At 38.9% G+C, this 144,179-nt stretch overlaps 1 protein-coding gene across 1 annotated transcript; it reads right to left on the bottom strand.

Moving 5' to 3' along the window:
- Window positions 1-47,330: 47,330 nt before the first annotated feature.
- On the bottom strand, window positions 47,331-141,256 carry cntn3b (contactin 3b). Its single transcript, XM_084727622.1, has 23 exons — window positions 140,890-141,256; window positions 129,352-129,487; window positions 123,266-123,401; window positions 106,773-106,948; window positions 100,106-100,204; window positions 94,433-94,636; window positions 88,520-88,622; window positions 87,987-88,171; window positions 87,476-87,612; window positions 83,360-83,489; window positions 82,565-82,715; window positions 76,328-76,455; window positions 71,468-71,643; window positions 66,868-66,985; window positions 65,764-65,922; window positions 64,033-64,182; window positions 59,551-59,621; window positions 57,366-57,600; window positions 56,073-56,182; window positions 51,635-51,821; window positions 48,985-49,097; window positions 48,698-48,863; window positions 47,331-48,157 (listed from the first exon to the last, which is right to left on the bottom strand). Exons 2-23 carry the CDS (start codon window positions 129,404-129,406, stop codon window positions 48,066-48,068), a joined length of 3,081 nt encoding a protein of 1,026 aa, XP_084583748.1. The 5' UTR covers window positions 129,407-129,487; window positions 140,890-141,256; the 3' UTR covers window positions 47,331-48,065.
- Window positions 141,257-144,179: the final 2,923 nt, after the last annotated feature.

Raw genomic sequence — 144,179 nt, 5'->3', positions numbered from 1 at the left:
ACATAAAGCCAACACTTTCTTTAAGTCTCATGATGACAAGTTGTCATGACAAAGAAAATGACAGGTTATACTGTCTTTGTCAATGTCAAGTTGTCACAACAAAGACTTCACACACAATGTCAGCTTTGCAGTAATAATTACATAATTGACACCTAATGGCAACAGTCATATCATTCATAAATGCACTCTCTTTTTCTTTTTAATGTAATATTAGAACATAAGAATCCAAAATTAATCAGATACCAACTTCAATGACCACATAAATCATTTATTATTTAAAGTCTGTGTTTAATGACGACTTGCTGAACTGCGATTAGCAGTTTTATGGTAAAATATGTGACTTGAAATGCAGTTCTACATTAAGTATTCTGTTTAAATAGCTCTCACTTCAGTGTTTTCAGCACTCATCAGTGTTATTAAGGACTTTAAAAGATGCAATGTAGGCGTCAAATAAATATGCATACTGATACAAAATAAATAAGGTAATCAACATGAAGTATGGACCAAAAATAAAGGAAAAGCAAACCTCAGAACACTGTTTCATAGTTTTTTTCAAAGTAAGGGTTGTGCCACACAACACATTAGCACAAAAAACATGCATATGTAATTTTCTTCACGTAAACTGGTATGAATGAAAGAAGAATGCAGTGAGAGTGTGTGCAACCCACACACATTTCAGACCAATTGAACCAAATTTTGTACAGCAAGTTAAAGTTTGATGTAGTTAAATGGGAATTAAATGAGTACTTGTGATGGATTTTATCTAACAGTAAAACACTTTCTTTGGGTGGTTGTCTAATTTCATTGATGTAAAATGTTATTACAGTCAACACAAGGATCTATAATTCAGCAATTTAAGTCATGTTTAAATACCAATTGTAAGCAATTACTTTTCTTCTTAATGCTATGATTGTTTTAATGGATACTGGTGCTCTTTCCTCCCTGTGTTTATGTTCTTTTTACTTTCTACTTTATTATGAAGCATTTTTTAATGTTTGTTTCAAGAGAGTGCAGTTAAGTAAATAATTGATTACCTCGCTGATATTTGATATTTAATGATGAGATATCACACAACATATGCAGTCTGTCCTCACCTCCAACGTATCAAAAATGGCAGTGTGGTTATTGCCCCTGTGTTTCAGACTATGATGCTGTAGATACCCCTCTAGTGTATTTTCTGGAGGCGCCCCTTTAGCCACTGATGGATTTGTGAACCCTTGTTTAAAAAATGTCCTCTTAGGTGCACTATAGCTAAAACATGATATGCCCTCTAGAATGCCCTTCCTGTGGCCGAAACATGAAATAGTGCCCTACAGAGTACATTTCCAGTGGACAAAATTGCATTAAGACTTTTGCAAGCTGGTGCCCCACTGTGTACAGCTGGTGCCCCCCTTTTTTTTTTGCCCCTGCCCCTCAGACAGCCTGAGTCTGTCACTGCCTTTAGTGTTAAGATGAGTTGTCAAAGTTAGGGGACATAGTATAGAGCTGGAGTGAAAAACCAAAAGTCAACATCGATTTATTTGTAAGTAACGTATTGTAAGTAAATTATACAGGATGCTTAATTTATGCCCAGACTTTGTATATTTGTTGCTGTTAACTTGAACGCACAACCCTACATGTACAAAACTGATGCCACAGGGGCACATAGTTTGAAGCATAAGGCCACTAAGGTTCTTGATGTATTGGAAGTGCATATTGTCATGTGTTGATGTAAATGATACTGATGCTATAAATACCCACAGGTCTTTATACAATTAACTTTCTTTATTCAGAATCACTTGTAGCAGCTTGTAGGTGAGCTACATCCATTTATGTAGCTAAATGTGGAAGTGTAAATTAAATGTGTTCCACGTGCTCTGCTTCAGAACTTTGCATATGTGCGTGCCTATTGTCTTTGTGAACACCAGAACAAACATTTTAGTTGTGAACCTGAATGTTCTAATGCATCTGGCCCCAGCAGTGTGCAGCCTGGGCCTATAAGTAGAAGATGGTTAGCTGCTTGTCAAAAATATACAACGTTGGTGATCAAGTCCACTCAAAATGCAGCAGAAACATCTGAAATGGAGCCAAAATGCCTCGACGTGTTTGTTCAAGCTGAAACACCAACATTCAAATGATTTGAAAATGTTCTGTTGGAGATCACGACGTGTCAAGACACGCTGTTCTTTCGTAGCATGTTACCTAACGTAAGGATAGTGTATATTTGGAAAAGAACTGAACCCACAATGGAGCCGTGGAGGATATCACAGCGATGACCTGAACTCTTCAATGGCATCAGATAAAGTTCTGTTGAGCAGATAGAGAAAAAGCAGCCTAAAGCAGTGGCAGAGATGCCAACCCGGAGAGTAGGAGTGAATGATCGTCTGTGTCAAAACCTGCTCTGAGATCTAGGAGAACTAAAACAGGATTTTCCACCTTAGTTACTAAAAGCGAGCCATTCATCACCTTGAGAGGAGCTGTCTCGCTGCTATGAGGTGCACGAAAGGCAGATTGAAATTTCTTCAGAGACTATTACACCTCAAAAGAGTAACTAATTAGTTTGGTACCTTTTTTCAAGAACCATGGGCAGGAATGGCAATATAAGAAATAAGGGTCAGGATTTGGAAAGCAAAGATACAGAACAGAGAACACATTGTTAAGGGTTAAGGATGAATTCATAAAACATCTGAAGTACTATAGAATTAATTTTCCAATTTTTAAAACAAGACACATCAGTGATAAAGTATCAACAACAAAAAAAGAAAAGAAAAACAACCAACCACTCAAAAAAACACAGTTACAGAGAAGACGGATGAGAGAGGTGATAATAGAATCAGTGCCTTCATCACACAAGTATTTTTAGCCACACTAGCAGGGGAGCTCTGGGGATGGCAGTGTCGGTCGCTTGGTCTGTCGATCTGTTGATCCAGCACTTGAGCCCAGAGTGAAATAATCTTGATAACTATGATCAGATAACAGAGAGACAGTATATGGTCCTCGGAGGATGAATCTGTATACAACCTTTCAGCTATCACAAAAAGAGGTTTCCTCTTATCCAAGACTTGCTTTCAAGACAGAATAACTCAACTATTGACTGCATTCCAGGAAACATCTGCTGGACTGGGTGATTAATGCTAACACTGCATGCTAACTAGCCCTCTTTGTGACCCATTTGTTACTCTGTGATTCTTGTTGTCCTCCAGAGGCTTTGCATCTGTATTTTAGTGATCTCACCAATGTTTTCTTTCTAGCAGGAATGATAAAAATTTTAGCTTGAGGCGAAACCAACACCTAAATCCAATATTTCCACAGATTGTGTTGCTTTGCTCTGCTCTTCTTCTCTGCTGTGCTAGCTATTGGCAGGCTGTGGCTGATTTAAACATTTAGCCCCGGGCTACAGTGATCAAACAGCAGAGTAATGTTGGCGGTGCTAATGCTACTAATGGGGAAACATGCTAACATGCAGACATTATTCTACACTAATGTTAACCCATAGATGTGGATACCACAATAGCCACTGGTGTCCATTGCAGCAGCATGTCAACACGGCCGCCATATTGGTGAGGGGATGCCTCACAGTGCATGAAAGTCTGTCAGGTCTTTCTACAATTAAAAATATCATAGCTCTCTAAATTTTCAACTGATTTTCAAGCGGTCTATGACACAGGATACTTAATTCATTTATAAAGGTTTCCATTACAAAATACTTTATCTCATGTAGATAATAACAGCAATATTAGCAATATAGAGTATAATGTTTTAGATAAACTTACCCATTAGTTCTAATTATATTCTTTTACTTGCTGTGTGCAGAATTAAGACTTAATTTAAAAAGGCCTAATTGCCACAAATGCTAAAATTGAACAATCAATGACAACAATGAAATTTCTGGCAGGCTTTGCAGCTTTGTTTTTAATCAAATTTTTGGTGAAATATTCACATTTTTCTCATTTATGTTTAAGCCGCACATTATGTACCAAAAGACATATCCAGTTTATCAGCAGGGCTGTGCAGACTTGCAATGTTAACAGTTTAACAGTCTGATAACCCAATCTTAAAGCTCTGTACAAGTGAAAATAAAAGCACCAGGAAAATGAGTCAGGGTGGCATGTTTATACAAGAGAGCTGAACAATACAAATTTAGTTCCAATCTCATATAAAGGTATAAAAAGACTGAAGAAGTCCAAACCGCAACACAGGAGAGAAACTAAAATTCAAAACATAAAGATTCTGTTAGAAGCTACAAAAATACTGAGAGCTGAACATAAGGGGACTTGAGGAAACTTCTTCCTCTCTGCTCTCCTTTACACACCTGAGCTCAGTATCACAACACTCGGTTGTTCAATGGGGAGAAAGGAGTGTCAACACGGGTTGGCCGTGGCCGGTGAGACATCACTGCAGCCCACCTGGAGGCGTCTGGCTCGCTTTGGCCACACTCCAGAGTAGGTCCATCTCAGGCTTGGCTCGGCACAGCCTGGCAAGCTGAAAGTGATGCATTTCAGTGCAGTATGGTTTGGCTCGACGCGGCAAAAAGTGCCTGTGGCAAAGGCCCATCCGTCTTCCAGACTGCACTTATTCTTTGACCTTATTCTTATACCTTATTCTTTGAAAGTCATGCTGACTGTCATTAAAAAAAAAAGTTTGTGTCCATTTGCATCTATTACATTTCGTGGTTCGCTAGAAGAACCGCTTCATGACATCATCAAACTACGTCTTTGGTGATGCTTTTAATATGAGAGAGACCCCTAGTGGCAGAATTTACATATTGTGTGTTTAACATGATAACATTAGTACTAGAATATACATATGCAAAGAGGCTAACATGCTAAGTGACAAAGCTGACTCTGACAGTCTTTACTTATATGTGTTTAATGAACATTGCTGCTCTGTTGTATATTATATCAGACTGAAATATCCACTCAAGTAGAACAGAAAATAACAATTCATTCTTATTATAAGAATTAATTGGGATAACAGATTTCAGTAAAATGATGACATACTAGTATCCTCACATAAATATTTCACTCATAAGCAATAAACAACAATATACAGTTACTATCCAGTCATACTTTTAGTCTTCTGAAAGACTAAAAGTACTGAAAGTATGATTTGTAAGAAATGATGCAAGCAAAATGATCAACAATTAAACAAATAATTAAACACAACAGTGTTTGTGGAAATAACATGGATGCTTGTTACAAAGTAAGATAAATTTTAAAAATGTATAGATGGAATGGAAGCTGAGATTTCGACCTGCCATACTCCTCTAATTAAAAGTTCTGAGACATTAAGGCATTTCATCAATTTGGCCACGGTATTCTTTATTAATTAATACATCATGCATATTGCAAGTGTGGTGTCGATGGAGCTTGAATAAGGCACTTTTTTGTGCCAGGAAGAATCTCAGTTTAAAATTGAGCTTAAAGAACTTATCTATTTCAGTGGCTTGTGGTATTTAAAACATATAAGATTTGCTTTTCTCTTCTCTCTGCTCTTTTTTACAGGGCTGTCAGGCTCCATTACAGCGGGAGACAACCTTCCAACCTCACCTCCCGAAGCACTGGCGCTGCTTTACAGCGCACCAGTCACCAGCCATGCCTTTGCTATCTAATGCATAATTTGGTGCCTAATTTGACAGTCTTCACTTCAGCCTGTTTTGCCTGTAGGTTCTCAGTCAGCAGAACAAGCTCTGCGTGTATTGCATGCTATTTTTACCTGAGTGCACATCTCTTGTTGGTGGGTAATTGTTGAAACCCTTCTTCTCATCACCATCAGAGTCTGGGAGCCTCGCATTGGTGTTGTAACCCATTTCTTTTCAATGAGGAAGGGATTTTTTTGGGCCGATAACAATATGGTAAAATAAAATAAGGTCGCAACAGTGTTTTTATTTACTGTATTATTTTAACTTTGAATGTCGGGGAGAATGGTGTTTCAGGTGACGGGGAAAATTGAAACACGCATCAAACATTCACGCCTCGTGCTGGATTTCTGCATCTCATTTGGGAAGCCGGTCCAATTACTAAATGTGAGCCCTTCACAGGGAACTCTAGCAGAAGTCATGCGATTATCCTTTTATGGTCATGAACCAAAATCCTCCCCAATCCTATTTGTTGATAACCTCCACCTGCGCTGGCTTAAGAAATATGAAATGAAACACTATCCAGTGAAGTCGCCATTCTCTCCAGTAAACACAATGCCATTATATCTGCCTGTAATGAAATCGACCAGCGTGGGCTACCCCCGTCTCATCTGCAGTCATTGCTGGCACGCTGGAGATGGACTCCCTGTACGCATTCGCTGTGTTGAGTGTTTTATCAGCAGACAATGATTCAATGCTTTGTGGTCTACCACAAGCTGTGCTTCTCACACATCAAGTGGAGTGCTATTAGAGAATACTTGGGGGCTGGAGAAGGGTGGGGGTTGGCGCCTCGGGACGAAAGTCTCTTTGCACTGCAGGAATTGTGCTGACCGAGCCGTTCTGATAGACAGGCCATGTCTGTATTCAGAGCTCAGCGAGGTTCAGGAGCCCTGTGTGACAGCAGCAGTGTTTGCCAAGGGGGGAGAAGAGGCCACAGTAAAACAAACACGCTGCTTTAGTCTGGTGGAAAAAGTCACAGTGCTGCTCCTGTTTGCTGAAGTCCTCTGCTTGCTCTAAAACAGGACAGAGAGGTGAAATGGGCAGCAAAGAAAATGCTTTCGAAAAAGTCATATTACTGTACATAGTAGGGGAGACCGGGGAGTGTTGTAACCCTAGGTTAGTTTTCACATTGTCCGTTTCTAATCAATTAGAAAAGAGTGAAGGTGATCTAATTATCGCTATTTTTTTCCTTTTTTCTTTTGAGCAAACAAGTGGCATGTCTCCAACTCATCATATGCAGACCATTTGTCACTGCCCCTCAGCATCTGATGGCAAAGCACAAGGTACCGTTCAGCGGCTGCATCCGATGTGGCCAAAAAGACTTTGTAACATGTGATTAATTCTGTGAACAAGTTGCAGTTTGGGTAGGTTAAGGATAAGATCATGTTTGGGGTTACATTATGTACATCATGGAATGTCACTGAGGAAACTTGCAAGATGAAAGTCAATGACAAAAGTCACGTGACACTGGAGCAAGTAACATGATGCTCGTAATATTATAATATTATGTATACTTTTAATAACATTGTGGTTTTACTCGGGATATAAACCCAGTATCCTGTGTGAAAGTCCTGTATTTATTTGAGCCATCCATCCAGCCCACCTCCTCCATGTGTGGACTTTATCACTCTTTATATTACATTGAAAGCTGTTGATGTGTTTACATTGAAGTTACTCGAAAAGCCTGGTGTGTCGCTGTCAGATGGTGACAGGAACCGTGTGCATCGATATGAGTCGCCAAGGAGCAGTGACAAATCGTCAGCATGTGCCGAGTTTGAAATAAAACTGGGCTGACATCTCTGGGAGCAACATTGTGGATTTTATGATGAATAATCTGGTAAGAAAGTAGAATTTTTCATTAATATTATTTTTTGCCTGGAGTTCATTGTATTGTAGATACAATATGTAGATACAACTGACTTGCATAACCTAAAGTAGCAGTTTTTCTAATTTAATTAGATGTTTTGCATTCATACTACCTTTTGGCCAAGATAGTAAAACAGCTATAGTGATGTAATTGCTGCTTGGGGTGGGGACAGTTTAAAAAAAAATGATGAGAAATTGTGCTTTGTGTGTATGGAACATTTTGCAAACGCAAGGGGAAAAGAACCGTGGGTCCAGTGTGTACGTTGTCAGTTTGGGGCCCATAAAGCTGCAGCCCGGGGGCAGAAATCTATATTTACTACAACAGTGACAGTGATTGAACCCTTATGTGACACATGTACATTTAGTAATACAGTCCACACCAGGGAAGAAATTTCACGCCTCTTCTGTTTGGCCTCATCCCCTTCGTAAAATGATCTGCCCTGCAGCCACAGTGATGCTCCACCCGCATTGCCCCATTGTCTTCTCCTCTTTCTCTTTCCTGTCAATACAGTTTTCAGACAACATTGCATTTTGTTGAGATTCTGATGCGTAACATTAAAAGAAATGCTGTGCACATAACCAGTGGTGGGTCAGACTTGGAGCCTGGTATGAACTGCTAGAAAACAGGACTATTTAGGTGTGATGACTCACCACAGAGAAAGAACGCTCAGGGTGAGCGCGAAAGAAGTAGTGTGCAAATAATGGACATAAGCGTAGATGTGATATAAACTTTCTTTGATCATGAAGCCTGATGTTGATCTATAATCCTGTAGTTAACACTGCAGGTTGGAGTGACAAACGGACAGATCCGCTTTATATATATGCATCTCCTCTTTGTTGTGTTACTGGATGTCTCTTTCTATGTAAACCATTGCCGTCAATATGATGAACAAAAGAAGATCCTGTAAGTCATTATAATCAGAAACTTTCTTTAAAAAACTTATTATCTCAAAATAATGGGGTTGTATATCAAAATAATGGCTTAATATCTCAGAATAATGAGAACCTTTCTAATCATCATGCAGTGACTATTTTGAGAAGGTTTCTCATTATTTTGAAATACTATCTCATCACTCACTGTGTAGTTTGTCATTATATAGACTGACTGCTGGCTGACTTCCAGTGTCCCTGAACTGAGCATTAACACATTATGAAAACACTGAATAAAAGTAAAATCATCCTCAAGCCTTAAAGTAAGTTCATTACATTATTTCTGTGGACTTAAAATCATTGTTTTTAATTTGATGGCCTTGCTGCCCTGATATTTGGCCTTTTGTGCCATCAGAAAACTTATAACACCAAAAGCCAAGTGGCCTTCACCCTAAAATAATGAACTTCCAGGTGTGGTCCATAAACACATAGATTCAGAAGAAGTAAGCCTTTTGTGTCGCTCTAAATTGTTCACTTTATTCAAAACTGTTTATTCTTTATTCTTCAAGAAAGTTTTTTCATAAATATGAGCAAATTGCCTCTCTTTATAGATCTTACCCTCACCCCAGTAGTTAGTTTAACAACAGAATGCACCAACAGAATTCTTTGTATCGAACATTAATTCACATAATCTGAATTTTATTCGTGGTAGGAAAATGTGGGCATCAACATTTGAGAGATCTAGCGGGAGTTACTAATGCTCAAACAAAAAGTGTTTCTACAATCCCAGGTCACCCTTTCACATATTTCATCTCACTTAGTTTATAATTTTAAATCTGTGCAAGCTCCAAATTTGGCACATGCATTTGAGCATGATATATGGAATAAATCACGCTCAGACAGCAGCACAATATAGTACAGAATAGTCTCTTGTGTCTGCAGATTCTATTTGACCTTGAGAGCTCCTCTGTGAAAGAGACAATTGACCAGCAGAGATGAAAACCCAGCCCGAGCCAAAGTTTAGTTCCCTTTATTTAACCATAAATGAACTGTTTACTTGTCCACTCAAACTTTTCCTCATAATGTTGAATAGTTAATAAAAAGAGAGCAGAAGAAAGAGAGCATGATTCATACAGTATTATTCATGCTATCTGTGGGATTTTAGCAATGAGCAGTTCAAAGAAAAACATTAGTGTCTCATCCAGCATGAATATTATACACTGCAAGTTTTTAAAGCATTTTCACCTTAAGATATTCAGATTTCCTGTTGAGTTAAGAATAGAAAGGCTGTATTAGCAGGCTGACTTGGCTGCACTTAACATTGAACATTATAATTCGAAATGTCTGTCAAGACTACCTCACATGTAGACAATGAGAAAGCCGGACGAAAAAATAATTACAGCAGTCTCACATCTTTGCAGAAACAAAATGGTTCCATCACAACCACAGCATGCAGGTAAAAATCAATTTTGATTGCCGCACTTACAGGAGAAACATTGCATGAGACGCTGAGTTTTTACAAGTATTTTGGATAGTTTTAGATATTCACTGCAAGCTTAGCATCATCTGTGTGTATGTCAGGAATACTGTTTGATAATATTTGCCTTCTAGGTGGAAGTGCACTTACAAAACTATAAACTACTCAGAAGGGCAGAAACTGATGTGAGTAAAAGGTTTCGTCTCTTGAGGTCAACAACCATTCTCCTCTGTCTGTCAAAAAGCTGCCACAGTATTCACAAATAGTTTTGAAACCACAACTTGCTTCTGGCAGTTTTTTTTCTTACTACTTGCCATGGCACTGTGTTTTTTTCTACCTGTCTCTCAAATAGTGAGCTGATGTTAGGAGACCAGATCCTTCTTCATACATATATACAATACCTAAGTTATATAAATATACTTCATTTAAAATATTAGGTCACACTTCATTTGAAGGGGTGTGCATAAGAATGTTATTACACTGTCATAACCATGTAATAACCCCTGTTATTGACGTGAAGAAGTCTACATGAATGTTTATGATTACAGTGTTGTAATTACTTGTCGTTTGGTCAATTATGACATTTTTAATTCAAGGTTCACATTGTTTGAGATGTATGATATGACACCTTGACATCAAACTTGAAGAAACTGTTTTCTAAATTACATTATTATAACATTACATTGTTTATGTCATAAAGACATCATTGAGTTTTATTACACTGTCAAATACTTTTGTAAAGGTGTCATGTTTTCATTTCAAGTAAGTGGTGTCATTTGGACTTGTCATCAAGATGTCATTAAATGTCATGAGGCCAGTTTGACGATAAAACACTGTACCAAGGTGATTTATCACAGAGTTAGCCTACATCAGCAACAAGTAAATTAACTAGCCATTATTTGTCCTTCAGCTAACTGCTGTCTGCTGTAATCTGTAGCTGGTGTTTGGTAGAAAGCTTGATTAGCGAAGGAAGTATCTTTCTCACTGACTTCGCCCCGGGGTGCCAGCAGCCAAACCCTGCAAGAGAACCACCTAGGTATTATATTTCCTGCCACACTGGCCACCATTATTCTCCTGTCCAGGCAGACTCAGCTAGACACTGAAATGGTGGGAGAAAATGCCAATCAATATTGCAAAGGTGCATTTCTCAACAGAGGAAGAAGAAAGCGAGATTTTTTACTGCTAGCTAGTTCCATCATAAGCTCCAGAAAAAAAAAGAATGTTATTGATCCAGACATTTTAAAAACAGGTTGCATCCAGAAGATGTTAAAACTTGTTTTTAAAAAGTCTTAATAATTACAATATCATATAAACTAATAATATGCAATTATAATATTTTGCAACACTTTATTTGAAGGGGTGTGCATAAGACTGTCATTACACTGTCATAATCATGTCATGACACTTGTCATAAACAAATGCAAAGTTGACATCAGTAGAGATGTTGTTATTGGTAACACTTTATTTGAAGGGGTGTACAAAAGGTCAATTTTATGAAGGAATGTAGTACCAAGGTGGTTTTCCTGCTGGGTTTGGCTCCTGGCACCTGGGGCTAAGTCAGTTAAGTAGATGGCTAGACGAGCTAACTAGCTAACACCAGCTAGACATGACGGCAGACAGCAGTTAGCCTACTTTAAGCAACAAGTTAACTAGCTAACCACTACCTAATGATATATTTGACAAGCCCAAATGGTACTAATTTAGTTACACTCCATAAAATCATTCATGATACTCTTACAAAAGCATTTGACACTGTAATAAAACTGATAGATATCTATATGACAAGTTCAAAATGTGCTACTTTACCCAAGGTCAAGGAAAATATTTAATATTTAAAATATTATACACTCTTATAATGATCTTATAAAACCAACCACACATGACAGTATAATGTCATATTAAAATGTAAAGCTAAAGATTTCTTGAAATGTAATAATGTCAAAGTTGTCATGACAAAGACACTTTTGTCTTGGTTAATGTCAAGTTGTCACAACAAAGACATCTCAGACAAACTTGCATTAAAGTAATATAACTGAGCAAATGACATCTGATAACATTTATAAAGATTCCTTCAAATGACATGGTTATGACAATGTAATAACAGTCTTATGCACAGCCCTTCAAATAAAGTGTTACCATTTACATTTTTCAAAATAAACAACACGTTTTTGTTTTTCCTGACGTACAGAAAATGTCTGGAACTGTGACGCCAAATCTGAGGAAAATACTGAACCTTGAATTTTGTGTACTGTTCCACTCTCAGTATGAACAGTCAACTAATTTATTTTTACATACTGTGAGAATTTGATGGCATGCATAATATGATTATATGTTATGCTATTTTGTTATCAGTCATCCTAAATTCTTTATACACCAGGTAAATATACCTCATCACAGAACTGTCAACAAATACATGAAAATAAATGTCCTCATATGTGCTTATAACTGCATTCTAGTGTGTTATAAACTACTGAGTGTTTACGTACTGCTTATAAATGCTAAATAATGAGGTGTTAACTCTATTCCACTGTCAAACCAGTGCAGCTCACCAGCCAGATATGTTGTGATTGCATGTCTTTTGTATCTTCCCCTTCCTCTGCTACAGTGTTAATAATTCATTGGAGTTGCATGTGTAAGGCCGGTGGCATCGATGTGACCACTGCTGCACAGATCAGGTACAGCCCTGGGCGAGTGAATCTTGTGTCAGTGCACCGGGGGCTGCAGCTGGAGAGTGCTCCACATACAGTACACCACACCACTCATCCCTTCCACAGAAATCAATCTGAGATTCAGAAGCCTCTCCTCTCCCCCTCTTCAATCCCAAGACCCCTCGGTGATGCCAGTATATTTATGAGGCAGCAGACAGATTGACAGCAATTGAATAATCCCCAGTATTTATGAGTGCAGTGGAGGCCCTCCAAAGTAGTAGCAGATAATGAAAGATGATGCTGATGTTGTGTGAAAACACTGAGTGGAAGAAATGTGACCGATATTAAAGTAATTTAATTGTGTCGAATCAAATGCATATAGGGCTGTATAAAGGGAGGAGGTTTGGCTCGCACTAGTATGGAGCTGTCAATTCAATAATGTGTCCTTCCTGGTGCAGAATATTATTCAATTCAACAGAGGTTAAAACCCGATGATATGACTAGACAATTCTCCTGCAGAAATCTTATTGTTCCTGACAGCCAGGAAAGACGGCCTCTAAGTGACATACAACAAAACAATGAAAAGAATAAATGCCTACCGCTTTTTCAACTGAGTGGAGATAAGTACATTCATACTGCATGTATAGCCCATTTAAATTGAAGGAAAAAGCTTGGTATTATCTCCTCCGTGAACTGTTAAAACCACAAAACTCATATGTAGCCTGCACAAAATAAAACATTAATTTAATACATTTCATGATGTGATACACTTCATCTAAATTCCAGTCAGCCAGGAACTGCTCACACAATTGTATGCATTAGTGCAACAATATACATTTTGATGCTGGAATATCCCAATCCGACGTCTAGGAAAAACACAGCATGCCCGGAATGTAAAATCAATCGCAACCTTCATTAGTGTCGAGCAAGGATCTCTATCGACACATACAAATGTACTGAAAGTGAAATGGATATATTCAACAACAACACATTCTAAGTGTGTGCGTGTGTGTGTGTGTGTGTGTGTGTGTGTGTGTGTGTGTGTGTGTGTTGTGTTAACCTCACACAACATGCCAAACGTGGAGACTGCTCTTTTTAAGTAATGAGATTAGCTGACAGCATATGTGCAACAGGATAGTCTCTGTTGCAATGCACTCTTCACACACTCCACACACTGCTCAGATTTACTGCTGCAAGATGCCAATAGCTTCCAGTAGTGCAATGTAGTATCCATTAGCTTTCATACCAGGTTGCACATTACTTTACAGTACACTAATAAGATGTAACAAGCTGTACTTTGTATTAAATTAGACAGCACACACACAAATATAAAAAAATACGTTTTATTGGTATTAGTATTTGTATTAGATGTTTATTAGACCCTTATTAGACATTATTAGAGGGTAATTTGGGACAAATTATAACAGACCTGTACTGTACACTAAAGTGTATTATTCCCCTCTGTTATACTGTTATTAGACTTTATTAAAGGGTAATTACACACTACAACAGAACTGTACTGTAAAATAAAGTGTATTATTTCCTATGGTTAGTCCCATGTTAGACTTTATTAATGGGTAATTAGGGACACATTACACCAGAACTGTACTGTAAACTAAATGTATTATTTTCCACATTTAGGCACCTGCTAACAGTGGTGTAATGTGTCCCAAATTAACATCTAAAATGTCTAATAAGCATCTAAAGTGCTTTTCACACTGCACTCAGCTCCAGACTGAGGGAGCTGTTAGCCCTTGTCCAAAAAAAGCTTTCAAACTGGCACAAACCTGAAACGTTTCAAAGTGGGCTAACCCTGACTTTAGCCTGAGGCTTCCTGGCCCTGCTCCAGAGCAGGATTAGCCCTGAATTTGTGGGGTTATCCTCTGAAAATCTCTGGAAAAGAGCAGAGTAGTCACAGAACTCTCTAAAATGTTCACATCAGTTGGTGTACAGACATGTAACCCAGGGCTAGGAGCAGTGCAGTGTGAATCATATAGCCCTGTGCTTAGCTTAACCCTGGCTTAACAATATGTGTGAAAAGGGGCTAAGTTAGCCCAAGGTTAACACTTAGCCCAGGGTTAAGGATAGCTCAGGACTAAGAATATACAGTGTGAAATATCTTTAACAATGGTAAAAAATATACTTTATTTTACATTCCTGTTCTGTTGTAATGTAATTAAGTCTAATAAAGGTATTAAAAAATTCTCTAACAGTCTAATACTGTCTAATAAATAACATATTGCTCTTTGATATTTGATAAAAAGCATGCCTTGCTATGTCTTACTAGTGCACTATTTGGTGTACAGTGCCTAATTTAGGTATAACTACTGTCTAATAAAGAACATCATAACTAGTTGTTGTCTAATTTGATTGTACATTGTACAGTTTGTCACATCTTATTAATGTAATGTGAAGTGCGACCTCATATTATCTTTGAATTAATAATCCTTTCAACATAAACAATGGATTAATTTGACAAGAGATAAGAACAAAATCCCTGTCACTGGATCTGACAGCTGATTATAACTCATCATCTTATATTGTAGAGGAAATGTTGCAAGTGCAAGATTCTTCTTATAAAGTTTGCTTGTTTTCTATATATTCTCACCGATGCCTTCTGGCATATAAATCTGTCATATTACGGTGGTTTGCGGTGGCGGATGGGTTGTGAGGGCCGGGGGCGGGGGGGAGGGATGCGGTTGGCACTGGAGTGTGTGTATGCGTGTGTGTGTGTGTGGGCATGTGAACTTGGCAGAGACATGAGATGAGAAAATACACTCACCAATTCTATTGTCTCCTGGAGATTGTACATCACGGTTCAGCCCGGGTGGTGTGTTTCTAAGCTCTGCGATGCATTTACCGTCCAAAGGGAGGATTAGTGAGGAACACGCAACAGGATTTCTCTTTTCTCTGGAATGGCTCAATTTTCATATCTCCTTCAGCAGAGGCTCAAGCGAGGGTTCAGCAAATGGTCGGAATTGCAAGATTGTAATATCAATGGGTTCTTAAATAAATGGAAATGTGAGATGGATGTTATTGAATACTGTAAATCAGCTACAGTAGATAGCTGTGATTTCTGATGTTAGCTGACAAAACAGTCACCTCTCCTGGAATTGTGAGTTTCATGGAAATAACTACTGAGTATCAGTAATTTGGAAAAAGGTGGGAGGTATGGAAGCCAAAAGTGTTCATTATTGAATGAATGAATAAATAAATAATTATAATTAATACATTTTGTTAAAACTACCATCCGCAGAAAAACTAACTTCCATTGTTGAATGTGTCAGTAAACACATCACAACTCATGAACTCTGCGTTCTCCGAAAATTTCCACGTCGGAGGTTGTGAAAATCAAAAGAGGGGGTTGTTCATGTGAAGTCTTCTCATGAAAGACTTCCCATGTCCTCACCACAAGGTCACGAGTTCCATTTAAAGGCTGAACATGCTACCTACTCAGCTGGCTAATAGCCTGGGTGTGAGCGTAGACTGTAAAATAAATAGAGAACAGATCCCCCATGATGTCACCCATAGGTTTCTAAAGAGTCATTGTGAAGCTCACAGTGAAGTGGCTGTGGTCACTGTCATCTTGGCAGCACCTGACTCAGCTAACTCCCATCTGGGGGAGACTGAGTGGAGCTTGAGGGAGCCGAATGAAGCGGCTACCTAGTGGATAGCCATCTGTGACGATACCCAGCCGTCACTCAAAGTGGGCACGGCCTTAATCATGCATAACTTTAACCCTTAATATAATTTAAATAAGAGAGACTTATATAAAAATTAACCACAGAAAGTTGTCCTGGGGAAATTAGCTACAGAGATCAAAACTATTGCTTGTACCAGGCTGTAAACATCTTTATTTCTGCTGTAAAATTGCACATTTTAATATGAGGCTCTATAGGGACTGATTCACTTTTGGAGCCACCCTCAGTTCTCCCCTTGCACAATGGAGTAAGACCTATGCCCACTTTACGGCTTCCCGCAGTTATTAAAATAATTAATTGTTATTAAAATAATTAACTTTTTACAGTTCAATTTGTACACATTATGAATGTTTCACCATTTGCTTTGTATATGGTGTGTATTAGTTTTTACTTAGTATTTTTAATCATTTTGATTATTAAATAACTTTTTAAATAGAGAGGTTACCCACTTAGCTTGCTTAGTTGGCTGTTATTGTATTGTATGTATATATTACGAAAACCTTGGCGAAGTTTATGATGAGGCTGGTCAGAGTTCACTCATCTCCCCTTCTCTCACAGCTCAAAACAGTCTGCAAATATGCGGAATAAGTTTGTGAAAGTGAGCATAACATGTTCACTGCTGTTTTTGTGAAATCACAGTGTACATCCATCACTCTCATTTTGGGCTTTACCACCCAGTGTTGAAAATAGGCATAGCAACCTATTGCTAGCTTGTGGCTAGCTAACACTGCTAATGGTTATTTGTATATCAAAATTATCAGAAACATTAACGACTAATACACACAATATACAAAGTGTATGGTGAATTATTAACAATTTGTACAAATCGAACTGTTAAAAGTCAAGTATTTTAATAAAGTGGATATACGTCACACTACATTGTGCAAATGGAGAATTGGCCAATCAGGGAACTGCAGTTTTTGGAGCCTTTCAGGTTGCTGCTTGGCTCTGAGCTGTGAAGAGGCAACGTTAACAGTAGCAGCTAGCTAGCTGGCTAATCAAGTTATTTTAGAAGCATTTTGATTCTGAAGAACTTCCTCAGAGAAAGACACATAACAGGAGCAAAAAGACAGACAGTTTTGTGTGATTGCTCTAGAAAATTGAAGCTAGCTAACACTGCTAACAATGTTTTTGTCAAGTAGTAAAATAAGATCACTCAACCTAGCTAATTAGCTAGGTTGGTAGCATTAGCAAACTTGAGAGGTTACTATCTGTGTAGTATTTAGTGATAGTTAGTATTTATGTAGTTGGTTAATTAAAAATTACTTTGACATTGTTGTTGCTAGCTAACAGGTGCTAAATGGCTAAATCTGATAGCCGTTCTTGAGCTTGCTATCTTAGAGGACCAGTGTGTGAGCCAATGAGCAAACGCCTCATATCTCAAGGCTCTAGAGCCACTGTTTTGTTTTTCTGCCATAGAAACATGTCAACCTCTACAGAAGAGGACCTGTGCCTGCTAAAAATAACAAAACACAACAATTTCTATTTTTACATGATTACCCACTACTGAAAGCTCTCCATCCTCCTCCACATTCTTCCAAAAAAAAAAAACAAAACAGTTAAGTCTGGACTGGATATGAGGGCCAAGACTCCACACTCATGAAAAATGACATGAAATAAAAGTGTCATAAGGAAAAATGCCAGCATGTAATAAAAACAGGCTTTTGTAGGGGCGTTGGGAAATAGAAATGTCTATAAATTAAAATTACATCAAATAAACCTGTCAAAATATAATCATTAATATAATTTCAAAATAATGGGGTTGAGTTTTAATGATTTCTCAAATTATTTCACAATTTATCGGTTCATTTATGTATTTTACTCACCTAATAATTATTTCATGACATATATTTATTTTCTCTATGTTGAACACTTTGGGGCAACATAAAAGGACTTTCTAAAAAATGTTCATGGTAACACTACAGGAACATAAATATGAAATCCTTAATACTGTATGCGGACAAAAAAGTCAGATAGAATATTATATTTCCAACCTCATCATTTTTTATCCCAGCACAGAGAAAAGAGAATCCCTTGAAGAATTCTGTATAGACACGAGAGAAATTTAAGCTACTGAAACAGAAGTCAATGGAGCAGCTAGGTCCATTGCCTCCATCATGTTTTAGCCAGCGTTTGAAGTGCATGCGAGCCGCGCCGGGGTATGTCTGGGGTCTCCGCGGTGGAACCTTTGAGGGGAGGATTAATAGGAGTGGGGGTCTGCTGATGCATGCTCTTGCTCCTTCGGGTCTCCATAATTCACATTGTCAGCTGAAGAGCCGGTGCTGAGCGCCAACCCGGAGCTGTCTCTCATCATCACACACAGTCAAGAGCCTGTCAGAACAGATGAAGCCACCGGCTCAGCACTGTCGAGGAACATTGAGCCGTAATTCACATTCTCCTGCCCCGACAGGCCTCACTAAATCCAGGTCCTGCCATGAAACGCTGGCGTCTGATCAAGGAAGCCCCGTGTAGAAAAAAACCCACAGGAGAGCCACTATGCTATGAACTAGATTAGCAATTATCGACTGGCCCTGCCTCCACATCACATGATATTGGCACCGATAATTGGTGTGTCACTTTCCACAGCGGTTCAGTATGTGCCCGTGCATGAATTCTCCCGCTGCAAAAGAGGGGAAAATTAAGACATATCTTTCCAGTTCATGGCTTATTCGCAATGTAGCAGATGTGTGTGACACATATAATAACTTCCTCTCTGCGTTTTTCTTGAGCAAATTGTATTTCAGCAATATCAAAATTAAACTCTGAGGGGTTGCTGGGGATTAAATTAGTGTAATGATACGCAACATCACACTGCAGTGTCCTTTTGCCATAGCCTAGAGAAGCGTGCAAGTTCAGGCAACCCAGTGTAGCTGGATCTCGACAACACTTATCAGCAGCAGCAGCATGATATTTGTGCTGATATACCCGTCTTGGCAGATGCATACCAAAGCTGCAAAGCCCCCATGTCCTTCTTACAGCAAAAAAATCCCTGTGAGTATATTTAAACTGAGAATTTCAACAGCATCAGCATATAGAATCCACATCTGTGTTTGAGTGGCTTAATTAAGCTATAATGAAGAAGTGGGCATGCTACATCCAGCTCAGGGATTTCTGATGCCCAGTGTCAGACCTCATTTATACCACCAGGCTTCATGATTGGCACCTCGGTCTTCAGGACACCTCGGGGCGTCACGTACGCCAGGAACAGACTGGAGAAATTATGTTTCACAAGCAAGACTGAAGACCCCAAATTACAGAGAGAGATCCAGTCACTAAAAACAAAAATACTGTGCTGAGACACGTTCATTTCCCCCTGAATAATATTTATCATTGGACACAGATGATCATTCAAGAATATATAAATGAAACTGCGCCCGTGTCGGCGTGGGTTGATTTAACGTAACGGCAGTTTAGGAATGTTAATCACCCCACCATCCATTCCTTTAGCGTCCTGCTGATACAAATGTATAATTCAAATAATTCAAATACATATTTAATTTGCTCCAGGCTTGTGTGCAAAAGAACAAATTACACTGCAGAAAAAAGAACTGACATATTAACATATGTCATCCGCCAGGCTCTGGTTTAATGCTAGCTGCTCAATTAAACGGCTGTTTAAATTCTCTGTGCACATCTCTTAAAGCTGTCACAGTCACACAGTACCAGACTGCGTAAATGGCTCGCTATGATGCATGCAACTTACAAGGCTAAACTGCATGTATTACATATAAATACATGTATATGCACGTCATGTGGTGACCGGTCATTCATTTTTCAGCCTATTTACCAAGTAATAGTAAATATACATGTGTTGATAACTTTCTGGAAATTGCACATAAATTCTGTATACTATGCATTAGGATGTGACATTAAAGATGCACTCCACACTCCAACATGCTTTGTGAGCTGTAAACTAAATTATATTACTGTACTGTGATGAAGCACATCAGTGCTGGTGTGACCCACCAGAGCAGCTTCAAGTGACGATTGTTCTGTGAAAAGAATGAAATCTATGAATTCTGCTGCAAACTTCACTACTTTTAAGAAAGCTACCAAATCCTGGTTAATTCAGCAATAAACATCTACACATGCCTAGTTTTTTCGTTTGAATGTGAATAAATGTTTTTTCTGGGCTCAGTTCTAACTTAGTTTTATGATGTTTTGTTGTTTTCAGTTTATCTTCTTGTTGTTTTAGCAAATTAGGACTCGCTACAAACACTTTGATACTTGCGTTGGACGGTTATTTTCAGCTTGTCTATATCCGTCCCTATCAAATATACTATAAACAACAACTAATTAAATAAATAATGATGATATTTAGTAATTATTTTATCAAAATCAGCATTTCTTGGATTGAAATGGCTGAAAACGCCACCCACTGTTTTAAATCATCCAGACCCTTGGAAAACCCAATACTAAGATAGAGTCGACTCTTTGGAGCTTCTCTACATCATGAAATTAAAAAAAAAAAGAAAGTTATCGCCCTCTAATCAGACTTGGGTGACTCACTTCCCTTAGTTCCTGAGTGGGGGTCATGAATGTAATATGGAGAACTGGATACAGCATTAGAGGTGAGCCTCCATTTATTCCTATGAGAGCTGCTCAGTGACTCAAGGAGCCAACTTTGGTGTCAGAGCTTCCACATAAGCTTCCACATTGTGCAGCACATACAGGAAGCGCAACAGAACTTGTAATTTTCAATTTTGGTGCTTCTGATGGCTGTAGTAGCACCACCAGACTGCAAAAGCGGGGCTACTGCTATGTAAGCCTACCGACACACCCCTGCAGACACACACACACACCGGAGAGAGCAGCCTCTCTGAGCTGCTAGCATTAGCTCGGCTAGCTACAACACAGATGTGCTTCTAGTGACTGTTAAAGCTGCAGTATTTCTCACAGCACAAATGAAAGACTATTAAAACTGCACTAAGAACTTTTTTTTTTATCTTAACAATGGGTCAGTCAAGTGACCCCTTGTAGTGATGAAAAAGCTGTGAATTATTACAGCTCCTCTCAGCTCTACAGAGCGTTTAAGCATCTGCCCAACACCAAATGGCAGGGAGTTTGCGATTAAATGGTGAACATAGTGGAGCATTTAGTGGCTAAGGAGCCAGATAATTTTCAAGTTTGTGGAGACCAAAGCAAAAGAAAAAGCTGAACAGAGATGGAATATTGAATTTACATTCAACAGGTGGCCAGAAATATGAAGCCAAATCAACGTTAATGTTGGCCCATGCTGGCTGTGCAGAATCCTCAGCTTGCCTACATAGCACTTCTTGGCACTCAGTGAAGCAGTCGATCAATCTGTAATTGGGCTGGTGAGTTGGCAAAAGAAAACTTTAATGACTGTTCTCCTCACAGTTTTAGAAATGAAGGTACAAAAGTTATTTTGTAGTGTCAAACAAAGTCTGAATTAAGAATGTGTGGATATTGAATTGAAATTGAGAACTGGGAACTGTTTTAGATTTGAGATTTGTGCATGAACAATAAGCAGCGATATAAGAATAAACTGACATAGTTCATTGTTTCAAGACTTTAAAGCTGCAAACTTAAAACTCCAATCTTGCCACTAAGTATGCCGAAAAAAGAATAAAGTGTCAAGCGTGTCAAGTCTATCTATAATTTAGCTGCAGCACCTTATTGCTGTTTGAATCCAAGGGAAGATTTATCATTAAGGTTTGTTATTTGAGCTTTGGCATAATCCCTTTAAGTTCTTTTAGCAGAGGATTCTTCATGGTATAGGAAAAAATATAAAGCACAAAGAAGATCATCTATCACTGTCTTCATCACCAAGCCGCATGTACTGGTGTAACTTGCTGCCACACCCTGCTTTATAATAAAACTGGCAGTGGAAATATGAATCCAAAAGGATTCACCAAAATGCAATTAGACAAGTTCAGAAAAAGAGACCACAACCAGGTACATGTGCTATAAATATCAGCTGCTTTTCTCTACCTTTGCTCTTTTCAAAAGAGGCACTTTGACATTATGCTCAGATAGAAGCCTCTGGTTTTAAACTGGGCAGACATCACTGACGTGTACAGTTTAATCTGCAGGAATCTAATTGTGCACCTGGGTTTACATATCAGCTACCATGTGTAAGATATTTGAACAGTTGTGAATGACAGCTGCTTCTGTTCTCCCACTGTGGAGAAATAATGAGTCCAGATTCAGAGGATTAACACTTACAGCAAGTACGGCTGAGGAAATTAATTTAAATATAAATTCATTTAACTATTGATTACTTTTCTTGCCTTCTGTACTCTAATGAATGTGAGCTTGACATTAAACAGAGGTAAAGGTTAATTTCTAGTTTTCTAATTTCTATTGGTAATAATAACAGTGAGACTGTTCTCACCAGAACATACAGAGGCTGTTTACACCTGGGGCCTCATTAATAAAAAGAGACCTGAGATCAATTTTGAGCTATATTTGACTTACACAGAATACCATGCGTAAATAGGTATTAATATAACTTTACTTTGACGAGGAAATTGTCTCGAAGCAAAGTCTGTTTATGTCTGGATCAGTGGTGGATTCAGGATGTCTGAGATGCAGGGATGGAAAAATAAAAAGGGCACCACCTGTACACCATGGGGACCAATCTGGCAAAAGTCATAATACATTTGTTGCATGTAGTGGCTGTCTAGCATGTAGGGCAGCCTCTGTGGCACTATGTTGTGTTTTCTCCACTAGAAAGGCAACCTAAAGGGCATTTATCACATTTTGGCCACCGGAAGAGCACCTTCAGGGGGCACCTTATTATATTTTCTCCATTGGAAAGACTAGAGGGAACTTAACTACATTTGATCCACTGGAATGGCACCCTACACTGCATTTTACCATGTTATGTTCAGTGGAAGTGCACTGTAGAGGGCACTTTATCATGTCTACCATATGGGCATCCAAGAGGGCACTCTTGTGTCATGTTTTGAAACATGGGGGCACCAGGGAGGCACCAGGGGGATGATCGTCCCCACTGAGTCTCCCAGTGGTTTGGGTATTGTAGTTTTGGACACGTATGCGCTCAAGCTTCTAGTGAATTTTGCTTTAGCTTTACAAACAATATGATAGGGCTTATCAATTAAAAATGTGAGGAATTAATTGTGACACAGTCCCAGTCTACATGTTTGGCATCATTTGCCAACCCACTATTTAGTCCACCAAATGAAAATGTGCTTCAGTTTCCTCTACCAACAATGTGATCTAAACCCTTATTTGTGCGAGCACTGGATGAGGGGAAATCATAGGTGCCATCAAGTTTAAGATGATTTGAAGAGGTGTATAAGTTACAAATGAAGCTGTAGTGAAAGTTCAGTCAGGAAGACATGTTTGGGGCTCTCAGTTTTCCTCTTTTGTCATTATTCGGGGCTTTCAATTGTGTTATTAGCTGTTCCATCAGCTGATAACTTCTGTCCTATAGCACAGTGACACACCTTCAATGTTAGCCTATCATCTTGCTGCTTTCTTTTTAAATATATTTCTCTCTCTGCTTTCAGTCCTTTCTGCTGCTGGTATATGCACTGCTCTGCCAACCCATTGCTGCCTGGTCTTTGTAGCTGCACCAGTTTCATCAGTTTCATCATTTCGTCAGCCACCAGGCCCAGCAACATCAGCTAACACCGTGTCCAGTGTCTGGACTATATATGAGGATTTAACTTGCCGCTGCTCATGGCAGGCACCCCTCCATTACAAAATCTCTCTGTAGAGTCTATTGGTAGATTTGTAAAATATAAAATTTTTGTTACTTAATTCACTTGTCTCACCTGGTTGAAATGGGCTTATAGAACTTTTTTGTTCAGTATCTTTTATGAATGAAACACTGTACAACAAGTACACTGTTGGAAATTAATTAATTATTGTTTGGGCTCTCTTACCTGTCAAGATAAGCAGCAGATGTTTGTGTCTGTTTCAACTGATTTCACCATTGAACTAGTGAGTGCAATATCCCCAGACTATCTTTTAAAAATTGCACCTTTTTGAGAGTTGTTGAGTGAGGATGAACTTAATCATTTTTGCCTTCTTGTACTGAATGCAATACATGACATTGTTTCTATCCTTGGCTACTTCAGTCTCAAGTGCACTTTACCAACATTTAGCAGCTGTTACAAACTCTGTGAAAAACTTTCTCCAAGAAATTCTTTATTATTACTATTTGATCACTAGTAATTTTGGCAAGTTATATACATTAAATTGTTTCTTTCCATTAGTCCCAGCATGTTGATGACTACTGTTGGGTTACATTTTGACTTTGCAAACACAAATGATGTAGCTATGTGTTTATTTGCATAGTGAGGAAGTGAGATGTGATCATTTGAGATGCATGTTGGGGTGTATTGTCATGTCAGGTGTGAACATGAGACAATAAAACACATGTTAATACCAGGTATTAACAGCCTGACAGTCTAGTCTAGTCAAAAGTATTATACCTCAAAAGTGCAAATTTTCCTTAAGAGGCATTAAAATCTTTACAATGTGTTACACTCTCTATGCTTACCGTCGATTCAGTCAAGGAAAACTCCACAAAAATATCCTCTAAAGGCAACAAAAGGGAGAGACCTCAGAAAGAGCGAGGACAGACAAGGAATAGACGTCTGTCAGAGAAGTCGCAGATCCTCACAACCTCCTCTCTACCACGAAGACCTGAAAAGATGACAGACTACACTTGCACAAACAAGAGGCAGTACTCAAGGGCACCTGCAACATAAAGGGTGGAAAGACAAGGACGCCACTCAGACAGAAAGGATAGAGACAAGAGATGCCAAAAGATGATGAAGCAGGTAATTGTAGACAACACATGATTTGAGAAGAGTTCTGAACACAGACAGAGAGGAAAATACATGTTCGTGTTTTCCTAACAAAGATCTTTTGTGGCTTTGCAAGTACTGTGACATTGTTATTGTGCCGCAAAACCTCTTGGGGAAGAGGTTGAGGGGACAATGAGAGCAACAACATGACATTGGAACTAAGGTTTGGATTCTGTCTCCTATTAAAGAAGATGAATAATAAACTTTATTTATATAGTCCTTTCCAAAGCAGGGTTTTAGCAAGGTGCTACATAGGATAAAAACAAACCACAGGAATCATGTATAGGCTAATGAGCATATATGCTAAAGAGCAATGTTACAATCAATAAACAATAAATAGCACAAGTAATAAAAACAGCTTTAGCTTTCTTTCACATAGAAAGCTAAAAATTTCACTTGAGCAGATTACGGACAAAATTAACACAAAAACTTGAATAAACGCAAAATTAGCGTCTGTTTGTACTGGGTGATGTAAATGATGCAGTGAAATTTGCCTCATTCACGTATTTCTGCAAGTTAAAAAATACGTAGCTTGAGCAAAAGGTTTGCGTTTATTGTGGGGCTTTTGCTGGCACACAGCTAGCAGACAACTGCTGAGAGCTGTGGAGAAGAGATCATAGGGCAGACTGGAGCCTCTGGAGGAAGAAACACCGCGGCCATGTTGGTTTGGCTGTGGGCTCATTTACTGGCGGGAGGAGAGCATTTTAAAGATTATTTTTCAAACTTTTGGCATTAAGTGGCAGATTTATCAAGTTTCTTGTTAGCTTACAGCAGGCAGTGTGTGGTGAAAAACACACTTATGGAAGTAATGCTAATATTTTCAAAGATTTTCCTAAAATTATCTGGCAATCAATCTTGCGTGAAGCAAAAATTTGCTTCGCTTTTGGTGTGAACACAATATTAGTCATCATAATCTCCTCTGAAAGGTTGCTCCATGGCCAGGATTTCCTGCTAGCAAATGGTCTATCACCTTTGCTTTTTGGTTTACATTTGGGAACCACAAGGAAAGAAGCATTTGAGGACCTCAGGGCCTGTGATGGCACATGGGAGATTAAAAGATTAGAAATGTATCTCAGGGCCAAATGGTTCTCAGCTTTAAAAGTGATGAGTAACATTTTTTAATCAAGGAAGTCCACCCCCAAAGTCTGCAAGGACCCTCATTTCCAGTCAGCTGTAAATGCAACAGAGGACTGGGGTAGCAATCTGTGTGAGGCTACATAGTGTGTGATGCTGTCTCTGCTCGAAGTACAGCACAGTCACTACCTGTGCAGCTGGCCTACAAGAGCCTCTCTCAGCATTTGTGGTTGAGTGCCAGTAGCCCCGCTGTTCATAGTGGTTAAGTTTGGTGTTCACCACAACAAAGCTCTTAACCGTCTTTCCATTGGCATTGTTTCCCGGTGCTGGCATTTAGTTTTAACACGTTATGTGCCACCACCACATAATGTGATGTTAAGATGTTGTGGTCATTTCACATATTTCTGTGAGATCAGGGCGGGTTAAATTAAGGCTACTGTTTGTCAGCTCTGAATATCTAGCACAGTTATCTGCAGGCCCTGTGTGTTACCACAGAGGAGAAATAAAATTCATAAGATCATGAGTGGTGTCACTCCACTAGTGTCTGTGAAAGCCTGTTAACATTAGCTGCTGCTACTGAGCTGTGCTACATTAGCTTATTACATGGCTTTGTTGAATACTCAGGTGTGTTTGGTCGATTACAGCATTCTAAGGTCTGGTATTTCTTCATAGCAGAACGTTGCCATGTTTAACAGTCTGCTGCTATGGATGCACTTCTGATCATAGACTATGGAGGAGCAATAAAATCATTTTTAAATTCATAAAATCATTTTAAATAAATGTTTGGTGTTAAATTACTTTTTGGGGTTATTGCATCACCCGGTCAGGGTTTATTTCACAATAATGACCTGCTCACTGTACATTATCCCTTATTTTGAATTGAATGTCTCCAACCATGATTGAAAGCCAGAGTAACAGTACAAAAACCCATCAAAATTGATGAATAAAAGATGAAACATCACTTACAGTTCACTTCCTCTGTTTGAAATTAAGAGCAGATGATCTTGCAAAGTGACTGGCCATGCCTTCAGCTACCTGTCTTTATACTGAGTATTTTTCATTTTCACTGAGGATGTATGTTTTTGTATACAAGCTTTTCAAAATGAACTGCTTCTTCTTTCATTTCATCCTTTGGGTGGTGCAACAATAAGAGCCTGTTTATTTTTTTTAAAGTAAATAATTATATAAGCTCACATTGTGTATGTGCTTAACTGCTGATAAAATGATAAGATTGTTTTATTCTATTTGAGACAAGTAATAAACAGGAGCTTGTTGTGCAAACATATTGTATTGTGTGCAGTTAGCAATCAGCACTTTTCTCAACCCAATTGTTGCCCAACCTTAACCAAGCAGCTAAGTTGAAGTTGCATGACCCTAACCAAACCTTAACAGGAATGGTAGAAAATCCAAAAAAGACTAATATGAGCAACTTTAATAGCTGTCACAGTGATAGTGCTGGAAGAAATAGACAAGTGATTTCATTTGTCAGATCAGATATCAATCATAACCATCATTTTGGAAAGTAGTAACGGACTACTTAATTTGTCGTTAAGGCTGGAGGACTTGTTTATAGGATTTTGCTTAACAAGTTAACTCCTGAAATCTGAAAACAAGAGTACATTGCTTAAAAGAAGTGCAATTGGGGAAGAAACGCAAATGAGGCGGGAAGAAAACAAAGGTGAACTAAGAAATAATTACCCTCACTTTCCATTTTTTGCAGATGATGTCCTACTGTATATACACCATAGTTGTGCACACTGTGCGCCAATACACCGATTCAACATAGCACCTCTATAACACTGTCAGACTCACAATGGGTCAACCAGCTAATGTAGCCTCAAGCTCCTATCTTCAAGCAGAGATGGAGAGGCAGTCTGGTAAGCCCTCTTCTGTTTAACACTATCTAACTTTTTCTCATTTTCAAACATGTAGTTTTCATCTCCAACCAAAGTCAAGCTATGTCACTAAAATATATTACACTTGCAGCTTTTTACTGATATTTTTATTTACATTCAAATGCATGACAAGGGGTAAAACACTGACATGTTCCATATACATAATGTTGTCTAGTCTTTCAGGTAAAACAATAGGGTACAGACCATTTGCTTCACAAAATCAAACAGATCAAAACAGACAAAGAAGCAGAGGAAAATGAGAGTGGGGGTGGAAGGGATTGGGGGGAGTAATGCAATTATGCAGTGCATGAGCACTGGCTGTATATTCTCTACTCTTTTGCCTAAGAGGCAGACTAATGGACACTGGGGCTTTGGGGTATTTTCACAACCAGAATAGATCTATCTTAAAATTACCTTGTTGTTCCAGAAGCTCCTCACTGGAGGACAATGCCACAACAGGTGCAGAAGTGTTCCTGCCTCTCCACAGCCATGCCAGCACAACAGCACAAATGTGACATTCTGTTTAATCTACACGGTCTAATAAAAGCCCTACGCACAGCCTTTATTTGTTGAGTTTTGTATCTTGCACATTTGGATAAAGCTGTTGTGTTTTTTAAAATAGTCTCCCGCTGTGCTGTGGTTAGGGATACACCCAAGTCCCTCTCCCACTGATGTTAAATTGAAGATAAGCTGTCTGGAGAGGCAAGGGACAACAACTTGTATAGTCCAAAAACTATTCTCCACTCTGAGGCAGTCTCCCTCAATTTATTGTCCAGATCTCTTTTAAGCTCAGTTGAAATAAGTAAGCTTAAGATGGATCTTAATTGTAAGTATGATAAAAAAAAAAAAAAAAAAAAAAAATCAGCATCTCTTAAACAGATTTTTTAGCTTTCTAACACACACCACATCTTCATCCTTTACAATCTGCACCTAAATAAATTGACCTACACCTCAACACTGCCATGTATTGTTTGTCAGTGTAATTAATAAAAAGGGGTTATTCCATATAGGGCACAATGTTAATGATGCTCCATTGAAGGTGAAACTTTTCTGTAAAGATTTGACCATTTTCAAGTTGATTTTAGGCTGGAACCATAACGCTGATAAAGAGACAGTCTTGGTATATTCAGATAGAATCTTCTCTTCAATCTGTTTGCAACTGTCAGCTTCACTCCAGCCTGGGTAGGTCCATGACACATGGGAATCTGGCATTATAAGACAGATAATATGGAAAAATCTGGAATTCCTAATCCACTGCTTCCTCTTGGTCTTGTCATATCTTCTTATCCCTCCATCAGAAACATGTATGTAACTAGATTTCTTGGTACAACATCCATGTGTATATTACATTATAATGAATTGCACGCTTGTAATTATATGCTACTTAGAATTTGTTATACTGTGCTTAATGCAACATATAATTATTTTTTTAAATACTCAATAATTCTAAACAATAATAACAACATATTATGAAGCTTTTTATAATGACATATGGTCAAGTCTTATAATGTTTCATAATTGCTAGTTACTCGTTGACTTTTTTTTTTTTTTTTACAAGGATCATAATGTATTACCCATTTGCCATTGGGTACTTAAAGCAAAGTAATGAAATTCAGAAGGTATAGTCAGATATAATACATGACAAGCTAGTTATAAGTCACTTTAAATGGTAACTGTTTTCTTAAAGTAAAGTGGAAAAATAAATTATCTTTGCAACAAAACATTGTAAAGTTTATTTAACAGGTCAAAATAGAAATTGAGTACTTCAATTTGATGCAACTTTTTGATGATAACAAACAATTAACTGAGTGATGGACATTTACATTTCACTAATGGAATGGTTCTCCAATAAACTATAGTTAAAATATATTATAATCATTTTATAATGTATTATGATCACAGTTATATTACGGTTCTAAGTTACTCAAAGTGGTCCTTAGGTGCTTAGGCCAAAATAATGAAATTCTTGAGGTACAGGGAGATATAATACATTACAAGCTGGTTATAAGTCACCATAAGTGGTCATTTAAGATTTAAGTGAAGTTTTGAACACAATAGATTTATGCAACAAAACACTGTAAAGTGTATTTGTTTAATATGTCATAACAGAAGCCAAAAAAAGAATGATTAGGAATTATTAGGATATTTGAGCTTATAAGTCATTATAAAATTTTTTATAATGAATGATTAATGAATCATAAATATTTTTGAGTTCTTGTTACTATAATTTTACATTGCTATAAGCACAGTGTAACACACTATATGTATGTTTATAATGCATCATAGACAAAGGTGCCATGGAAATGTTACCAGTTTCTTTAAAGCAATGGGAATGTGAGTGAATTTCTGTCTCTGATTTAATCAGAGGCTGTAGACGTCTGAGTAGATCATGTCATGTGGTAAGATTGTTTTGTCAAGTGGTCTCCACTAAAGACTAAACTTTCAGTCTGAAGATCCAACGTGTAATAAAGTGAAATTACTGTCTAAATGTAAAAACTGAGGTCAAATGTTTTGTTCTGCCTCTGCTTTGGAGTTTTCTTTGGATTTTTGTACCTTTAGAAATTCACAGAAGAAGGTTACAGAGACTGTTTTTAATCCCTTTAACATCCGAGACCTTGCATGGTCATTTTGTGAGCTCGAAAAACCAGATTTATCTGATCTCGGTCACCCATTGAGAATAAAAAACCCTGTTGGCATTCAGAGGCACATGCTAACCTTGTTTTTCTAATTTGTTATCCCTTATCTATGTAGCAATGGTAGATGCCAGACTTCCCACTCACTCTGTTAACCTGCGTTTACAGCCAGGAGCTGCCCAGCACAGTCGCAGTCCTCTGCTGTTGACCACAGAGCAGAGCTACAAGGGCAAATGGGGGTTAAGTGCCTATATCAAGGGCAGTTCGATGGTAGTCGTTTAGGGAGGAGAAAAAAAACATTCCCCATTCAGTTCCCCTGCTCAGATTTTCCCTGCTGGTTTGGGATTTGAAGTGGAAACCTTTTACTTAGAAACCTGCCTGTCTAGCCTGATCCTCACTGCTAGAAGAAGCAAAAAAAAGAAAAAAAAAGAGTAGTATTGACCAGCAGGCTTCAATCCTGATCTCTAAAATATAGTGAATGTGTAAAATTTGTTTCACTTTTACTGTCAACTTCTTCCCACATCAATAATGCGCAGCTTCCAGCTTGAAGCGCTGTCTTTTTCAGACAATAAGCAGTGTCCTAGTTCTCCGCCGAGGTGGCTCTGTGCGCCTCAGCAGGACTCGCCAGTGGTTATGAAGTCACCCGCAGAAACCGCCAGCGCACAGCCACTGTCTCCTGGCCCTCCATGCTTGACCAGCTGCCTCCTGGAAGGAGCCTCGCATTTATCCTCCAAAGCTCGGTGAGATCTGGGCGCTGGTCGGGGTGGTTTGGCCGGAGCCCCTCTGTGAGTCAAAGCTGCCGTGTGAGGTTCCCTTGACCTCATTGGACTGGAAGGAAAGACCGTGTCCCAGTTTGTCCCTCTCTTGTCATCATCATTTTCACATCTAAGACTTTTTCCACTCATGGTTATGTTCAAATCTGAGATATGAGACACTTCTCAAATGTGAAATATGACAGCTCTTACTGTATTTATTGAAAATGTTTCACTGACATTGGATTTTGTGGCTGATGCTGATACCGATATGGTAAGAAAGGGGGTAAGAAATTTCAATATCACTCTTGTTGATATTTTTTACACAGAATATGAAATAGAGACTGTAGAGTATAAATACACATTTTTTGCTATGATCTCTCAAAAATAGTTGGACATTAGTGAGAAGGATATTTAATGGAGGCAGGATATTTTATACCTGCCTAATAAACTTTATTCTCCAAAATGATGTCAGAGCACTGAAACAGTAAACTCTCACTTGTATTTTTTAATAATTAGAAATAACTATAAAAAAAACCCCACAAATAGCAAAATATATCTATTTACTGAGTCAGAATGAAGTTAAAAAAGAATCAGATATACATAAAATGCTGCCTACAAAACTTCATACAGTTCTTTTTCTTATTATTACTTATTGTCCTTACATTAATCCTCTTTTTAGCAAAATGACCAGCAAAATGAGGAGCAGGGCCACATGAGTTGTTTAGTTGGATATATTAGTCTGGTCTGTCTGACTCATTGATCATTCATCTGACTGAGATTTATGGTAATTAGAATCTATGGCCCCGACCATGGCTCTGAAATATCAATAACAGTCTGTATAGATAAAGTCATGGAGCTGTCCATGGTGCTGGAGTAGCAGATGGATTTAGAATCCATCAAACTGGCATCAAACAGTCGAGGCCACACCCCTTTTTTTCACAAATGTAAAAATAAACCAGGTCTATCCACCCTGTTGAAAGCTAACAAAATCACCAAGTGGCTTTAAGGATACTGGAGCCAGTAACCCAGAGTGATAGAGAACAGTGTAGTAGTAGTTAATGAAGTATCAGTAGAGTTGCAATGAATAAATAAATAATGTAATGACATAATGTAATATGGTATAACAAAATAATTAGAATACAACATAATAATAATGCTATAGAATAATAATGTAATATGTAAGATAATTCATAACTGTTCAGTTGCAATAAATAATAAAAATGTTATATAATGCAAACATCCTTTTATTTGGTTGATTTCATCTTCTATTGTCTTGATATTGGCCAACATATCATATTTTTCTTGCTTTGCCCAACACTTTGCAGTACACTTTCATTTTCTCTAAAGAATAGCCAATATACAAATAAATAATGGCAACTGTTCAACAAAAGCTGTCTTAATTGTGTTTGGTATTCAACATCTAGGGACATGTTTTGATTATTTTTAGCCATGTTAGTGCGGTGCTTTTGGGGTCGATTCACCGCTTCTGTTCCACCTTCAGAAACATTTGATGCAGTTCTTATGAAACAGATACCCACTGATTGTCTCAGTGATTTGGGTGACCGCAGGGCTTTTCATGTGCGAGTGCTATAGGCTCCCGTCAGCCTGTGGTTAGCATGTGTTTAGCGATAATTGGCAAATGCAAGATTACAGGCTAAACTAATTTGGTGAACACAGTAAACATTACCTGCCATACATCAGCATGTGAACATGGTCATTGGGAGCATGCTGACATGAGCATTTAATTCAAAGTACAGCTGTGCCACGAAAGGCACCAAGAAGAGGTGTGACAAGTAGTTTGAAATAAAGAGTAATTTTTTTTATTTAATCTTTATTTATTTTATTCTTTTCTTATTACAATTATTACAATAGAAAATGTATTTTCCTATTTGGTTCTTTTAATATTATGTGTGCTGGTATTGGTCACTGTTTGAACACTGTTTAGGCAGCTAGTAATATAAAAGACGAACCCAGATAACAAACACAGATCCTTACCAGTGTGGGTGGGTTATTCATCGATCTTTTGGTAATGTGTCGAGGCTCCTGCCGGGGGATCACACTCCTCTCCTTCACTCAGTACAGAAGAGTGAAGGTGGGAGTTGCGTGCGCTTGTCGTCCTTCGTTCTTCTCATTTAATGTAATTACCGTACACTGAGCTCTTCAAACTTATTAACACTTTTGTCACTGTGCTCCTGTGGGTTTATGTGGAGGAAAAATAGCATTTTGTTCTGTTTTTGAACTGCTGATGAAATAGTTTTTCATAAACTAGCAGCGGCGTCGTTCCCATTTAAGCCACACACTGTTTTATTTATACAGTGTGATTGGTTATCTGTCCAGTGAGAGGTGGGACCTGAGTTTCAACCAACTGTTTGATGAGTGTTTTTAAATGTGCATTGTTTTCTTCTGTATGTGGTCTACATTTATTCTTTTCTTACAAGGTTAATTTAGCCTACTTAATAAATTAATACTATTAATTTAAATGATAAAAAAAAAAAATGAAAGTATTTTTCATGATGGAATGTGGAGAATAATTTTAGGATTCTCATTGCCTGAGAATGGAGGTATCATTTCCTTTTGCGGACTTTTATATTTGTATGGTTTCACTCATTTAGCTTTGAAATATACATTTTAAACACAGGAATAAGAAACTGTAAGATTGTTACTGATTAAAGTAGATATAATAAATGGTACATTAATGTTCATATATATGTTCTTGGGTGCCACGCTTGTATAGGTCAGTGCCCCGTTTGCCCCCCCCCCGTGTCAAAAAAAAGTCTGGAAATACCTCTGGCTATAAGGTTCAACCTGTTCTTTTAACATTGTAAAAACCTAGCAGTTCATTAATCTGTAAGTATAGGTCAAAAAAAGTAAAAAAAAAAAAAAAATGTTAATGTGTACATTGTTTATGTGAGGAAGATGAGTGAAGGAAGCGCTGCATGCAGTTGTTGTCCATCATCCTTGTCCCTAACTATTCCCCTTTATTTAAGGGCACAACACACACTCACAGAGCTGCTAGCATTAGCACTATTATATATTCAGAAGACAGTGAAACTTAAACCATAACTGAGCTGTACAATATCACAGAAATACATAGGAGAATTTTATTGCTACCATTGTCAGATGTGCTGAATAGCAGCTCACATACTCACTGTGGATCAGACTTTTTTTTATGTAGTTGCTGATACGACAGTATTGGAGCAGAAAGACAATCCATGCAAGTTCAGAGCCTGCTGATAAAATCTGCACACTGCATTATGCTGTACTCTGTAATCCAGGTTCGCTCACACTGAATTTGCCTTTTTCAACAATAGCAAACATTCGTATTTGAAGTCCATACTGGGTCTAATTACATGCTATTCGAGATGATGATTTTCTTTTCTTCACTTGTGCCCACATTAAAGATTGCCTCTAAAAGCTTTGCTCTGTTGGCGTCGCCACGCAGTTTCCAGAGTGATGGATGGAGCTCGCCTCTGATCACTCCTTCTCATATTGTTCTCTGGCCACACAGATACCCCCTCATTAATAAACCTCAGTGATTAATTCCCAAACCTCCCTCTCGTGTCCCTTCCCCTGTCGTCTGTAAAAAAGGCGCCCTCCTAATTAGCGAACACTGATGGAGCATCTATAATGCCCAGGGACAGAGGTATAAGAAGTGGTGCTGCTGTTGAAAAGAAATCCATGAACAGCTAACTCACTCTGGCAGAACCCTCCATCTGCACCTCCACTCTGGTGGACGCTGCCTGAAAATATATAATTTATTTTCCTTCAGATTTTCACATTTTAATGGCCTTTTGACTTACAGATGATGTGGCACCTTTAAGCATAACATAGCTGCACAGTATATGTTATTATTTCTCCAAAAATCTGATTCACTGATGAAGCTGACATTTTCTTCTTTAATAAATAAAACACTCAGTGACAAACATCTTTAATTATGTGACATTTGGTGCAACAATGGCCTTGTGATAAAATAAAACCTGACTTGAGATGCTAAGACAATAAGAATTTCTCTGTGTCAGAGAAAATCAGCAGAATTTGATCATTGTACACAATTGATGGCATTCTCCATTCACTCAGTGTGCTATTACTAAATATGGCAGCAAGTTTTATTCCTGTTGAGAGTTACAGCACTGTTACTGACTGTGTTAGCCTGCTATTACAATGACCATTATTGCTGCCACATTGTACTGAGCAAAATCTTGTGTTTTCTCCTAATTTTATTTGAGATATGATTTCAGCAAATCATGGCTCAGTGTAAATCCATTACACTGACAGATACAACAGGCCTGCTCTACTGTATTTCACTTTTAAACTACCACTATACTTGATGAAAACCTGACAGGAGTCAAGCAAAAATCATGTTCATATGAAGTTATATGGAAGCTCTATTCACATTTTTTTTTTGTCATGTTTAACCTCCCTTCTCCTATGCTAAGCTAACCTCCTGGCCCCATGTAGCATTTTAATTTGTAACCAATCATTTAACTCTTGGTAATAAAGTGAACCCACTAGCAGCACACAAGCACAGAAAGGTGTTTGGTAATGACCTTTATTGAAACAGACTGAACAGGTGAAGCAACAGTTTGTAACTCAGGCAACGAGTCAACACCCAGTCTTGGAGGTTCAAGCTTGAAAGGTGAATCAAGCCCAACCCTGAAGTGGGACCGTGAGCAGTGATGTGAGCCCATGGACCTGAACAGTTCTGTTCAGTGACAGGCGACAGTACCAGGAGGGAGCAGGCAGGAGACGAGGTCAACGAGGCGGAGGGTCCCGAACCAGATGAGCAGTCAGACGAGGGATGAGCAGAAGGGAGGTCGAGGCGAAGGATCGATGAGCCAACAGGTAAACAAAGGACGCTTACACAAGAACCAAGAACACGTGTGGCGACACAGCGACAGTGAGCCACAACCAACTACAGGTAAGCAGGTAGAAACACTCACACTGCAGTGTGGTTGAGTGGAAATGCAGAGCAGCTACAGAAAAACAGGAACCAAAGACGCTGAGGCAGAACTTGTGGTCAGGGACTGAAGACTGGTGCATTTACCAGGAGACAGACAAAGCAGGCAGAGTCTACAACAGGGAAAATCAATCCAGAGAAGACGACCGGAAAGTCTTGCATGGGGACAAAGAACAATCTGGTGATGAGTCAGCGAACTGGAGAGGCTTATTTACCAGGTTGATTAGCTGATGAGCAGCGGCTGTGACAACAGGTGAGTGGAGTCGGGTGGTCAGGTGGGAGGTGGAGGCGGGGAGAGTGGAAATCTACTGAGAGCAGAGGAGCAGAATGCAGACTGTGACACCCAAAATGTTTAACTAGTCCTTATATTAAAGTTAAGGTGACATGGGATTTCAAGAGTCTAGCTTCTGCATTGTGACAACTGAAACAGGACAGGCAGGCGGGGCATAAAGTTGGGAGGAATTTGATGTGAATGTTGAAAAGTAGGCATGCCCAACATATCATCTGTTGCTTGTGTGACCTCAGACACCTGCTTCTTCATGAAGCCGGGGTAGATGGATTTGGAGTTTATAAGTAGGAATACTTTTTTGAGTAGTATGACAGAAACTTTCGAGTTCTGAGTTGTCTGGAATGCAGCATTTGGTCTCTTGATTGATGGATGGATGTCATGATATTACTGGCCAAAATTGGTTGGTTCAAACCTTTTTTATAGGCATATATCATTAAATATGTGCACAATATGCCCAGGGATATGATATAAAAGGATTTAAAAAGTATTTTTCATTTAATCATTTAATATAATTTGTTTTTAACTAAATGTAACTTTGCAGCTTGTTTTTTCTCTTTTTTTGAGCAAGTAAAAGACAGGGTGACAGACTGTGTCAAGAATAGTTGACATTTTTCTGCTAATTCTACTCAACCTTTTAAATAACACAGTGATTGGATGGTGGGAGGTCAGACTCTTGATGTTTTATGAAAACATCTGTGGAGAAAATAAATGAAAATGCCTCTTTTTGACACATGCACATTTATTAACCTTTGTGGTGTGTGAAAAAAACCAGAAGACTTTTTGTACACTATTATAATTCAATCAGGAGAGACTAAGACTAAAAGAAAATGGTTTATTGGCACGTGCATGATATATGAAACATGAAAAGTCTTTGGCAGTTAGACCCCATTGAGGTGAAACAATTTGCACATATAAATGGGGGTGATGAAGCTGTAGTGAAGAGAACCCCCCGGGGTCTAGACACTGGTGGTGGTGGTGAAGAGGTGCGAAGCAGAGACTGGTGAGGTGAAGTGGCTCTGGACTCCTGCTGCCTGGACCTGAAGACTGGAGGAGAGGGTGTCAGGGAGGACTGAGGTGAACATCTTGTGGTTCTGGACTCCTGCTGCCTGGACCTGAAGATTGGAGGAGAGGGCGTCAGGGAGGATCAAGGTGAACACCGTGTGGCTCTAGACTCCTGCTGCCTGGACCTGAAGACTGGAGGAGAGGGCTTCAGGGAGGATCGAGGTGAACATCTTGTGGCTACCTGGGTCCAATGACTGGAGGAGAGAGGGGTGGAGGAGGGTCGCGCGACTGACTGAATGACAACTGATGGAGCAAAGACAGATGCGATTTAAAGTTTGGCAGCAGGAAATTGACTGGCTACTGCGACAGTGGCAAAATCTGATTGGATAGTAAATACGAAGGTGAACGCCCACAAACAGCTGATTTGAGGGAATAGGAGGAGAGAGACAGAGTAAAGGAAAGTTATGAATGAAAGCAGCGTAATAGAAGGTCTTCATGATTGAATTTACACTGAGCTTCATAACCCTGATAAATGTACTGCATTAGGAATAAATAAAGTGTAAATAGCCTTGATTTATTCATATACATCACAAATGAAATAACTGTACTCTAAAGAAAACTTACAGTAGTATCTACACAGATCATGTGTACAAAGCAGAGCAATTAAACTGCTGCTACAGTTTGTAAGAAATAACTAGCCCGCTGTGTTTTCTGACTGTGTCATTTTGGAATGCTTTTGTAGTTTGTGAAACTTATGAAACAGCCCTCCTGTTGTGCTTGTCACCATGTTTTAAAAATAATTTTCCCACACTGAAGGAAATATCACTTTTCAACACTGCAACAGACCACAAGAGCACGAACAGTGGCCCACTAAAGAGAAGCTTTCATTTATTTCACATTACAACGGGACGTTCAGTGATCATTTGCATGCATAATAGATTGCATTTCTTCACAGATAGCGTAAAAACCGAACAAGGAGGTCAACAAGGGGTGCAAGAAAATAAGCAACCTCTCCTGACACGTAAGCACGAGTTCAAATCACAGGGATTGTGTATTACTTAGAGACGACCTCTGGTCCAAAATAAAGAAACATCTATTCTTCACACATACTGTGCCTGTGTGGGGCTAATGATGGGTAAAATGCACAGCGGAGAAGGCAGTGCAAAGCTGCGCTTTGATGAATCGGGTGATTATATTCTGAAACACTCCTTTGCTCTACAAACTGCTGTGGCATAAAGTAATCCTGTTTGGATCTCTCTGACTAAAAAGGCCTGCTTGCTATTGATGTGTGAATCCCACAAGCAGAGGATTTCTGCCGTTCATGCCTCAGATTATGGAAGGAGGCACCTCTGGTTCAATCAAGTCTTGCTATGATGTCACCATTTATGTTCAAGTTAATACATCTCATTAACACATTGGATTTCACTTGATATCTGCAAAGCCCTGGCAATTAAATGCTATGTTATGAATTATTCAGCAGCAGGGTTTATAGATCCATAGGTCTACTGGCACTTTAAAATGTAATGTGTAGTGTTTAAAACGGGTCATATTATTGATGTTAGGTCGTTTCTACCCAGAGGAACAAACACTTCAAGGATTTTCACCTGTAGAAAACCTTGTATGTTGCTGTGCTCCAGTTTGTAAGCATTAAACATTCAATTTCTATGTATAATGGGATGTTTAGCTCTATGGTATGCATTATGGTGCCAGTTGGGAACCTTTAAAAAAATCATAAAATAGACCAAGTAAACATAATTAAAATAAATTTTCAAAAACTAGTTTTTAAGGGTACATTTGCGTTACCTTAAAGCAACACCACACCATAATGGTAAGGAATGAAAAATTGGATAAAATTTATTATAATACTGATGGAAATATTCCACCATAAGACTAGCAGGAAATAACCTCACCAGTTTAATATTTTATGCCATTTTAAAATTGAAAAACAAAACTCTTTTTATGAGTTTGTTTGTCTGGATGTTACCCTCAGACATTGTGCCATTGTGCAACAGCCACAATGGATTGAATGTGTTAAGGGTGTATGCATATTTAAGCAAACCTAACATCAGCAACCAATTAAACTAAATTATCCAAACCCTCTTCAAAACAAGATTATGAGTCACATTTAATTGTTTGATAATTTGTGTTACATTTAAACGCTTGTTTTCAGTCTCCTGGCATGCGTCTTTTTTTGACATGCAGTATGTTACAACATTTGTTGTGCTGCTGCCATCACTGATTTATAGTTAAAAGAAAATTAAATAATTATCAGTAGATTTTAGACCACATCTTACACTGGTTAAACAGTTTAAAAACCTAAATACACAGTACTAGAAATGTCACAGTAGAAATCCATAATGGTACAAGAGTTACTTCAAGGCTACATTTACATTTTCTGTCACTTAATTATCAAACAAAGTACATTAAACAACTAATGTTAGAAAGGAAAAAAAAAGAATTCAACATGACTTGGAGTCATGTGACAAATTAAAACACAGCTATTCGTTTTCTTAAGGCCCTGCCTCTTTTTCAAACAATCGCACCATTGAGGATGCACCTAGAAATTGTTGTCGCAGGCCACTGGACTTGTAAAAACATTAAGACTTCTAAGCATGTTTTTAAAATCTCCCAAAGTTATCAGGGACTCTAAGTTTAAAGTGCATTGCAAGTTATTCCATATGTCAGGAGCACAGAACCTAAAAGTAGTCTTTCCTAGTTCAGAATTGACACGAGGAACATGAAGTGTTATCCAGTCCTGAGAGCAGGTCTCATGAGCTCCTGTCCTTAGGTGTAATAGTGATGTAAGGTAAGTTGGTGATTTGTTAAGGAGCGCTTTGTAAATAAATAAATACCAATGTTGGTCTCGTCTCACAGAAAGAGATGGCCAGCAAACTTTATTATACAGAATAAAGTGATGGGTACTGTAGGTATAGCCGGTGATGAACCTAAGAGCAGAGTGGTAAACTGCATGAACTGCTTGATAGGAGTCCAGTTGCCCCTTAAGTCCAGTGGCCTACGACAACCTTAGCATGACCTGGATGACTGAGAACCTTCACAGGCACATTGTGTGTGAGTGTAAAGGGCCGAAAATATGTATGTAAGGAGCATCCACACTTCTTCCAAATAGATCTTTAGCTCTGTTCTTCTACTTATGAAACCCCATCAGCACTACATTTGATAAAATATGTACACTTTTAGGACCCTTTCACACCTACCTCACATTGTCAAGGACTTTCAGGTTTCTTCCCCAAGACCAGACGGCCAAACTTCGATCCATCCAAAAGAGGTCTTGGCCCAGATCAAACTGACCCACGGTTCGGTTTGTTTCTAGTGTGAAAACATTCTTTTGGATGGTTTAGACTTTTGGACCAATTACAGGAAGTTCTGGTAGGCTATTGCAGGGCTAAAACTAATAAAGGAAGGAAGGGTCATTACATCACAAACAGTCTGTGTACCACTTGGTGCCAGACTTGTCACTAGTTCTCTTGAAGCATATGGAAGATGCATGGAGAAAAACTCAAACTCAAAATATCTATGTTGTATAATGAAGATGCCTCTAACAAAAAAACACACGTATCAGCAAATAGCATGCTGATTGACATTTTGTTTGTTTGTTTTTTGTTTGTTTGTTTGCTGTTGGTCTCCAAATAACTTGAATGACATTGCATCTCCCATAAGCTTAAATAGAAATGGCACCAAGCAGAGCACAGAATGTTGATTAATAACATAATGATCTTCCTTCTTTGTTCGTTCCCTTGGGCTACTGACCCTTCATAAGTCCCGCCCCTTTTTGTTCTGTGGTCCAGTAACAGTTGAACAAGAACCTTGGTCAACTTTCCAGTCTTCCTTCCTGTTCCCTGTATTTAATGCTTTGCTAGGCTCATGGCTGTTTAAAAAAACACACATTTTTTTGCCTACAAATTCCTATTCAGTACAGCGCACAACTCTTCTCAGAAATCCAGAATCTAACCAGTTCTCCTAGTCAGAATAATACTTCCTGGCCCCTGGTTTTCCATGTGTCAGTTTGTGGTAATCTCAATTAAGCACAATTTATTGTAGGAATATACACTATGTGAGAACAATAAACAAAACCTATAAGGTATTTAAAACTACACTAGGGCTCAAATACAAAGCAAGAGCTAATAATGCAGACCTGTTTTAGCTGATTCTGTACTTTAGAGGTGCAAATTTGCAATTACTCAACTAACCAAAAATCAGTTGGCACTGAATTTGGGGCATCGCGGATCCCTACAGATTTGGCTTTGCATCTTTGTAATGGAAGAAAGCTGTTGGTGTGTAGTGAGTGTAGTGAGTTTGACAGAAGCAGGCGAACAACCCACTGGCTGGAATAAACATTTTTATTAAGTTATAGTTTTAGAAAAAATCCAACACAAATTCACAAACAATGATTAACATGCACAATTTTAGTATACAAGACAAAACAGTTACTTTTCAATATGAAAATGCCATTCTACATGTCAGTATCTCACAGAGATCATTGATTAATACACCAGTATTAAGGTCGGAGAACACACTATATAAAAGCAATAAGGTTGTCTTTGATGGCCATGTTTAAAAAATATATGGAAGCTATTTACACTGCACCAGGTACACTCCTTTCTAGCAACAACAACCACAGAAACCAATAGAAACAAACCGACCTTGTGGATATAAACAGATATGTTGTTGTTCTGAGATCCGTACATTTCAATCATTCCAGCTGGTGGCTCCGATCACTTTCTTTATTTCCTTTAGATTGTACTTTGTAGTATGTATTAAAGCACAAGGCCAGAAACAATAATTTTGTTTTCTTATGTGAGCATGAGCAGAGGTAAGAAACATTAGGCTGAATTACGACTATGTAAATAATAAGAAAACTCTGAAAACCGCCGCACATTTGTAAATAATAAACTACAAGTCTACCATCTGGCAATGAGGTTACCTTATTTGAATATTAACGGAAATATTAACACGTATTTTCACACACAAGCTGCTTTGAGGCCCGGTCACACCAGAAAGTGGCACGGCGGTACTCATCCACACGTCTTTGTGAAACAGGCGTTGCTAGAAGCTTGGTGACAGTGAATACTCGCAGGGCTAGTTTGTGAACTACTGTCGAGCTAACGGCTAAACACGCTAGACAGGCGGGAACATGCTAATTCTAGTCACTCTTTTTGTTCTCAGGATTGTATATCATTTTTAATAAAAACTTTCCAAGCTAGCTTGCTCACTGCCTGTTAGCAAGCTCATTAGCTGGTTAAATAACGGGATATCAAGTTCACACAGTTTATTCAAGAGATATTTGTACTATCAAAATTGGACTAAAAAGCATATCTCTTTTGTTGAGCAGGTTATACACCAACAGAGGAGGGTTAAATGACAGTGTATAGTGCAACACAGCAAATAAGCTACGTTAGCATTCTCCAGTTTGGATGGTTTTCTCAAAGGTAAGCAATGTCAAGATGGTTTGCTAATTGTTAATGGCACAAAAAACATCACCAAAGTTGAAACTGACGCAAAGAATTTGTACAAATTTAAGCCCCACAAGTGAATCCACTGTTTTCAGCAAATCCATTGAAGTTAGCTGATTTTGCCAAGAAGTTCTGACTGTTTTTAATGCTGGTGTGACTGGGCTTTTATGCTGTTGGAAAGAAAGATACAGGGTTGTGTTTAGATGGGAACCCCAGACCCATGAAAGAGCTCGCAAAAGTGATCATTTGAATCCAAATCATGATCTTTCCCTCAGCCTAATCAAGTGGTTTTTGTCCCAAAACCTTTGCAGATCTTAGACTCATACGACACCTAAACTTTTTGCTCAGTAGAGACTGAGGATGACCTCCCACCTTCTATTTGAACCAATCCAAAGTGTTTAGAGTGTTCCTCCATATTGGGGCAGTGACATTGTGCGCTTAGTACTGGGACTTTTAAAAAATCTGAATAATGATACCAATGGATAACTTCAGTTCATGCCTTTATTTTCTACTTCATTCAATGTGCATCATGTGAATAGGACCGAGTTTAGCCAGATTTTTGAATGTTTTGGTGGTGTCTTTGCTGAACTGCCAACTCCATCAAATACACTGCACACAGCTTCACCACACAACAAACTGTATGGGTTGTAGTTGCTGCTGCTGTTGTGGACCAATCACGCATCATATTACAGTGATACAATACAATTACGAAGAGTGGCTGCAAGTGAAGCCATGCAAATAGTCTTTTTTTCTAGATCTGGGTACAAAAAGGATCAAATGCAGGTACCATTTGACTGGAGAAGTCAATAGCAATAGTACTTGGAACTGCATTGCTTTGGTCGATACATTAAAGACATTGAGCACTGATACCCAGAACTACTTACTGTTGAGGAGAGTAGGGAGAGCACATTGTGTCCACTAAGGTATGTACTTGAAAAAATTTAAGTGGCATAGGTTTGTTAGTGGCTGTACTCGCTGCCATTCAAGCAGCTACCTTGCAATTAGAAATCCCCAATTGCCTGGCGTTGCATGACTAAGCAGATCTTAAGCAAAGCCCTGATGTACTTACTACTGAGGAGAATAAGCGGGGTGCATCATGTCCTGTAAGGCATGTCCTTGAAAGAATGGAGGGGACGTAGTTTTGTCAGTGACTGTACTTGCGACCATTCAAGCAACTACCTTGCATTTAGACATCCCTCTGCGGTCAGTAGGTGGCGAGATCTCCGATTGTCTGTACAATGTGTACAATGGAAAAACAATGGATTCAATCTTGTTTCCGAAATCTAGGGTTCCCATCTAGACACTACTGAGCATGACAGCCCAACAGTGTTTGTCTTTGACACATAACTCAAAAGAATCAGCCAGCCAATCAATTTCAGGTCGCTGCTCCAATTCAAAGTCACAAACTACAACTACACTACACATACTTGTAAAATATGTGGACAAAAATTTTGCAAATACAGTGAAATTTCCAGTAAAAAGCAAAGCAAAAGAAACAGAATGCCTTTGAAGTTGTCTGATAGGGAGTAAAGTAGTGGAGGACATCTGAAACATCATTGACTGTAACACAACAGAATGAGTGCAATAAGAAAGCAGCCATCAGTCAATCAAGCAGCTGAATTGTGACAGCTGTAATAATGGGGCAGGAAAATCAATATCCCATTGACTGGTCTGCAGCAGTCTAATCAACGAGCACAGAGCTTTATGAAACCAGTCAAGGAGCAGATAGGACAGCCTGATTATGTCGGCCGTTTGGACTTTTTACGAGGCCTCTGGGGTCTGCACACCTGTTCAGACGGCTAAGTGAGGACATCCAGTCACCTTGCATCAATTCCTTGTGCTTTCATTCGACTTTGAGTTGGGAGGTGGGGAGGGTTATAGAGTGCAAAATACAGACGACGACAGCCTCTGAGCTAATGACCTACACAGCCCCGTGTTCGGCAAAGGCACAGTAATGTGTAGCAGTTCAGTTGACTGTATCCTTCCCCTCCACATGAACATTGTCAGGACCCCGGTAATCACACCTCGGCTCTTACTTGGGTGGCTTTTGACAGACTCATCCACATGATAAAAGGGCGTGAAAAGTAGCTCCCTCAGCAGAGTAGCAATTGTTCTTTTGTTACTGTTCAGTCTGGTATGCGTCCAATAGGCGGTGATGGGGCGGGAGTAAAATGACAGCCATGCCTTTCGCTCCATTTCCAGTCAGGGCTCTTTCACCGCGTTATTGGCATCAATTATTCTGATGCCTTAATAGCCCATAAATTATGCCACGGATGGAGTCATACATTTATTATACCACAGACCATAAATACTAAAACCAAAATTTCCGCCATATATCTCAATCCATTGCAGCTTTCCTAAAGCTTCCGACCCTTTTTGTCTTGGGTGCCCCCGGTGTAATTCTCAATGAAAATTTAATCAACATACCCTTTCCAATAATGGGCTCCCTCTACATTCTGAGTTTCCTGTCCTTCCTTGCTAATTCCCCCGGAAAGAAAAGCAAATAATGCCTCCTCCGCAACATGAATCTTTCACCTAAGCTATTTGAAAAGAAACAAAAGAGAGAGGGAAAAAAATCTGAGTGAGCTCTAGTGAAGGCACTGTTATCCTGGAGTCCATTATGCGCTGGGCCAGCTGGTCATCTGGAGTGTGGATGGTACATGTCCTGTGATATGATATACGTATCTAGAACACAGGTCGTCTAAATGTAGAGGGGGAACAGTACACATGGGATCTGCTTGACTTAGTAACACCACACGTCTCTATTCTCTGCAATCCCAGCTTTTTCGCTAGACTGAGAATGCAGAGCGTGATAGGCATTTATTATTTAGAGGAGCATGAGATAGAGAGCAAATGCCAGGATCTATCAGAGCATTGTAGAAAGGGCCTTAAGCTCAGGAGCCAGTGGCTCTTGGACAGACTTAATATTATTTCAGTATTCAGAGATAAGTGGGTTTGAGGCACAGTTGATCAATTTGCTGTGCATCTTTCACATATCTGACAAAGCCTTGTCAAATGTTTAAGCCTGCAATGGATGTTTCATTTGGCAAAAGCTGCAAAATTATATAATAATTGTGGATTTTAGTTGATGTTGTACCGATGAAACTGATTTAGATTAAAGGAGCAGTGCGTAAGATATGGCCACCTGGTAATAAATAGGGGGCAGCTTATCATCAGAGTAACTGTTGTTCTTTGCTGTAACTATCTTTGGCTGTAGCTAGCCTAGTATCTGCTGTTAGCTCAGTTAGCCGCATAGCTAGTGGGCCTTATGGCCCTATATGTATGAAAATAGATATGTCCATTTCAAATGAGGTAACCCTCACTGCCCACATACTTCCATACATCCATCCTTTATGTTGGCCTGGATGTTACGTGATACATCAACTAGAGACCGCAGCTCAAAATCAAAAGTTATGCTAAAAAAGAAGAAGAATACTCAAAGAATCAAATGTTTCTGACAACAACAAACATGGCAACACTAGAGGAGGTTGTTCTGATGTACCTCATGGTGATGACGGTGGACTGTGTGGCCATTAAATACATTGCGACATGTGGATGGAAAATCCTTTTCACTAACTAAATGACAGCAAACGCCTTTTTCAGTGCGTTAGGATTTTTACAAATTCTTTGTCATGTCATCCCCACAGACAAAATGAACGCAGACTATGGACAGAAGGCTCTCTTTGTATTCGTGTCCATATCCGTATCCATAACTACCGTTAAGTAAAACGAGCTTTAGCTGACTCACAACTGGCTCGACAAGCAGCTTGGAGCACCGGGAGAAGGGTTTGTATTTACACTGCAGAGTTGATGATTCTTGAACAGTTGAGAGACAAAGAAAAATGATTTTGGGGAATTTTATTTTGCTTCTGTTCAATTTGATGAGGTGTGTTTTATGGTGAGTTAACAAGGCAGTTAAGCTAGTCTTAGTGCCATGAAAAAAAAAGAAACTTAAATTAAGAATGTGTATGGTTAGGTCTCAAGAACAAGTGTATTTCCTTTCTTGACATTTTGTGAGTTTATTTTGTTTATTTGTTTGACTAAAAAAGCAGAGGGCACTCATACAAGTAGCAAACTTGCAGCATGAATACATTTCAACGCAGACTATCGCCTCTTGAGGCACAAGTGGTATCATTAGACAGGACAGTCTGGGGGTAGTTTCAGTGCTAACTTTTTGAATATTTTAAATTAAAATTCTTACATATTGTACCTTTAAAATTATATCTATTTTTTATAGTAGGGACTATTTCTTTGATAGAAAGTAGTCAGTATAAACACTGCTGACAGTGGGCAGCACTACTTCAAAAAATGTTGTTTTTTGTCATTCCAGTGAACTTTGCACTTTAATTGTATCCTTTTAACATTCTGTTGATATTGTTAGTTAGTTTTTCAACATTTTAAACTGAATTCTGGCCATATCTCACACATTGCACCTTTAAGATTTATTTTTGAGAGAATAAAACATGGATGTAACCAATGAATATAGGCTAATCACCTGCTGGGAAGTTGACCTTGAAGTGATAAAATCTTGTGAATACACTTTTTTGCAAAAGATTTTATATATATATATATATATATATATAGGATTAAAGAAACCATAAAAGCAAGCAGCCTCTGTCACTTACTTTGGTATGGACTGTATGTGTAAAATGGGTTTTAAGGCAGTAGTATCTCCAGAGATACTAATCAGATAAGTCATGTAGACATCATAACTTCTAAAAATGAAACCTAGAGCACGGTGGCACTTATGACGCTGGAGGAAATACCGAAAGATATCATGCACGCAAATCATCACGTCTCTATCTGATGGTCCTTTAAAAGAAAGTGGCGTGGTCCCTTTAAGAGTTTCGGCGGAGTCCAGTCCTTTCCAGTCTCTCCCAGCCCCTGCCACTGAAGCCTGGGCCTTGTGCCAGTCCAGTAGAGGGTTTACACAGGACAGGCTGACTGAAGGGATGGAAGGGGTGGGGGGTGGGGGTGGGGGCTCCGTGGGCTCTGATTAGACATCACCAGACGGAGCAGAGCAGTGCACTGATGAGGACTGCAGAGAGGTACAATGGGCTGAGGCGGATCGCTCCTGAACCCCGCGCTCCCATGCCTGCAACGAAAAAAAAAAAAAACAGCAGAACAGCTCGTGAAGAACCAGAAATACCCCCTCCAATCAAAAGAAGAAAACCTGCTCTCCACTGCGCTATCCTCTAAATTTCTGACAAGTCATCATAAATCAAAAGCCAACAGTGAATATTTTCCATATCTACATTATTACTGGCTTTCAACAGGAGAGGCTATTTAAGTATCCTGAGAAGATAAAGTTCGTATCACATCAAAGAGGAGAGCGGCAAACTGAGCCGCCTCACAATTTTGCACAGCAGTGGGATGGGAGCACAGAACTGCTTTATATGCTGCGGCGCTGTGCAGCCAGTCAACAAGGAATAATAACCCAATGGCAGAGATGGATGACACCGCGCACGCATTTCTAAAAAGGTCGCTTTTCTCGCACTCGAAATAAGTCTATTACACATGGTTGGAAAGGGATGCAATGAAGCCAAATTAAATGTTTTCTCTGAATTATTGAATCCTCACTTAAGCTAGTCAAAAAGGAAACGATACAAAGAAGGAAAGGTAACGGTGAACTCACTTAATTTATGGATGTGTATGGGTTCACTGCCCACACCTTCGCCGCCCTCGCTCATGGCCTTGATCTGGATGAGATAGTTGTCACTGGAGGAGAGGCTGAGCTCCACAGTGGTTTTGTTGGTCAAGATGGTGTTGATGTCATTGTAGCGGTGTCTCTTCAGCAGCACCTGAGGCAGGAGGAGGGTGACGCAGAAAAATGAGCCAATGCATAAAAAAAAACGAAAAAAAAAAAAAAAACAGCCTCGATTCTGGAGATAAATCAGAGCTTTGCAGAGAATTGGGACCTACCAAATATCCAGTGACCTTTGACTCCGTCTCCATAGCTACAACAGGATCCCAGTGCAGCGTGAGCGTGGAGCCAATCATGGTCCATTGTATATTGAGTGGAGCCCGATCTGGAGCTAGAGGAAGAAACAGAGGTAAAGAAAAGATGCAAATACAACAGGAGATGTTGCGTAACAGTTTTCTGTGGATGGTTTTCTAAAGCAGTGCATGTATATAAAACAATTTACAGTAGAGCCACTCCTTTGCAGCTCTGCTGTAACTTGAATTGAAATTATATGAAAAACTCTCATCTTATCAGCCTGAATAATAAATTGAAGCTGCAGTAGAGCACCCTCACTAATTAAGAGTGAATTCCAAGGTGGCCTTGAGAGCTCAACACACTGCACCTTAAGAACACAAATGAAAAGAATATGAAGAACGCATCTTCAAGTATGGCAGAGCGAACCAAACAAAGAAAATGCAAACCATTTCAAAGATGCACTTTTAAACAACAAACATACTCTCCATGTACACTATACATATATACTATATATACTTGTTGATTCGTCAAGTTGACGTTTTGACAATTTTGGACGCGGGGGATGGAATAGACAGGGGCTGATGTCTCCCCTTCTGTCCCTGTGTCTCATTAGACTCAGAATTACAATAATAGCAAAGTATATGAGTAAATGATGACGGCAAGTTTGAGGAAAGTATGATCGCAGGCAATTCTCACAAGTTTAAAAGCCCAAAAAATGGTATTCAGGATACCCCAAAAATCATGGTATAAACTACCCCAAACTAGATACCTTTCAGTCAAATTGAAGTTTATATCCATGTCTTTTGCAGACTCATAATAGTGAAGATGTTGAAGCAATTAAATCAAACATATTAAGGAAATCACTATATTAACATGTATGATTCCAAGTGAATCATTTCCAGGAGTCGCCTGGTTTAATCCAGCTGGGGACCTTTGGTGCATTACTCATGCTCTCTCTCTTTCTTGTCATCTCTCCACTATTGCTATCTAATAAGAGTAGGTCCAAGCCAAATGCTTCAAAATTTCTACTGTTGCCATGGTATTCAATGTTCAAATCAGAATTCCAATGCTGCAGGTTTTTTTTCTTTTTTGAATGGAGGAAGGTGAAGATATGTTGACCACGCCAAAAAAAAAAGAGTCAAGATACTGAAAAAGAACGAGAGATGGAGCTCCTCGTGCACAAAAAAACAGGTGTGTGCGCATGATTCGAGCGTCTGCAAGTGCAAAAGCATCTTCACAAGGGAGCATTTCTGCCTTATGTGCACAAATGCAGTGACGAGTGCAACACTGACCCTCCCAATTTGCGAGCAACTGCTAAAGTTGACATTTGACACTTTGGGCATGACGGTGGAATAGACAGTGAAGTCAGTGGCTGATAGTATAGAGGTAAATAAAGACAGCAAGTTTGTGGAAAGTACGACTGCAGGTAATTCACACTGAAACGCTCCCACAAATGGTATTTGATACAGCCTTAAGTAAAGGTATAAAATATCCCAAACTAGAATTACAGTTGTACCACCTCATGGTGGCACTGCTTCACTGACCAGTCAAATTGCAGTTCATATTAATTTTGTCTTTCCAGTCTCATATAGTATATGGAGTGAAAACTTTGACATGAGTGATTTTCAAATGTCAGCACTTTTTTTTTATTTTACCCCATTAGATATTTCTGTCAGTGAATGAATTATTGCGTTCTGGCCATGATGTGTTTAGTGAATTTGACCTTTGACCACCAACATCTAACCAGTTCATACTTGGGTCCAAACGGACATTTGTCCCAAGCGTTCTTCAGATATCGCAATCACCAGGATGGAACGGGTGGACAAAGTGAAAACTTAACATAAAAGGTTATTTTATGCGTTGTTGTATTCTCTGGAAGCTTCTGTTGTTTTCAAGCTGATTTTTATCGTCTTCATCTTTCAGCGTTTTAAGAATTTGGAGGTGCTTGTGTTTGTACTGCATTTTTATGTATTTGGATGTGTTTCTATCACAAAACTTGTTTTTTTTTTCCGAATGCTGCACTTGTTTTCACATTGGCTGACACTTTCTTTATTTGCTCGTGTTTTGTCAATGTGCATGTGCTTTTTTCTTCTTTTTTTACATTGCAGTGTGATGAGCTTCCAGGGCCACTGTAGAATTTTCCCAAATAAAATTGCAGCATCAAGTCCTGTCTGGTCACTTGCAGCCAATTTTCTGTCCACAGGAAATGAAAGAGAGATATGGCCAGAGGAAGCTGGGCTCACATCCTGGCCTCGTGAAACACGAACATGCTACAGTTACTTTTTCACTCTGATTGCTGAATGTCTGTGGGCTGAAATCCCTAAATGTCAAGAATCTTGCTTGTGCAGCAGTTGTCTAGTTCAGCATCAACATCACTTGTCCATTTTAAATACCCAAATTGTCACTGCTGCTGCGTTCCACTCGATTTCTCTTCTCTTCTGTTTGTAATTTTTTTTTTTCAGAGGTAAATGGAAAGCCCTCTTGTCGGATTGAATTTTGTGAGCACAAGCAAAAAAGCTGAAGGAAAGCTATACCTATCATGTCGAGGACAGTGCGACGTCATCTGAGAGACGCGCGGTTCATGAACGAGGGCCATTTAGAAATGATTTCAATGCCCCTCTGGGACGGACTCACGTGGTTTCTTTGTGGTGGTGTTGATGGGCGCCGACTGTGGCCCGGGGCCAGCCGTATTGAAAGCAGCCACAGAGAGGTAGTACACTGTGTTCGCTTTCAGCCCCGTGATGTTAACCAGCGTGTAGTTTCCAGATATGCGCACTTTGCCAACAGTGTCAGGCTTGGTGTCATCTTCCCAGTAGACGACCTGTAGGGCAAAATTTTTAAATCTTTTAAAAGATGTCAAAATGATGGGCACAAACGGTCAGAATCTAGTGGTGCCTTTCACTGCATTATTGAAATCCATCTTCCATCATGAGATCTGAAATGCTGTTTGTATTACAGAAGGGGAAGGAGGGGAGGGGAGCGATGATGATGAATAATACATTTCTCACTAGAGGAGTCTCAATTACTGATGCACATCCTCTCAACCACCCTGGCCTTATAAACAGGGCATTAGGGGGTCATATGATAACTGACCCAGGAAGAAAAAAAAAAATAAATCATGACTGCTGCCTGTTTTTGTTCATGAAAACAACCACAGCTCTTACTTTTGAGGAAACTGGATATTAACAGCGAAGAGGCTTTGAATAAATCTGACAGATGTTTCAAAATACTTTGTATGTAAAAGGCTTGAGTGAGTGCTCAGCTGAAACCAGCATCTGGTACAGATGATGCACTTTTTACGACTATGATCCTGGTAAAAAATGTTGATATCTGTACTCAGAGAGGGTGGGACTAGAGTCAGAAGTGTGTGGGGTTAATCAGAACTTCTTATATATTTATTATTTATTAGAAAACTATTTACAAAACAGCCTCAGAATTGAGAGCTGATGTTTTTGATCACAAAAGTAAGAAACCTATTTACAGAGCATTTTTTTTATTTTTACAAACATGGATGAATAAACTGCTTTGAAATGAAAAAAGTGACATTTTATCAACTCTGAAAGACACCAACTCTGCTAGATATTAGCATATATGCTGAGGGAGGTGATATAACTCTCAGTTCTCTTTAATATTTGAATGATGTGTTTGAAATTAGTGTGGGTTTTTTTTCAATTTATTTTGCAATTTAAAAAAGTCAGTGCCCCACTTGGACCACCCAGTCAAAAAAATCTGGACACGTCCCCCGTATGTCAACTCTGTCAAAGAGAATTGTTTTTCTGCTATATTCATTAAATAAATGTTCATAAGGATTCATAAGGATTCATGTTACACCTAATGCATGTTCTTTGTTTTACAAATGATATAATCAGTGGCAGACAGTAAGAAAGTACATTTACTTGAGTACTGTACTTAAGTACATTTTTTGAGTATCTGTACTTTACTAGAATATTTATTTTTTTGGAAACTTGTCTTTAACTCCGCTACATTTCAAAGACAAATATTGTACTTTTGACTCCACTACATTTCTAGAAAGGTCATCGTTACTTGTTACTTTTAGTCTAAGCACAGCTTTGAAGTCAGCTGCAGTTGGCTTCATGCTGTGTTCCTCGCAGAAGGAAACCAATCACAGTACCCGCTCTCAACTGGGATTGATGTAAAAGCAGAAGTACTTCATCCAGGTGCTCTGTAACAAGAACAAGCAAGGTCTGCCTCTTTCATTCAAACAAAACTCAGTAATGGTGACGGCAGGAGAAAGACAAAATTAAATCTCAAGATGTATTTATAATTACAAAAAGAGAAATAATTCTAGGTAAGCTTTTAATGTTGAATTATTTTTGTCAAGGTGAAAAATACCACATAATTAATGTATATACTGTACCTGAAGACAGAAAGAAATCTCAGTTATTTAACTCCGAACAGTTGACTTCAATCTAATTTTATTCAGTGATTTTACATCAGAAAATGACAACAGCTGTCCTTTTTGTTTTTGATTTCATTTCTATGCTGAAGTTTTTATAGGTGTTTCTATAGACTTTGTGTAGCAGAGTGGTTCTACAAGCAAGTCATCATGAGGTGGATTCAGAGAGTTACAAGGGTTTGTGAATGCATCATGAAAACAATACAACAATGTGCTGATATTAGAAAATGTACTTTGTAATTTGTACTTTTGAATACTCAAGTATTTTTAATACAAGTACTCAAGTACTTTAACTCAAGTAAAATTTTGACTGAGCAACTTTCACTTGTAGTTGAGTAATATTTGACCAGGAATATCTATACTTTGACTCAAGTACTCAAGGTTGAGTACTTTGCCCACCACTGGGTATAATATATTGGTTATGACAAGGACAAATTACATTATCAACAGAAATTGTACATGTGCAATATATATAATGATATTTAAAATTTATATATTTTTTATTATACAGGTAATTCAACAATCTTGTATTTAACTTAACTAACTTCAAAGCAGTTTTATTCATCCATGTCTTTATTTCAACAAAAGCCATTCAACATTTCTTACATGATTTATATTGTAATACTATGAGTTTTTGTGTGTCTTTCCTTCAACTCTTGAGTGAAAATTAAATTTTTTTTGTTCAACAATAAGTTCAAATCTCTGAACACTTAGTTTGTTGAATGAATTCCTCATTCATTCAAACAAATTGCAGGTGTTTTGGCAGTTGTATGCAAGAGGCTAAATACAATTGTCTACAATTTGCACAATCACTTCTTGCACATGGCTCACTGATCAAACTGGTGAGTTGATTCTCAGTGAATCTGTCAAACTCCTCACAACATCTTAACTTTAATCTTTCATAATTTGAGCTGTCACATGCAAAATGTCAAAAATGTTCAGACACACATATTTCTCTGCATATCTATGACATGGAAAGTTTGTGATGTCGCTCTGTTGACAGCAATGAACGTGGACTTTACATGAAAGATCAAAGATGAATTCTGTATTTAAAACTACACCCCTGCATGGAAGACATAACTACACAAAGAAACTTATTGTACTTTGACCTCCTGTTGAAATCTGAATCTGAATTCAAATCCCTGTTTTGTTCTACATTTTAAAGTAGAACAAAACAGAGATTTGTATTCATATTAAGAGGGCTGTATTCAAACATTTGTTTAGAAAAATTTCCAGGGCTCACACGATGAGGAAACAGCTTTTCCTTTCGATGGCATCAGCCTGACACAATAACTCTGTTTTGAAGCATGAATGAAATGTTTTGGGCGAGTTGTGACCTTTTGCAGACGTGCAATAGAGTTGCGACGTCCCATGAAACAGTTGTGACAGCTGCACTTACACTTTAGAAAATGTTAAGACTGTTGTGGAAAAAAAAAACCACTGTGATAAAAACTTAAATCATAAGGAGGCTGACCTGTTACAAGATTTGACCTTTTAATATATATATTTCCAAGCACAATTGAGAGTTAAAACCAAACCCCCTAAAATACAGTTTTGTCTCAGTTCTCAAGAATGAGTGAATTTCTGGCTTTGGGTAACCCCGCCCACTAATTGAAGCCCCGCACATCCCAAGGATAGATACCGATACAAATAATTGAGGTGGCTGAACAGAAACAGATACAAAAATAATAGTGTAGTTGCTCATTCCTGCTATGTACTAACAAATTGCCACTTTCAGAGGATTCTGTCCTCTGTTAGACAAGATGCACAGTTTGCTTCCCTTCAGGCTATTAGCCTCCAATTAAAGGTGCAGGTGAAGACATATCTGATGAAGCAAATGGACCAATTTGCCGCTTGCTTAGGGTCATCGTCAATATTTATGTGTCTGGTATTAAGTGACATAAGAGTTAAGTCAATAAATAATTAAACTGAAAAGTCAGCTCTCGGGGAGATTCCTGCTATAAATTATTTCATTTCAAATTTGTTATCAATTAAAGCTGTGTATGATAAGCAGCAGTTTACAGTAATGTAATCTTTTGAGCGGTAATAATGATGATTACATTAAACTGGAACTGCATTTTCAATCGTGACAGCGTCTAATTAAAGTCTGAGCTCCGCAGCCTATATGTGCACAGTCCACACTGCTCCCCGGATCCATACTGTCAGTGGTGGCCTATTGAGATTCAGCAGCTTAAATCCACTTCATGAGCGCGTTTGGAGAAATAAGCTCTGTTCTAAAAGGACAATGTGGCCACTGCTATGGCAACTGGAGAGCTTTGTGCTGAGGGCCAGAGGTGACAGATATTGAAAGAGCACCGGGGGAGAGGGGGAAAAAAAAAAAAAAACAGCAAAGCCCTCTTTGCATTCTTGAAAGGATGAGGGATTTTATTTTCCTCTTGTGGGTTTGCTGCCGGTGCACCAAAGCGTTGAGGTCATTTCATGATATTATTACGCTTAAAACAAAATCTTCACACAGATACATGAGAAGATATAGTAGAATATTATAACCTTAAAAAAAGAGAGGAAAAACTAATTTTAAGAACAATGAAAGGACGGTTATGAGCTGATAAACAAGCCACAGGGAAAAGCTCAATTATCGTGTTATTTGAGGGGGGGGGGAAGAAAAGCCGGATTTTGCAGGGAGTCATAACGTACCTCATATCCGAGCACTCTTTCAGGGATGGCAGGGAGAGCTTCCCAGATCACTTCAATTTGCACTGCAGACACACTTCTAGTCCTAACCCTCTTAGGAGCCACGCTGGGGACTGCAGAAATAGAGCGCTGGTGAGAATCCCACAGACTCATCCAACACCATCACACACACTAATAGCAATAAGAGGAAAGGCACAGAATAGACCTGTAGTTTCACTGAAAACCTATTTCCCCAGCTCTCTTTTAATGGGATCTGTGACTGACATAAGGGAAGACTATCTGCCCAGCAAATTCAATTAACAGAATACCTCCCTGACAGCGCGGTGTGGTAAGTGTCTGCTAGGATTTCCTGTAATCTACCAGCATGATAACTAATATCAAGTTGACATTCCCAGCTTGAGAGGGGAGGGAAATAACAGCACAGGAAAAAGCAAGTCATTTCATCATTACTATTCCAAGGTCACAGTTGTAAGGAAGGAGATTATAGCTTATTTAAGCATCACTCTGCGCTGCCAGGCTTTCAAGTCTGTGCCAGGGGCGGTTCTAGAGGGGGCCAGTGCCCCTGTACCACTGAGTTTGGAAATTACGCCTTTCTTGCTATGATATGGTGTTGATATCATGTTACTGAAACAAATACCATCAGATCTTCTGTTAGACATGGTATAAAGTAGGGCTGCAACAAACGATTCTTTTCATAGACGATTAATTGATTGATTAACAGTTGTTTGGTCTATAAAATGCCACAAAATGGTTGAAAATGTTGATCAGTGTTTCCTAAAGACTAAGATGAAAGTCTTGTTTTACTCGCAACACAAACATAATCAGTTTATTGTCAAACAAGACTAAATAAATCAAAAAATATTTACATTTAACAAGGAGGAATCAGAGAATTTTGCTTTTCCCTTATACTCAAATTGGTTATCAGAAATAGCTTGCGATAATTAAATACTCAATTAATAATAAATTAATCAATTAATTCTTGCAGCTCTAGTATCTAATCAGGCTGCAACTAACAATTATTTTCGTTATCGATTAATCTGTTGATTGTTTTCTCGATAAATCAATTCACTTTTTGGTTTATAAAATGTGGCAAAAATATTGGCCACTGTTTCCCAAAGTCCAACACGACATCCTCAAATGTCTAGCTTTGCCCACAATCAAAAGATATTCAGTATATCATCACAAGAAAGCAGAAAATTTGTATACTATAACTACCCCAGCTGAAAGTGCCCCTCTTACAAAACAACTGGAACTCCAGTAAAACTGGTCTAGAACTGCCACTGGTCTGCGCCGTACCTTCTTCTGCCGAGTACACCGTGCCGATAGAGCTGAAGGGCCCCTCCCCTCGGTTGTTGTATGCCCCCACTTTCACGTCAAACGGCGAGAAGGGCGGGATGGTGTCGTTGCGGAAGACGTAGCGCGCCACGCCAGGTGTGGAGATGACCGCCCGCGTCCACGTGACCGTGCCCACGGGTCGGAAGGCGATGATGTAGCCAAAGCCCTCTCCGTTCTGCAGTTCCTCGGGAACAGGCTGGGAGCAAAACACAAAACTATAGTGATATTAAAACGCATACAGACAAAGAAACAGACAGGCCCATCTCTGCGCTGTACCTCCACAAGGGCTTCTGCGATTAAAGGGGTAGTCCGGATTATTTCATGTAGGGTTGTATGAGGTACCTATTACTAGTTAGTGTATTAGCTACAGTCGTCAGTCTGTACAACCCCAGTTTGGAAAAGCAGAGATGAAGATTGGCACAGAAGCTAAGCAATGTGCTGCTGTTGACAGGGTCAGCAACAAAATATATTTTAGCCACTTAAAAAAGGTACACCTGAAAGTTCAATATCAGTTTAAACATACACTATATTTAGAATATTTTCACTACTTTACCTTGCTGCCAGACAGCCTTTTTCAGACGGGAAACCCAAACCAACCAAACTCCATTGATTAATTTTACCTCGCAGAACACAGGAGTTGCTGGTCTACTGCTGCCTCAATCTGTTAGTCTGTTTGTGTTATTGTGTAATTTAGGTGTTTTAAATAGATAATGTAGATTCAAAGTCGAAAGCTTTACCAACTCAATTATGATTTGGCCACAGAATATGAATATTCAAGGATTTGTTCATTTTTTTTCTCTGTTCAATGCCCTAAACTAGACTCCGAAATCAAGCCATGTGTGTTTGTTTTACCAGTAAGACTTGTGTTTTAATGTCTTTCTCCCTCATTTGTGGTGTGAAAACATCAGATTTTCACACAGTCAGAGAAAGTCCTCCTATAGTTCAGCTGTAAAATCCCAGCACACCACTGAGCTGTCTGCTGTCGAGCTGCTGCAGTGCTGTTTGGTCTTATCTGCCCCACATGCTACTCACTTCACGCCATGAATCAAGGGTTTATATGGACCAAAACAGTTGGTGAATGATGGAATAATGAAAATACGTTTTTGGCGAATTTCATTTTCTTTATGCCGAGTTTGAATGAAGCCGACAATGATGATGTTATAATTAGTTTTGTAAAGGGAGTCTAGTTAGTTTGGCGAGAGCAATAAAACAGCTGTGTCTGGTTCTTACTGTTTAAAAAAATATCCCTAACTGTGATGATCCTTTCCATAATGCTGGCAGATACTTATAATAACAATCTGAGCCCGGCAGTGTCAAAAACAAGCACAAGAAAACAAGCGAGTGTCACCTGCCCTCGAGCTCTGCTGTGCGCAGGGGGGGCTCGCGGCTAACAGCGCTCCATTTCTATCACTCTACTCCTTCCATCGCAGTGGTTTGTGGTGATTTTGAGACTCTAAGTTTCCAAAGTTTAAAGCCGGTCATGCTGTTGCATAGCTCTGCTAAAAAACAAGAGCTTAAATTTGTTCCCCAACCCCTCGTTTCACCTTCAATCAAGGTAGACCAGCAATACTTGTGTTCTGTGAGGTAAAATTACTGATTTAAGCCATGGAGTTGAAAGTAAAAGCATTGACAATATTCTAAATACAGCAAACACTTAAGCTGACATTGATTTTTCATTGGTGGACCTTTTTTCAAGTGGCTAAAATACCTTTTTTTTTTTTGCTCACCTTGTCCACAGCAGCACAATGTCTGTCCTAGTACTCCTCTCTGCTAACCGCCATCTACTGTAGCTAACATGCCGACTATCAGTAAGTGCCTCATACAATCCCACATTAAATAATCCGAACTGCCCCTTTAAACACAGCCCCTTTCTCTCCCGTCACCGCCCAGAACACTCCACAATCACCTTTCGCCCTATCTTTTCCTGCTGCATGGCTATGTAATTGTGGCTAAAGTGCAAAACTCTTCACAGGAAGTGCTCTCTGTCCCTGCCTTTTGGAGGGAGAAATGGCACTCGGAGGCTGAGCCGGAGGAGAGGTGTCTCCCTCTAATGTGGGTCATAAAATTGCTCCGCTCAATTCTGCACAATTAAGCAAAACCATTACTCGGCCATGGAGAGAACAGTAAAATGTGACAGATGACTTACCTCCCATGTTATCACTAATTCAGACTTTGTGCCGCCTCCACCTCCGACATCAGTGGGAGCTGTATCAGGAACTGAGAGGTAAAGCCCAGAGGGGAGCAATTAGAACACAGTTTACAAAGCTCAACGGCAAGCCTCAACTACACTTGTAGCCTTATGACAAGGGTGCCTGCCTCACACACCGTCTTCTATTTTACACCCCACAAATCCAAATCCCTCAATCTGTGCAAACACAAACACTTAAAATAGTGAATTACTAATACTGCCCAAAATGTCAGCGTGCAAAAACACACCAAGCAAAGGTCTGTAGTATTTTTGCAAATGACAGTCGACTCAACCCACTCCATTCCCGTTCCCACTCAGCTGTTTGTGCGCCGCAGTGTGATGGCAAAACTGATAGTGGAGGTGGAGGAGGAGCACTCGTGCACGTCCTTATAGTATCCTTTGGTAAGTGGAACATCGCGTTTAATGTGTCAGCAAATGGTCGCTGCAGCACTTACGATATCCATGTGTGGTTGTCTATTAGGGTTGAATGTTGGGAATGAGATCCCAGTAATTCCTGGGAATTCTCACTTGTGTTTTGCTGCGTGTTCATTCATTAAACACTATGTACTAGAACAAAGACGCCTCATCAAACTGTCGCAGCTATATTGTATTTGGGGCTGAAATCTTTATATCTTTATAGATTGACCTGTCGATCATTTTCTTGACTATTTGATTAGTTGTTTGGTACATTAAATGTCATAAAATGATAGAAAAAACAATGTTGATTACTGTTTCCTGAAGCCCAAGATGACGTTCTGAAATGTCTTGTTTTGTCTACAACTCAAAGATATTCGGTTTACTGTGATAGAGGATTAAAGAAACCAGAAAATATTCACATTTGAGAAGCTGAAATCAGACACAAAAACTTGACAAAAACATACTCAGAATGATTTATTGATTATCAAAATAGTTGGGGATTAATTTAATCAATAATTTGACTAATCGTTGCAGCTAATTCTACTGTAGTAATATAACTGTACACTTGGGAAGTAACAGATTACATGTAACTGAATACATAATCTGGACACAAAAAATAAGGCAAATGTATTCCATTGCAGTTACAGATAAAAAAGTGTAATCAGATTACAGATACATTAAGTAAAAATGAGGATTTTCTAGGATTACAATTTTAAAATAAAGAATGATATACTACCATCAGCTGGACAAACTAACTAAACGTAAAAAACTTAAAACTGCAACAATAAATAAAAACTAAAAAAAATTAATTAATCTGCATCTATTTTGATAATCAATCATTTTTTGTCATTTTTTTAATGAAGTTAAGTTTAAATTCTCTGATTTCAGCTTCTTAAATGTGAATATTTTCTGGTTTCTTTACTCCTCTCTGGCAGTAAACTGAATATCTTTGAGCTGTGGACAAAACAAGACATTTGAAGTCATCATCTTGAACTTTAATCATTATTATTTAACTTTTTCTGACATTATATGGATTAAATCGATGATGAAAAGCCCTAAAAACACTATATCCAAATGTAATGGAAACTGATGAAGTTACATTACTTTAGGTCCATAATATAGAAATATAATACTTCATATCAATCATATGCTGATGACACACAGTTACATAGATAGATATCTGTCTCCACCAATAACCTTATTCCTGTGAATGATCTCATCCAGTGCATCGCAGATAACAGATTTTGGATGGTATTTTTTTTTTTTACAGCTTAAGCATGACAAAACACAGATTCTGTTTGTTGGTCCAAAGGCTTTGAGGCATGAGATTCAATCTTTGTTAACTCCTCTGTCTGTAAAACCCTGTGAGCATGTCAAAAACTTGGTTGTGATTTTAGACGCTGATCTTAACTTCCACAAGCAAATCTCTAAAATTTCTACGACTGCCTTTTATCATCTTATAAATATCAGTCAGACGCTGAAAAGCTGGTTCATGCTTTTATTTTACAGTAGACTGGATTACTGTAATGCACTTTTTACTGGACTGACAAAGCAGATGTTAAATAAACTCCAGCTTATTCAGAATGTGGCAGCCAGAGTATTAAGCAAAAAACAAAAGGTCTGAACACATAACTACTATTTTATCTTCTCTTCACAGATTCCCAGTAAAACAAAAAAAAAAAATCTTGCCTGGCTCCTTCCTACATCGTTGACTTGTTCGCTGAATACACACCAGCGAGATCCATTAGATCATCGATATAGGTCTCCTCAGTGAAATCAGCTCATGGTGCTTTCAGTCATTACGGTCCTCCTCTCTGGAATTCTCTTTCACAAGAACTACGGTGTATGACAATGTTTTCTTTTAAAGGCAAACTAAAATGTGCTGTTTTTCACAACCTTTTAGTTACATAAAGTGTATGTTGGTTCTTTTCTCTTTGCGTTTAAGAATCAATATTATTATTGTTATTATCTCCCTTTTTTAAAGAACTATGGTAACAATAATATCTTTTTATCTATATTATATTATCATATTATATATGTCATACTTTCTTGTCTTATATGCTTTTTTATGTTTTGCCACATACGATGTATCCTGAAGCACACTTAGTTTACAATTGCTGTATGAAATGTGCTATATGAAAAAATCAGACTAGTAACTACTAGTTACTGTAGCAAAATACTTTTCTCAAAAAAACCCTCTCAACGCTGGCTGTACAAGTTATATAAGCGACCTTTGTACACAGGACATCAGCACTACAGGGAAGAGGAACATTGTGTTTTTGAGATTGGGGTGAACTGTCCCTTTAAGTAAAGCCTGACACTACGTATCCATCTAGATAGTTTTGGTGAGAGTTGCAGAGCTTTGGAAATATCGAGTGTTGACATGAATGCTTTCTCTCCAATATAATGGAAGTGAACCGACACTCAGCTTGTGGCGCCCAAAGCACAAAAAAAAAACAAAAAAAAAAACATGAACTATCAAACTACACCCGCCAACTGGACCACCGTGCAGAAGAAATGTGACTCTACTCATAGATGAGAGGTTAAAGTTCTGCCACGGAGGAGGTCATTATTGTTTTTAAATCCTGCGCTGTCACAAGCCATGAGTAGATGTACGCCTCCTTCTGTGTGGTGATACAGTTGATGAATGTACAAAGAAATGGTGCTTTGAGCAGCACAAGCTGAGTGCTATCTAGCTCCATTATATTCAAACAGAGGGCAGACAGCTCTACGGTCGATATCTTCAAAACTCTGCACCACACACCAAAACAGTCAGGGTTGATGAATAGCACTAAGAGTAAGAGGAAATATAGAATTTTTGATTTTGGGGTTGACTGTCCCTTTAAAGCACAGAGGCAAGTCTATAAATATCACAAGGCAAGCAAAAAGCAATAATTTTTGTGGCTTTTGTTGACACACAGACTTCTCCAAAACCACAAAACCTCTCATGTATGTTGAGTTTTGCTTCTTTGACTTTTCTCCACAATTTCGCATCTATCACAGCTTGAAATGTCAATTAAAATGCAGCAGAGGGTCCTGAGCTCCATCAGAGCTGTCGGGACATTTTTATTTTCATCAGACGATCAAACACTTGCCAGAGTGTTTTTTTTCCACCTCAAAGGTGATGTGAAGGAAGTGCTGTTTTACTAACTACCAACTGTACCGACTAATGACTGCAAATGAATAACATCAGAAAATTAAGATGAACATCCTTTTTTATGAGTAATTAACAGCTGTACTGTAGTTAAAATATGGATCGAGAAATCCTGGGGAAAAATGGTAAGTAATAATTTTAAGGCAGATGCTATTTGCACCTGGGATGAAAAAGCTTATGTGGCTATTTGTACCTAGGGTGAAATAGCCAATGTGGCTATTTACACTAAGGTGTATATAGCCTAGCATCTAGAAACAAGCACCTGGATGTCCATAATCAACGATGCTATTTGCAACCAGTGCCAATGCTGCTATTTACACCTGCATGGCAGGATTCTTTTTCTAAACCTAGCTAAGTAGTTTTGTTCCTAAACCTAACCAAACTGCAACTGAAAACTGAAAGAAAGAAAGAAACAAACAAAAGAAAGTAAAATGGACACTCTGCTATTTGCTTTTTGTGGGTGCTATTTGCACTGGGGGTAGAATAGTCAATGTGGCTTTTTGCACCCAGAGTGGAATAACCAATGTGGGTATTTACAATTTGGTGTACTATTGACATACTATTTGCAACTGGGGTGTGGCTATTTCCGCTCAATTTTTATGTGTCCTAGCAAGGAGGAAACACGGATCCAGATGTCTAGAGCCAACAATGCTATTTAGATCTGAAGTGTAAGTAGCCAACATGGCTGTTTACACAACCATGGCAGAGACAAATAGTGGTCTTTTCATAAACCAACAAAGTAGTTTTGTTGCCTTAACCTAACCAAATATGTTACTTATTATTTATGTTTATTCTGTGTGTGTGTGTTTGTGTGTGTGTGTGTGTGTGTGTGTATGTGTGTGTGCAGTGAAGTGTTGAATTTCACATACTGGCATCCTCCGTCCTGGTCTTGGCCGAGGCCGGGCTGGGCTCTCCCAGGCCTACAGTGTTGCGGGCCACCACCCTGAACTCGTACTCCACCCAGGCGTTCAGACCCACCACTGTGGCAGTCAGCATGTTGCCATTGACCACCTCTGGCACTGCAAAGCGGAAATCGTTTTTTTAGAAAATCAGGCTGCCTCACAACTGAACTCACAAACTCCCTTATATAAGAAACAGTTTTGTTAATTTTTAACTGGGCCAATGAGAGATAAGTTAAGTCATCCAGTAGTTTAGAGAATATTATAGGTCTAAAGATGAAACTGACAGAACAGCAGGACTGTGAGAAAAAGTTGCAATTACAAATCCGTCTGCGACCTCAGCACCACAGCAGACAGAAATATGGATTTATCAATACACACTACAGTTAAATAACTTATATTTCAAAGCCCTGGTTGGAGCCATAGATTCTAACTTGCACAAACCTCCGTCAGATCATGGATCAATGAGTCAGGCAGACTAGCATATTTAAATGCAATATGATTATCGGAATGCACAGACTTCAGTGGCTGAGTGGCATCAGGTGAGGTGTTTTATAACCCATGCAACTGACCCTGCCTACGTTCTATATGTTATGCCCTGGACTCATCTATGATGAAAATAAAACACATTTTTGAAGATGGTTAAAAGATGTTGCAGGAGGATACATATTAAGTAAGCTAATATTAGCAAAATGCTAGTTAACTAGCTAGCTAATGATTGATGTTGATAAGTGACCAATTTAGCTGGTGGTTCACGAACATTACTTAACAGATGTGACTAGTTAGCTAACAACTGCTATAGATTAGCTAACTAGCTAGCATTTTGCCAACATTAGCTAAGAAATGGTTCAGACTACACTAATAGTGTGCATACCTGTCACCAAAGCAAAAAGTGGCTAATTTGAAGAAAACAAAAAACTTTTGCACACTTACAGGTTGACAGGTGTGTAGAAAAAGACCATGGGTTGACAATAAAAAGCAAAAAGATTCTTGGCCGCTATCCTGTGCGCGTGCAATCAAAGATTTAACAACAACTGTTAATTATTGTTAATAAATGATTGTAAGTGCATTAGACAGGGTGCACGGGTCTCATGTTTTACATTCTAAAAAAGAAAAAACATACTTTGCCTTGTTTTCATATTTTTGCTGACTACATAATTCTATATAATACTCAAATTATTCCATAGTTTATAGTTTTGACGTCTGCAGTATTAATCTACATTATGATGAAAATAAAGAAAAAACACTGAATGAGAAGACGTGTTCAAACTTTTGACTGGTACTGTTGCTTTTACAGGTCCTCCAGAAATAACTTTTAGCCATCCTCAAAACAAAACTGGGTTTTTTATTTAACATAGACAAACCAGGCATGTAAGTACAGGAAACAAGAAAGGAAAAAAAAAATTGACTGCCAAGTATCAAGATTGCCGAACTGAGCACAGAGGGAAAAGGGGTGTGACTTAGAAAGGGTTAACTGGTGATTCTCAATAATTTACTGGTTATTAGGTCCGAGTCTGGATAGGATGGTGTCTGAGTGTGGACCCAGTCTGCCTATTAGTGGCCACAGTACCAGGGGGATGGCAGGTTAACAAGGGGGATGTGTTTTTTTTCATTTTGCTAACAAGGGGGATGTCATCCGCCCTCATCCTTCTTCAAATCGCCGACTGACTACAAGGGGAAAGGAGAAGTGTTTCAGGGTACCTGTGTCTACAGCCTGCCAGCCCACAGTAAAGGGCGTCCTGGCCTGGATGATGTAGCCGGTGATGGGGCTGCCGTTGTCCCTTCCGGGGGTCCAGGAGAGCTGCGCCGTGCTGTCTGTGATCTCATCCACCGCTACCTTGTCTGGAGGACCTGGCGGACCTGAATCAATCCGACAATGGGAAGGGTGAACAAGAGGTCATCACCCATTCCAAGAAGCCTCTCCCCTCATCAAACTCATAAAGATTTCTGCACCTTGTTACATATCAAGGCCATCGCGCTCCCTTTAATTAAGGGCTACGTCCTTGGTGTGTGCATGCGGGGACTTTTCACTCCCTGCATGTGTGATGTGAAGCTCTGTGAAGGGATTACTGAACATGCGAACACCGGCAGTGGAAAAGAAGGCTGGATGGGATCATTTATGAGGAAAAAGGAAAGAACAGAGCAGGCACTAGTGAGAGGAATAAAGGAAGCGATAATAAAGGGAAAGATGTGTTTGTGACTGTTGCACGCTCCAGCTTTACCATGTTGCTGTTGTTTGCACTACTGCTCAATTATTCAAATGCTTTCCATGATATTTTGCCGATGTGTAAATGAGCCAATTATAGTCATTTTCTGTGATAAACATTGCCTTCTCAAAGCACCTGGGACAGCTATTACAGTTTGTTAAGGGCATGAATACCAATGTAACCCACAAGAGAGAAGCCCACACAGTGAGCCAGATGCACCAAGCACATATCAACGAAGCTACCTCAGCCTGCATGCCAGTGTGTGTGTGTGTGTGTGTGTGTGTGTGTGTGTGTGTGTGTGTGTGTGTGTGTGTGTGTGTGTGTGTGTGTGTGTTGCAAATTTAAGCAGTACATATATAATGTAAACAGAAGCTGACATGACTCTGACTGAGGTAGATTCCAGTTTTTGCTTTGCACGGCTGTATATTTACAGGGAGCCTCAGGGCTTTCTCACATCTTTCTCTGTCAAACTTCTTTCTCCTTGAGTGCTTGTAAAGATGCTTCAATGCCACACCATCATTTTACAGTAAATACATTAGGCTATTCATACACTAACATACAAAAAGCAAACGCTCTCCAGATAAATTGTTTCTCTTACCTTTGACAACCAAGATGGCAGAGGTGGACAGGCTCTCCACATCAGTGTCAATAACGCAGACATATTTCCCTCCGTGGTTCAGCTGGATGTTGCGAATCATCAGATCCCCTGATATGGTCTGGAAGGGGATGGGATCATTGGAAAAAAAAAAAAATAATAAGGCTAAGTAAGAGATGCAGTGTTATTTCATCACTCAGCTTTTGGCTTTGGGATGTTTGAAACATTTATAATGCTTTGCACAATCACGCCGACTCCAGGCCACTGATTTTTGCATCTCTTCAAACACCAACAACAGACATGGCAGATGTACTCTGCACAAATAATGCTATTGGCTGCCCTTCAGGCGCTACCCGACCAACCAGCCCCCCCCCTCTTCTACCCCATCCCCTACAAACAGCTACCAGCTATACACAGGACACACAAAACAAACATAGTCTAGTTAATTGGCAAGACAATCCTAATTATTCTGTAATTACATAAGCTCAAGCAAGATATGAGTCTAACTCCCAGTGTAAAGAGCAAATATTATTTTACATAAGCAGGATGCATGTGGTGGCCACGAGGGAACACAACAAAACAGCAACAGACTTTGAATCAACTTTCTCATCTGTGTAAGGACAGTTGTATTATTTGTAGCTGTGCTAAGGACAAGGCTGGTGTTTTTTTTGTTTTTTTTTCTTATCAACAACAAATCCCACGAAAAAACAAAATCAACAATGCTCTTGTTTGCTGCATCTTCCCTACCCTGTCTGTTACTCAGCTCCTACTGAGGATGTAAATGTGAACTTTTAAAAGCAAATAACAAACACTGTATATAATTTCATATTTAAAAGAGGCTAAATATTGTCCTTTAACAGCTGGGTACTGTGGTTTTTAGCATATTCAAACAGGGATAAATATTGTTTGTGTTGGGGACTATTTTCAGCTGTGGATTAATATACATTTGGTGCTCCCCTGTCTATTCTAGGATCTACAGCAGCAGGATGGCTTATGTGGGACAGATGCAATATAGAGTACAGTCATCATTTTCACTGTAGTGAAGGAACACGACATCCAGTGCAAGAGTGTCGCTCGCTGATGCTTTTTCAATAGTTGTTGGACAGCTATGGAGCCTTAGTGCACAGAGAAAAAAAAGAAAAAAAAAGCTTTGCCAGATTTTGGATAAAAATCATACTGTGCAATTTGGGCTGTCCCAGACAAAAGTTGCCAATTATGAGAGGAATGAGGTAAAATTTTTGGCTGTCAATCAAAAACGGTTGCTCTAAAATAAATCACCCTGTGAGACACGTCCACTTACAGCTTTAATTTTCAGTGCAATCAACGCCTACAAACCAACTCAGCAGGACGCCGCATTAAAAAGAAAATCCAGTGCTTTTAAACCTGGGCCCCAATTTGACATGTTTTGGGTTGTAAATTAGTTATATAGGTACAAAAAGTTTCATCATTGGTCCAGTAGATCTCCTCAGCCGGCTCCTGCGAAACACGCTGCCATGGCTGGAATGTGTTGACATGAAATAGCAGGGTGACCACAGGTTTTACCAATGATATTAATGATGATGATAATGATATTAAGTTTCCGCTCCATCCGGGTGCTGCTCTTGTGCATGTTGGCTCACTGGAAATGTTCCGCTAGATTAAAAGGAACAGGACCTTAATTAGTGCCTTTTTAAAAGTATTTCATAACAAATGACTGCCGTGAAGAAAGTCTACCCTCGGGGGTAAATTCACCCATCACCCAACTGAAGTCGCTATATCACTCTCTAAAAAGCAACCAGACTCCTTTGACGAAACATTATACCTCGCAGAACACAGGAATTGCTGGTCTACCGCTGCTTCGATCTTGTAGCATTTGTATGATTGTGTGATTTGAAACACCAAAGTCACATACAGAAATCAAGCACTTTTAGTAGGCATATTTTTATGGATTATGTTGCAGCCATTGCAGTGAATCTGAGATGATCTGCTGAACCAATTCCAAAACTTTTTGTATGTATTAGTCATTCAGACCCAAACATAAAAATTCACCAAACAATAATTGCACAGTCTCACATGTCTTTTAGTAAACAGTCTTGCACAGATTTCAAACAAAATATTATTAGACCCATCTTGCATAGTGTAACAAGCACTGAAGCCTTAAGATAGCTGTTTTTGCGCAGTGTAAACAGGCATTTGATGGGATCAGCTTATTGTTGGTTTTGGTCCTTTGTTGGGATTTGCTGACAATGACAAAAAAAACATAGTATGTCACCAGCCTTATCTGTTGAAATACCATTATGTATGCCAAGGTAAAAAGTAGGGCTGGGTACTGAAACTTGGAGCCAACATGGCTACAGTTCCTTTATGACTGATACCTAGTGGACCGAATCACGACACAGATTTCGGTGCCAAATGCCTAAGCTGTAGATTAAAGTGGTTATCCTCTGCTGTGGGTGTAACAGACAGATCACCAATTCCTAGATAACATTATGGTAATACTTTCTCCATGACTCTGACAGCAGGTAACATTAGCCGTTTGCTAGTAGCTACCTAAACCAAAGTTTAAATGCCAAGCTAAATGGTCTTAAGTGTGGCTGTATTTCACTCGAAAGGGTTCCAACACCAGGCAGGATGTGCAGTGAATGTTTAAAAACCGTTGCGACGCACATGATACACTTGAAAGCAGCACTGTACACGACAGCTTGTGTGAACTCATGCCAAGTAAACTTTAAACTGCTGACAGTAATGTTCAATTTTGGGCCCAAATTTGCCTTAGCAATGAAAAAAATCCATTCTTTGATGTTGTCGAGCATCATTTTCTGGTAAATTGACTTGCATTTATAGAGCACTTTACTTGTCTTCTGGCCACAAGTGCTCATACCACTGGTTATGCGCTTCTGTAGCAATTTGGTTTTCAGTATCTTGCCCAAGGATACTTTGACATGCAGACTCGAGGCAGCCGCGTTTCAAACCGCCAGTCTTCTGATTGGTGGATGACCCACTCTACCGCAGAGCCACAGCTGCCTTCTGCCTCTTGGTTCAGGTACCAGGTCTTTCTAGCACCAGTATCAGAAAAAAACCAAACAATACCCAACCCTAGTAAAAAGTCATTTCCAATGTTGTATTAACCTATTCTATCCACAGCTTTATTCTGATCATTTTGACTGGATTCCTTTTAGAAGTCACCTATTGAAGTGTCATGTCACAAAGCATGTCAGCCTGTGAAAAGTAAAGTGTGTTGCTTTAGAAACCAGTCACCTGAGGGGCGAACCAAGTGAGACTCGCTGCAGTCATAGAAGATTTCATCACCCCTCACAGCTATAGTGATCATAGCTCCACTCCGCAGCCACTGGGCAGGAGCGCCTGTGGATCCCCACCTCTCTAAAGAGCCTGACAAAGCAGCGCTGAGCCGAATGGCACTTCAATGCGGCCACGGGCTAAAAAGACTACCTCTCCTGCTCTCTTTTTCTCCTTTTTCCCCTTCCTTTCATCTCCCCCTCCTTCACCTGACAGTTTTTTTTTGTGTGTTTTTTTTTTACGCGCAGGTCTGCCACGTCTGATTCTCCCTGCAATGTCAGCCGCCACCTGGCCGACCTGAGAGCGTGCGATCGAGAGCAAGGCGTCCTGCCTTGGCAGGAAGGAAGTGATGAGGCAGATTTGCTTTAATTATGTTAATTCATTCATCAGAAGCTGTTGAGCAGGGGGCTGGTAATCTCTCTGGACAGGGGAAACAGATTCTGTGAAAACTATATCTCATTATATGCTCACGCACAGTTCAATGTCAGTAGTAATTGCTATCAGATTCATGAAAATATGAATTTGGCATGTCCACAACTCCATTCAAGTATGATGTCAACCTTAACACGTGAATGGCAGTGATCAGACAGCTGACCTTGGATGACTAACAGCAGCATAAAAAGAAGAAAGACTGTAAAGTAATTTCATAGCGACAAGCTCTGAACAACTGCCTTTGCCCTTCATCAAAAGGAACAAATATTCCACAAAGAGTAGTCACTTATTATTATTTCAAAGCGTCAGGATTTCAAATGAACATTTACTAGTGCCAGGCCTGCCCTTGGTGAATGCCAGCTAGCTCATTACTTAATTATTTCGGGGCTCGAGATTCATAAATAGGTATGCAAATTCAATTATGGCAGAGGGAGATGATAAGGAAATGTTCTCCCTTGAGGTAAGGGAATTAAAGTTGAAGGGCTGAAAAATATAAAGACTTTACAAATGATGACACTCTGTGTGACTGAAATGGCATTTCATCGATATATCTTTAAAAGTGTAACACAGAGCAGCTCGCACAGCCAATTCACAAGGTAAGGATCCCGATTAGTGACCTGATAGTGCCATTCATTGAGGTTTTAACAGCGTGTGAATGAAAGAATGTAACTGATTCTCAACAGATATCTCTCTCTTTGATATTCCATCCGCCACTGACCACTGGGAAACCTTGAAATGGACGAGGCTTGGCATTAATTTCTCTGCTTGGGTGTTATTGGTGTCTAAAAAGCCCTCAGCAGGGCAGTGGAGCGTACCCTTGCACATCACACAGTATGTCCCAATTAATCCCAGAATAGCCAGAAAGTAGCTGAGTTTAATGCTTGAGATGACTCACCCCGCCCACTCTTTCAAAATGATCGCTGTCTCGCTGGAAGTCGATGAGCTGGCCGTTGAATGCCCATGAGAAAGACACATCCAGAGCTGGATCGCAGGCAATCTGGCAGGGTAGCACGATGCTCTCGCCAACAATAATCTCCATGTTAGTCGGCCTCATGGTGATTCTGGTGGGCTCTGGCCAGACAACAGACGACAGCGTAGCATGTTAATATCTCTGCCACGGGAACCTTTAACACCGCCGTGACCCCTTGCAACTGCCATCTCACTTCAATTCACGGCTAAATCAAGTCGCCATCATTAAATTACCCACAGACGTGTGCTTTTTCCTGATTTTAATAAGCACTTAAAAATCCAAGCCTGTCCATTAGCAACATTTAATGACATCTCAGGTTTGCACTTCGTGTTCGGGGAACAATTTGGAAGGAAGTGTTTGAAACAGGATTACAGAGATGGGAGCACATTCCCACCGGTGGCGAGTGGGGTGGTGGATTGGAGGCCTCAGACTATGTTGGGGAAAGGTCACAGTAATTAAATTCTATGACATTAAATGGTTCAGCTGTCAGTGTATGAGAAGAATAGAAGCTAATGAGAAAAATAAGTCAGGTGGCTACACACACAACAGATTAAACTGGAGGACTCGTACGTGTTATGTCACTGCATTCATAAATAATGACCTTTAACTAAATCAAGGATAATGTTTTGTTGCTTACTTAACTGCTATTTTGCATAATGTATACAAGCCATATTAATTTGACAATAACCTTGGTTGTTAACATTACACACATGCAATGTAACTTGAATATAAATGAATATGAATGAGGATATAGATTGATGAGACATGGCTGACCTTTATTTTGAAGGAACTAAAAGGAAATTGACCATTTGCTAAACCTCTTCCTTGATAAGCAGTTATCCAGTTGTAATTTTGAAAGCATAACTAGGCACACTGAGTGTGATGAAGCCTCAGATTTCTTCATATCACAAAACTATTTGCATGGGACAGTAGAAAGAGCAATATTTGGCATATAAAGAGTCTGGAGGGTTGTGTCTTTTTAGAAATATTTTTTGGGCTTTTATACCAGCTGAAGTGAGGATAAGAAAGGGCAGAGCGAGCAGGGAAATGACACACAGTAAAGGGTCCCATGCGGGATGTGAACATTTGACACATTTTTACTGTTATTATTTATCGTAGGAACTTTTAAAATGGACGATGTTAGAGCTCACCCTGAATATCTCAAATTAGGCTTTCAGGGGAGCCCATGTCTTTTTCAGTTCCCCTTAGCTCCCCCATAATTCAAACCATGGTAGCAACCCACTTTGACTCGACATGTTAGCCCACCATAGCCGGGATTTGCATCTCCATTGCATTATTATCTCCTCTTATTTTGTCATTTAAAAGCTTGTATTATGGAACAGAAAAGTTAAGAAATGTTGGGTTTTCATCAGCAGTAACCTAACACGATTCTTGTGGGCGAAAGCAAACATGAAACAGTAAAATAAAGCAGATACCTGAAAGTACAAACGGTGATGCAGGAGAGAAACCACAGAGATTCAGTTAGAAGATACAAAAATACTGAGAACTGAACACACAGACTTTTAAAAAAACCTTGTGCTCTCCTGCACACACGACTCGAGTCTCACCGCCCATGGTTGTTTGAGAGGGAGAAGGGGCGTTGTCACAGGTTGGCTGCTGTGGACGAGATATTTCGTTTAAGTCCTAATGGAAATGAAAATGGCACAGTTTGACTCAGCACGGCTAAAGGTGCCAGTGGAAAAGCCCCACCAGTGTTGCTACCAAGGCCAAGAGTGAGCATATCTTAAGCTGACTACATAAACTTACGTGCGAATACAGGGTATTTTGAAAAAGGGCTGTTCAGGATGAATGCATCGACTACATGAAAGCTGGTGAAACAGTGGCCCTGGACTCTGCTGACCTGTATATCAGATTTAGAGACTGTCTGGCTTTCTACTGGTTTTGGCGGAGTTTACTCAAAACGAAACTCATTGCTTTATCTTCATAAAGTTTTTTTTTTAAATGTTAAAAGCAAAATATATACATAGCCTATAACAATTTCTAACCATTGGTGTTTGTGAAAGTAACCTGTTTTGTATTTCAGTTGTGAATGAATTGTATCTTGTATGTTTTATATTACATTTTACCTTCTGATGCTGTACTTAAATACCAGGGCTGACTGGCTGTATCCTGAATTACAAAGACAATGCTGCTCCTTTATTTCCATGACATCTACATGTTAGGTGTTAAGGATGCTGACTTTTACCCCAAGCTGTAGCCTCAGGGATTTTTGCATTATTAAAGCACTGAATTAGCATGACATCATGTATGTAGCCATCAAATGCATATTTAATGACCCCCTCCAATGAAAATCAAATTTTTAACCTTGTTAACATTTCCATACAGTGTCTTTTTTATATGCTAGAAGACTTATCATGTACAAAATAAGCAGTTAAACCCACAGCTGGACATTTTCGCCCTATGTAAGGAACCAATCCTGTCATCTTGTGGGGTGCAGCTTTCCATATCTGCTATGGTGAAACAATATATTGGTACTTTTATTTGTCTTGTGTTTTATAGGATGGTTGTGTCTAGAAGGGAACCCAAGACCCATGAAAAATCTTGCCAGGGAGGGATGATTCTAACCCAAAAAATGATCTTGTGCGAGTTTCCCTTCTAGACATGACCCAGAGGCATGCTGGGAGGGAGGGGGTTGTAGTGAAAAATTTCTCTCTGGATCTCTGGACCAGGGTGCTCCTGTACAGAGTCATAGGAATGTCTTAAAAAGAATAAATCTGTAATAGAATTAGAAAATAAATGTGGAAATGTGGAATGTGTGTTTGTTTAGTCTGGTAAATATTTAAATAATTAATTTGATCTTTTCCCTCCCTTTGTAGATTTTTCTACCTTTTAACTTCAAAGAAATTCTGTCCATGTTGTCATTATGTAGCTCAAGATTTCTCTGTATATGTTTTATATGGTTTAAGGTAATCACTTCTTTGCTGCCTGCAACCGACACAACTGCTAAGTGTTATGCAAATGAAGCATAATGATGTCATCAATATGCAAAGTAGTGCATGACATCCTTTGGTGACTTCTAGTGACTTCTGAAGCTTGTGCTAGCTACTTTTATTGGAGAGCAGTTGGCAGCACTTGACAGGACATTTTATATAGCTTGGGGATGTTGACAAAGGAAGTTTTGGCAAAGGTGGCATTATCCATTACAGTAATTCTGACAGAAAACTTTACATGACTTTAGAAAAATCATGTCACGATAAAGGTTGTCCTCTTAAGCTGCTAGTGTAGCGTCAGCAAGAAAAGATAGCATTAATTCAAGTGCATTTGGAATGTGGGAGAAGTTTGCTGAAGTCTGTTGAAAAGCAGCTGTCTGGTTTTCATATGCGTGACTTGTGGTTTTCGGTTTCAACATGTATGGTAGAAATACTCCTATACCACTTGCCACTGTGTAGTGAACTCAAGTTTTACAGTGTTTGGCTGAGCTGAGTCAAAATTGAGCAGAAATGCTTGAGCCGCAAAAAGGGGTGGGTGGAGATAGAGGTGGGGACTCATTTGCATATTCATGGTGGTGGTAGATGTAGTGGTTCTTCTAAGCCATTTCAAGGCATAAAGGGATTTTCTGCATGGAAAAAAAAAAACTTCTAAATCTGTAATTTTGATGATCTGAGATGACTTTGTAGGGGTGTAATCAATGCCAGGAGAGGAACTTTAAAGGAAAAGTTTTGGAAATAGGCTTATTTATTTTCTTGCCAAGAGTTAGATGAGAAGATCGATACCAGACTAGCTGTTTACCTGTTTCCAGTGTTTGTGCTAACCTAAGTTAGCTGTGCTGCTGGCAGTAGCTTCATATTTTGTGCACAGATGTGAGACTGGTATTGATCTTCTCATCAAACTCCCAGCACGAAGGCACATAAGCATATTTTGAGTCAGCCAAAAAAACACTGAGAAGTCAGACAGAGAAGACGTGTTGAACAGGCTCAGTGTTAGTTAGCAGGCTAGCTACAGCCACTGAAATCTGCTAAAGAGGGCTTCAATTCAGCTGTCAAAGTCAATGATTGCAGTTAGAAATGAGAAGCCATGTTTGTCTTCTTAAGTGGAATCTGGGTGACAGAAATGTGCTGAAATTATTGCTAATTATATACCTAAAACATATTTAGTAGCAATAATCAACTTCTCAACTTGACAAATCCGTAACATGTCAAGCTTAATCTATTTCATTATTTTTATACATTTCATTGAATAATTTATGTGCTGTTTATTTGTCTTTGGTGTTACCCACAATGTAAACAACATTAAATATTTACAAAAACAACCAGAACATTTAGTTAAATGCAGAGTAGTGGAATGATAAGACAAAGAAAAATATTTATTTCCATTTCTTCTTGTTCTAAACAACTTTGTAAGAATTGATTTGATTTACACAATGAAATTTGTTTGTTAAATCAACAAAAATGATGAACACTCGAAGAATCAGTGTTTGCTGCAAACTCTTAAATATAAAGTAATGATTGCATCACCAGTCAGCAAACAAAATATTGCTAGAAAGTTTAAATAAAGCATATATAATATCACATCACTGAGAAAACGTAGCAAAAACCAGTGATGCAGTGCAACACCGATGACATTAACAGAGGAACGTCATTATTTTAAAAGGTGGCATTAATCTTGAGAGGCAATTGTGCCACTGTTGTCATGGTAAACTGCACACTGCACTCGTTGTGCGTGCTTGAATGGGAAGCTTAACAGGCGTATTATTGACAAGGGAGGGCAGGGTGTAGCAGAGGGTCAATTAGGGTTGAGTTGTTGATGGAGAAGTGCAGGACTCACCGGTGATAAACAGCCTCCCGGTTGTACTCGCTGTCCCAAACTGATTCTTAGCGACGCATGTGTAGGTGGCTGCATCCCGTCTGGTTACATTGGCAATCTTTAATGTCCCGTTGGGAAGCAAGGTAATCCTAGGGGAAGCAGAACAGTTTTTTATTGTATTGACTAGAGAACAGTCAGACTGAAGTGCTGAGCTCTGTATCTGCCTGTAGCCTATATTTTGTGCTCAATACCTTCACATGTGACAGTTTATTTTAGTCTTCGTGTAGTGAGTCTACTGAATTGTATTCTTGTCAAAATGGAAAAGCCTCTGAAGCTCTGTGACCCTCATGGTGCTTTAAAGCTCTCCGCTAAAGCCCCGAAAAATGAAATTCTTTGAGGTGGGTTAGCAGCAGGCAGGGTGACCCAGCACCCTGACTCAGTGGTGGTCTAAACTCTGGGACACATTACTAAATGAGGGAATATTTTACAAACAGCAACGCTGAATAACTCAATGAATAAATAAAATGTACTCTACAGGCTTTATGCTGCTAAGGTCAGAGAGGAAACTATCATGCTGAGAGGTCACTGACTGGCTGGATATTTAATAAAAGACCAATATATCTCTGTTGGCTGAAGACATGATATAATACAGCACAATATTGCCCCACAAAATAGTGTACTGTAATATATAAATATACAATAATAACCCGCAAAAATTCTTCAAAACAATTAATCAAATGATTAAAAGAAGTGGAATTAAGTTAGCAATTAAATTATAGCAAATTGTATTTTCACTATATGATATCAATAAATATAATGGCAATGTGATGCTTGGTTTGGAAACAGAAATCTTCTGAAAACAGTGTCAGATTCTAGCATATTGAATGGCTGGTTCACGTAAAGGGAGACTATTTAACTTGAAGCAGCAGCTACAGAGCCGCTTCATTATGCTAAATTCTAAAACTTTGTGCACAAATGGAGTCAAAGTGTTATAAAGTCATTTAACAGACTCAGTAATGTTAGTTACATGGCAGCAACTGAGATAACATTAGCCACCAACTGTTTCTTTCAAGGTTGTTATAGCCTTGCTTTAAATGACAAAAGAACAACACATTTTCACACTTAATTTGTGTGCTATCTCACCATGCATGTTTTTTTTTTAATGTTAGTTGCACAGGTTTGGACTAAGATTAGTGTGGCCATATTTTAAAACCCCCTAGACCAGGATCCTTAATGGGAAGTTCACCCAAAAATTAAAATTCAGTTATTATCGACTCGCCCTCATACCAATCAAAGGTCGGGTTTAGTTTTTTTAGTCAGCGTTGCAGAATCTCCCAAACAATGTAAATGAATAGTGACCAGTTTTCAAATGTAAAAAATATCTGAAGGAAAAGGATTGTCTGGTGTAATCCAAGTCTCCTAAAGCCCCAACCAAGTTGACTTGAAAGATGCAATTTTACACCATGTTTTTAGCCTTAATCTTCACTGTAGCTTGGTGCCTCATTCATGTGTTAACGGCATGTCGGGGCTTCAGGAGACTTGGATTGCCAAATACCTTTTGTTTTTCTATTTTTTTTTTTTTTGGTGGTTGTTTTTTTGCATTTGAAAACTGGTCACCATTCACTTCCATTGTTTGGGAGATTCTGCAGTGCTGTTTTCCTGTGAAGCTCCAGCAGTGTTTTGTGGGCTAAAAAACTACACCTAACCTTCAATCAGCATGAGGGTGAGAAGATAATGACTGAATTTTCATTTTTGGGTGAAACATCTCTTTAAGTGTAGTGTCATCATGTCCTAGTGTATTATTTTAAAAATTATGATACAAGTTCCAGTACCTTAAAGTGAATCCAATAACAACAGAGTACTCATTCCATAGTTTTTTTGTGTTGGTGGTATCTCAGCACGTTAACCACCAACTCTGTCTGTGCACCATGCTCAATTTCACCACCATAGATTGTATGTAGCTGCTAGCTGCTAGCTGTAGCTGCAGTAGCTGGCCAATCATATGTTGCATTATCTCAAAGAACATTCACTGGGATTGGCAGCAAGCAAAACCAAAGCAACATTCTTTTTTGAGTCTTTTTTTTCTAGATTTGGGTACAAAAAGTATTAAATGCTATTGTTGTTAGACTGAAAAGGTTTTGATACTACCTGGCACCGCATTATTTCTGTTGGTACCCTAAAGGTGTTGAATACAGATATGCAACCCCACCATTAACGCAGCATTTTCACTGCATCCTCGAACACTTTATAAAAGACTGACTTTCTCTCTGCCATGACAGCTAACCGTTAGCTTACTGACAGGTTCTGTCAAAAAGAGCCGCAAGCTTCACAGCCTTTGGTGCTTGCCTATGAGTCATAGGCTAGCAACAGCCTTGACAAGGACACATTGACTGATTGACATACAGACAAATCAGTGTTGAATTTAGACATGTCGTGCATTCTTTATGGTTCTATATTGGGTTAGGTAATGATTAGTGTGACAGAAGATGATAAACCTCCATGTGAGTGCTCAAAACAAGTAGAATATTATAATTATCATTTTATTGTGGTGAAAACTGGAACAATTTTTGAGTGAAATGAAAATGGGGACATTTTACAGATATTTGCTGGGACTTGGGACGCCAAGCTTGAAACCGTGACAATCTAGGGCTGGACAATAATATCAATATCATGATATAAGAATAGATATTGTCTTAGATTTGGGATATATTGATGTTGCGTAAGTGTTGTCTTTTCCTGGTTTTTAAGGCTGCTTTACAGTAAAGTGATGTAATTTTCACAACTTACTAGATGGTTCCAGCTGTTCTATTTTTTGCCCTTACCCGCTAAGTCATTATATCCATGTTACTGATGATTATTTATCAAAAATGTTAATATTTTGTGAAAACGCCAAGAGTCATCCCAACAATATTGCAATATTGATATTGAGGTATTTAGCTATTATGTTATTTCATACAAAAAGAAAGTGAAAAATGAAGGTGAATAAAAATTTGTTTGTGGTGCTCAAAGAATTAAAAAACTATGCAGAAGGAAAAAATGAAAAGCAGTAGGTCTTTTCGGGATAGATAAAGATAAATCACAGACCCGACTGTAAGCACTTCCTCATGGAGCTGCATTCTACCAAAGAAATAGTCCCAATTAAAAAAAAAAACTGTAAAGTGTCCTGCAAATTATCCAAACGAATATCTCAAAACCTGGATAAATTAACCTCATATTAAAACTGTCTGCATGGCTAAACACCACAAGGAGTAACTGCGAAAATGTGTTTTTCATAATTTGGGTGAAACTAACTTTAACTGATGTGGTATTTACTGACAAAATGTGTACAAAATTCATTTTCTAAACACTGCTCCAATTTAAAGCATGACTGCATATACGAGACAACATTTCCCATCCCGCGTCTGTCTGGATACATCCAGCACTGTGCACCTTGAAAGACTATGTGGGCTTCACATACAGTGTGCTAAATGTCAGTCAGCTTGGGAATTTTACCAATTTTCCTGCAGCTATAAGATGTAGCTCCCCATCTGGAGACAACTAAGGAGCCTCGGTGCTGTTTTGACAAGATGCTTGATGCTTGTATTGTTCTCTTTCAGACCTCCTTTTGAATAAGCAGCATGGGGAGTGATTCACACAGCACAAAGTTTCTTCAGTGCGCTGGGATGCTGTGTTGGAGTTGTTCTTCTTCAGTCTGTCCTGCCTGTTGTGTGCGTGCGTGTGTGTGCGTGTGCTACGAATTCTCAACAAGCGTGCATCGACTTGCAGCACGGTTTAGTCACCGTCTTCGCTTCTCTGCTCCCTCCAAACGGAATGATGAAAAATCAGCGGCTGGATTGCTCAGATGTGCCTCTGATTTTCCTTTTTGGACTTCTCCACCTTTTAATTGGCTCTTTAGTGTTGTATGGAATCTTTTCAGCTGCTCAAATTCAGCTCATGGTGTATTCAATAAGAAATCAGAAAGAGAAGAGAAGGCAGAAGACAGACAACAAACTAAATTAAGCACCACTTCATGCCGCTTAAAGTGGTGCTTGAAGTCTGCTCATTGTCTGCATCATGTGCCGTTTCTGGTCGAGTAAGATGACTCTGCTCTCAAATCTGCTGCAAGGTTTTTGTCTTTGCAGCTTTGAATTAAACTCTATTTGCATGTCGTGATGAAGCAGAACATTTTTACCTTTAAAGGAGAAATCTGTAATATATTTAGTGTAATAAACCAAAAGATGAAGATGATATTTCATCAGAGATCAAGGAAACATGTTAAGATGAAATTCTCTGACAACAACGCTATAGCCCCTTGGAAATTTTCTATTTCAGGACGAAATTGCTGTTTTTGTTTTGCCTGTTTCATGTTAATTAGGGTTAAAATTAATGCCGAATGTTTGCAGAATGAGTAAGTGTGTGTTTATGACTCCAAAGAAATCATCAGTAATCTTTTAGAAACCATGGATGTTTATTACAGTTAAATTGAGAAATATGTTAATGGACTTTGGCAGGCAGTGAGACAGACAGTCACTGACTCCAACTCCAGAGTGTGTATTGCCTGAGCAGTGGGCTTTTGTTTTCAGGATAATGGACTTAACTTTACGTTGACAGACAACTTACAGTTATAAACAACTGATCAACTTACAGTGGAGAACTTATCGTTGGTTGTTATTGTCCATTTACAATGCTGCAGTGTTCCTGCAGCCTGTCTGAACATCCCTGAGTCTGGAGCAGGGCAGGGGGGAAACTGCTCGCTTCAACCACAGATTTTATATTAAATAGGATTTCAACCTATTCAATATACAGTCTATGGCTCTAACTCGCTATTAGTGCTGCGGGACTCATTTCTGCACATGCAATTGCTACATATTGCTCCTTTAAAGGAGAAATATGTAAGTCCCTAAAAATGAGCACTGCAGTCCAAATAGCACATTGGAACCATAGATGGTATATTAAATAAGTTGAATCTCTATTTAATATATGATCTGTGGTTGAAATGAGTTGCCCCCCCCCCCCCCCCCCCCGACCCCTCCTCCCCGGACTCAAAGTTCAGGCAGGCTGCAGCACATTATACTTTACACTATACTGTTTATACCTGTCAGTTGTCCGTCAATGTAAAGCTAAGCCTTTTATCCAAAAAACAAAAGCCCAGTGCTCTGAATCTGCACATGGCTGCCTGACCGACTGCCAGACTCACTTAACATATTGATCAATTTAAAGTCTGCGTAAAGGAATTCAGTTTTCTTCTAAACACATTACACATGTGAGAAAATAGTTCCTGAAAAGAATTATGCCATTATGTTGTTCACAGTTTCCGTGTTCAGTTTTTTTTTTTAGGCGAACCTGAACTATGGCTCGGGGATGCAATGCCATGGTCCCCCAACACTATATAAAGCCTCGCAAATGTACTTTCAGCAACTCTTCCAGTTAAAATCAGCCCAGCAGTTTCTACTAACCTCCTTTACAATAACCTGACAAAGAAGAAAAAAATACCCTCATAGCAGTGTTTACCACTTCAGACATGTCCCCAGTGTTTCAGAGCTGAGAAAACTGCTCAGTTTTTCATGAGTTTGAGACCTAATTTTATGTACTTGGCGATCTTTTTAATCATGTTTCTTTGGTGTGACAAACTCAGAACACACATTTATTATTGCTTTACACAGACGTCAACCGTGATAAACATTTACTCCTTTTAAAAATGATTCATGATTTCTTATGACTCATTCTGCAAAAAATTTGGCATTCATTTCAGCTCTAATAAACGTGAAATGGGAAAAAAGAAACAGTTATTCTGGACCCAAATGGAAATTTCAAAGAAGAGCGTGCCGGCTGAAGCATTGTGGTTGGAGAAGCCTTAGCATATTTCCTTATTCTCTGATGACACATTATGAAGTTAGTACAGTAAATACATCACATATTTTTACTTCAACGGCAGGTGCAACAGCTTTTACGTTTGAATTCCTTCCTCTCTCTAAAAGCAGACAGACTTTATCTTGACTCCATTTGCTAATCTTTTATCTTCTTAAATATTTCATGCATGCAGTGTTGATAGGACCAGCGAGCATCTTCATCCTTCACACCAAGCTATTTGCACATGAGGGGGGAATGTGGTATATTAGCCATGTGCAATTTTCCTGGCGGGTGCCCTGCTCTCATTCTCCTCATTAGCCTTTCCCTTTATGCACCTGCACAAATGCCATATACACTATTCAAACAAGTCGTCTCGCAGCGAATGTGAATAAAAGCAGCTAGGAATATGCACTTGGACTTTTATCCTACCTTTCAGTTCGCTGCAGGATCTCATTCCCTTTCTTCCACAGGCTAATTGCTGGGGGCGAGGCCTGAGGCTTGCATTCAAGAGTGACTTCACTGCCTGAGCGAGCTTTTAGCAAGGCCCTTAATGGACTTTTGGAGAAACTGGGAGGTGAAGCTGTGTTGATGGGAGGAGGAGGGAGAGACAGAGAAAGGCGTGAGATTAAAAAATAAAGGCAACCTGAAGCAGATCAGCTTCGCCGTGCTGACATCAACTCTCCTTCAGCAGTGATCGCGGCTCAAAATCTCAGCATGGACTCAACAGAAATGCCTATTGGGCTCGAGGCTTTGGATCCACCTGCCACCCCACCCTTCAACTACACACACACACACACATATACACACATACGCCTGCAAAATCCACCCACAGGTTTCAGCTGTTGCCCACACTCATCATTTCATTTTGTCAGCCATCATTTTTGCCCCCCAAGTGTCGTCACATGTATCAAGCCACTCAGATGGAAGCCATCAAAGCTTTGCAAATAAATCAATACCCCATCTACATGAGAAAGCATGCACAATGCCACAAAGCAATGCGTTTGTAGTACCCAAATCAATATGATGAAACGAGTGAAAGTAAAATGAGACACTCCATCAGATTCATATTTTTTTTGCTGGCAGAGCCCATAGTGACATCAAATGAGTCTGCAGACTGATTGCTGAGAAGCGCTATATAGCAGACTGCTGGGTTTTATCTTAGGAGATGATCAAACGCACAGACAGATAAGCAGGATAAAAGCAGAGGGAGGGATGCAATCTTACCTAACACCATTAGTTGGGCACTGGAATAAATAATGCCATGTTTGTTTTCAGCCACACACTGATACATCCCGGAATCTGACAGGTTTAATGCAGCTATAGAAAGAGCCCCGTTTTCGATTTGTACCCGGCCCTGCGGAGGAAAGAGAAAACAGTTCTGCATATCTATTGCAAGGCCAGTCTATTATGTCCAAAAGCACAGCAGCAATTACTGGTGCACCATGAAAGGAGGAGGACAGCAGGAGAGGAGAAAAAGAGGGGGGGGGGGAAACGCCTAAAGAGCCTTGTGGCATTCTAGGTATGTTCGGCTTGTAATGGGGGAACAGATGAGGAGGCAGTGGTGGAAACTGCTAACCTGCATCTTAGATACACCGAAACGGAGCAATGTTGACAATGGCACCAGCAGCATATTAAAAAGTCATTTATTTTCAGCGGCTGCTCAGTTGGAAAAATTCTGATGACAGCTTGGATGATGACTTACAGTGATTTTTAACCCAATGATCTAGTCAGAGATCCTCAGTGCCGCAGGGAGGGTGACTTCTCACAGTGTTCGTTACAATGTTAATTATAGAGGCTGCTTACACCTCATACCAACATGCCTCCGGGGTGATCCGATCACAGGTGGACAGCTGTGCGCAGGTGTGAATGAAGCCAAGATGCATTGAGATCCACTTGCTCATTCAGAGGAGACCTGGGCCGTATGTAAAGACATTCTTTTAGCAGTGTGTATGCAAATGTTTCCTGGGTCACACTGCAGTACGACGTTGTTTCATAGACATGTAGACGCCGCATCGGCCACTTCGGCCAGCTGCTGCGGTACGGCAACATCGGCGCCATACTTGACTGGACAAGAATGGCCTGTGAACAAATGTTTCCGGTGTTTGTTCACAGGCCAGTCTTGTCCTGTCCAGTATGGCAGCGACACTGACGTACAATCCAAAGGCAAATGTGGCGTCTGTTATTTGGTTCAAATAATGCTTATCAGTCAGGATAAGCAGCAGATGTTTGTGAACCAGCTGTCTGTTTCAACTGTAAAGTCCCTTAAAAAACATGCAATTTTGGGAATTACCGAGTGAAGACAACTTTGAGAAACTGTCTACAACAGATTCTTAATCACTTGGGCCCTCTTGTAAATTCAGCGTTAAATTTAAAACAAGTTTTTTATTTCCTTGTAAAAAAACACTGTCAGTCGCCACATCACTTTACTAGTAGCTACTCCTGTCCTGTTCTACCTGATTGTGCACATTTAGAAGCTTTTTGAGCACACAGTTTCTACTGATTTCAACATTTACATTAAATTTATAAAAGTAGACAACATTTTATTAATGGTAAACATTTTGCAAATACAATAAAGAGTAACCAAACATACGTATTCAGAGCTGTCCACTTGTCTATGGATCACCCAAGGCTCATGTTAATACCAGGTGTAAACAGGCTGATAGATACATATAGAAAGCTGGAGCTTTATAGAACATGTTAGTGAAATACAAACACACTTTACCACATAAACACTGCTGATCTTCAGAGTGAATCACGTCAAACTTGGATTTGTTGCATGTTTCTACAAATAATTACGTTTTTCCTTTGCTTGTGCTCCAACACATATTGGTGTATTCAGCAGCAGCGAGCAGTGAAAACAGTCATACAGTGTCTACAGGAGGGTCTGAAGGGAGTTAAGTCAAGTTTGAGTAAATTTTGAGGAGTTTTTCCACTTTTGTTGCTTTGTCTGCACACCAGCAAATCCATTGCACTCCAGCAGCTGTACATATTGTACATTTAGCCGTCACAAGTGGAGAAAACAATTGTACAATGTCTACGAGAGGGTCTGAAGGGAGTTTGGTTAAGTTTGAGTAAACTCTGAGGAGTTTTAACAAAAAACCTGCACCAAAAACTGGAGGTATGGAGTTTGAAATATGTGGACAGCTAGCAGTATTGTGAAAAGATGCTACTGGTTGCATTTCAGACAGAAAGCAAATTTTCACCTCACGTCATTTGTACAAGTTTGACCCCTGGAACATTTGTGCTTATTTGCTCAAGCAAGCTTGGCAAAAACTCCAAAAGGCCACTCCACCAATTTTAAACATGTCATTAGAAAAGTCTGAAGATGTTGTCTTGGGACGCATTTAGATTAAATGTCAGAAGCACTAGAGGTATGGATTTGAAACGTGAGCATCTACCAGTGTTAGGAAAAGATGCTATTCTTTATCTTATTTCCCTACAGTCTCTTTTCTTTTTCCTTTCTCGTCTCTTTATATTTATGCAGCACATTTGTAAAGCCTGAATATATGCGCAAACTTTTCACTCATGTTGAAAGATTTTCATCTCGCTTCTTTGGCATCAATTCACATCAATTTGTGATGTGTCTTTCCATTCATTTGGTATGCAATCTTGCATAAATTTGCCCCGAGTTCTGTTTGAAAACACCCCACTTACACTTCAGGATAAGTTAGGATGGTGTAAATGCACATAAAATGCATCATGGTTAGAATGTGAGATCAGCCAGCATGTCTGAAGGTGGTCTCGTTTACACTGTGATCAGATCTCAGATAGATGTCGATTCAATTTGTAGAGTGAACACATTCTCAAGAAAAAAAAAATCTACCCAGGTAGTTGAAGTGTCACAAGACTCTTCCTGCTGGCTCAAGTAGAAACTGGCAAATCTCCCCTTGAAAAAGTCATTTAAAAATGTCACAATTTGGGTAGAACTGAGAGAACATATTTATATCAGGTGTAAATGCAAAGGCCTGTGGATCAGATGCCATCATCCAGATAATGTGTACAGATGCAATTGATACCAGGTGTAAATGAGATCTAAAAGTCAGGAATCTTCTGCCCCCTTTTTCAATCTGTCTGCAACATTAAAATGATGAGCACAGTCACAAAATCACCTGAATTTCATGAATAGTTTTTCTAACTTGCAAGTGGAAAATGGACCAGAGGTTGATTCTAGTTATCAAAAGCCATTTGTGATACAGAACACCAGAACAGGATAAATTCACAGTTTTTTTTTTTGATTTAGCGCAACTCATTAGCAGATCTAACTTGCTGTGTTATTTCTTCAAATCGAGGAGACATTTTAAGCAACACCAAATCTGTGAAAATGATATTATAGACACCAATTTTCTAACGCGAGAGAGAGACAGGTCTCAGACGAGCTTCAATGCTTCTTAACATTCAGTGTTTTTGGACCAGAAGAACTTTTTCTTAGATCTAAGAAAAGTAGTGACAAATAGAAGAATGCAAAAGTGACAGCCTGTCCTCACCAGAAAAATGTGCATGTTGGTCGAAAGTGCAAGTGGCTTATTCGACTTGATATGTCCTTTTAATGTTAGGTGGTGCCCCCTGGCAGACGTTGCAAGTGTGACAGGAGAAGTATAAGGAGCGAGAAAGTTAACATTTGCAGGAGGTGGAGTGCATGGATGGCTCAAACAAGCACAGGACTTTCATCCCGAAGACCGGGCTTCGAGTCATGTGCGAAACAAAACTTAACATAAAGAGTAATGTAGAGTAACTTCTGGACTTGAAGTCTGTCATGCAATGTAGTATTTTTTTGTAGTATTTTTATTTTAACCCAAGTCAAGATCTTGTCCTAAACCTAACCAGGTACTTTTTGTGCCTCAATCTAACCAAACTGCGACCACTTTAAAATGTAAACGCTGTGTGTAACATTACATGAGTTATGTTGTCACACAAGTTCCGTCACTTCCACCACATGACATATGTAATGTCATTATTTTAATCCAGACCATGATCTTTTCCTAATTCTAACCAAATATTTTTTTTTTTTGCCTAACCCAAACCAAATTGCGACCATTTTACACTGTAAACCATGTGTGTAATTTCATGTAACTCACATGACTTACGTAACATAGTTAAGATCCGGTGAGCATGTCGCTGCCAGTACTGTCCACTGGTAATATATGATGTTTTGTGAGTAACTGACAAATGTTTGGTCTGAAAACACTTACAGTTTTTTCAAGTGTGTGGAACTCTTCTGGAGGAATGAAAACCATACTTCCAAAAGATATTCTTTCATGTTTCTCTACACATTTATTCAGGTTTTCCTTTTAATTTTTCACTCATTTGTTCCACAGTAAGAAATGTAACAGATCTCCATACCTCTGGCATGAGTTGGTCCCCGTTCTTCAGCCAGCTGTAGGACGGTTTAGGCTTTCCATTGGCCTTACACTCCCAGAAGAGGTTCTCCTCGATGGACAGAGCCGTGTCCGTCATTGTCTGGAGCCAGTGAGGTTTAGCTAAGAATAAATGAGAGGATTACCTCTTTAAAACATGTGGTTTAATTAATAAAGAACTGGATTAGCAAAGAGTGGTATCAGAAATCAGAAAGCTGTTGAAGCAGCCTTGCATTAAATCATCAAAGTTTACACTCAACAAGTGGATTATCAGAAATGTGGAATTCAGGTCGGCAAAAAGATTTGAATATTGACTGGAGCCTCAAAAATAATATTCACTTTTTACTTCTCGAGCCTGGATCCAGAGCATGTCATAAAAAACAGGTTTCTATGAAACAAATGAGATTAAAGCTGCTGGTCACATGCATGTTTCCTGTACAAATGTGGATATATGTCACAGACACACAATGTAAACGCTGTCTCTATGGTTCACTAACCGTGGAATGAAACGCGACCCCGTGCCGCGTTTTTGCCTCGCCGATTCTCCGCCATACATTCGTACGTCCCCGCGTCCTCCTGCTGGAAATTGGGGATTTCCAGGACGGCGTTTGAATTCTTCATCTTGACTTTGCTGGGGAACGGGATGCCGCTGGTTCTCCTCCAGCTTATTTCTGGGACGGGGCTGCAAAAAGACGAACAAAAAGTTCCCATGGTGGCAACTGTCAGTCGCAGTGATCAAAGTCTGATTAAGCGCGGAAAGAAAAGCGGTTGAAGCGGCAGCCTTGTGAATTATTGTTCCTCTACAAATCAAACTGTGATCGCTCAGATTTCCGAAGCTCTTAAAAGAACTTTGATTTCTGCTCCCTTGTCTTCTCATGCTGCGGCCCTTGCTCTCATATGGATTGATGAATCGGAGAATGAGTAATGTTACGCTTGTGCATTCTTAAATCATCTTGACTAGCACTATGCATGGATGAGCCTACAGCTTATTTCACACACATACACACACACACACACAAGGCTGACTTACTTTCCCAGAGCGAAGCATTCCAGTTTCACCACCGATTCCTTCGCAGCTGGAACCGAATCGGGGAAATGAACTTCTATTTTGGGTTCATATTCGCCCATTACTCCTACAAAAGGGAGACAATAGATGACAAGCTTTTTACATCAATGATTAACAGCACACATTACACACAGGTTGGATCAAAGAGAGAGCGGTAACACGATGGGACAGCTAACAGAGAGGTCTTTATGCGCCAAAGCAAGAGTGACCACTGAAGGGCTGCTAAAGAGGAGTCAAATAATCAGAGGTGGCTTATAAAAGATTCAGAGAACACATCAGGGAAAAGACTTGCTTAGTAGAGATTTATCACCTGTGGCAATGTGACTTCATTTATGACTGTATTTATATTCACATCACTAGAACGGGTCAAAGACTTCTGCACAGAGATAGTAGTGTGCCCTTTACTATTACCAATTACAACCCCAGTCTGGCAGCAGGAGCTGATTTGGGGTCCAGTGCATGTTTTCAGATTAAAGGTCACTAAAGACTTTGAAAAGCTGTGATAAGTGCGAGCATCTTACACAACATACAGAAAACGGAGTTGCATCTCCTTCAATATACTGTCAGTGTTTAGTCAGTAATGATCTGTGACATTTTCCCGTAGAGGAGCGTCTCTGATTGATACAAGATGACGGTAATCCAAAGTATAAATCAGCTCATGAGAGCTTTGACATTTTTGTGTTTTATGCTTCCAACCAATGGTTTGATTGGAATAATGGGCTGAATAAACAGGCATACATCTGAGGCTAATAGAAAAGTCTGAATCACATCATATAAGGCGTCTGGAATTCATAGCTTTATTACTGTTTAACTAATTATTCATTGATGCTTTATTAATTAGTTATAAGCCATTAATAACAAAAACTTGTAGTTATAAAAAAGCTGGTGGATGGAGTTTAACCTCTCTATTTGTAATAATGCTGATTTAATTGTTGGCAATCCATTGTTAAACACACAATATAACAAAACAATGTATTTTAATAATATCATGAAGTCGTGTGAGCTCATGGGAGTTGTTATCTTCACTGTAATTCATAGCTTTGTTTATGTTTAACTAATTATTTATTAATGTTTAATTAATTAGTTATAAGGCATTAAAAACACAATTTTTTCAGTTACAAAAAAATTTGTGTAGGTGGTGTTTAACCTCTCTGTTTGTAATAATGTTGTTATAAACATGGGTAATCTATTGTTAAACACACAATATGTAAACCAAACAAAATATTTGTTTAATGACATCATGAGGTAGCATGGGATCATGGGAGTTGTTATATTCACAGTTAAACAACCACAACAACTGATGAAAATCTATCTGACATGACCCTGGAAGAAGTCATATTCATGGATGAGGTAATATTATAGTTTCACTCACATTCATGTTGGACTGCTTGCTGACATATATCCTGTGTTTTTCCATAAGTTATAGCAACTAGTTACCAACAGCGAGCAGGAAATGCACCCTTACTTTGAATAAATTAGGGATTTTTCTGTGTTTGAACATTGTTGGGATAATGTCAGTACACACCTCAACAAAATATATAACATAAGTCCAGCATTTTTAGACATTTTAATGCAAAAATGTTATAGCTTTAAATTGTCATGTGTCTCATTTTCTATTAAGCCATCAAGTTCTACAGCTATATGAGTTTATTAGAATACCTGTTAGCTAACACCATGGCATCAGCTACAACAATTATATATATATTATATACACATTATACATTACTGACAGAGATCCATCTTCCAATCATTACACATTACAAATAAAAGGGGTCATGTATGGTTCTTTAATATAGTTTATTGTATTATTTTATTGTTTTCTTGATGATTATGTTCGCTTCTGATGTACACTGCTTGATCAGAAAAATACTAGTTTCTTGTCATTTAAGTCATAAAGTCATTGATATCTGTGGTCCAGATAAATCTACTATAAGCATAAAGGGTGTCTTATAGTGAGTGGTACCATAAGCACATCACAGTCTGACCACACTGTGTGACTGAGAAGAAAAACACAGCAGCACAGCAGCAATGATTTGATTTGCACATCAAAAGACAACCAGGCTGGTTGTTATTAAATTATTATTATATTAGGATATTATCATATATATAAATACACACATATATATATATATATATATATATATATATATATGTGTGTGTGTGTGTGTGTGTGTATATATATATATATATATATATATATATATATACACATTTCAGAATTTAAATGAGTGTACGTGTGAATCTGGTTGTACCACGTTGTTGAAATGTAATGAGATGCTGTTCAAACAAACAAACACAATATCTATCAGGACTGAGCAATTAAGTGTTTGTAAATTGAAAATTTCTATTTGAAAGAGGGCAGTTTTCAAATTGCATGAGCAGCAATTTAATTTATAACTTCATCATTAAGCTAAGTTATCCTTTATTGATTCCCCATAGGGAAATTAGTTCTCTGCATCTGCGTTTAACCCAGAAGTATTTGGAGCAGTGGGCAGCCACTGTGCAGCACCCGGGGACCAACTCCAGCTCTAAGCCTGTGGCTTGGTCAAGGGCACTGCCAGGAGAAATTAACCTTAACACATTGCTTCTGATGGCGGGGGAAACCGGAGCAGCTACAGGAAACCACGGAAACACACGGGGAGAATATGTGAAGTCTATACAGAAATACCAGCTGGGAATCAAACCCAGGACTTCCTTGCTGGGAGGCAACAACGCGAATCACTGAGCCACCATGCTGCCAGTTATACATGTCTGAACACAATTATATGATTACCAAAATGCAAAAAACACAAAACAAAAAAGAAATAATGGCTGTGGTCTGAAAGAAAGGCCAAACACCACACCACACTATCATTTTTAAAATAATAACTGCGTCCTTTTACTGTTTATAAATGACAAACGGGCACGTCTTCTGCTACATGGACAATCTAGGTGATTTCCTCATGTCGATATCAGACAGGTTAGCAGTTAGCTTGGCAACTGTAGATCTCCGTCGAGCAGAGCTGTCAGAATGTCCCAATTAAACCTCTAACCACATCATTTCATCGTTTGAAACTTAATGCTCTGAACTGAGATGCCAAGCATTTACAGCAGCTCATCACGTCAGTCTGTGACAGCAACATTAACGTCAGCTCAAGCAGTTTAAGTGCAGAGCTGTCAACACTATCATTAGGTGTCATCAGTCCAATATCAAAACACAGGCAGGTGTGACTTATCAGCAGCTTCCCATTACAGCTTGCTGAAGATGTAGCTGGTATTAATTAATGTAACACCACTTTAAATCATATCTGAGTATTATTAAATAGAGTAAAGTAAACCAATAATGTAATATTTAAAAAAAACTGGGAAATATTTCTTGCAAACATTAGGTAAGTTTGCTTAGGCAATCACTTTTCTCTGAGTGACTAGCTTAAAAGACAAGTGCATTATTGTTATTATACTATTGCCATGGGTTGGGTGATCATTTTACATGGAGGACCACATGAGAAATTGATCAGGCTACCATGAGACACAAATGATATAAGGTTTAAATAGTGGCCAGATCCTTAATGGAACAGAATAGTCAGAATTGTTCTATATAGGGCCCGTCTGCTGTTGGTCGCCCTTGTCAGGAGATAAATTATGGACAAATATTTTGTTGGCAATGTCCAAAACTTGATTTTTTACAGTGTACCTTGCATGCTGCATACAGGTTGCCATGATAGTGGCAGCAAAAGTAAGTAGAAGAACAACAACATAAACAGCATGAATGAACAGAATTGAGTGAAAAGAAAAGATACAGTTCATTATCATTACCAATGAACACAGCACTGACTCCTTTCAAAATAATGTTCTCTTAATCGTTTAATGGTCAGCAAAATGTTACTGTCTCTGCTAGATATTTAATTTTTTGGTATTTTCATGATGACCTTGCAGGCCACATAAAACCTTTAAGCGGGCCACATCCAGCCCAAAGACGCATTTTGCCCAGGTCTGTTGTAGGCCTACCTTGTTTACCAATTTTTGTAGAAACAGGAAAAGTTTATCATTATGCTTAGTACAGTCATGTCTTGTTTAATACAGTGGTTCTCAACTTTTTCGAGTTGCTACCCTCCCAGAATAATCAGGTTAGTGCTGGCGAGCCCATCAGTCTACCTGAGATTGTGCAGGGATTACTGTTTAACACCTGAAACTCATCTTTTCGAGTGCTTGTCCCTTATGTTGAAGGTCATTTGGGCCTGACATCACTGACAGCTGCTTCCGGGGTCCGATTCCATGGTGCTTGGGTGCCCCTGTAGCTGAGCTGGTACAGGATGGTAGAGGCATTGAGGCTATGTTTGGTTCTTTGCCATGACCCTGGTTAGATTCCAGCCCGCAATATCATACACTCTCTCTTCTCCCACTTCTCCCTCCCTTCCTGTCTATCATCAGCTGGTTCTCTATATAATAAAGGTGAAAGAAGCCCAAAAAATTCAGTGCTGCTTGTCAAAATATTTTATTTTATTTTGTAAATTGTCACGCGACCCTCTTGTGCAGACCTGTGCAAAATGCAGCCCAGAGGCTGGGTGTGGCTCATGTGGCCTCTAAGGTCATCACGGAAATACCAAAAATTAAAAATCTAGCAAAGACAATCAATAGTATTTTGCTGACCATTAAACTATTATCAGACCTTTATTCTGAAAGGGCTCAGTGTTGTGTTCAATGGTAATGGTAATGAACTGTATCTTTTATATTAAACTGTAACTCTATTCACTCACTGATGCACATCCATGTTGTTTATGTTGATCTTCTGCTTTTGCTGCTACTATTGTTGCTACCTGTATGCGGCATGCAAGGTACACTGTAAAACATCAAGTTTTTGACATTGCCAACAAAATATTAGTCTGAAATTTATCACAGTGCTCCATACAGAACAATTCTGACTATTTCATTATCAGAGATCTGGCCATTATCAGGGCCTTATATCATTTGTGTCTGGCCCAAGGCAGCCTGATCAATTTCTCATTTTGCCCCCCATGAAAAATAATTGCCCAACCCTGCTCTTGTGTGTACCGACATCCAGTTTGAGAACCAGTGATTTCAGACAAGATAGTCTTTTTGACTGTTATTAAATTTCAGAATGCAATCACTTTGTGGAAGTAAAACCCATGTAACTATACATCTCCAAGTGTCTGTATATTTCATTCTAACATTGTTATTTTATTAAAATTACAAAACACAAAAGAGTTCTGAGTTTTTCTACACTGAATGGCAATGCCAACGTTTTTCTAGTTGTTTTTTTACACTGTTACAAAGCTAAAACCAAGCTTTGATCTAAAACCAAGGAAATGCTTTGAAGAATATCAGACTGAAATGTTAGCAAGCATGTCTATTCACCTGGTGCTTCTGCACAGTTTCAGATTAAGTTTAGGCTACACCAATAGTAATGTTGGCTATTACACTATTTGTAGAATTAGATTCAGCGGTGGCTTTGTCGGATTGTGGGATCCAAACATTTCCAATAACTCCAGAGCATTGTAAAGTCCAAAATACAAAAAAATATTAAAGAAAGATATATGTAATCCTTTCCAAATTGCACACATTTTTATCTAATGCTGCATTCTGCTTATAAAAAGGTTATATTATGTAGACTGCATTTTCATTGCGATCATTATTCTTATATAATTTTTTCAACCAAATTTAGCTTAGTTTCAACAAAATGTGTACTGGGCAATGAGCATTCACAACAAAAGACCAAAATATGCTGAAATAAAGTTTTGGTAAACATGAAGTATTTCTAATACCAGACTAACATTATTTTAAATGAAAAGCCACGAATGATATAAAGGTAAAAATTTCGCCAAACTGTATCTTTTGACTGACACAATAAACTGTACAATGCAGTTTAAAAGAATTTACCGTCACTTCTGAGGACCAGTGGTGTTGGAGAGCTGAGCACCTTCTCCCTGGTGACAGTGTTGTTGACCACACAGGTGTAGTTGCCAACATCTGAAGGCTCCACTTTTGCAATGTAGAGACTTCCCGTCTCTTGAGAGACGAATCTGCGACTGTCTTGCTGGACAAAGTATGGGTATTGATTGAAGATCCACGCAAATGTCAGCTCTGGAATAGAAAGGGAAACAGTTCAACTTAGAAACTGTCAATCATTCAAAGCACATCTGATTCCACACATGCAGTATTAGATAGATTGACCTGTGTGGCTGGGATGGCTGAACTCAAAGAAAAGCACCCCACTGTGGCCTAAAAAAGTTAGTATATCACATCACTTTCCTTCCCTTATCTCAGTTTCCTTGGGAAGAGATACCGTGGCAAATGTAATAGCAATCAGTGCAGAAGAAATGGCAGACCTAAGGAAAGGGAGCGAAACAAAATGGATTACAGCGCGTCAGTGGCCCTCCCCTGACACATGGCCTCCATTCCCCGGGTCCCTGAGTGCCTCGGATGGTTCGTGGGTGGCACGAACGAGTGGATGGACGGATTGAGGGATGGACGGATCGACGTATGGAAGTAGGAATATGTTGCGATGCCCCCTCACGATCAGCAGGTCTACCATAAGAAAGGAGAGACCTGTCATGATGAATTACCATGTCATTTCGAGAAGCGCACACTGCACAGATTTGCAAGAGGGAAGAGATGCTGTGTGTAATCTACCACTTCGGAGGTGAGGGGCTCAGAGTCAAAAGGTGTATGCAACGACTGTCAATCATATCTGGTGCACCCCCGAGGGAGCGGGCCTCCTGGCTTCGGATGGGATCGAGCGTCCGAGCTGGGTGCAGCGATGCAGATACAAAGCGCCTTCTGATTAGGCAAGCATGAGCCACATAGTCAGAGTCAGCATAACCTCCATCTGAACTATGTGACTTTAATGAGCAGTGATGTTGCCAAACAATTGTAAGTCAAATGAAGAGCGGTAGCACAGCACAAGGGCTTTTATACAACAGAAAAAGTGACTTATGTGCCAAAAAATCCCTTTGGGTAAACAAATGTCTATGATGGAGCATGAAAGAGATTCAGTCACAATGCCTTGTGACAATTTTGTCTTTAATTTATCATATCTGAGTGCGGTACTGCAGGAGAAAGTCAATGAAGTAGAATATAGCAAAAATACTGTGACACTCAAGTGCATCAATCATTTCTTACACTCCCAGTAAATCAGTGAGCTTTACAGGTGCTGGCATGCAGATATTGCCACTTTTTGACAAAGTCTGTTAGCTGTTTCTAGTGTTTTTGTTTATTTAAGCTAACCAGCTGCTGGCTGTAGCTTCAGCTTCTCTATCTTTATCTCCGATGTATGGCCTCTCGTTTAAAGAACACATATTTATCTTCTCAGGTGAACAATTAAAGTATCTTTCTTGAGTCTTTGCATGTACAACAATATCACGATACAATGTTTTTGAATGTGTGGAAGTACATAAATATAAGCTTACAACTAGCAGCTAATTATCTTAGCATAAATACTGTAAATGGGGAAAATGGCTAGCCTGGCTCTGACCTCAGCTCACAACATCCCCCTTTTAGCACTTCTGAAGCTCATTAATTAACACAGTATAACTCCTTCGTTTAACCCGTAGAAAAAATTAAGTGTAAAAATGACAAGCTGTGGGTTTTAGGTGGGTTATGAGAAAGTTACTGCTACAGACCAAAAAGTCAATAGTTGTAGTCCCAGTAAAACTACCAATCATTTGCAATTTTTATACCTTGGCTTTTGTGTGGGTTAAACAAATTACATTGTAATTAATATATTATATATAATACAATATGGTAAGTAATGGCTTGTCACAATATCGTCAATGGAGCATAATATAATAACATAACAAGGTGAAGTGTATTGATATTTTCTTGAACCCCTCATGAGTTTTTCAGGTGCTGGTATGCAGATATTGTCACTTTTGGACAAAGCCATGCTTGCTGTTTCTAGTATTTGTTAAGCCATGCTAACAGCTGCTAAATATAGCTTCAGCTTCAGCATCATTATCTCCAATTTGTGGCTTTTCATTTAAAGAACACGTGTTTAGCTTCTCAAGTGAACAATTACTGCATATTTTTAACAAAAATAGAAATAAGGCGACAGCCAGCAGCTGTTTAGCTTAGCATAAGTTCTATAAATGGGGAAAATGTCTCTGTCTGAAGTTGGCAAAAACCTCTTGTTAGAACCTCCAGAGTTTTCTTATTAACATCATATATCTCTTCTGTTTAAGCCATAGAAAAAATAAGAAAAAAGTAGTGTAAAAATGACCAGATGCAGGTTTTAAATGCTTTATGGGGAAATTACTACTACAGACCAAAAAGTCAATAGTTTTAGTCCTATTAAAACCACAACTTTGGACAGGTTAAACATCAGTGAACTTTAGAGGTGCTTGTATGTTAATATTTTTACTTTTGGACAACTCAAATGAAGAGTGGTAACACAGCGTAGGGGCTTTTATAGCTACAATAGAAAAGGTGACTTATACTCCAAAAAAGCCCTTTGAGCAAACAAATGTCCATGATGGAGCACAAAAGTGATACAATCGCAATAGCTTGTGACAATATTGTCTTTAATTTATCATATCTGAGTGATGTGATAATGGCCACGGCGGTGGAAGAGAAAGCTTTTGCAGAATTCAAAGTCGATGAAGCGTGTTGAAAACCAGAAGGGATGCCTTATAGGTGTTAGATAAACTTCAGTGGAGTTCAAGGTTATGCAGCAAATCGATGCTTTCAAAATTCAAGAGAGAAAAAGGAAAAGAAGGGAGGGAGAGATGAGAGAAAGTAGAGAGGGAGAAAGAAAGAGAGCCAGAGAGGGAGCAACAGGGCGAGAAAGGAAGAAAGGAACAGCGGGCTTACTTTCATTCACTTTTGAAAATGTGAGAAAACACAATAGCGCCACGGTTACACCAGCCAACCGCATATAAGCCTATGTCAGAGGAAAGCTGTCAAACTGTATTTCACACAAAGTACTCTGACCCATTATCCCATAGACCAGCTGTACAATGCACTGCGCTACAAACTGTTCTCTTGTGAAGGAAATTGGTTGTTCCAATGTGCAAGCTACTGTATCAAGAGGGAGAAAAGCTACAGTAGGCAGCAGCCATTGTCCATGTCCTAACATTTTTGCACACACTCAGAGAAGTGGAGTACTATGCATCTTTATCTCCACTCTGGCTCTCATTTAAACAACATTTAGCTTCTCAGGTGAACAATTAATGCATCCATTCCTGACTGTGTTGAGGAACATAAATATAAATCTACAGGCCTCATATGGCACAGTGGTGCTTGCTTTTTTAATTTAAAACTATCATAGTATAAAGAACACACCACCATATGCATAAAATCTGTATTAAACTTTACTTTTTTGGCAGTCAGAACAGTGACGGTAATAAAACTGCCATCTAGCAGTCAGGGGTTTAAACAAAACATAAAATGCACTTTTGCTGATGATACAATATTTTTGAGAATCAATACAGTATTGCAGACCATAATATTGGGATATTTTCTTACACCACTTTTAAATCAGTGAGCTTTAGAGGTGCTCGTATGCTGATATTATCACTTCTGAACAAAGCCATGCTAGCTGTTTTTAACACTCAGCACTTTTTTGAATGTGTGGAGGTATAGAAATATAAGGCGTCAGCCAGCAGCTGGTTAGCTTAGCATAAATGCTGGAAATGGGGGAAACAGTTAGCTTGGCTCTGTCCAAATTAAAACCTAATGTTAGCGCTCATAAAGCCCACTAATTATCACAGTAGATCTTTTCTAGAATAATTAGGAAAACTGAAGTGTACAAATGACAATCTGCTGATGAGAAAGTTACTACTAAAAACCAGTTAATAGTTGTAGTCCAGCACATAATCCCCTGTGAAACCACAATTTTTTGTTTTTATTCAGGTTGAACAAATAAGATTTACCATGTAAGTAAATTAACTTTAGAGGTTCTCATATCTAATACTGTAACTTTTGGACAGAGCCATGTTAGCCATGTCATCTTTGTGCTAAGTGAAACTCTCAGCAAGAAACCAAATACCTTTATTTTCCAAAATGTCAAACTATTACTTTTATTCTGTGGTTTTCAACCTGGTAGTTGGGACCCCTAAGGTGGTTTTGACATACTAAAATAAAATGTTGTTGCAAGCAGCATGGAATAACAATCAGGAAGCTGCTAGCACACAAAAAAACTCTCATTTTGGCACTTTTGTGCCACAATATTGTGCTTAACCAAGCAGCTATAGCCAGTTTTGTCAGCTATCACATGAAAAGACTACTATGGAGCGATGGCTTCTCAGAAAAAAGCATTTCAGCTCAAGACTCGGGCCAACAGGAGACAGGATAGGAAATGGAAACTGTGTCTCAAGGTGGGTCAACTGAAAGTCGGACAGCAGCACTATCAACTTAAGAACGCAATGTTCCAGCATTTCCAGCAGAGCCCCGAGCTCTCACAAAGCTTTGGAAATATCACCATGACTTTCTACAGAATGGGTTTTCTGATTATTTATATTCTGGTGTTGAGAACCACTGTTCTAAAGGACCAGTGCGCAGGATTTAGCAGCATCTACTGGTGAAGTTGCAGATTACAATCAACTCGCCTCACCCTCCCCTTCCAGTTCTTTGCAAAATAGGGTTGGGCTCAGCCTACCATAATTGGCGTATGATGATGTCCACAGTGAAACATTACAATAGACATTGATATCGCTGTTATATTTCTGTTGCATGCTTCAGCAATGAAGCTGAAAAAAAGATGGCAGATTTAAAAACAATTACATGTTTGCGCCTAAATTAAAACATGCTTTCACTGGGCAGTAAATAGTGTGATTAAATAAGCTGTTTTTACTTTAGTTTCCTTGCGCTCTCTGGCACACACACTTCTTATTCATCAGTTCCGAGGGGCTAAGTTCTTATTGGCTTTTTAATCACTAAGATTTTATTGCAGTTTCAGTGGCAAGACTCACCATTTAAATCACGACGGTACGATGGGAGAGGGCTCAGTAGCCAATGATTGTCAGCCACTGCAATGGACGATGGCACTGTTCATCGCCCCAACTCTATTCCAAAACTCGTGAAAAATGTGAAACGCTCTCTCTAGAACCAGTGTTTGTCTTGTCTCCACTTGACTGCTGTAGAAACATGTCAGTGCATGGTGAACTCCGTGGAAGAGGTCCTGCTCTCTCCATAGATATAAAGGGCTCATTCTAAGGTAACAAAAACTATTCATATTTTCAGGTGATTATGCGCTAATGAAAACATACTTAGGAATATTATATTCCTATCTTTCCATATTGTGGCAATAAAACCCCCTAAGTCTCACACACTGGACCATAAAGACCTACTTCAGTAACATATTGCTTTAATTATAATTCGAAAAACTGTCTGAACAAGGAACGAAACACCCAGGTAGGGATTTGCTCCAGTAATATTCAGTATGAAATACATAAGAGGATGATTATTAAGAGCATGTGTACACATAACTGCGTGTAAAAACAGATTAAGCTAGGGGTAAGGGAGTAATCCTTCATCAAAGGTTGCCATGTGAAGCAATTGGAGGCAAGTCCTATGTGTCAGACACAAATGCAGCATACCCAGATATAGCAAACTTACCTCCAGAATAAGCAGGTGGTCCACATAACAGAACCACTCCTTGGCCCTCACGGACGTTGACAGCACTCCTCACCGTCTGAGTTTTGAAGTTTTCAAGATCTGATGAGTCAAGTAAGATGGAAATTGGATTAGACAGCAGCTGAGAAAAAGTAAAATCACCATCATCAAACAGCATAAAACTGAATATCAGGCAGCCCAAAAGTGTGTTTTTATATAGTCCATATTCTCAAGGGTTTCTTTGAAAATGATAGTTTTGAAAAAAAGGAGACATAAGTTTTCCCAAACTCCCTTCACTGATTCACTGAGGCATGTTTTTGATGTTACATTTTGAGCCCTGGGACTTTAATCGGGCATCATTGATTGCCCTGGGACACCTCCTGACAGCCTCCGACGTTTTCAAAGGCATCTAGGGTGCTGATGAAATAGATGGACCTGACTTGGTGACGTTTACCCTGAAACACTACACTTTAACACAGGGAAGAAATTAGGCTGAAATAGGATAAAATGAGCAGGAGGGGAAGGAAACGCTGTGCGCGGACTGAGCAAACACGGGGGAGCGTGCATGACAAATGACAGTTTGCTGTGCCAGCAGCAATAAGTAACATCATTATTAAATGTGGTGTAATCTTGCACTTAAAAGCATTAGCTTCCCCATCAATACTCTCAGCACAATCTATCCCCTGCAAATGAATGAGCAGTTGCTGGCAGACAAAACCTAAACCTGGGATGATAAACCACCCCTGGCTTCATGACTGATGGAGGGAAGCTGCCGCAGTCCGCTCTGTACTCTGTCTGCACCCTCTGGCTAACAGCCTAGAGTAAGCCTTCCAAACACAAACAAAAGAAAGTCAGTGTGACCGATAAGGGAAATTAGGAGAAGGAAGATTATGGAGAGAAGTGGGACAGAGTGTTGGTAAGATTAATGAGCAGCTCTCCGATGACCGCAGTGGAATCAAACAGAGCCAAGTCACGGCAGGACACCGAGGAGGCCACAGGAGGAGATGGCTGACTTGAAATACAGACAGAGGCAATGTCCTTCTGATCTCACCAGGCTGCCTTAGTAAATACAGAGTCCATCTCCTAAAGACATTTACGATTCTGTGGAGCATTGCCGGAGCGAGATTCATATACTTGTTTGATTGAAAAAGCCCGGCATAACAGCAGTTGATAATTATAACTGCAACGCTTTTGGAAGCAGCAGGAGGTGAATCAGAGAGCTACTGATAATTACTTAGTGGACGAGGAAAGGATGACTCCTTCACCGAAGATCGTGCAAAATGGCACAGAAGAGGGTAGAGATGTAGCCGGGCTCAGTGCTGGAGGGGATACGCTGCTCTCTTCTCTGGCCTCTGAGCAGAAGAATAATGGGCTTCACTGGAGTGAACTGACCACACACTGTAACTCTGAGAGCTGGAGGCCAAACTCACTGTAGCTGCAGTGATTCCTTTGTAAGCAGAATCCGTCTCTGCTATACAAGAATGGCTGGCCTAGAGATTACAGTGAGCAACCATTACAGCTCAAAGATGATTGGTCTGGGCAATGGCGCCGGCATATAGACATTTCCCGGTTATAAATTGTGTCCAACAGTGTTCTTGAGCAAAGCTACTTTTTCCTGCTCCGGAGGCCAGACAATACAGCTGTCTCAGTGATTGGTTGCTATTTTAAACAAAGATTCTGCTTTATGAACACTGCACACACCTAAGCAATGGCTGCGAATTGCAAACAGGACAACAAAATTCAACAAGAGCAAGAAAATGTGAGCAGTCAGACCATCATTCCAAAAAAAAGTTGGAAGGCTGTGTATAATATAAAAACAACAGAATGTGATAATCCTTTTCAACACACATTCAACTGACAACAGTACAAAGCTTTCTGAATGTGATGCCAGTGGAGCATTTCAAAGGTACTGGGACGGGGCAACAAAAGACTGGGAAAGTTGTGGAATGCTCAAAAAACACCTGTTAGGACGTTTCCGTGGATAAACAGGTTTATAGTTTTGTTGACTGTACAAATGATATAACAACTCTTTGCAAAACCGTTCTCAATAAGCGCAGCTTGTTTGCACATGATTGCCTGTTTTTGTTAAAGTTTTAGACAGCATCTCAACATTTTTGGAATTACGGTTGTAAGTAGTGGTTAGGGATTACAGGTATGGACTGTGAATGTTGAAGTGCCTAAAATCTGATTTCCTTCTAAAGGCAAGCAGGGGGCAAATTCACTGGTTGCACAAAGAATTCTGATTATATGTACTCTTATGGCAAAATGAACCTTATTAGTTCATTGACAGTTTCTTAGAGTGTGCATGGTCTCAATTGCTAGTTTCAAGTCTTCTTCAATACTACATCATGTCCATTTTGTAAACTATGGTCCCATTTAGACTAAAATAGACAATAAAGCAGAGTATATTTTAGGGCATGGCTACGTTCTGATTGACAAGTCAAGTTCTCAGTGTGTCTGTCCAACACAGTGTCACATGGCTCACAAAACTGCAATCAATCCATCAAACTAGGTAGCATTGTTCAAATGTGGATCAAGATTACGTTACTATATTGCATGGTCTTTTATATGTTTTAGAAACATATATTAGTGCACTGTTTAGCTGTAATATGAGACAGATTGTGACTAGGAGGACACTGTTGTGTATCCAGTTTCTAATGTGGCCTCCTGAAAATCCAATTAAACTGGTAAAGTAGGCGGTGTTGATCAAATATGAATCACAATTCTGTTACTGTATATTTTATTTCTCAAATGTTTTCAGAAACATATTTGAGTGAGGAAGCACGCAGACCACCATTTTTTTCCAGACGGACGGACATCACAGTCACGGTCCATCATCTGCCAGTTCTACACTCTGAATGATCTGGTTGCAAAAAACACAAGGTGGTGACCCCACTTTACCAAACTAAAGGCTTCAAAATTGTTGTCCACAAAGCAGAACAAGCTGAAGACATAAGACTCAACTATTATCACCTTGAAAAAGCTGGCATGGCGTTTGATATGGTGGTTCTTGCCAGCAGCTTCCTGTTGTCGTGTTTCTGGCCACTCGATAAATGTTAAGTCTAATATTCACTAACTTTTAGCTCTGCTTTTCGGCTCCACCAACTCCTGAGAGAAATATCTGGCCCTTTAGGTCCTAACATCCTCCACTATGTTCACCAGCTGCTCTCTAACTGTTCGTCTGCTGCTTGGTGACCACAGTGGAATCAAACGGAGCCAAATCACCGCAGGACACCGAGGAGGCCACAGGAGGAATGGCTGACTAGAAATACATACAGAGGCGACGTCCTTCTGATCTCACCAGGCTGCCTTAGTAAATACAGAGTCCATTTCCTTTAAGACTTTTACGACTGTGTGGAGTGGTGCTGGAGCGAGATGCAGGAAGTATACAGTGGGTTTATCAAAGTTTGAGACAGAACCAAAGAGGATGGTTAAGGGCTATTAAACCGACAGTGAGCTGAACAATGCTAAAATACTCTATAGAGCATAATTTCCTCTGGGTCACCTCTCACAACACACACAGTTATTTGACCCTTACTTAAAGTTAAAAATGATTAACACGTCTGAAATCCCATTTATCAAGACGTAAAACTACATGCAAAGGCAACCAAGTCGTCACTACACCAGCAACCTGTGCACATGCAAAACTAAAAGTAGGGCTGTGATCGTATGGATTTTTTATTACCACAGTGAGAAGAGCAATAAAAAATCATAACTATTTTTTTACATAAACCAAGATGTTGGCAAGGCACGTCCAACTAAGGTCAGTTTTACTCTTTGTAAAACTACTAAAGATTTACATTTGCAAAACTTTTGCAGAGCCTAGAAAAGCTATTTTTATGTGCGTGACGTTATCCCAAATACAAAGTCTGGGCTGACCGCACATGCACCATGCTAACATTGCCATGTTCGCAAATCTCAGCAATTGACTTGATGAGTACAATATTATCATCTACTAGGATGCAGGATAACCGTAAAACATGATAACGATAACTGCTGATAAAAGCTTTAAAATGAAATATCAGTATTGGTCTGATACAAAGATCCCTCTCGATGTGTCGGGTTGATAAGATTTAATTTTGCGCAAGAGATGTGTGTGGAGGTTTTTATTTTCTATTTCCAATGATTGCTCAGCATCTGTTATGCGAGAAGGAGCTAAATTACATTCACTCAACATTACAGATTTAATTGCCCATAATAAGAGCCGTAATCCCAATCACTTTGACGCAAAGAGCAAAGAGAAACAGGCACCGGTGAAAACAAACTGTCAGCAGTAGTTTTCATATTTTGCCCAGTGAATGTGTACGTTTTGAAAAACATTGTATTTTATGTCTGCAACTGCTGGTGGGCTAAGGTTAGGCATAAAATGTTTATTCTACCACAGGAGAGACTTGATATTCTCTGCAACTGGGTAGAAAAAAAAATATGAGCGTATTAGCTGTGACGCAAACCACATTTACACAATACTGTAGTCATGTGATGCCTACTGCTGGGTTGAGCTCATTACTGTCATCACTGCAAATTTTATTTTGAAGGCTCATTCTCGTGTTGACATCAGTGCATGGATCTATTAATACACTAAAAGATCAGCTCTCTGACACATAAGTCAGGAACACAGCCTCTTAAGATCGAGATCTCATTTACAAGTGAGACCTGAGTAGACTAAAAATAAAATAATAAAGTATTAATTAAAGTGGAATGACATAGAGATACATAAAAAAAGAACAAAAACTAATATATCAAAGATTTAAATATACAGTCACATAGAAAATAACACAACATAAATAACAAATAATATATTTTTAAATATCTTTGGCATCGGCATAAAACAGAACTAAAAAAGTCACACAATCTCACCTAAAATCAATGCCCAAAACTTTTTAATTGCCCTATCGTTGTCAGTGTGTCAAGTTTCAGTCTATTTTGCAGAATGTTCCAGACAATTGGAGCAAAATATCTAAAAACTGTCTATTACTATTTACTGTGGGCATTTATACAGTCAGCCAGTCCTGAGAACGGGTATTATAAGTAAAATCTTGGATGCAGAGTAGAGATGATGAATAAGGTTGTAATTATAGATAAAAAGATAAAAGTGTTATTTGCCTGGTAGAAAAGGAGGACTAACCCACCTTTTAGATAGACAGCATCTAGATATTTCAGGTTAGAAGCAGGAGTGTGACTATGAATGATACGACCATAGTTTGAAACAGGGAAAAAAGTTGCTTCTACAGTCAGGAAAACAAGACCTGATCCTATACATAAAAAACAACATTCTTACTTTGTGACTTCAATTTTCTGTGTGTTTTAAAAGTGTGTGATGAGAAACTTTTTCAATCTAAGGTGCGGATCCGAAGATTGCTGTTGATTTCTGTAGCTCTAGAGAAAACTATAAACTTACCATGAACTTATGACAGTATGCTTCAATAAAGTCCAATAAACCCTGGGAATATGTTACTTTATCACTGTGGTGAGAAAAAAATCCATATTGTCACAGCTCTACTATCGTCATTGACAGTCGGCCAAAATGAGCTGGCAAATATTGAATACTGGCAAAAATCCAACATTGTGCATCCCTTATCATAACCAAAAACATCGGCCAAAGCCAAGAAAATAACACCTAGATTATATTAAACCAGAATTTCTCTAAGGCAGTATGAAAAAGATGAATTTATAGTAATACAGTGTGTATGTTGATGCTCTTGTGTTTAAATCTCTGCATTATTTCAGTTGTTTCTATTGTAAACGCGAGCTGTGGGAGGACATGCTAGCTTCTCGTGGCTGCAGCTGAAATTTTGAAGGCAAGCAAAGCAGCAAAGAAGCCATGACATTTCTATCTTAGGGCAGTGGCCTCATTACACGGGAAAACAGAGTATCAGCCATGCTGATCTCCTAGACCTCCCTCACTGTGCATTAGGCAAGACAATAAATGTCAAGCAGCTCTGCTCTTCACCCGGTCCCCACAAGTGAGATTCATTACTGGGCCATAGGGATAATAGCGGCCCATCTCCTGAGAGGAAGTGAAAGGCTCTCTATCCTTGGGACATGATCAATAGTCAGCAGGCTTGATCAAGAGACGAGAGGTGCCTCTACAGTGCCTGTCTGGAAGGTAGGACCCCACTCCACGGCATCACTTTCCAACCCGCCCTTTGTCTTTTAAGCAGGGAGCTGAGAGAGCAGCAGACAGGCTGTCACTATCTGATTCGCTCTCGATCTGCTGTATATATTGCACAAAAAGGCTGGCTGGTGTTTACAAAGATGCAAACACTCCTTAAGTATTATTTGTGTTTGTCTCCTTTAGAGTCTGGATCACAGGGGCCGGCGGATCGCTTGGCAAAATATGAGTCAATTCGGACTGAGCATAGATGCTGTCAGTGTTGGAACCACTAATGAGAATCAATGGAGTTCAGAGGCAGTCAGAAGCCGCCTCACCCACTGTGTTTGTTGCATCTGACATTTCATTCGATTACCATTTCCCCTCTCGAAAATCTATTCGCAGGCAATCTAAATGAGAAATTGGAATAGTAAATGAAAAAAAAAAGGGCCTGGGCCACAACCGTGGCATAACACACATGTCAGGCTGATTTACAGCAGATACAAAGAGATGCCAGAATGTCATAACCGTGTCAGAGCCACGCCAGGAACGTGTTAGCAATTGCAGGGGATCACTTACATGCAAATTGGAGGTTGGCTCGGCGGCTGAGGATGGACCCCCACGTGTTGAAGGCCATGCACTGGTACACTCCGGTGTCTTGGTCCTTGTCCAGGTCGCTAATGATCAGGCTGCCCCCAGACATGTGACGCCGGTAGTCATTCCCCAGATCAATGAGTGTTCCGTTTAGTGACCATCTGGAAAAACGCAAACACAATCAGTCGCTGGAGCCCCCCTGGAGATGCACGCTCACAGTGTTTATCACAGAGATCGATTTGATCGGTCCACCCACATCATGCTGAGAAGATAAAAGGTGAGTAATAGGAGTAGGGTTCTGTATTATTAACAGGGAAATCAGAATGCAGTGAATATCCCTTACAGCAAGTTAGGATGATAGAAAACATTTCTTGACACCGAGGAAGGCTATAGCTTCCAGTTCTCAACCGTTTGACTTAATTTAAGCATTTTGTTTTGCTATTAATTTAGGCAAAATTCCAAAACAGAACATTTCTGCTGTGGTGAGTATTGATTTTCTCCTACTTGCATGGTGGAGTGGATTTTATTTCATCTCATTTTTAATTACTTCCAGCAAGGATGCTGTGTTTTTGTGCAGTTTGTAAGTCTGGTAGCAGAATATCTGAAAAATCTTAACACACATTTACATGTGGTGAGAATCTAGGCTGTGTGCCAAAACAATGAAAGAAGAACACATGAGGTTATGCTTCATAGCATACTGAGATAGAGCATTTTTCTGTTTTTAGCCACACTTTATCGCCATAAAATTCTATACAGACATTTATGGTCCCAAGAGGATGAATCCTGCCGATCTTTGTGATCTCCTTACTTTTCTTTTAGGGCCACCACGAGGTTGACATTTGTTGATTTAGAGCAAAATATGTCAACAACTGTTGGATAGATTGCCATAGCGTTTGGCCCAAATATTAATGGTGCCCAGAGGATAAATCATGATGATTTTGATTATCCTCTGACTTTTTATCTCATAGCAACAGTGGGTGAAGTTTTTGACTTATCCAAGGTAATCTAAACATCAACAGGATTGATTAGCATAACATTTTACAGACATTACTGTTTCCTTAGATGAATCCTAATGACTTTGGTGATCAGATGACTTTTCTTCTAGCGCCGCCATGATTTCCACATCAGTGATTTTTAGTGAAATGTCTCAACAACATTTAGATGAAATTTGGTACACACATTCATGCCTCCCTCAGGATGAATTATAATGACTTTAGTTGATGAAATACCTGCACTAATGACATGCATCTCATTAGAACCAGCACCAACTGGCAAAACACACCAGCAAAGAAGCATTGCATTCAGAATTGTATTTAAAAACACACGCTAATTCTGCTGACATCAAAACAATAACAGAAGACATACTTTCATCATGAAGTAGCAAGGGGTCATGGGATTTGTTGTACTCATTGTTACATTGTTAACTGCTATTGGCGATGACAATCTGACTTGACTCGTCTCAGACATCGTGGTCCCGGACAAGGTCATGTATTACAGTTAGTCACATTCATTGACTTCCGTCCTCATGCTCTGACTTATCCTGCATTTCCCCAGAAGGTACAGTAACAGGCGAAACACCAAACATTTGTAATAATGTGTGTATACAACTCAACACAATTTTGTATATAACAAAATTAGGTTAATACTGTTGTTTTTTGACAGTTTAATGTGGAAATGTTAGATGATATACCTTTAAGTATAGTGTTTTTGAAGAAATGTACTTAATGTATAAAAGTAAAAGTACTCATTATGAAGTCAGTGAGCTTTGGCAGTGTTACATGGTCATATATTATACTATTGGATTATTATTGTTATTGATGCAATAAGATTAAAGCTGCATTTTAATGTTGTGGGTTGCAGCAGAGATCATTTTACTCATTTTATACTCATTTTACTACTATTGCAATAGAGGTATAAAAAAGCATAAACTGAGATAGTAAATTGAAGTAACCTGGGACTGTAGTTATGGACAGTACTTGAGTAAATGCTTTCCAGCATTGCTAGCACACTCAACTAACATGGGGAACATAATAAACTTTGTATGTACTAAACATCAGCATGTTAGCATGGTCATTATGAGGGTAATAGCATTCTGACAGCATTTAGCTCACACAGAGCCACTGCTGTAGACTCAAGTAGAGCTGCAACAATTAATTACCGACTATATTGATAATTGATTAATTGTCATATTTTTAAGAAAAAATTCTCAGATTTCAGACAGTAAACTGAATATCTGTAGGCTCTGGAAAAAACGATACAAAGCAAATTTGAGGATGTCATCTTGGGCTTTGGGAAGCAGTGATCCAGCATTTTTGTCACTTTCTGACAAACAACTAATCAATCAATCAAGAAAATTATAGACAAATTAATCAATACAAGTAACTGTTACTTGCAGTTGCAGATTCTACTGCACTTACTTGAATGATTATGTGCCTCTGTACACATTTTGACGCTGATTCGGATTCAGATGCAGATTAAAAAATGCCTTTAAAATTTTGTTTTATTAAAATTGTGCTTCTATAGGTCTATGCAGCCTTGGCAGAGGCATGCGCTCTGCGAGTGCTTTCTAATTAGTTTATCTCGGTGCTTTTGTGTTTCTGACTTACTGCTTTCTGACACCTTCATATTGCATTGTCTACAGACCATTTCCTTCAAGGAAAGGTCACGAGGTACTCTGTCATGCTGGCTCAGTTCAGGAAGTAACAGCTATTAATCATAGCCACAAAAGAGACGAAACACTGAATAATGCCCACGCTGAACAATGAAAACACTTTATACGTTATTCACCGAAATCTACAGTCTGTCGGTCTGACAGTGACATATTCTAAGGGGATACAAGCTGAGTGATACCCATGAGAGCAAGTGGGGTAAGGAGGCTTTATCTCGGGACATTAACACAGATGAAAAATTACTTTTCCTTATAGAATTTGAGAAACAAAGGATTATTGGAATGCCGCGCGTTGGTCCGCCTTAGTGACGGGACTGTGAAATGACAATTCCAATGATAAGGAGAGAAAAAAATCAATATCATTTTTTTTTCCTCCCAGGCAAACTAACAGGCAGTTAGAATGATGCTTCATGCAGTCTTAAAGGCAGTCATGGCTCTCCCCAGTCTCCTGCCTGACAGACTACAAAAGACGAAGCTGTCTTTCATCTTGTAGCTTGCATTATTCATCTAACAATCTCTGCCAGTCACTTAATCTGACTGATTTTGTCACTATTCCAACAGTATTACTTTTAAATACCTTATACTTGTCTTGACAAAGCTTATGTTTTTAGGAATATACTGTATATGAAAACACACTTTGCATAATTTGGACATTTTTAATACAACACACATTTTACTGCTTCATTTTAAGTCCTCGTATGTCTACATTTAAATTCTCCGCTGTCCTTTCGCTCCTCTGTTTGTGCCAAAGGGAGGATTATTGTATGAGGAAGAGGGGGAGGAGGTTAAACGGAAAAGGATGGGGAGCTAGTTAGACTTGCAGCCGCCCAGCATGATTGAACTTAATGGGAGAGGAAGGTGGGCAGCCTGGACAGATCTCACACCCTCGGAGCAGACAGCTGGTCGGGCTGCGACGGTGTCTCTGCACCACCGCAGACACAATCAGCAAGCCACCCACCCACTCTCGCCGCAGAAACATCTGACACAGGCTATGATATTAGACGACACCGGGATCCTGTCATCACAGGGCTCCTGCTCGCCCGTTTCATGCAAACTCAGAAAAGGCGGATGCAATTTAAAGGTAACAAAAGATCAGCGAGAGCTGCTGTCAATATGTCAAAGATGGACTCGGACGCAACGTTAATGCAGTCTCGATTATTTTAAGCATTTGCAATTTCTCACATAGTGAAGGTGAGAAGTAAGTGAAGAAATGCGCACCTTTACACTCAAGAGGAAACATCAACACTGTACACAGCATCTTTATAAAGCAAGCTGGGATGTGATGCCTTTACACCAAAGTGACAAAAACAACCTTCTCCTGATGGATTACTCTTTCACTGCTGTACAGGGGATAAAATACAGCACCATGATTTAATGGGCAGAAATATCAGTCCCTGTCTCATCTGTTGCTGCCACACTTTGTGACTGACCTCCTACGTCCACCATATCATGATCAATGTAGGTGCATGCGTTCAAACATAGCTCTACCCGAAATCATTCACCGATTCTCTATTGAATACTTATATAGGCAACGTAAAGCCTATTGATCTACAACAAGCACTGAATGTCGGGGAAGTTCATAATTTCAGACACTGCTCAGGTCATTCCTCTCATTTGGTAGCCATCTAAATTTGCCTTTTTCCTGTCTGCACAGTGCATGGAGATACATAAGTACATACGTTTCTAATAAGTTGGGATTTATAAATTGTCACTAATTACTTTTTTAATGGATAAGAAATCACTTATTATTGCTATCTGGATCAGGTAAAAACATTATTAACATCAGGTTTTGGGTTTGAATGTTGTGAAAAATCTTTCTGTGCTGTTGAGGCATTATTAAAGTAAGGTTATTAATAGTCATTAATTTAGAGTTTCTCACTTTCTAACAAGCTGTCGAGTCTGCTTTAGTTATAATCATTAGTAAGTTGTTAATGAAGGGTTATAAAACATCAAGTAAACAGTTGAAAATGTTAATATGTCAGTTATAAAAGAGAATAGTTTCTTTATTTCTAGTAAGCTGACAGCGAAAGTTAGAAAGGTAATCTGTGAGTTTACATGTTAATAAATCATTTACAAAGGGTAATAAACCACACAGTGTGCAATTATAAATGTTAGCAGGTTATTAATGAAGGTTAGAAAAACCATCAAGTCAGCGGTTATAAATGTTACTAGGAGACCAATAAATTCTAACTAAAACAAAACAGCAGTAAACTTCAGTGAATCATCTGTAATTTAATGTTAACAAGTTATTGAAGAAGGATTATAAACTATCAAGTAAGCAATTAATAAATAAGTTAATAAGTCTGTAATAAAATATCTTCTCAGTTTCTAGTACACTGACAGCAAAATCTGGTAGGTCATCTGTAATTATAAATGTTAATAAGTCATTAATGAAGGGTAATAAACCATCAAGTGAGCAGTTATAAATGTTAACAAGTATAAAGGGTTTGTCACATAATCTGAATCTACACTTGTAAATGATTATGGGGTATTAATAAATGGATTTTGAGGATGAACTGAAGACCTAAAAAGTGTCATGCTGAAGCAGAAACTTGTGCTTATTAATGCCTTACAACTGATCACTAAGAACACTAGTAAATGATTTATTCACCATGATTTGCAGCGTACACTTGACAAGAAGAACAATTTTACACCATGCAGGTTATCAGAAAGAGGTCCTAATAAATCTTGGTTAGTGACAATTGATTGCACACCACTTTTTGGAATAATGTGAGTCCACTATATATGATAAAATAACTCTCACTAAACATTCAACACTACAAAAACTTCTGAAGGACTCTATAAAGAAAGATGGATGATTTCAGAGACATAGTACGAGTTATTCTCTTATTAAGACACTGAAATGTTCGCCCACCACCAACTGTCTAATATACTCTGAGTGCTCATGACAGAATTAAAGACGGAAGGCATTTGACATTTATCTCATTTTACTAATATCTTCTCCTCTGAAATTCTGGATATTTTTAACTCTACATTCCTCTAAAAGTGATATATTATAAATTTAGGAATCATACTTCTCTCTGGTAGAACTGCTCACAACTCCTGTCTGTACCATACTTGCCAACCCTGCAGATTTCTCCCATATTTCTCCCAATTTTTGACAAATTTTCACACTTATTTTACCTTCATTATCACAACCTGTCTCTGACTGTACAGCATGTATAAGCCTTATATAACTACAGCTACACCAAACCAAACTTCCGGGGAAGAATCAATAGGTAACGTTTTAGAGGAAAGGGGCATGCATTTTGTAAAGTCTGCTGCATCAATTTTCTTTTAGGGGCAGGACAAAAAAAAATAAATTAAAGAAAAAAGAAGAATATTAGTTCACGCTACAGGGAAAATTTATTCTAGTTTCTTTCCTGAGAATTAAAAGTAAATTTAAAAGTAACATAAAACATAAAATTATCAACTGCAAAAGATGCATATATAAAGAATCCAATACATCCTATGCACCCTTTGTATTGCCTGTAGGCACCTACATCATGTCAGACTTACACTTTGTTTCATGGCACTTACTCATGTTGTTCTCTCCTGACTAGATCCTTTCTTGTGTTGTATCAGCTCTCAAATGCAAGTCATTCTGGATAAAGTTGTCTGCTAAATGCAGTGGTGGAAGTAGCTTATTACAAATACCCAAATTACTGTAATTAAGTTCACTTTTATGAGTAGATTTTCAAGTCTATATTTTTACTTGTACTTAAGTATGCAGTACAAGATGTAATCTACTTAGTTACTATTACATCTTATCTAGTATTCAGACCTTTCATTTGCATTTTAGTAACCAATAAGGTGATCTGATTGGAAATGGGCCAATGAAAACCAGTACATAGGAGCAAAAACACACAACAAAATGCTGCAGCAGCACACATTTGGAGGACGGATGTTAATGATCATTAATCATTTGACATTGTTTTGTTTGGTGGAGCCATTTCTTGAATATGGAAACTTAAACTTCTAAACTAATCTGAACTAAACTAAACAAAAAAGAAAAAGAAAAATGAGGAAATAAACATGTTTGGTATCTTATGAATTATTAATGATTGATCAATTGATGGTGTTTTCAACTACTGCTTCAGGAAAATGCACAAAATTTGCAACCCTAATTTGGAGAGGTGACCGTGACATCAACGGTTAAAAGTAACTAATACTCTGTGTAGTTTTTGCGAGGAATATTTTATACTTTTACTTAAGTATATCTTTAACACAAGAACTTTTATATTCAATTGAGTAGTATTTTAGCAATTTAACAGTACTTACTGAAAGTGCAGATTTTCAGTACTCTTTCCACCACAGAAATTGTAAATAAAAGCATGCAATGTGTCTATTATGTTATTATTTTCATTCTTAAAAAAGCCACCAGAATGCTGGAAACAAAGTGTCTGGAACTCAGAATTTTTGGTATTAGAAACCCCCCCCCCCATTTTTGAGGTCTCAAGGTGGGCAAGTATGGTCCTGAAGCTGAAACCTGTGATCGCTTTGTTTAAAAGGGCCCCAGTTCAAAAAGGTTCAGCAAAAAGGCACACATGGAACAGCACCCTACTCATTTGGATAAAAGAAATTCAACCTAAACAACTGGAGCTTTAATCATTAAGCAGTTTTGTGACCAGCGTTTTGCTAATTAGCAGGAGACATCATAGCAATACTTGTTCTCATTTCAAAGACAGTAGTTCCCTTCCTACTTCATTATAATCTTCGCTCCAACACAAACTGCAGGAGTGAAAACAGAGAGGTGGAGCAGGCAGAGCGGAGGTCTTAATGTTAGCACGGACAGCCCAGACTGAATCACGCCGAATCCCCCGCCACGCCGGGCCGAGAGGAGCTTACAGTAAGTCCGACACAGTCCCGGAGAACAGTCCTATTTGCTGCGGAGTGCTGCAGGCGCTGGGCTGAACTGAGCATGCTCTGAATGAACTCCCCATGACCTTGAGGTTCACATCAATTTTGCATGAGGTCTCCTCATCAAATAGACTGGGGATTGTACTGCAGCACTGGCTCACCTGGCTTTCCTTGAGGCCAGACACCCACAGAGACGGCAGTGACCACACAGATCACACATGCGCGCACACACACACACACACACACACACACACACACACACACACACGCAGAGCTTAGAGCTGATAATGGAAATTCAACTGCTGACCAGGGTACTCTCTACAATTATGTTTAGTAGGTTACTGCTGCTGCTTTTTATTAAATTGATGTTCATTTGGCCTTCAAGCCAAATGTAACGCGATAAATATTCCTAAAACCACCTTGTATTAGTGTGACTGCTTGTGTGTGTGTGTGTGTGTGTGTGTGTGTGTACTGTATCAGCGTGAAAAATCCTATGGAATTAGTGAAATATTAACAGATAAAAGTACATGTGCATATACATATCTACATGCACACAGTCATAACCCCCTATAAGCAGGCATAATACCATTTACAATTACAGTTTATAGCCTGGATATATGACACTTTTATCCAAATTTAAGAAGTGAAAAAGGAAATAAATGACGGTTATAAGCACCAACAGATTAAATAATTTTAAGGGATAGTTTGAGCTGTTCTTTGTGATATGTAGTCACTGCTGTGGCCGGGGGCAGCAAGAAAAGGTATTTTAACCACTTACAAAAGTTCTACCTAAAAATAAACTGCTAGTTTGGATTCACAAACATCACACAACAATAATTTTTTTTTTAAGGAAAAAAGTATCCAAATACTCTGATTTCAGCCTCTCAGATTTGAATATTTGCTGGTTTCTTTACTCCTCTATGACAGTAAACTGAATATCTTTGGGTTGTGGACAAAACAAGACATTTGAGGACGTCACATTGGGCATCACAGTGATCAACATTTTTCACAACTTTCTGACATTTTATGGACCAAACAATTAATCGATTAATTGACATATTAATTAAAAATCAAAATAATGGTTTGTTGTAGCCTTAAAATAATTAGAACTATCCCTTAACAGTCCACATATCTGCCTTCTAGAAATTCAAAAATACAGCCTTTATTTAAGCCCACAGACTTGCATTCCTCCAGCTGATCCCATTTGCTTTGAAATGATCTCAAAAGCCCTCCGGTCATAGGATTTTCTCACTCTATAAAACGACAAGTGACCCTCCAAAAGACAAAAATCGATTAAACAATCTCTAGATTCAGCCCTGTTATCTGGCTCTACGCCACAGCTGAATTCATAACAACAACAACAACAACAACAAAAAAAAAAATCTTCTAATCACGCCCTCGCAGTTCTATTTATGTCCCTGTTACCCTGTGCCGACCCGTAAACAAAGGTAGAGTCATACATCTGCCTGAAGTCACATTACATGATAGCAGACACCAGCCAGAGTACTTTTTTATTCCCCCTTTCCAATCACTGCTGTGCCCTTGATCCTGTGTTACAGCAGATTCATAGTAAACACAGTGACAGGTGTATTCATAAAGCACAGCTCGGAGCCCTGGAGTGTGCTCTGGCGCTACACTGGACTATTTGTCAACTGGAGAACTGTCAGGGCTCCCGTTCGTATATTCACGGTGTCACCGAGTGGGCGAGGTGGAGCGGAGCGAGGTGTTGGAAACAAAATCAGACAGGGTGAAGCTAACTGGCAGAGGTTATGAGCATAAACACAAATGACAACCTGATATTTTCATTTTATCATATCTGCTATCTGTGCTCCGGTGTTTAAATTAACCAGACAGCATTTTAAAACTTGTCAAACAGCCTATTAAAAGGCTTATCTACCTCCGTGTCACATTGGATATCACCAATCTGTCATTTTTACTATATTACGAGCAATTATGTAAGGAAGTTTTCAGTTATTTATTTATGTTTTCAGCAAGTGGTTTCCTGCTTTTCCTCAAATCTAAAAGAACTGCAACGCATTTTTGTGTGCTGGCTCTTTTCCTGTCAAGGATTTTTCTGCTGAGCATCATTTCAAACTGAGTCCAACTCTGATAAAGTAATTATTAACCCCAATTGAAGCATAAGGCAGGTCATACTGTTTTTTTATTTTTACTGTTAAAGGCATAATAAGCAACATTTTCCTAAGAAAAAACCACAATGTATAGACTCATAATCCTTGTCAAACATCTCTTATGACCCACTAGAAGTGCCTGTATTTTCTCATTATTTTGCTGTGTTTGGGATGCTTTACCAACCCAAAACTGCTATATTTGACATCCTGGGAATGTGACTCATTTTCAACTATCTTTCTGGTGTGTTAACAGCTTGAACAAATCCCACTGACTCTACCTTCAATAAATTAAGAGTCCTTAAAAGTCCAAAATCAACAATTAATTAATCCTACTAACAAGTATGTTTTGTGTATTTAAATTCCTCTGTGCTAGAGTTACATAACCTAGCATTACCCTCATTACTTTGAACATGAGCAGTGTAGTTTAGTTTGACTCAGTCTCACATACACCATCCTCCTGCTGCTGCAAATACACATTAAAAGCATCAAATGTGTAGTAATCTGCTGCTTAAAATTGTTACCAACTATTGACTCTCGTGTTTGGGAACTGGGCATCCCTGGACTACTGAGGTACAGCCTTTATTGTAAATGAAAACTTATATCTATACATTTTGTTTTTGGAATTAATCTCCAGAATGGGTAGCATAGTGTAATATCCGACACGTTCTCACTCCCATCACATCAAGTACAGCAGCTTGGTCAGTGGCGCCATGCCAGGGCTTTTGAAAAAAATATCTAATTATGGTTCTTTTGACTAATATGATTTGTGATATTTGAGGGAATTTTTCTCATTTTCAGTGAAAAACAAGACAATTAATAATGATTAGAGTGTGATCTTTGCAGGGATCTATGCCAGACAAAGATGTTGTCTTAAAGTTGCAGAGTTCTAGAGATATCAGCTGGAGGGGTTTCTCCCTTCTCTCCATTATTGTGGAACTGGATGGCACTAGTTCTGCGGTGCACAAAGTTCCAAAGAAAAACATTTGCAGAACTCAACAGCAATGTCTCTTTCCAGAAATAATGACCCGGTTACTCAAAGTAATCCACAGACCTTGATGTGAGCGGTTTCATGTAGAAACTATTTTCTTTCTACAGTAGAATCTTCCGGGACTATTTTAAAATCTCCCAGAACTTAAAAATGGTATTTTGACATACACTTCTCCTTTAACAAATATTCCACCTCCTGCATTTTATTTTTCAGCCCTACCCCACACTTCATATGACACTCTACGTACCCATCTAGCATTGCTTTTGCATGTGCAGGGGCTCTCCACGGTGAGCAATAATAAATGTGCAACGCTCTGGTACTTTCAAAATAAAAGCACAAAAAGTACTTGGTTAGGTTTAGGAAAAGATCACGGTTTGAGTTAAAAATAAGTATGTTAGTTACATGAGTTAATGTACGTGCACAAACCCCGGCCTCCTCTGTGAAAATCCTCAAACTTCCTCCATTTGCTGTTTTTCTCGCTTTTTAAACTACATCACCCCACTCCAACAGTTCATTAAAGGTGCAGTGTGTAAAAATTAGAGGGATTTATTGAATATGAAATATGAAATTGAATATTTATAGATTGTTTTTTAGTGTAAAATGACCAGCAAAAGAGAGGCGAGGTGTTTGCAGTCTGTAAGGTGACTGCAAGATGCCACTAAAACATACACACTAGTACCTTAAAACATAACGTTTAGAGGGGTACCTTTAATGTTGTATTTTAAAGCATTTGATACACTGGGAGTAAGAACAGGCTGAAATATTTGATGACGCTCAGCATTTCTTCTTTATTTAAAAAGACAGATAGTTTGTTAATACACCTATAAGATAAAATACATTGGGCAGTTTTATATTTATAACACTAATTGATACCTTCATTGTAGCTGGTATTACTACATACTTTGCTGTAGTTCATCACACCTATGTTGGAAATCTATTAGGCCACTGGATTCAGGTAATATGAGAATAATAGTTTAATTGTATCTACATTTTACATAAATTTTCTCACTGTTGGATACATAGGAAAGCTGAAATACCCAACTGGAAGAGAGCTGACAGACTCAGTGCTACAGTGGCTCCCTGACAAGGGTTAAAATCATCTTCTCTGACAAATTCAATATTGTGTGACCCAATTTTTTCTATGGATATTAAACCAAATGGATGAATTTTTCTTAATAGCTGCAGTAACTGAGGAAATTAAGTGTGGAGCTCTGAATGTAATACCCTCTCGCTTGGCATATCTAATTATACAAATACTGTTCATTTGCAGGGTCTAGGCCCATGCATAGTTTGCAGACTCTGGTGAAAGTCACAGCATGACCACATCCTAAAGGCATTTTTCAGTCTGCTCAGGACATTTTGAGGTTTTAATTTCAGTGTTAGTGAAATAAATTGCCAAGAAATTATGCTTTCTATTTTATCATCAGGACAAAACAGTCCTCTCCTTGCCCGAAGGGAAATAAGTCAAGGACGATCAGTGTCAGCAAAACTGATGCAACCCAAATAAACCTATAAAAAAATCCTCAAAGTAAAATTAAGGGTGGAAATAGTGTGTCTTTAAAAGCATTACCAGACATGTCAATCCACAGCCGTGAGAGTTCGCTCACTCAAACATCAATTCTTCCTTTTTCAACCTGGGTTCACATTTTTTATTCATAATTGAGGGCACTGACTCCAAACAGTGGAACTACTGACCTAGATGAATATCGGCAGAGTGAGATGTGTGCGTTGTTTTGTATTACAAACAGAAGCTTTGAAATGGTGGAAAATCAGTGAACTCCAGGTACTACAGCTCTGAGAAATATACAGAATAAGAGATGAGCTACACGAGGCTCACTGAGGACACAAGATTAAGCTAAACAACAACTTTATATAAAATCTGAGCAATAGAAAGTCTCATAAAAATCATCCTTTTTACCAAATCTCCTTCATGGGTGGTCTATATTTTGTAGTGTGTTTTAACTGAAAAACACAACATATGACAGTTGTTCAATAAACAACCATTATATATCATTTTAAATTTAAAATCAAAGAACTAGCTGTGTCGGTTTTTGGCCACAAGCTAAAGATCACACGTTTGACACATTATTGTATTGTAAGTTGATATGGCTAATGTGTTAGCATATTAGCTGCTAATGTGTTAGCAGCTGATGTGTTTGAAAGCTATTGCTTATTTACACATCCAGCAGACACTGGGCAACATTAGCATTCATTTAGAGTTTTGCTCCTGTGGCCTGACAGATTAGCTTATAGCTTTGTTTTGGTCTCCACCTACTCCAGATGGATATACTTTAGCTGCTAAATGCTCCTCTAATCAAGTATATTTTCCAATAAGGATAAAGGAAACAAACAAAAAAAAACCTCAGCAAGACCAACAGAGGAAAGGTCTTTTCTTTCAGGACAGAAGTGGGATCATTATGTCCACTAGCTAGTTGCTAATGTTGTTTGTCTGTCCTGGGCAAGTTGCCAGCTGCCTCCTGCTGCTGAACCCAGGGCTAATGAAAGCAGTGGGACTAAACCAAAACACTAACAGTTGCTGGACTTAAAAACCCAAACAGTGAGGTGGAGGACACTAAGGTCTTGTTCAGACTGCCAGCCCAAATCGTCTTTTTGGCATGTCCAGATAGTATTTTAGAGATTCTGAACAGCAAAAAAAAACCAAAAAAAAAAAAAAAAACACATGAAATGTAATTTTTGCAAATGGGACCCATTTGGAGGTATGTAGTTTGAAATGCAATTCCAATCGTATTTCTACAGATGAGACCGGACACTTTGGCAACTAAAATTGGATTTCAAAGTGTCAAATCCAGAGTGACCGAAATGCATCAGAGTGGCCAAGCAGAATCCACGCTGCTACTAGCAAATATAGGGCTGGATATAATTTAAAACATGGGTGTTACAGTATGGTACATTTGTGTTTCTTTAAATTTCAAACTGAATGCTTCTAATTCACTGGTATGGCAACTGCATGGCAGCTATTACTGTACTCTTGACTGTGTTACTACGACATATTTCACATAATACAGAAATATTTTAAGAACATTTTATTCGCAAAACTAAAACAATAGAAAATAATTCATGACCTTTTCTCAAGTATATAAGGTATTAACACCACTGATATCGACTTTCGTCTGACATGATTTGCAGATTTTTGCTGCTTGTTAAGCCAACTTTTTAAACTTAAACCATGTCCATATATTGGCAGTTTCACAGGCCTTTTTTCCAACTCATACTCCTGTTTCTAGTGTGCACTGTGTCATCAAATTTGGCAGAGCTTTGACCTTATTGGTTCTTTTATCTGTGCTTTAAATGTTTTGTTGTTGACAGATACTGAAATACGTACATGTCTATTTTTAACCCAAACCATGATCTTTTCCTATTCCCAAATAAGTAGTTTTGTTGCCTATTTTTTTAAAGCGTGGAAAGGGGGGACTATTTGCATATTCATGATTAACTGCATACTAAATGAAGGCGAGGTATAAAGCTTTATGATTTTAACAAGGAATTGAACTTATTTTGTAAAAGAGCATATCAGACACAATTTATTACATCTTGCAGAGCATTAATAATTTAAAACATGACTGGAGGTGGACTTTAAGCAGCAGATTACTACACATTTGATGCTCTACTGAGTATTTACAGCAGCAGCAGGGATATGTGGAGTTGAGTCAAAATAAATGTCGGTGCTCATGTTCAAAGTAAAGAAGGTAATGGTAGATGGTGCAGCGTTAGCCCAGAGCAATTTAGCTCAGGATCTGGCTACTGTTAGTAGCTACTGTAGTAGTAGGAAGGTAGTAATTCATTGTTGGTTTTAGACTTTAACTTAAAGTCCACCTCCAGTCATGTTTTCAACAATATAAATGCTCTTCAAGAAGTAATCAATTGCATCTGGTGTCTTCTTTTTTGCAAAATAAGTTCATATACCTTGTTAAAATTGCTTAAATATAGCTCTACACCTTGCCTTCATTTAGCATTCAAGGAATCATGAATATGCAAATAGCCCCACCCACTCCACACACACTCCAACCCCCACTCATACCCATAAGTAGTAATATACCCATAAGTAGTAAGTAATAAACAATTTAACTATGTAGCCTGCTTATCCATGGTAGAAGCACAAATAGCAAGGAAAGAGAATTTAATCAACAAAATCAGAGCAAGTAAACATAATCAGACGGGCAAAACACTCCGCTGCTGAAACCCTGCTGATGTAAATTGAAGTCGCGTGCATGACGGAGCATTGCCGTGACGCAGCACAGGCGCGCCTGGTGTAAATTACGGGTTATGATATGTAGAGCCCCACCCCCCGAATTAACAGGATTGGTTCCTTGGGTTTATGACATCATATACCCAAACTGACTGAATCCTTTTTTTTAGACTGCTCCTATTCACTGCAGTTTCAAAGCAAAAAATGCTCAGACATGGTGTTCACTGTTTATTTCGCTCTTGATTTTCTTGTCACACATGAAAAACACCACGTGGACGTGTTAACAAGGTTAAAAAGGTGGTTTTAACTGGAAAGGGTTTTTAAGTAACAGTAAAAATAGTAGCCAACCTTATGCTTTCATTGGAGTAAATAATTACAAGTAACTGTGTCAGAGTTAAACTCAGTTTGCACTGATGCTCAGCAGTCACAAAGATTTTTCTGCAGTCTGAACAAAGCCTAAAACATTCCACCAAGCTAAAGGAAATTGCGGAGTTGGTCGAAAATCTCTGTGGGTTTGTCATGACAAGTGAGCCCTTTGACATTACACATAGCCACTTGATCCATTGTTCATAGAAAATATTCATTAGTGCAGCTTTAAATGTGTGGCTAACGTGTTACACTGTAAGAGTGATCATCTGTGCATACTGCTCTTGTACTGTAATATTAGGTGCTTGCTCAGCTGGAGAGAAAGTCGCAGATCATCCTGACTGAAACAGCCATTTTCCACCACTGCTTTAACACCACAAAGCCCCCGAAAGAGAAAACCTCTTCAACACCACCACCGAACGTCACAGTGTTTTAAGTTGGCGGGCGAAAATAATGCAAGTGATGGTTTCGGCTTCATCCTGGGATGGCTCAGGTTGCACAACAAGTATAATGATACCCCCCGCTGCTGCGCCTGGACCATGTTTTCAGCGCAGACACATTATAGGAAATGTAAGCATTTAACGGAATGTCACTCACAAGGTTATTGCCTCCTTTCCCTGCTTGCTGCGCATCTACATGGTGCTGACCAAGCTCCGAAACACAATCTACCACAAAAAACATCACCAGCTGCCATTTTCAGGCAGGCTCTCTGTGCCGCCGGGGAATAGCCGGGGAGATATCAAAGGATCTGTGGTGCAAATGAGTCACTGAAATCTCCTTTTCTCCCCTTAATGATTTCTTAAGCCGTGCACCATCTTATAAATCATCAGCTTTAGCCAGAACAGTGGCTTAAATCTTATCATTAATAAAGTTAACTTCAGTCACATCGGAGGCGCTGGCATGCTCATCAACCACATCAACCTCACTGTAACTCTACATCATAGCTCGGGCTGAACATAGATAAGCTTTCCTCATTTAGAAAAGGATGCTCAATTAAGCAGTCGCTCTTTGAAGCCCGTCTTTTAGCTGATGGCACGTAATCTCTCTCGAGCATTTATGTCCAGAAAACGTTGTTCTTTAACAAATCAATAGCAATCAACGCTATTGGAATCCTCTTTGATTTACGTGGAAGCAGCAATGAAGATTCACAAGCAATTAAGCGGCGATGGATTTCCGCCACGTGATGTGGATGTAGAGTCGAAGCGGGTAGACGGTTGAGCCCGGGCTCGCGGGGAATCTAACTTTGATGTGGTAATTTACCTGTACTGCAGAGGAGGGCTGCCTTCTGCCTCGCACGTGATGGTAGCCTGCTGGTCTGGGGAGTTGATCGGTAAAATGAGGTCACTTGGCTCCATCCTCCATCTTGGCCCTTGAAATATGACATCCTCTGTACAGGCTGGGGAAAGGGGAGAAAGTCTATAGTAGTACAAGCTGAGGAAATTGTCTCTTTGACCTTAAGAGAAAATACTGAGAGAATGCAGCCAAAGCACAGACAGTGTAGGGAAAAATAGTTCATCTTGCTGAAACACAACAACCCTCTGACACTCAGTGTGTACTACTTTTTCAATATACTGTATATATTGTCTCCTATCCTCTGAGCGATGTTGCTCTTTCCAAAGAAAAGCAAAGAGATGCATCAGGACTTCTTGCTTGTCTTGCATTAAGTGTAAATCCCTCTTCACCTTGTTAAGCATTAAAGGGATAGTTTGGATTATCTGAAGTGGGGCTGAATGATGTCCTTATCAATAGTCAGTGTATTACCTACTACATCAGCACAGAGACGTCTTTATTTGTATCTGCATCTTTTCAACCAGCAAGACTCTCTGTATCTACATTCGGATAAAACACTGGAAGCAGACATGATTCACACCAGAAATGAAATTAAGCTGGGAAAATGTTTTATTTTCTAAGCTAATATTCATTGGCAATGCAGTTTCTGTGCCTTCAAAGCATCAAAATGATTTATATTGGCATATAATTAGTTATAAAATATACTTCCCTATCTTCTTACTGGACTTTTTCATCTATCTCGCTATATATATTTTTACTTTTAACTAAACTTTTTTTTAAGTTTTAAGAGCTGTCTGAAGCCCGCCACCCCCGCCCCCCATTTCACTGGGAGATGAACGATTGAAAAATCAGAAACTGAAAAAGAAAATGCTGAAATGTTGTAAAAATGTTTTATAAATCAAAAGATTCTGTTTTGCATTGGGAATAGAAACTCTATAGCACAGACATACAAGTGTATAAAAACATCCTCCAGTTGAAGGGAATAATCTTAGTGCATTAAATCACTGATTTATTAAGAGATTTTTTCAACTATGCTGAGGTAATCATGGAAGGTGCTTTTTCTGAATAATAATAAGCAACTTCAGATCGAAGAAATATCTATTTCAGTTGCATTATTTGTGCATTCTTGAATAATGTATTCAGATTCGGGTGCATCCCTGTCACTTACAGTACATGGCGGTCAGCACACCTCCAGTTTGGAGAAGCAGGGAGGAGCACCAGCACAGAAGTTAAGCAATTCGCTGCTGTATCTCCCTCTGGCTCAACCAGACTCCTTTTCCTTTTAAAACACAGACCCAGTATCAGCCTGTCACAGCTATATCAGTATCAGCATGTAAGCAGTTTGATACGCACCTGTATGAAAACGTTTTTTAACCAGAACACAAAGCAGATTGTTTCTATTCGTTGGCTTTTTATGCACTTGTGTATATTTGATGCTTTTTCTGAATTCAGAATTAATATATACATTTATGTTGCTCTATTTCAATTTTTCTATCGATAGTTATTTATGCTTATTAAAAATACAGTTGAAAATTTACCATTTCAGGGCCTTGACATCATACTGGACATTAAAATATATTGTTAAACTCTAAATATCCTGCCTCCAGTACATATCTTTGTCACAAGTGTTAACATCTTTTGAGCCATCACTGCAAAAAAAGTGTGTTCATGTATACATCCTATATTCTGTATATTACATTCTGTATATAAAACATCAGCCAATGTATTGATATTCATGTTTTTTTTTAACTTTCTAATACCAGCATCTGCCTCAAAAGTGGCTGTGATAGACCAGAGTTAGAGAGAGAGCTTCTGTAACAGCAGTTTAACAACAAGGTAAAGCAGAGAAAATATTCTAGATACAGCATAGCATACATTTACATGTTTTGCTGCTGGAACTTTTCTCCGCTTGTCCAAACTGAGTGTGTGTCGACCGACATCTACTTCAGTTAATACACTGACTTATCGATAAATACCTCATATAATCTGAACTATCCCTTTACCTGCTACTGCTGACGTGCTTGGTATCTGTTTCACCGTTTACTACTGCATTTTTCAGACGAACCTGACACTTGGAATAGTGAAAGGAAAACACTGACCATGGCGCTTATATTTACTCCAATTTTTTTGCTTGCAGGGCCTGTTTTCCAACGGCCTCTCTTTGTCACTTTATCATCATGATAAATCATATTGCTGCGACTGTCCGAGACATTAATTCTCTCCCTGCTTCAAAACTCCCATGTAAAAATGCGAGTAAATAAAAATACCACAAATGTGTCATCTAATGCTTTGATTACTGTGTAAATACTTAGCTGACTAAGGGATTTGAGGAAGTTTAATACAGTTGCAGAGAGCTCAAATATACTGAGTGATATTTAATGTTAATTACTTTCCTGGAACAATATCATAATGATAGATAAAAAAACAAAGTTTAGGATTTAAGTTTAAGTCCACAATAGCTGACTTACAGATGTAGAAAGCCGATTTTTACATAAATTTCCTCAGTAATTAATAATGTCCTGCAAGTGACAGGCTTGATAAATAAAGCAGAGTGATCTATTTTCAGAACATCTATGTCATACTACACATGCACCGGTTAATTGAGGCCATAAGGATGCACTCGTCTGCCAGCAGCTTAAAAGGAAAGGATGTGGAACACAATCTGGTACTAAATGAAAGCGGAGTCAACAGACGGCCAGAGTAGGCCTAATTAATATCCTACTGCTAACAGATTGCAGCATGTGGCTAGCAGTTCTACACGTGGTTTTAACCGGGAATAATATGTCAAGCAGTCAACAAATAATTCAGTGTGATGGATTGAGAAAAGCTATGGTAACACTGTAAAAAAAATATCATAGAGGGATTTAATGGAATCAACTAATCTTTTCTCATTAGGATAACATAAATATTAAAGATTTATTTGTTCAGGTTGATTCAACTTAAAATTTCTATCTATTTTGACTTAAAATGGTGAGTTGAATCAATTTACTGCACAGAGTTTAATCAACTTTTTAAATTAAGTTTGTAATACATCATGATCAGAATGTAAGCAGATTCCCAGCATGCATTGTTTGAGAGTTACTCTCTCCTGGCCCTGCGTCTCTGAGACACTTTAAGATAAGAAATTAAGTTGTTGGTAGTTAAGTTGGTTCAACTTAACATCTTAAGTTTACTGAACATGTTTTCTCAAAATTTATTTGCTTTGAAGCACTACAAAATTACTTCAACTTGTCTTTTGAAATTCAATCAACTTAAAGTTTTAAGGACACTGACTTTTTTTAAAGTAAGTTCTGGCACTACAGCTACGACAATAAAACAAAAATGAAAGATGTAGTTTGATGACATTTGAGGAGGCGTGGGATTATGACTTGTCGTTTTCATGGTTTGACAACCTCCATTGCTGATTAAAATCTATTTAATTTTTAGTCACATTTGGTAACTTTGCTTGTCGCTCTCTGATGTATCAGCTGTATCCTGCATTTTCTTGGAGGTTATAGCAGCTAGCAGCTAGTGGGGAAAGCACTGTCACCTTGAATGAATTACAGGTTTTTCTGGGTTTAAACAACAACAAAATATCTAACATAAGTCTAGTGTTTCTGGATATTGTAATGCAGAAATGTTACATATTATAGCTTTATATATGGACTTTATTCATTCACCTCACAGTTTGGTTAACAGCCTCTCCCTCCTCTGAATTTGAACAAAATGCCATACAGGCTGACCTCTAAGCTGTCAGTGTATGTCTGTGAAGTCCCAGACGATAAAGCCAGACAACACGTCACTTCAGATGTCATAATGATTGTTATCAGCCGCAGTGATTTTCGAGGGTTTCCAAGTGTTTGATCACAACACTGAATAAGAACTAGCACCTTATAGGCAGCGACTGAGGCCCCTGTTAAAAACACTTGTCCGCTAGGAAGGTGAGACTGCTTGGATCTTGCTCCCTTGAGTACTGGGTGTGAATTACCCATGAGCCAATTTGAATAACATTCATTGGGATTTACAATGTCATTTGAACAAGGGTTGACATTCTGGTAGAGTGTCTCTGTGTGCTTCTCCTGCTTCAAATCCCAGGCGGCCCTGCAAGGGCAGAATGAGGCACGGTGGCAAGTAGATTGTGCTAAAATGCGGGGCTGGATTCATTGCATGGATCCTGATAATGATCTGGACAGACCATAAACAGGAATGGGATCGGACTCCCGGTCGTCCCTGACAGTGTGCTGTAAATGTGCAGCAGGACACCGCTCCAGGGAACGGTGAAGGACACTACGCTGGAAGGCTGGAGATGCAACGACTGCAACTTAATCAGTGTAACCTTTTTGGTCGAGAAGACGAGATTTTCTGACATGATTTATTTTCAACCCTAATGGATGAAATTATACTTCATGGGACACTCATTCCTTAAAATTGAGACAAAACCATATTTTAAGGGGGTTTTGATTTCAAATCCTCATTATGCTGAGAAAATATATATTTTAAAAGGTCAAACTGTTGGCTATGAAACCTTGTAAAAGACCAACCTCCTAGTGCTTTAATCTTTTATTAAATAGCTTTTTTTTGCTGCGGAGGACTTGAATTTTATCAACTCTATCAGGCAATCACTTATAACACAAAGAACACATACAATGTACCATGATTTTTTTTCGGTTGTTGATGTAAACACATTTTATAAATCCTTATGAACATACATTTAATGAATATAACAGAGAAACTTCTCTGTGACTTCTTTGTCACAGAGTTAACATCACATAAGGGAGTGTGTCCAGATTTTTTGACTAGGTGGCTCAAGTGGGGAACTAACTTCTTTTTATTTATTTAGGTTTTTCTTTTTTAATTAAATTGAAGGAAAAACACATTATGTAATTATTAAAAAGAAATGAAAGTTAATCACCTCTGGAGCTTGAATGTCAACTGTGTAAGATGGAAAATCTGTTGAGCTGACGTCATACGTAGTTGCTTCTATTTACTCTCACTGTTAATCAAAATACATATTTTTAGCCTAAATTCTTATGTAGTTTTGAAAATTGAAAGCTTATCAGTGCAGTATCCCCACCTTTTTTAAAACCAAGAATTGAGATAGGGGTCCTTAGGGTATAGGTAACAAAATGTTAGATTTTCTCATTTCACAATATAGTCGTAGTGAGCAGCCATTTCATTTTTTAAAGTTGCTCAGAGTTCTCTTAATGCTAATCAAAATGCACATTCTAAAACCATAATACTTATTCAGCTTTGCTTTAGAAGGACTACAGAGTTGACTTGGTTGAGACACATCTCATAGGAACATTATTTAATGAATTTATATATTTAAAAAAATAGAGTTCAACAGTGCTTGAGCAGTATTCCTGCCTTTTTTTGAATCAGGAAGTGAGACAGGGGAGCTAAGAGTATGGCTAAACCTTTTTATGCCTGATTAAATCACATTTTTGTACAAATCTGACAGAGTTGACGTCTTACAGAGTTGACAAAATGTTATATTTTTTCATTTCACTGCATAGTTGCAGTGAGTAGCCATTTTATTTTTCAAAGTTGCTAAGAGCTTTGATTTAGAAGGGCTACGAAGTTGACATGTTAGAGTTAAGACACCTCTGACAGCAATATTATTGTATTATTGTATTGTTACTTTTAGACTTTGAAAGCTGGTGAATTCTTGTCTGGAACAAGGGTGTTTTCTGGCACATTAAAAAAATAAAGCAAACTGAAATACTTCATAAATTACATATCTTTTCATAATATATGAATCCTTCAACTAATTTTCACAAAAAAAATGGAATTAAAGTATTAGTATTAATGATTTTTAAAGGTCTAGTAGGTTTTAATAGGACATGATTTGTCCTGATTCTCAAGAACAGGGAATACAGTTCATAACCTCGAACCTTCCAGACATGCATTTATTCTGTGAGGTTATAGAATAACACACAAAAAGAACAACAGCTCTATTCTCCTGTAATGAATATGCATTAGAGAACACAAATTTATTAGGCGAGATCTTGTCGTGACATAAACCATGACAACAAGTGCAGTGAGACTCAAATATAATATGTGTTAAAATATCTTACCTGCAAGGCATCCAGTGATTGATAGCAGAACAATTTGTTTCCATGGTAACATCATCTTTAGTTGCCGAGGGCTAATAAGACTCTCATCCAATTGCTTGTGAATGGAACGCTCTCCCTTGAATACAAGAATTTTAATCTGAAGGGAAAGTAATTATGGATGTGATTAAAATATGACATTTTGATCCAAATACGACAAGCATTCATCAGCAAAAAACATGATTATAGCACTGCTGGGTTACATAATTGGTTCTTATTATTTAGGAGTTACTGTAAGCGAAGAGAAAGTGAATCTTGAGGAACTGAGAGGCGATGTGGGGGAAAAAAAAAAATCCTGAGGATACAACCCGCCAGTGCGATTTTCAGGTGGCACAGAAGAAGAAACAGCTGCTAAATGAGTATGTTTTTTTTCCTATCGTGCCTGTTTCTCATCCCGTCTAACAAGCTCAATTCTGCTGCTTTAAAGAGAAGTGAGGAAGCAAATGATTGACCTCAAAAGATGCTTTTCTCTCCCTATTTGACTATTAATAGGAGCTGGCAGACTGTGTACCAGCACTCCACAAAATGCCACTTCATACTTTAACAAAGGGTTTGGTGGCCGACTGAATGTAAGCAAACTGACTGTTTTCATTTCTATATGCATGCATCATTCCCTTAGATCAACAAAAGAGCCATATACTAAAACTACAAAAATGGTGCATTTCATTTGTGTTGACTGACATAACCATATAGATGGTTAGCTTTTAACTTTTCTACCAGTTTATCCCTTTAAAGGGGCACTCCAGCAATTTTACCCATCAAGATCAGTTTACTAGTTGGAAGAAGCACTGCTCAGCCTGTGACAACAGATGTGTGTCTTCTGAGGCTCTGGAGGAGCTTTGTCAAGTCTGAGACAATGACTGTCATTAGCATTGCTGTCATCAGGAGAATACAGTGGTGGGATTTGTTAGTATCACGTAGTGCGAGGAGCTACATATTAAAATTCAGTCATTACAATGCAGTTACTAATCTACGTAATGCTGTTACTTTGACATTTTTGGGGAATGGGGGGGGGCTTGTTTGCTAGGCTGGATTTAACAGTTGGTGTGTTGTCTTAGGGCGGGGTGCTGGAGGCAGCTAGCTTCTGCCAAATAGGAGGAATATAACTTTACGAACACAACTTCAAAATGTCTGTTTATTTTTATTTTTGCTGTCATTGTCATTGTCATTTTCATTTTTATTCTCTTAACTAGATAGCAAGCCTCTTGTAAACTGTGAGGACGGGACTTAAAGTGCTATGTGCAGTGACCAGGGATAAGCTAGCCCACTTCAGTAACACATAGCATAAGGAGCTACATTTTAAAATTCAGTCATTATATCACAATTACTAATCTTAAAATTGTCAGAAATGTGGAGTCTTCTTAGCTAGCTAGCAATCCTCTTTTAAGCTTAAATTCAGGAATTCCTTATTAGGACCAGGCCTAAAGTGCTATGACCAGTGACTAGAGCTAAGCTAGCTGTTAGAAAATTAAGGCTGTCTCTTTTTATTCACAATTGAAACCACCGCTGACATGACAGAAAATCTGTAATATTCAGTTCCAATTCAAAACTGATGGTCTATAAGAACAAAATGCTGTACTCTAAAATGAGTACAACAATCACACCACAATTACTTAACTCTGTAATGCTGTAACTTTAATATTTGCAGTTGGGCTCCACTGCTGGTTACCAAGGAGGTGGACTGGAAAGTTAACATAATTTTTGAGACTGCCCTGAAATGGGTTCGCTTAAGTCAGGGGCTAGAGGCAGCTAGCCTCTGCAAAAAGAGGAGGAATTTGCCTTAAGGTACATAACTTCAAAATTCAGTTTTCTTTTTCATTTAATATTCATGTTGAGTCTTCCTACCTAGCTAGTAAGCCGCTACTAAGCCTGCAGTCAGTAATTCCCAGTGAGGACTGGACTTAAAGTGCTAATAACTGGACTTTAAGTGCTTATAACAGTGATCAGGGCTAAGCTAGATGTTGGTCAGCAAATTAGGGCCGTCTCTTTTTAATCAAAATTCAACATACCATTTGATGTTAGAGAAAATATGTAGCCTAATAATCAGTTAGGCTGCAGTGAAGCCATTTCTTGCTGTTCGACCAGGAGTTGGACTGGACAAATGATCATTTTCGAGACTGGTTTGGGTTGTGATAGCTTAGGGCAAAGGCTGTAGGCAGGATGACAGCTAACTTCTGCCAGAAGAGGTGGGATATGCCTTAAGGTTCAAAACTTCAGAATTGTCTTGTTACATTTTGATTCTTCTTAGCTAGTTAGAAATCCTCTAGTAAGCCTAAATTTAAGATTTACCTGCTTTTGTTCAGAATTGGATATTGTGTGAACCCTCCAACAGCTTGGACAGGTGAGGACAGGACTTAGAGTGCGACATTTGTGGCCTGGGCTAAGCTGGCTGTTGGTCAGTAATGGTCAGTAAACCTTAGAGCTATCACTTTAAAAAAAGAAACCTTCAAACGACCATTTGACGTGAAAGAAATGGTCCAATTCAAACCTGACAGGCAAAAAATACCTTACTCATACACCAGCATTCATAATATGTCTCTGCTCCAGGCCCAGTTGGGGTTTTAACTGGTTATGAAACAGTCTCAATTTAATAGCGATGCCTCTGTGTGACCTACATAAGTAAATGAGACCATTAGCAAGAAGATTGGCTATTTCTATATGGTTATTCTTATCGCCATGCCATCGGGTCCGATTGTCACATGATAGTCAGATGAAAATGATTTACAGTATGCAGAGTGGAAGAGCACATTTTTTCATTCTCTTATGAAAAGCTACAAGGAGTTTGTTGTTGCCAGTTAAAAAGAAGCAGGATATTTTTATTATTTTTTTTAAAAATATATATATTTTTTTCCTTATATTTTGCGGTTGTGGTGGTGCAAACTCAACCACTTATGTCCACTGGGGCAAAAATCAAAATCAACACCATCCGAGAAGTTAAAAACCAACACTGCAGATGTAAAACTTATGGATAAAAGTAAGGCACTTCATTCTATAAATGTCAACTGCCTCACATCAACGTTAGCTCGTCACTTATGTGCTTGTTCTTATTTTTTGAATGAGATTTTTGAAGAAGTGACCACCATAGTTAATTACTCCAAAACCATAGTTAATTACTCCAAACTATGCTAACTGCTGGTGCCAGCTGCTTGTTAAACCTACAGTGTCTCATTTTCTGTTTCTACATGCTGAATACAAAAAGTGTGTGGATGTGGTGGCTTTGAAATCGTTGAAAGGCACAGAGTTTCCAAAGCAGCTGGGCTTAGTAAAGGAAAGTAGTCAAACAAGAAAAGTAACTAATTCCTTTTGCTGTTGGGTAATTAGTAAAGTGATGTAATTGCTTTTTCAATTAGTAGTAAGTAACAAGTAATTGATGACACATTTAAAGTAACTTCACCAACACAGCTTGAAGCAAGCCTGTGTTACAAGCTGCAATAGAAAACAGGCTTTTTGTTGCATTCAGCCCAGTATCACAGCAGTTTTTGAAATAATTGTGAAATATAATGTATGCACATGGACAAGAATTTTTCATGACAGTCTGCATGGCTGTCAAAGTAATAAGGAAGCACATACTATAAAGAATGATAAAGTTACACAGAAGGCCAGGCTGAGACCAACAGTCAGTGTTGGTTGTTTAAAAAAAAAAAAACATACTTATTTTAACCCAAACCACAGTCTTTTCCAAAACCTAACCAAGTCTTTCTGGAGCTTTATTTTGAAAGTATAACCAGACACTGCATATTTATTATTACTAACTTGAGAGAGAACGCTGGTGGATGATACATTTGTTTAAAAACGAAAGTTGTGCTGACTATCACAAAAAATATGAAATAGATTAAATATTTCCTAAACTACTATAAGACTGTAATGTTGCATTTTGGGAAATGGTTTAGGTGGTTTTGGAGCTTTACCAATACGACAGACTAAAAGTCAGGCCTCTGATAGACCAGTATTGACCCTTCTTTTTCTTCTGTCTCTTGTGAGTTCCCCTAACGTTGGAGAGACATGACACTGAATTGCTGGAGTGCCCCTTTAAGGCTGGCAATATTTCAAAGACCTGAGTAGAACTGCTTTAAAGTATTAGACTTCAATACATCAATTTAATGGTGTGCCTTGATGTAACAGGTAGCAAAAAATAGATGATCCAATCTTTGCATCACAATATCACAATATATATATATATATCAGTTACATTGTGGGAGAAGATTTTATCACTCCAGGTATCACCCATCCCCATCACCTTTTAGTGTCACATGAACCTACAGTCGAAGGCTGATCGTCCACAAATTGCTTCATCAGATATCCAATCTAAGCAGTGATCAATGACCTAAATGGCCATTGAACTTTTCTTGTGTGGAGGTGGAATGCAGAGTCCTAAGACTGTAATGGTGGTATCAGTGGCACAGGAGGGGCTTTGCTCAAGCTCTGACCTACATCACAGTAAGTGGAAACTGATACGTCTCTCAGGATTAAGAATTCAACCCAACCCCTCATCCTTCCAACACAACCCTGTTCCGCGGATTAACCCAGGGCTATCTTTGGGTGTCTTGAAACAGACCTAAATACTAACCAGTCACTTGTTTCACCAACTTGTAACTGTAGGATTGTGGCTGTGGTTTGATGTGAAAATCAGGGCTGCATAATCCCATGGAAGAGTATGAAGTGGCATCGTGGCACTGAGCAGACACAAAGAAAAATCTACAGGGGAGGGAAATCATCCCATTCGACTGATCATAACTTAATGGCCAGTGTTGGCTTAGCTCGACTGTCCTGGTGCCAGTAATTGTTCCTCATCTGGTGTAATTGCAGGCACAGTGAGATTCAGAGAGGATTTCCTGGTGTCTTTCAAAATTTAGGGGGCGTTTTGCCACTCTAAAAACCCATCACATTGGATTACACGCTTTGAGATTCTACTGGAGCAAAAAAAAAAAAATGTGTGCTGCATTTTTCAGTTTGAGTGCAGTATTAACTGCCATCCACTTTCTGGAGGATCCAACCTCGTCATCCCAACCCATCAGTCCAAAAAGCTTCGAGATCCTGAGAGGAAAATCTCCTGGAAAAGACTTTCTTTGCAAGTTGGGTGTTACACAGTTCATGGCACAGTGTCTCTGCTGATATGATGGATGTTAGTCCCTGAGCACAGCTTCATTCTGTGGCCTGTAAAACACGCACTGACGTTTTCCTTTTTGGAGTGCTTTCTACTTTGATTTGTTTCAGAATAAATGGTTTGGTAACACTTTATATTAAGGTCCTTGTAATAAGCATTAGTTAATAGGTAATAAGGCCCCTATAAGGCACTTATTAAGATTAGTTTGTGTTAATAAGACTAAATGTTAATAATAGCATAATAAGCATGTTCATTGTTAGATTATAATACATTTAGGTGGTCTAGGGGCTTGGTTGGTAGAGTACTGTGAGTCCTCTGCAGCAGCAATGGGTTCAACTCTCAACCTTCTATAACATTGTTAAACCTTTACTAAGCTTTTGTTATTGCTTTATTAAGATTTTTACATGCTTCATTACACATTTATTAGCAGTTACCAATGAACTTAACAGTTAACCAGGCTTTTTGGGGTTGCTGGATCAACGCTTCTTATGGTGAATTAATCCTTTATTATGCACTATGCACTTCTTAACAGTTATCCATGAGGGTTTCTTTTTTATTATTTCTATTTCAGGCTTTTTTTCTTCTGCTAAAACCTGCTAATAAATGAAATATGTAACAATCTTAATAAAGCAACACCAGGGCCACCCCTATAGCTCAGTCGGTAGGGCGTGCGCACCATGTATTGAGGCTGTTAGTCCTCTGCAGCGGCTGCTGGTTGGAATCCCGCCTGCGGCTCATTTGCTGCATGTCATCCCCTGTCTCTTCACCCCCCTTTCCTGTCATACCTTCAGCTGTCACTGTCAATAAAGGCAAAAATGCCAAAAAAATAACCTTTAAAAAAAAATAAAGCAACACCAAAAGGTAGTACATGTCTAATGATGATGTGAGTTAAACTCCAAACTAAATGTGTTTGTAAAGCTATTATAAACAATTGTAAGAAATTCATAAGGCTTTTATTAACATTTGTAACCAGACTATAAACTGTAAACATGACAATAAACATGCTTGTTATGCTATTATAAACACTTGTAGTCTCATTAATGCATATTAATGTTAATAAACATCTTATACAGGCCTTATTACCAGGAGACTTAGAGGGGGTGGGGGAGGGGTCATTGGCCACCCCTGAAACCTGACTGGCTAACCCAAGTGCCACGCCTTTATCCTCAAGTATGATTGGTCATCTGTCCAGTGAAAGGTGGGATATGAGTTTCAACCAACTGCTTGATGAGTATTTTTAAATGTGGGCTGGTTTCTTTTTGCATGTACCCTACATTTTTTTCCCCAAGGTTAATAAATCATAAGAATAAAAGTGTTTTCATGATGGAGTGTGCAGGATGAATTTAGGAGTCTTGCAGCCTCAAGAAAGAGGTACAGTGGAGGTACACATTTTTTTTGAGGTCTTAAAGAATAAAGTATGGAAGCTTTAAACTACACTTTTATGTTGCCATTCAGTTGTACTGTGATTGTTTGGACTACTTATGTTTTAAATAAAGATTTTAAAACAATGTGAGAACTACTGTCATGTTAGTAATGAAAGTAGATATGAGAGATACTCATGCCACACCTGCATAAGTCACTGCTCCACTTGGGTCACCCCGATCAGAGAAGTCTGGAAACACTGTATTACCCATTAACTAACGCTTATTACAAGTACCTTAAGACTGAGTGTTACCAATGGTTGATTTAAAGGTCCAATCTATTCCTGTTTCTCCAGGTATTGTGTAAGAAGGCTGCGTTGTTTCAAGTTTCATTTTCAGCGGGCAGCTTTTCAGTGGCTCTCAATGGAGAACATAAGTGTCTCATGATGCTCCAAAACCCATTTCAGAGCTGCTAAAATCGAAGAAAAGAATTGTATCACTTTTGACCTTCAAAAAGCTGCACCAGTGTCAAACCTTGCAGAGCTGCATATCAGCCGAAGCTTTAACAAATCCAAACAAAAAAAAAACAGAACAAATCAAACTCTGGACGCCATGAAAACTGAATAAAAAAAAAAAAAAAAACTCCTTCTGGGCACAGTGGTGATGAAGGTGAGATGGCGTTTTCTTTCTTTCGGCTTTCACAGCTGAAATGATGAGCAAAAGATTGCTCTGCCAAATGTAATGAGGCATCACACTTTCACCTCCACAGAAGCTAAACCTAATGGAAGTCATTGGCTAAACGCATTCCAGAGTAAATGAGATGACTTCTTGGTTAGTGGGGCTGTTGTTTGGCACATAATTGATAGGAAAGGTGGTTAAAGGCATCCATTTCCCCCCCGAGGGCAGCATAATTGCAAAAGAATCTAATAAGGGAGGGGAGGAAAAGGAGAGGGTTTCTAACACCGGGGTGTGTGCACGCTCAAGGTCTGTATTCAGATCACACGGAGCTGCTGGGGGAGCCAGATATATCAGATCATGCAAAAATGAACACCAGTGGCACAATGGGTATGAATTCAGTACAGTATATGATGCATTCATTTCCACAAAGTTATTGTCTTTATGACTATCTGCTGCCATCTCCATTAAATCACTCAGCGAGACAACCTGGGAGACAAGGATCCGCCACCAGGGACGGACTCCATCTGAATACACAGCTGCTCTGTGCTTCTGCAAATGAATGAAGAATTCACGATCAGCGGTGCACTGATGCCTCCTAATTTACTCTGACTGACTGAAGACCTGCAGAAGTCTATTTGGCGCGAGCCAAAAAACATAAGTGACGTGATTAACAAATAAAGGCATAGCTTAATGTCTGTTTCATGGAGAAATACTTGTGAAATGAAAAGATAGAAGAAGCAGAGTAGGTGTAATTGTTTGGTATTGATTGCACCATAACTCCTGCATTATCTCAGGTGAGTGAGTAATGCCTCCCATGGCAAATTACGCAGTAAGGTTTCAAATAAAAAGGCATTTCATGTAATTGCCCACCCCCCCCCCCAACAAACTCAATCTCGACAGCTGTTACATTAACATTCATGAAAGGATTGCTTGAACGCATATTCTCTCCTGAGATGTTTCTTCCATTTCATTTTGAGCGCAGCCTCGCAGGCTCAAGGAAAAGTAGCCACTTCACACGTATGACTGACACGTCGCGCCGCACACGTATGAGTAGGACGGCGTGATTAAAAACTGGGGCTGAGGTCACGTTTGAATGCTGGAGGACAACATATAGCAATGAATAAAGAAGGAGGCAGCTCCATGTGAATAGAGATGTCTGCTTATGACATGCCACTCAAGTGAAAAGTAGAGCCCGACCGATATATCAGTAGACCAATATTATCAGCCTGATACTGGCCTGTCGATATTATAAAGGCAGCCCTAGTTATCACTGCAGTATAGTATTTGGTCAAAAATATTGCAATATTTGATTGTGTCCATGTCACCCAGCCATAATCACAGCTGTATTGGCCTATACTGGTATCAGTCTCTATGCTGTCTGGTAATATATTTTTTTAACATACCATAATGCAGATTGTTGTTATTTGTTAGCTTTATATATATATATATATATATATATATATATATATATATATATATATATATATAAACTGTAATTTCGCATTCACTTTAAAGCCAGGCCAATATACTGGTTAACCGTTAATATCAGCCCCATATTGGCCTATCCCAGCTATATCACTTCATATCAGTATTATTCTATATGATGTCCAATATGTGGCAATATAAAAACTTTTTTTTAACTAAACATAATGTAGACTGTTTGTACGTTAGCTTTGCAGGCAGCATTTTATTTATTTATTTATTTTTTATCAGTTTTCTTAATTCAGGTTTAATAGGTACATTTATTTTGTTCTATTTTTGTTTTTTATTGATAGTTTCTGATAAATATCAGTGAAGGTTTACTGTTTTAGTGCCCTGATGCTATTTTGGACAATAGAGTTTATTGTTAATCTGTAAAATGCCACCATTGCATACAGGGATGGGTGGTAGCAGATTATCAGGATTACATTCAGATTACAACAAATAAGTAAATATAATCAACGCAGATTACATTTGAAAAATGTGTAATTAGATTATAGTTCAATTGTCAGGGATTACTTGATGACATGCTTCATTACATCTTTAAAATATGGCTATTTTAAGATGATGACAGTTTTCTTATGATAACTGGTGCTCCATTAATTCCTAAAAATGTGTCTTACATACAAGACAAACTGTGCAAAAATACATTTTTAAAAATGTTAGAAAGGAAAATGAATATTTGTGAAGCTCAACTTTTTATGGCTGCGTCTAATTTCCTGATATAAAGTGCAATATTTTCAAACAAAGTTTGATTTGAAGTAATCCAAAAGTATTCAAATCAGATTACATATGTTTTGCTATATAATGGATTGTTGCTAATTACATAAATTGCAATTTCAGTTGCATTTAGTGACTGACTACTTTTCAAAGTAATCTGACTTAACCCTGATTACATATATCTGTCACAGTGCTTAATCACTTTTAGGACTAGGTATCGGTACTCTGTGCCTTTAAGGTATTGATTGAAATAATCCAGCACCAAGCAGTATCAAAACTTCTCCAATCAAACAATACCTGCATTCGATCCTTTTGACACTCACATCTGGAAAAAATGACTATTTGTGTGGTTTTGCTTGCAGCCAATCACTGCAAACATTCTTCACAAAGACGAAACTTAAGAAAAAGGTATCGAATGAAGTACTTCATTGTGATAGGTATCACGTTAAGGGTACTGGTATTGGCTCTGGCATCAGAATTTTTTAAACGATACCCAGCTCTATCCACTTTTGAGGGATTGTGACAAATATGTGCTTATGTATATTATATTCTCTATAAAGAATATTGTTTGATATGAGAATTTTTGCTTTCATTAATATTGGTATCAGCCTCAGCCCCCCAAAAATCCAATATCGGTCGCACCCTAATGAAAAGCAGGGGCATTATTGCACTTCACACTCAATATAATTGATTTCACAGAAAAAACACATAAAAACTGTAATTTCACATTCACTTATAACCTCCTCTGACATGTTTTTACATAATAAATATCTGTTTACCACAGTAGAACTAAACATCTGGGCAGGACGCTCTGCAGACATTATCCAGCTGTGTATTTTCATGCGAAAAATCACCGAATCCCTGGAAGACAGCAGGACGCCCCCAGTGACTCCCTTCAATGTTAAACACGGCTGCATCCCTCAGCTGCTGCCTATAACGCAGGGGCAGGAGAGTAAGTGCACTTAAAAGAGAAGGGAGCAGCGATCCATTTCTCAACCCCATCATCAGCCAGGCACCATCCCCAGACCCTCATCCTAGATACAGCCTCACAAACACATGACTGGAGGTCAAGGATGAGGAGCAGGAGACACTCAGCCAGGCTCTTTACATATATTTTTTATTTCATTTATTTATTCTTTTTTATGCTATTAAATCCATTTCTCAGCCTGCCTGGAAAAGAAACTGGCTGTACAGTGTAATTGCCACTCTTGGTTCAATCAAAAGGGGTTTTTCATCCCTGCACTGACTGCCATGCTGGATATTGCTGCCTTATAGAATAAATTCACTGCATGGCTTCAAAGACGTGTCTCACCTCTCATTTGGCTATTGCTCAAAATATGTGCAAAAGGATCTATAAATAAACATGAATAGAGGGGAGAGTGATTACTATCCCTGCTGAATAGTAGGATACTTTGAAGATGAGGTAGGCTGTGCATTTTGCTCTTACTGTTGGGTCTGTCCTTTTTGCAGACTGGGTGGAAAAAAAGAACACTTGTGTGCAGACCACTGGTGGCCAAACATTTTTTTGTTTTTGTACAAAAATAAGAGTGAAGATGAGCTGTTGCATTAATTTCTCCTCCTGTAGACTTCAACTATCATACTCCTGTGAGAAAATGCTGCACAAATATCAGAATACGATGTATAGATGACATTCAGCAACATAAAATCACATTTTTTAAAAAAATATCCTCTCTTTCCTCTGCAATAATTGCCTTAAACAAGTTAGAGAGGGAGCTTTTTCTCCAGTCCTGATGCTGCCTCTCTGTGTGACTGAGCAGAGCAGCACCATATGGACTTTGTCCTAGATGAGGGAAATGAGCCCCAGCAGTAGAAATCCCAGTAGGACCATCCAAACCATTTGAGGCTCGTGTAGAAACGCACTCATCAGCATCATGCATGTGACCACTATCAGCATGCACACTCTGCCTCTCTGTGCCCCCTTTTCCTGCGTTTTTTTTAATGAATTAGATGAAGACATCTCGGCGTGGATGTGGCTTTTTTTTTCTTTTTTCTTGGGATCGTTCTGCTGCGAGTCAAAATGAAGTTGTATTTCTGCAAAGCAACTTAGCAGCACACATTTACTGTGAATATTAACGTGGAAAAAAATGCAGGGAATTAACGTGCAAACATGCCAGAGATGGTTTCTATCCGGTTACTTACTTGTTCTAGGGCGCAATTTTTTTCCTCTTCATTAATTGTAATTGATTGTAATTCCAGTATCCGTTGGATGTGATATTTCAGGCTCTAGTGAGCGGGTAACATTTCTCACAGCAACTCTTGTCCTCTCAGTAGCAGCCAAAGAAGAGGTTTGCTCTCTGCTCCAGCAGTTTCAATTCTGCTCCGTCTATAAGTGCGTCTCTCTCGGTCTTTAAGGACGGGACTAACAGTAACCTCTACCTCGGTAAATTCCACAATCAGTGAGTTTTGCGGGGTTGAGGATGGTGATGAGAACGCGCTACAACGCCGGAATGATCCTCGACCTCCTCCTCGTGTTACACTCCACAAGATGCTGCCAAGACGCAGAGAGGACAGCGGTGCCTCTGAGCGGAGACTCACATTGTGCGCATCCCCGGGCTCTGCTCTCTTTGTGCGCAGGAAGAGGCGCCCACTGGTGACGCGTGAAAACACCCATCGCAGCACACAAGTAATGCGCCACCAGCCTATGGGCACCTGCCATTCCTCTGCTTATAAGTGTGAGCATATTTGATCTCAGGATATTTATCGTGATGAAGAATGGAGACCGAGTGGAAATTTCCAGAAATGTGTTTCATCAGATATCATCGGTTTAACAGATTAGAAGAAAAAATGAGCTAAAACAGATTATTTTCCACATTAATAAAAACTGCCAAATGTCTGATCTTATAGTATGTTGGTGGTGTAGGGGAGACTGGGGACGGTTGCAACACGTTTTGCTTTTTTTTTTCAGTCATTCAGAGACTGTTTGGACTAAACCAACCAAATCTTGATTTATTAAACTTGCATCTGCCTGCTAATTACACGAACCATTTAAGGATGATTACATGTGATTTACTGTTTTCAATATTTCTGTGAAAGGAAGGAGATGTTGAAACTTAACACAGTTCTGGGGACAATCAGGGGACCATTGCAGCATATTAAAATTACATAAAGTTTAATTTTTTAAAGCGATAGTTTGCCCAAAAATGAATATTCAGGCATTATCTACTCACCCTCATGTTGATTGAAGGTCAGGTTTAGTTTTTTAGTCCACAAAACACTGCTGGAGTTTCACAGGAAAACAGTGTTGCAGAGTCTTCCAATGTAAGTGAATGGTGACCAGTTTTCAAAGGAAAAAAAAACCCCTAAAAAGTCTCCATACTGCTACTCTGGTGTAATCCAAGTTTCTGAAAGTCACACACTGTCACACCAAACACACACAGAGTTCAGACGGTGTAAGTATGGCTCCAAGCTAAAATTCCACTGTGAAGATTCAGGCTAAAAACATGGTGTAAATGATGTATTTCATGATTCAAAATGTGTCACCTCTCTGTAAGCAGACTTGGTGTCCTTTACAACCTGGCTGAACCAATATCCATCCTTTTTTTCTTTATCTAAAATGCAAACTATTCAGTCAGGTAGCGAAAATAAATTTCAAGCACTTTATCAAATAACCAAGCACTTTTCAAACCGTAACAACACTACATTAAAATTCAAGTGTTTTCAAGGATTTCAGCACCCATGAACCCTGCATAGGATTCTGACAACAATATTAATAGTAATATTCATCAAATAACAGTCATTGATCGTTCATGCATAGAACATAGTGTCAAGGTGTGAGAGAGGAAGAATGGAACAATTTGCACTGCAACAAACTTTTGCAAACATATACACTTGTATTTGTGTGAAATATCCTTTCATGTTCCCCACATTGACTGTGTATGTTAAAAAATAGTACCGTTGTGTGGTCTGTTTTAATGTTGCTTGGGGATGTGTTACAACTGTCCCCACCCTTACAGCCATGATGGACATCAAATGCTCGCTAGACACACTAACCTGGACACATGCTAAACATGTCACTTATAAGTTAAAAAAAAAAATGTTTAAAACTAATTCTGTTTTGATTAATTCACACTAAAAGTCAGGACAGACATACAGCTCACAAAAAACAAATTATGTTCATCTCTGTGTTTGAAGCACTTTTTAAAATTTTGCAGCAGCAGATGTTGAATATGTCCTCTGTCTTCCTGGTGCAGAGATGGTCTAACTGAGTATCATCACACTAGCATATTTCTGATTGGAGGAATAAGACTTGTTGCAACTGCCCCCTGTTGTAATGGTCCCCACTCTACCCTAAATGTAGCGCATTGCAGCTTCTGGCCAGCCGCTGCTGATCACTGAAAGAAGTGGGAGAGGATATAAAATAAGTGGTGTGAAATAGTAAAACTGACTCGCAGGAGGTTTTTATACATCAAATCAAAAAATCAGGAATCATCTTTATCAGATGTGGAATGAGCCCACATAGTGTGGGCTACTTTTCAGGCAGATCCTTTAAAGGGTGTGAAAGGGCTTCATCCTAAAGCACGTTAAAGTCCAGTGGCTGCAAAGTAGGTGTGCGGTAGAAGACCACACAGGCAGGTGCTTTAGTGCCTTTTGACCTACAAATACGGTGTCACCTAATTGAAATTTCATTGTTGTCATGATGCAACCATCAGAAATCACATGGCATTTTTGGTGGAGGTTTTTCACAGCTCTTTGCAAAGTCAAAAGAGTACTTCTGCAAGGGCATTCAGTCTGTCACACGCTTATCATAAACAAAATGTGACAATAATAGATTGTTGTTAGCCTATTCTACACATCTCGGCTACCAGATTATTGTTCTGGCCAGGCACATGGATCCATAAGTTAAACAAATATACCCAAGTGATTTTATCAGATTTGTTTAAATTTATTCCTACAGATGAGGATACCTGCAGAACCCAGACAGGTTTTTTATTCTATTAATTTTTCCTAGCGTGGTCATATGATCGTTTTCAGTTTCTGTTTTAATAAGTGCTTTTTAAAAATTAACAGTATATTTATTGGGGTCCTCGGGGACCCCAATCAAAAGCACCCAAGTCTGCCTACATGTTTTCATAGATGGAATTATTTATTAAGCTCATGTTTGCCATGGGTTATTATTCAAAGTATCACACACCATCAGCAGGGTATGAGCATAGACATATTGACATAGAAGGCGCATTGACCGCTTCGGCTCGTTGCTGCGATACGTCAATGATGCCGCCACAGGCAGCACTGGCCTGCAAACAAATACATATAAACAGGACAGCTGCCTTTTTTCTGGATAACATTTACATTTCTCAACCGGTTTAAGTGGCTTGTTTTATATTTAAGTGTTTATGATCTTTATGGAGTAGGAAAAAAAAGTTTTTGTTTTTCTGAATTATTCTATGTAGATCATAATGTAGTAAATGTTATAGTGCTTTTTATCCAGA

This window comes from Lutjanus erythropterus, chromosome 2 (genome assembly GCF_056507025.1).
Source record: "Lutjanus erythropterus isolate fLutEry1 chromosome 2, fLutEry1.hap2, whole genome shotgun sequence".
Classification (NCBI taxonomy): domain Eukaryota; kingdom Metazoa; phylum Chordata; class Actinopteri; order Lutjaniformes; family Lutjanidae; genus Lutjanus; species Lutjanus erythropterus.
Note: the sequence above shows the minus strand (reverse complement) of the source record. Positions and strands in the feature narration are given on the sequence as shown.

Coding starts and splice junctions, on each gene's coding strand:
- cntn3b (XM_084727622.1), bottom strand. CDS start 129,406: ATGATGTTACCATGGAAACAAATTGTTCTGCTATCAATCACTGGATGC. Junction 88,172..88,519: donor GAATGCTTCGCTCTGGGAAA/GTAAGTCAGCCT, acceptor GTCTTTTTGCAG/CCCCGTCCCAGAAATAAGCT. Junction 71,644..76,327: donor CGGGAGGCTGTTTATCACCG/GTGAGTCCTGCA, acceptor TTGTCTGGCCAG/AGCCCACCAGAATCACCATG.